Below are 126,512 nucleotides of genomic sequence, written 5' to 3'. Positions count from 1 at the left end.
TACCTACAAGTCAAATAAAAACAAACTGAAGCCACGCACTGGTGACGTGCACCTATAATCTTAGCTAGTCAGGAGGCAGAGATCAGGAGGATCTCGGTTTGAAGCTAGCCCAGGCAAATAGTTCATGAGACCCTATCCTTCACACACACACACACACACACACACACAAGTTTGAGTGGAGTGGCTCAAGGTATAGGTCTTGAATTCAAGCCGCAGTACCACAAAAAAAAAAAATCGAGAAAGACATTCAGATGTAAATATTGATGCTGTTTTAAAAGTATTTCATTTGATTACCACATTTCTGGTTCTTTTAGGGAAAATTAATTTTGTAGAGTGCAATCTTAAAAGGCTTAGCAGCCATGTACTCACACAGGCTCTGTTTGTAACTGCAGTAAACAAGTGAAATAGGATATTTTCCACTTGCCTATTTTCTAAATTTAATTGGAAAACATTGTTGCTTTTACAGAATGCAATACAAATTTCTATCTTCTTGAGATTATCTAATAACCAATAAGGCAGTGCTCTGGGTGTCCTTCCCATCTGCCTGCCAAAGTGAGCTGGCCGCTTGACACTGATGGAGTCAACACATCAGCAGACAGAATTAGGAGGTGTGAATTCTCCCCACCCCCAGCCTGTCCATATGATGATAATATGCATTGACTCTCACAGGTGGTAGGTGCTGTGCATTATATCTTTACACAGGCATTTTCTCTTAATTCATACAAGGGATCCCAAAGATGACTTATTTCCATTTCACAAATGAATAAACTGAGACTTAAGAGGATCCATAACTTCCAAAAGTCACTAGTGGGATGCAAATTCAAACCTGGATCTTTCTGACTTGTTTTGGTCTAACTCCAAAGCCTAAATTTTTACCCACTGCCTTATAGTATCTTTATATATTATGAACCTAGATAAAGGCAAAGAAGCCTATACAACAATTTGCCAAAGGACCTCACCTATTTAGCTATCTGGCAAACTAATTTGCACAAAATACAACTGGAAGTCAGGGAAAAACTAAAAAAGAAAGTTTGAGTAGTCAAAATAGAATCTATAAACTCCACACACTAAAATCCATATACATCGCTCATAGAGAATTCCTTGGGTTCTGTCTCAGAGACTTAAAAAAAAAATTACAAAATTAGACTGATTAGTGGTTCAAGAGGTAAAGTGCTTGCCTAGCAAGTGTGAGGCCCTGAGTTCAAACACCAGTACTGCCAAAAATACTTATAAAATTCATGTAATATATATTTTGCATCTTAATCATTTTAAGTGTACAGTTAAGTAGTATTAAGTATACTTATGTCGTAAGTACATATGTACAACCCTGACCACCATACTTCTCTAGAACTCTTTTTGTCTTGCAAAACTGAAACTCTCTACAAAATAAACAATAACTCCACATTCTCCCTATCCCAGTCTCTGCAACCACCATTCTATTTTTTGTCTTGGTAAGTTTGACTACTTCATATAAGGGGAATCATATAGTATTTGTTTTGTGACTGGTATAATTTCACTTAGCAAAATGTCCTCAGGGATCAACCATGTCATAAAATATATCAGAACTTCATTCATTTTAAAGGCTAATATGCCATTATAAGTAACACACTTTGTTTAATCTACCTATCCATCCATCTATCCATTGACACTTGGATGGCTTCCATTTTTCAGCTATTGTGAAGAATACTGCTGTGAATATCAGTATACAAATACATCCTTTTTATCAGCCCCTTTTTATTTATTTCTTTATTTATTTTGGCAGTACTGGGGTTTAAACTCAAGACCTCATGTTTGCTATGCAGGCGCTCTACCACTTGAGCCACTTTGCCAGCCCTGGCTTCCAGTTTTGGTTGAGAGATTTGCTAAGAATCTGTGAGGATGCCTGGTACATGACAAGTCACTTCTCTCTTGCTGCTTTCACAACTCTTTGTTGTTTTTTCTTTCAATAATTTGGTAACAATGTATCTTGATGTGTAGGTCTTTTAGCTTCTCTTATTTGAAGTTTGTTGAGCTCCTTGGATGTTTATATTTATGTCTCTCATTAAATTTGGGATCTGGGAGGTCACTATTTCTTCAAGTATTTTCTCTGTCTCTTTTTTTCCCTCTTTCTGGAACTTCCATAATACATACATTGTTCTGCTTGACTGTTTGTTCAGTTTTCTTCAGTATATTTTCTTTCTATTCCCAAAATGTGATTTCTTTTGTCTTATCTTCAAGTTCACAGATTCTTTTTCTGCCTACACAAATCTGCTTTTGATTCTTTTAGTAAATTTTTCTTTCAGTTATTGTACTTTTCTGCTCCACAGTTTCATTTTAGTGTTTTTTTCTTGTTCATTTGTTTTCTATCTCTCTATTAACATCTCTATTTTTTTTCACACACTGTTTTCTTGACTTTCCAATTACCTTCCTTTAGTTCTCTGAGCATCTACAAGACAGTTGTTTTAACATCTTTGTCTGGTAGATCCACTGTTCAATGGTTTTCAGGAACAGTGTTCAGTGATCCATTTTTTTCCCTTTGAATGGGCTTTGCATTCCGGTTTCTCTGTATACTTTGTGTTTTTTTTAAAAAACTGGTATTGGATTCTAGTAATGTAGCAACTCTGCAAGTCAGATTCTCTTTCTTCTCCAGGGTTTGCAGTTTTTGTTTGTTTAATTTTTTGTGTCGTTGGCTGGTTGTGATAGGCTCTCTCTGTGTTGAGGATCAGCCTGAGATGTAAATATAAAAATTTCCCAGTTTTTTTCCTAAACTTTCACCTTTCCCTGGGCATGCACTGTGACTTTCTAATTTCTAGCTTTTAACGTTCTTTCTTTTGGCACTGGGGTTTGAACTCAGGGCCTCACACTTGGTAGGCAGGCACTCTGCCACTTGAACCTTCCACCAGCCCTTTTTTGTGATGTATTTTTTTGAGATAGTGTGTCACTAATTATTTGCCTGTGGCTGGCTTTGAACAGTGAACCTCCTGATCTCTGCCTTCTGAGGAGCTAGGATTACAGGCATGAGCCACTGCCTCTGACTTAGTCTTTAATGTTTGATACCAAAAAAAGAAAAGAAAATTTGAGAAAAATAGGAGTTGGCCCTTAGTGCCCTGGAGTCACTTTAGCCAGCGGAAGAGGGACTTACAGCAATAGATTGTTGTTTTACAAACAATTCTGACAAGATTGAGAATCTGATTTCCAAGTCCTTAGTAGACCTGAAGCAACAATTCAGAAAGCCCCACTGCCTCACACATAACCAGGAGCACAGGAAGCACTGTGGTCCCTGCCTCCACACCTGCAGTTTTAGCCACTCCTGGTCTGTGGCTGTGCTGCCCACAGAGCACTGGCTGTTCCACCCAGGTCTTTTCTCACTCTCACTGGGTTGGGCATCTGTTTTTCCTGACCAGTGCTCCAGGGACGGGTTGAACAGCAGTGATGTTCCCCATGTGGTCAGGGTCTTCTCCTCCAACTTTAGCACCTTCTCTTTCTAAAAGCACAGAAAAATACCAACTCCTTCCAGCAGCTGAGGCCAAACCATTTTGTTAGAATATAGTTTTACTCAAAAGAGAAAATTTTCCTCAAAGGCTCAATTGCCTCTTCCTGAAGTTTAAATATTTTGTTTGTTTGCTTTTTAGAGGGTCATGGAAGTTTCTCTCTTACACGATTAAAGCTTTCTTCACATTGGAAGACCAGTTTGTGAACTGAATTATCTAGTTCATTCCAACTGAGGTCTTGGACCAATGCTAACTAGAAGATACAGTTGAGTATATGTCTGAAACATTCAGTGGCTGTTAAGCTTCTGGAACTTTCAGTCTGCCCAGATCATGTTGATAACTTCTATGGGGCAGTGCTTACTAATTCCACATAGCAACCTACCAGAGGCTTTATTCTGGTTTTACAAAAAATATACTTAAATTATCATTAGCTTCCCACCAAATTAGTGAGCACACACAAACAAATGCATTTATGGACAGGCCTATGAACACACACAGACATGCATAAAATTCAATATTCAATTTTGGTAATGCTGCAGTAAAACTATTGGTTTCAAATATTAATGATGGTATTGTAATCTGGGACTTGTTAGAAAAGCAATATAGCAAAATGTATCAAGAATCATAAAAATGGGGGAGGGAGAATAAGAGAGGGTAATGGGGATGATATAACAAGGTACATTATCTACATGTATGAAAATGTCATAATGAAACCTACTATTTTCTTTCAAAAAAGAAATAAAAAGAACATCTTCCCCCATACTGAAGCACCATGATTTTTCTGCTGTCCATTCACCCAAATAACCAAAAGAAAAAAAAATTAGAAACATCAAGTTTTAGTGAAGATATGGAGCAACTGGAACTCTCATAATGACTGATGAGAGCATAAATTGGTACAGTTGGAAAACTCTTTAGCTATGCCTGGTAAAGTCTGTCATAGGCTTACCCTTTGATTCAGCAGTCACACACTCAAAAAACAATTCAGAAAACATGAATGAGATTTTGAAAATGACATAGCAGAAATAGAAATTCAATATAAGGATTGGAAAGTGAACATGAGAAAACACTAAAAGCTTAACCAAAAAAATAGAAAGTATACTAGGAAAATGATCACTTTGTGGAATTCAACCAATTGGTGTGCCAGAAATAAAGAGGAAAGAGGACATTATCAAAAGAGTGAGAGTGTACACTGTGGGGAGTGGACTGTGAGTAAAAGGTGAGGCTCAAGAATTTGTTTTTTCCTTTAAGTGTGCTGTTTTCCTATAAAAATTTATGTACATGTATTATTTTGATGTAAGTAAAGAAATTATAAAGTTAAAATAGAATAATGAGCAAATTCAGACAAGTTTGTAAGGAAATAAATTATTAAAATAATGCTGCTGCAAATATTATAACAAATGCTGGAAAAATGAGTGATGAATAAACAAATAGTACTTTTGGTGAAATTTGTTTTTAATAGAAGTTTACCTTTTACTAAAAAATTATAAAAATGTTCACTGACATAATAGCTCCATTAAATTATATATAATCTCAAGAGATCATCTAAAATGTGATGAAAAGACATGTCCAATATTATTTACAAAGCTGAAAATTATTTAAAAATTGAAGGTAAAGAAAGCTAATGTAATTACAATTTCTCTGATGGAATTGCATATTAATATTAAAAGTTAGTGTAAAGCCTACATAACAATGTATGTGTGGTATATACATATACAGTGCTGCCAATGCTGTAATAGCTACCATTTATTGATTGAGTTTTTACTATGTCCTAGGCCATAGGTTAAATGTTATGTTATGGATATTATTTTACTTCTGTCTCACAATAACTCTGTGAAGCAGATACTGTCCTGTTTAAGTATCTCTTAAAGGGTCTTCCCCAGGCTGTTAATCAGATTTCCATTGACATGATAAAATATCTGAAATAAACAACTTCTAAGGAGATTTTAGTCCATAGCCACTCATCCATTGCTTTGGGCCTGTAGCAACGCAGAACATCATGGCAGGGAGCACATGTGGAGGAAGTAGGCTTACCTCATGGCAGCCAGGGAAGCAAAGAAAGAGAGAGGGATGGGCTAAGATCCCAAATCCCATTCAAGCTCCCAATGACCTAAACTCCTAAAGATTCTACCACCCCCCAACAGGGTACCAGACCTTTGGAGGACATTACTCATTCAAACCCTTACAATACCCCCTGCCCTCTTTCTGTCTCCCCAGGCTAATGTTCCATTTCTACTTCTTAATCTCCTAGCTGACTCCATATGCTAGGATAATTTTAACAATTACCCTAAACTTCCTTCTGCTTAATATGTTGATAAACAGGAAATTAAAAATGAGTCAGATTACAAAATTATTATCTACTACAATTTAAAATTTAAAAATGTGTCTTCTAGGAGAACAAAACTTGGAAGTGAATACATAGAACTGACAACAGTAGTCTTAGAAGAGTCCATGTTAGAGTGGTGATTTTTTTTTCCCCAAAACTATCTGTGATATAGTTTAATCATCCTTACAAGTTTAAACACTTTAAGCCTGTCCTTAAGGTGACAATAATTTGGTTCTCAAATGATGGGTTATTATTTTTGTGCTCTAAAACATTCTTTATGGTTATCATAATGTTGCTTTCACAATTTTAAAATATGCTAAGCAATAAAAATGTTGTCTACAACATTCATGAAAGTAACAGTGATTAAGCCTTAACGCTTAAGGGAGAAATAACAGTAATCACACACAAATTCATCAAGATCGTGTTGGTGAGGCCTTATTTTATGTTCATTAGCTCACTTGATCTTTCCAGTGTCTGAAAGATAAAACTTTTGGCATTGCCCAGAAAGCCACAGCTCTACTGTATTTACCATTACTACCATATTTTCTGGCCCATCTTCATGCCCTAGAAAAGGGCCACAGAGTGCTTGACATATCCATCATCCAACCACACAGGGAACAGCTGGAAACACAGCTGCAGGCTGCAGCTGGCTGACTCCCTCCACTAATCATCACTGAAAAATGCCGAAGAGGAAGGCTTCTGAAGATTTCTCCCACCCACCCCCACGTTTGTCTCTCCAGGCTGGCTTCCCTTTTCTGCTTAAATAGGAATAGCGACACTACTTCCTGATGCTCAACAACTAACAGCTGGGAAAGAGGTGGCACCTCGCTTCTTCTGTGCAGAAAGCTTTCCCAAACACACCAGTAATGTGGCCTCTGCAGACATTTGGGGACCCACACTGCCGCCACTGGGCAAAACTGCAGCTTTCATTCAAACACCTGACAGGAAAAACAGAAACTCTAAATGTCACCTTTCTTTTTAAGGATGAGATTTTTCTAATTACAAAACTAATATTTAGTATAGAAAACATGAAAATTGGTTTAAAGAAAACATAAAAATCTACCTAAACATTTTCACCCCAAAATAGCCACTAATGATATATTTATTTATTTATTTATTTTACAAATCCTGGCCTTTAAAAGATGTGAGATATTGATTGGAAGAGTCGCTCAAGTGCTAGAGCACCTGCCTCACAAGCACAAAAGCCCTAAGTTCAAATCTTGGTACTGCCAAAAATAAAAAGTACAAAAAACAGATGTGAGATACATATTTTTCTCAGAAACATGTACTTAGATGTACTTTTAAATTCTGATTTGAGAAGCAATCTGGTATACTAGTTTCCTACTTTATTTTCAGTTAACATTAACTTGAATGTCACCATTTTATTAACTATGGTGCAAAAATGATTTTCATGTTTTATGCATGATATCATAAGGTCAAACCCATCTCTCTGCAGTTTTGTTGTAATATTAGCACCATCTGACTCCCCTTCCTATATTCCTTAACGCCGCAGAGTCCTCATGGGCACTCAACACTCTGGCTTCAGTGAGAATCACACACAGGAAGAGGAAAAGCAAACCATCTGTGCAGGAAGGTAAAACCCGTGTAAATTAAATGGGCTGTGAAAAAAAAGGCACTTATGCTCTTTAAATACGTGCTACTTGAGAGAAAAGCTTACCTGTGTACCCAACTAATCACTGGACACACAGGCTTCAGGTGAACGACCAGTTCTCAGTGTTCTCTGTTCAAGGAAAAAAAGCAATCCCATTTTTCAAAATGAATTTTCATAGCTCCAAATTGACCAGAGATTTTGATCAAACCTTAAACATTTCGGGGATGTTAGGCCAAACATAAAAACACTTCCTCCTCCAGTGACAGTACCATTGTTCCATGGGTTCTGCTCATTGGTTCAGAGTAATTTTATACTGTGATATTCATCCTGGACTGTCTGCTCCCACACGGCCATATCCTTCCCAAGCAGCATTTAGAATTTATCAGGTAAATTTCTTTTCTCTTTCTTCCCAAACACATCTGTGTCTTCACTAGAACACTTGGCAACCCATCGTGATGAAGCACTCAAGATTTGAAGGCACACTGATCCTTCAGTGTCTGTGACAACTTAGCAGGTAACTGATTCACTCTGCCCTTCAGTCCCAGTCTGACAAAATGGGGATGGCGGTACCTACCTCATGGGGCTGTCATGAGGGATACAGGTGCTCCTTTCCATAGAACAATTGTAGACTATGCACAGCACACAGTGAGCACCTGATCAGCATTGCTGTTACCATCATTGGAGGAGCTGCCTGGTTGTTTTCTCTCCTGCTGTTTCTCAGATGATAAGAATAATCATAGCCACCTCTGTGGCCTGTTGAGTGCTGCCTATGGGCCAACCCTGGTCTAAGCTGATTACAGGTTTTATATTTTTTCTTTACAACAATCCGCACACTAGATAGTATCCTCCATTTTACAGATGAGAAACTGAGACTCACAAAAGTTACCATCCATCTTTTTTTTTATAGTTTTTAAAAACTGCCTCATCCCCTTTAGTCACACTCTTTGCATGAATGTTCACAAGATAGCCTGCCTTGCTTCAGCTTTCCAGCCCTGGCTATTGGTGTAATTATGCCTGTTAACTCATTCTCACTGTTGCCCAACATGGCTGCTGCAAGTCTATGCCCCATCTTCCCAGCTCCAGGTCCATGGATCCTTCTGATTCTGTTCATGTTCCTTCCTTTCCTTATTACTGTTCTTATCATAAGATGAAGATTTAAATCTTTATCATCTCCAGAAGTACAAAGATGTACTCTGTTCTTGCACTTTGTGGAGTACATCACCCACATTAAACATAAGGATATACCTCTTAAAAAAAACACTGCATGCAGTCAAGGATAAAATGGCTACTATATTGACAGAATTCTGGAACAAAACATCATTTTAATATTTTTTGCCACTGACAAAGAAGCACAGTGTAGATGGCTAAGCTGATTGTGATGATTTAGCTCAGCACTTCTCAAACTTCAGTACACATAGCAATCACTGGAGACAGTGTAGATTCTGACTAAGTGGACCTGGGGCAGAGCCTGAGATTCTGCATCTCTAACTAGGTTGCAGGTGATACTAGTGACATTGTGTTTTGAGAAGCAAGGATTGAGTAGACATCCTCAAGGAAGAAATTGAATTAGCTAGGCACCATGGCACACATATATAATCCCAGCTCTCACGAGGCTGAGGCAGGAAGATCCCAAGTTTGAGGTCAGCCTAGACTACATAGGGAGTTAGATGCAAGGTTAGGTAGTTACACCCTGGGCTAGGTAGTGAAACTCCATACCACCACCACCAAAAATATGGAAGAATTAATCAATGGCCACATAATAGATAGAAAATGAAAAATAATCTACAAAAGACAAATATTAGTCCAGAAACTAGAAGACCCAAGGTTGTAAGGGATTCCAGTTATAAATTTGACTGGAAACTTTTTCTCTTTTATGTTAACGTTAGAGCCTAACTGTACTCCTCGCTTGTATCTCTTCATCACTTGTGATTTTTTTTCCTATCACTCCTGTATTCCATGTTCACTAGCAGTTTAGAATAAGCTTTAGAGTTCTTTAAAGGTCCACAAAGTCTTTAGGAAACTGTGATAGTTTGGACAGAGAGGAAGAGATTAAGATGGAGAGTCTGAATTAGAGACTTTGGCGAGGGGTAGGATAAATGATTCTCCAAACAAAAGCTGGGACCCAGAGTCTCACTTTGGACTGCCAAGTGAGTAGACTATTTATCTGAAAACTTACATTATCAGAACACATATAGGGAATGGATGAGAGCAGGAGAAATACTTATGTTGAGGAACAAAAGAGAGATTGGGAAGGATTGGTGGGGGCTGCAGAGAGAATACATGAAAAGTGGCTCCCCAAAATCTGTAGTGCCTGTCATGTGGGTTAAACTCTGTAGAAGTGGTGTGGACATGCGGAAGAGTGGAGCAGGAATAAACAGAATGACCTGATAATGAAATACCTGGTCTTGAGAGACTAGAAACCACTGACCAGGAATTTATGATAGGGAATTATCATGGGGAGGAATATATTTTGGAGGAAATTCTAGCATCCCTGCTTGAAATGCTTGTCCTATCTAAATTGTCACTTGCAAGTCCAATTCATTCAAAGATCTTGTCAAATCTCCCGAGAGGTTCAAGTCCTTACTCAACCCCCTTTCTCTTGCCTTTTTAAATGTGTCCTTGATCCCTTCTCCGTTTTTTTCCAGCTAAAAGTGTGAAAGTTTCTTATAGGACAGAATTCACAGACTGCCTAGATGGCCTACATAACATTTTATAGGGAGTTAGAGTTGTAGTTCAGTGGTAGAGGACTTGCCCAGCATGCATCAAGCCGTGGGTTCAATCCCCATTGTCCCCACCATCATCATCGTAATAAATAATTCTAAACCAAATAAAAAGAAGCCTTGCTTATATAAGAAGCCTGGCTCATAAAATCCCATTAACTGCAAAGGAGCAGCAGGTAGAGTAGAGAGGTTGCACTGCTGCACCCACAGTGGGCTCTCACCTCAATGGGACAGACTCTAAGAGGAGAAGGCTGGGGAAGGTAGGGAAATAGAGCAGGCATTGATCCTCCTTTAAAAAGAAAGGACCCCTGTGAGGTTTTATACCCAAAGTAATTAGCGAACACCTTAATTAGAGTTTATACTTAGCAAGGATCCGTTGCTGAAATTCACTTGGAACCAGGGCTATAGGAAAGGCCCTGAATGTCTGTGGAGGGTGGGAGAGGAAGAGAGACTGACAAGGCAAGGAGGGTGCAGGGATGCCCTTTGTGCAGAGCTGGCTGTGGCACACACTGTTCATTCCTCCTGTCTTATCTTACTCTTAGGTCCTATTACAGAATTTGGCTGCCTCTCCCAGGGAAAGAGCTGATGTGGAAAAGATTTCAGTGGGGAGCCAGTGGTTTCCCCAGAAAAGGGACTGTAGCTGCTCATACTATTTACTTGTAGGGTGTGTGTGTACATGTGTGTGCATGTGTACACACCAGCGTATTCGTGTGTGCTGAGGGCTTGTGTGTTTTGTCACATCAACTCATTTGGAGGAGCTCATACCTCTAATAACTCAGTGATGATGATAGTGGTGGTGGAGGCTAATATTTATATGGCATTTCCCATATGGTACAGTTCTAAAGGTTTTACACACATTAACTCACTTTTCACAACATCACTATGAGTAGGAACTTGTTATACTCCCTGCTTTGCAGATCAGGATATCAAGGGACCATTTGGTTAGGTAACTTGTCCAAGGTCACACAGCCAAAACTGGACAGGACTTGGGTCAAATCCAGACTGCCTAGTTCCAGCACCCACTTCTTTAACCACCAGCTGCATTGTCTCTCATTGCGAGTATAGAGTTAAATAAGCATTCACTTAAAGAATACTAATTGTGAACAATAGTGAATACATATTAAGCACTAAGTGTCAGGCTCTTATACTTTAAGGGTCAGATACAAGACATATAAATTTGTGGCTCATAAACAATCTTATGAGATAAGTCCCAATATTATGCCTGCTTCACAAATGAAGAGACTCAAAAGTAAGGAAGTTGGTGGACTTACCCACATTTGTATCTGGCACATGGGCAAAACTAGAACTTAGCAGCAAAGCCCATACCTGTATTCAGTACCCTATGCCAAAAGAGTGGCTTATTATTTTAGGTTCTTCATTAAGGTCAACAAACAATTTAAGAAAGTCCCTCAGATCTAGAATTTTTACTCCCTTCCTTTACATTTCATTCTTTTACTTTGCTCCCATCAGAAAAATGGGTCTCTTTCATGCCAATATATTCTGCTTTTGTCTCCAAAAATCCACCTTAGAGTGTACTTAATGCTTTTTATGCCTTGCAAATGCCAACCTGACATGCATAAAGGTAATTTGGGCCAGCAATCAAAGGCATTAATTGCATAGCTGTTTCAAAGACCTTGCCACTTGTATGGAGGTGAAATAGCAAAACTAATGCCTCCAAATTGTGGAACTAATAAGATCAATAGATGTATGTGAGTAAAACTTCATTTTACTTGTCTCTTCTTTATCTTAGCAAATAATAAAGTGCCTGATAAGCACCCTATGAATTTGCGTTAAAACAAAGAATGACAAAACTGAATCGTGCCAGGTGCTGGTGGCTCATGCCTGTCATCCTAGCTACTTGCGAGACTGAGATCAAGAGGCTCACAGTTCTAAGCCAGCCCAGACAAATAGTTCATGAGACCTCCATCTTGAAAACAACCAGAGAAAAATGGACTGGCGGTGTGGCTCAAGCAGTAGAGTACCTGCTTTAAGTATGTGAAGCCTGAGTTCAAACCCCAATCCCACCAAAACAAAACAAAACTGAAATGTTCTAGAAAAGAGGGATGATTTCTACTTGCCCTGTTTCATTCTACCTTTCATATTTACAATATATGATAGATAGGCATTGAAAGCAGACAGATCTGTTTGAATTCTAGCTTAACCACTGTCTATGAGATCTTGACTAAGTCATCGCCTCTTTTTGCCTTTCAGATCTTCCTTTTGCACATGAGGATAATGGTATCAAAGGTTCTCAGAAAAGTGAACAGGCAACACACTAACACATGACCCAGAGATGAGCACAGACAGGTGTTCAGGGAGTCCCTTCTCTGCCTCGCCTGCACTTTCTTAGCAGGTACACTCCGCAAACACCCTTTCCCCATTCTCTCTTCCATCTCTACCTGCTCTGTCTCTGCACCCCTCAACCCAGCTTCATAAAGAGAATAAGGAGTTATTTTTCTTAATATAGATATATCACCATCATGACTATTCTCTGTTCAATGTATGGCATACCCTAATCCCTTGCTATTCCTCCTATTTTTTTTTTTCTTTTGCTATGCTGGGGATAAAACTCATGTCCTGTACATGCTATGCTGCTTTACCCAAGAACAGAATGGAAAGCAAAGGAAATTCGAAGGCACTTCAAATTCTTCTATCCCAGGTTTTCAAGCCCAAGAGTTAGACAAATCAGAAAAATGGCAATCTTAAAATTGCTTCTTTTTTTCTCCTCTATCTATAACACAATACACTAGGCTGTGTGCTTTTAGAACTAATTCTCTAAGTAATTGCTGTCTACTTTTACAAATCCTTACTGACTCCCCAGCGATGAGGTGGAAATTATGACTATTTTAATGCATGCTATAGTGGACTCTCTGAGTCACTGCTCTGCTCCCTTTCAGGACAGCTGCAGGAATTGTTATGGGAGAAAGGCCTCATTTATCTGCCCTCTAGTGGAAGTATCTCAGCCTACAAAGCTGGTTTGGTGGAGGTCATGCTCCCTTGGCAATCTGCATCCAGTGACCATGCCTTAGAGAGGTAAAATGTGTGGCCTCTCACCCTCTCTCAGGCCAACTGTAAGGGTCATCAGCCATCACAGTCTCCGACTCTTGTGGGATTTGCTGAGACTTTTGCTGATACCCGTCCATGCCCAGCTTCTCCCTTTTCCCCAATCCTGCTTCCTTCCTTCCTTCCTCAAGTAAGAACCTGAGAGCACTCCCTAAATAAACCTTCTGAGTATTAATCTTGACTTCAGAATTCAACCTAATTGGTTAACTTTCAAACATTTGTGGTTAGACAAGATTCTCTTTTATTCCATTTAACAAACCCAAGTTGTGTCTTTTTTTTGCTTCCCTCAGACTGAATGTTAATTATATTGTAGATGGTTAAAAATTAAACACATAAGGCTGGGTGTGATAATACATGCCTATAATCCCTGCACTCAGGAGGCTGGGGCAGGAGAATTAAAGAGTTCAAGGCCATCTTGAGCTATATAGCTAGACATGCCTCAAAAAAAAAATTGAGCATATAAGGAGTTTGTGTTTTTATGCTTGCCTAATATAGAAATGTAATTTACCAAAAAATGGCTGTTATAGCTCTACATGATTCACACAGTTCACTTTTTAATTTAAAACAAATAGGATCTTTTGTGCAATTACTCTTCTGTAAATTAATTCAGGAAAAATTGACATCTTGAGACTGTTCAGGAACATGGTGTTTTTCTCAGTGTATTCAGATCTTCATGTATACATTAGCAAAGCTTTGTGCTTCTTAAAAAAATAGAAAAAGGCCAACTACATTCCTTGTAAGAGAATTGTTTGGTATTTTATGTTTTATATGCATATTTAAATTGATTTATAGGCATAACAAAAGTCCAGTTCCAGTGCTTTTGTTTTATTGGCTTAGTAATGATTCTAAAATTGATCTGGAATAATAAACAGACAAGAATAGCTAAGAAAAATATGAAAAAAAAAAGAAAAATATGAAGATTTGTGCCCTCGTTGATATGAAAACATGTAACAGAGATCTAATAAATAAATTTGTGTAGGCAATAAAAGAATTGGTCAATGACAAAAATTTTTTTCTCTCCTTTTTTTTCTTTTCTTTTTTTTTTTTTTTTAAGTAATAACATCTGATAAAAATAGGCACCCAATGAGAGCAGAAAAGGAATTTTCACAACTGGCACTCAAGTAATTGATCCATGATCTGGAGAAAATCAATTTAGATTCTGAACTCTCACTAAACAGATTCAAGAATTTAATAGAGGAAGCCAGGCGTGGTGGCACCCCCCACACCACGGTCCCCGTAATCCCAGCTCAGAGAGCTGAGACAGGAGGATTTTAGGTTCAAGACCAGCCCAGCTACACAGACCATGTCTCAAAAAACCCAAAGCCATGCCAGGCACTGATTGCTCATACCTGTAATCCTCACTACTCAGGAGGCAGAGGTTAAGAGGATTGCAGTTCAAAGCCAGCTCCAGGCAAAGAGTTTGTGAGACCCCTGTCTCAAACAAACCCACCATAAAAAAGGGCTAGTAGAGTGGCTCAAGCAGTAAAAGTACCTGCCTAGCAAGTGTGAGGCCCTAAGTTCAAACCCCAGTGCTGCAGAGAAAACGCTAAAACATCAAAAATTTTAAACTTTTGAACATTAAAAAAGTTAATAAAAATTTTACTGTAGCTACAAATATGACTTTTAAATATAAAAAGCTTATACAAATGGATTAAAAACAGTAAAACATTAGGAGAGAATGAGCAAAAAATACATGATTAATATAAGAAATAAAAGATCAAATAAGCACATTAAAAAGTTAATGAAAATTAAATGCAGAAATTCTTTTTTACTTATTAAATTAAAATGAACAAAATTAGAATACTTGTACAATGTAATTTCATAAGCACTTTCATATGAAATGAAATAAGGGTCTTAATGAATACTCTTTCTAGAAAGTAATTTTAAAAATTTGTTCAAATTATTAAATGTGGTTACATATTAACCATGAAATTCTGCTTCTAGAAATTTATCTATTGGAAATAATCAGAGATGAGGACAAAATATTATACACCTGTATAAAAAAGTGAAAATCTGAAATAAATGAGAATTGTGGTAAAACCACATTATTGATGCTAAAAATTATGTTTTTGAAGGATTTTTTTTTGAGACAGGGTCTCATTATATAGTCCAGGTTGGCCTCAAACTTGCAGTCTTCCTACCTCAGTCTTCTGAGTGCTAGGAGAATTTTTAGTGAGAGCAAAATAATCATAATTAAATGTTACATACAAATACAAAACTAGACGTGATCTGCATGCCAAATAGGTAAGCACACATGCGAAGTGGTGATGTATTTATTGGTCTATAAACTTACGGATGGTTTCGCTTTACATTTCATTGCATTTTCATGTTTTCTACAGTGAGAAAAATTAATCTTGTAAGTGTGTGTGTATTTAAAAAGTGAAGACAGGCAACAAATTAAAAAACAAACTTTGGAGAAGTTTGGCTCTTAAATAGAAGCAAAATGAGAGTTACAGAGATGTAAAATCAAAGATGTAAAATCAAAGGAAATTTCTTCTTTATTTTCCTCTCCTGTCTCCCTTGTTTTGTTTTGTTGTTTTTGGCTTTACTGAGGTTTGAACTCAGGGCCTACACCTTGAGCCACTCTATCAGTCCTCCTTTGTGTGTGTGTGTGTGTGTGTGTGTGTGTGTGTGTGTTTGTGAGATGGGTTTTTTTCAAGATAGGGTCTCCAGAACTATTTGCCCAGGCTGGCTTCAAACAGAGACACTCCTGATATTTTGCCTTCTGAGTAGCTAGGATTGTAGACATGAGCCACTGGCACCCAGCTCCTGTCTCCCCTTCCTGTCCTCCTCCTCTCTTTCTTTCTTTCTCCTCTAATGAGGGAAGCAGTTGAATACTTTATAGTCAGCAGAGAAGAAAAGAGGATAGAAACACACAAGTGAAAAAATAAATGCAGGAACAAGTTTCCCAAGATGAGAATCAAAGAAAGAATGCTGCTAAAGGAATGAACTTGGAACACATCCACTAAACAAATGAATAAACAAGCAAATGAATGCAAAGTGGACACATAGTTTTCTACCATTGCATTCCTTTTCAATACCGAGAGGGGAAAATTGGTGCATTTCCTTTTTCATTAAATTAATAATATTCACTATAGGGGACAGAATTGTTGAGCTCACTGTTAAATTGATATTGCTGAGCGGATTGATTCTGAAACCATAGAATTTTGCCTAAATACTATTTGTCATAGGAAGAGCTAGCACAAATACCAGAACAAATTAACTTGTAACTCTTCTTTTAAAGCGAAATATTTAACTAGACTCTCTTTACAATGTTCATTTCATACCAAGAATTTGACTTAGAGAATGCTGGAATGTATCCAGATGATTCGGGAAGCAAAAATCATACTTACTGTTAAGGAAGGGTAAGTTTTAGTCGGCTGGGGCTCTGAATTTTCCAGATAATTTGTATAAACTGGAAAATTAAATATATTAAGTATATTTTAGTTTATAGTTAATATAACATCAAATATAATACATATATAATAAAGTAAATATATTGCTATTTAATATTCTCTTTTCCATTTAAAAATTACATTGAATAGGCACTTACTCTTGATGTTTTAAAATTATAATTTATTCGACCAAGATTGTAGAAAAATGTTGATTTGTATTATATAGGCTGCTAAACTTTAAGAACTTAGCTCAGTGTAAATTTGATAGTTTATATAGCTTTTCATATTATTTGTGCTTCAAAAGACCTGAAATGTAAGTTAAAAAATAAAAGAATTAGAGCTACTTAACTATAAAGGTATTTGATTTATTAACTAATTTAACTGTAAAGATATTTGATTTACTCACTCATTCAACAAGTATTTATCGAGCTTCCATCATGTGCTAAGTGCACCCATCACACTTACCATCGTGAAGTTGTGAGCTCGTGGGCCAGGCAGTCTGTCTACATAATTTCAGTGTAGGGAAACACATTCACATAGTTTGGACTTCAAAAATGGCCTCTGGAGGAAGTGATTCTGTAGTGAAGGATTGTGTGGTCAAGGGTGAATAGAGGGAGTGTGGTTAAAAGGCTTTCATGGAAGAGTAAGGAAGAGTCCCAACAGAGATTTCAGGGAAAAGACATAGGAACTCCTGGTGAGATTAACAGCTTGATGGTGGCCTCAGCCCACACACCTCAGATGACTCCTGTCACTGATAGCACTTGAGTGAGAAAGCACAGGGATGACCATGATACCTTTCACTATCTTTAAATTTATTGCAGTGTCTGTGTGTTTTGTTTAGGAAATTTAGAAATTCCTTGGAGTCAACTTCAGATTAAAAAAAAAAAGTGAACATAGGAGACAAAGAAAAGTAGTCAATACATTCACCATAGTGTCAGAACTCTGACAACCAAAGAGTGTCAGAGCTCTTTGGTTGGCCACAGTGTAAGGTAAGGCAATGGATCATCCACTCATATGTAATAAGAATTCTGTCAAAACAAATTCAGGATTAGAAAAGAGGATTTGTGGGTTCACTTCTGTAATCATTGGCTATGAACCTCTCCTAAGTGCACATTTGTACGCTAACAATGAAAAGCATAAATCTTTGTATCCTGGTGGGTGAGGTAGAGAATCAGATGGTTTGATTTGGGATCGCAGCCTGAGCACTACCTCTGCTGGGTCTCAGTGCCTCTCTGAGGTCTCTTTCCAGGTACCACAGCCATAAAAGCCAAGAATCTACATTTGCCAAGTTTGGAACTAAATTTATAAATTGTTATATCATAGGGTTAAACAAAGATCAACACCTTCTTGTCAATACAGACATGTACATTATATTGAGTAGGTATAATGAAGACTTTTGTTTGTGTGTTTTTTATTTTTTATTAGCATAATAAAAGTTAATTGTACAAAGGAGTTTCATTGTAATATTTACATACATTCATTATAATGTACAGCTAGGATTACAGGCATGAGCCACCGGTGCTCGGCTATATCACTCTTTCTCAATAACCAGAACGTTTTATTGATGCTCTTTGGGAAGAACCCGCCCAAGAGTGAACTAATAGAAGAGGCACATGGTAGCAATGGTCTTGAGGATGGAAAAAAAGGAATAGATGTCAAAATATTTAAGAAGTAGAGTGATAGGACTGATGATATTCCTTTGAAAATGTCTTTGGATCATGTCTATCACCCCCTCCTTATTAAAACACGTCCCCAGGGAAGCCTTCTCAGTTCCCAAAATCAGGCCATGGTCCTCTGCTACTCCCCCTAGAGTCACCTCCTTTTCCTCAGAGCTCTTCTCTCATCTCTGGTTTGTACCTTCACTGGTGAAATCGTTTGAATATAACTATCTCTCACCCTAACTACAAGCTCCAAGAAAGACTCACAGAATGCCTGGTGCTTAACAAATGTTGGTTGAAACAGTAAATTAATTAGATGCCAAGATTGAAAGAGTGGCTAGCTTGAGCCACGGTGCCCATGCAGAACTGTTTCCCAAGATGAGGTTTACTGAGGAGGAAGGTTTGAGTGAGGAAAAAGAACAATGAGTTCAATTTTGGACTACTACATTTGAATCAAAAACTTTGAACATTTTATTTTAGAAACACAGAACTGTGTGTGCATGTGTATGTACAAACAACCACAAATATAGAACAGAAGACTACTAATTTAAAAACTGCCATTAAAATTACACCCTTTGTGATTTTGAAATAACTTCATATACCTCAATTATAAAAATCAAGCACACTAAAGTTATTTTGTTTTGTATTTTAAAAACAGTCACTTAGAATGGAAGCTTATTTTAGCTGAGTATGTTACTTGACTCAATTTATAAACAGATTCATCTTAAAAACTGCCAGCAGTAAAAAGCCAACACTCCCAAAACAACCTCTTACCCTCAAAAACTACCTTTGAGCAGAAAATGCAAAAGTATTTCTTCCTAGCAAGATCCTGGCATCAAACAGCACCCTATGAGAGCACACCTCCAGCCCCGAGATGACCCAGTCCTCCCTCCTCCTGTCCTGGGAGAGCCTGTGCTGGGCATTTGTGTCCTGTTTCAGATATTTTCAGCTTTTAGTCTTGTCATTTATTTTCCCATTTTCTTATCTATATACTGACCTTCCTTGATGTCTTTCATCACTTCTCTGCTATCACTTTTGTTTCTCTGTTCTAGAGTGAAGAACCTGTCTCCAGTTACATTACCTTTCATAAAGAAATAAGAAATGGTCACATTGGACCAGAACTAAGGAACAGTCAGCCTTGTATTTTGTTTCTCAAAGCCCCTCTAAGGGTTTATGGAAAGCTTAGAGCTCTCATAAGCCTAGCCATCTAGTATTTCATTTGGATCAGTTTGTTATCTTTGCTTTCAAAGGAGATAGATAGATAGAATTTCTTTTGGTGGTACTGGGGTTTGAACTCAGGACCCTGTGCTTTCTAGACAGGTACTCTACCACTTGAGCCATGCTCCCAAAGAATATGTTTAAACATGCTTTTGAACTTGTGACATTCCAAAGCCTGTCTTCTTAGCTTCTTTGCTATTGGAAAATGTTTTTGTCTATCATTTCTAAGATCCGGCTGCCCAGAAATGACATGAAGTAGGTTCCTCCTACTTCTTGCCAAACTCTTTTCCAATTATTAGTATTATTATTTATTGAATATTTAAGATATGCTGTGAACTATTTTAAGTACTTATATGTATAAACACATACCTTTCACATAACTTTATGAGATAGTTGTTACATTTTGTATCTCTAATGTTCACCCAAAGGTCATGTGCAAAAGGTTCTGCTGCCAGAGGATTGGCCTTTGGGGAAGTGATTGGATCATGAGGTCTCTGACTTCATCAATACATCAGTCCATTAATTCATAATTTGATGGGCTATTAGGAAATGATAGAAACTTAAGAGGTGTGACTTTGTTGAAAGGAGCAGGTCCTTGGGGCTGTGCCCTTGGGGACATTCTCTTGTCCCCAGCCCCTTTCTCTCACTCTCTCTGCTTCCCAGACACCATGAGGTGAGCACTCTCTTCCTGCCGCCATGATATTCTGCCTTGCCTCAAGCCCAAAGAGATGGAGCCAGCCCATCTCTGAAACCATAAATCAACATAAGTAGTTTTCTCAATTATTTTGTCATAGTGAGAAAAAACTGACTGACACAGTAACAATTATTATTTCTTTTTTTAAATATGAGGAAACTGAGACAAAGAGAAGTTAAGTAACTTGCCCAAGGTCACAGACGTAGTATGCCCCAAGACAGCACTTAGAGAAATATGGTCCCATGGTCCACATTCACTAAGAAACCAAACGTTGCATCAGTTTATACCAGCACCGTTAATAAATGAAGATCCTATAGCAACGATTGTGGGAAGTGTCTACTTTTCATTAATACACAGTATGCATAGCCTTCTCACCTTAAAGTTAAGGGTGAGAGTTGAAGTGGAGGCCTAGCTGTTCTCTAACTTCTCTCTCCCATTCCCACAGTGGGGGTTATTCAATTGGAGACATGGGCTTAACAATTTTGTTAGGATGGGGTGAGCATAGTATTTTGTGCTTTTTAATTTGAGCTTTGAAAATTCATTGCTCCTGCTTAGATCTGCAAAGCATGCAAAAATAACAAATACCTTCATTGAGCACTTATTATGTACTAAGCATTGTGCTTAAGTACGTTGTAGACACTGAGTCATTGGATTGACAGACCATATCACCACCCCATTTTGCAACAAGCTAGGGAGTTGCACTCACAGTTGACTTATATAATGTCAGGCAAATTAGGCATTCAACTTCCAGGACAGATCAATTTGGCCCTGGTTTTAGTTACCTTAAATGAATGAGATTATATATTGCCATATAATTCCAATACCTAGTGGACTATACCTCCAGCTTCCCTAACCAAAAAAAAAGTGATTCAAAGCCTACCCAGGCTCAAACCAGAGATAACAGACATTTTAAAAAGAGGCTTGCTTTATTTTGGGATTTTAATTTAAATTCAGATTAATGTCAGTGGAGTTTATTGACCTCCTGCCAGAACCAATTACAAATCTGGTGAGGTGGAATGCTTACCACCATGCTTGAAGAAATGACAATACTTGGGTGTGGTGGCACACACCTATAATCTCGGCACTCAGGAGGCTGAATCAGGATCATAAGTTTGAGGCCATCCAGGGCTTCATAGGGAGACCCTCCCTCAGAAGAAAACCTAAAGTGACAATAATATTCCATAGCCCCATCACAATGTTACCTACCAAGACAGGTTGAACCACACCATATCATGTATCTGTAGGAGGATGGCCAAGACAATTAAGGTTCCTTTCTTTGCAAATATACTTTTTGCTGTGGTTGCTTCACTACTTTTAGTGTCAATATATTGTCATGTATGGATGAGAGCCAATGAACCTTGAAGATGGCACAAAGGGTTAATCAGGCAGGGAAATGTGACTTTATTAGTCAAGAAAACCCTGTAATCTTAAAGACCATCTGTTGTTTTAGGGTAGACCCTGTAAGTAGGAATAAAAACCTGATTTCATAATAAGTAACTTATTTTCTACCAAGGTGGCATTGTGCATTTAATGGTGGAACAGCTTCTGTTACACAGAGGAAAGACACAGTCCACTACTGGACTTTCCTACTCTTTAAGTCATTCCTAAATTTCAAATTGCTCTGATGGTCCTTTACAGATTAGAAAAACTCTATTCAGAGTAGAAACTCTATTCTTATTACTCAAAATTTCTACCTAAGAAGTCTGCTAGTGCCAGACCAGATGTATTTGGAATGCTTTGAGAACCCGTGGAGGAAAGCATGTATTCTCTGTAAGCATCTGGTGGTAGGCCCTTCCACAGCTGTCCTATTGGACAACCCAGATGGGCAACAAGTGTGCCCCGGGTGAGTACAGCGTGAATCCGGGATGAGAGCGGATGTGGCTTAAGTTCAGGTTCAATCCTCTTAGGAGTGCAATTGATTTTTCTTCACAAAGCTGCCCTTCCTTTCCAGAACTATACAAAAAGAGCTTATGGGGCTACTAGAAAACACCCAGGTGAAATTATTCAATGTGGGTTCCCACCCTAGTCTCACTTTCAGAGCATGACAGAGATCTTATTTTCCCATTCATTAGGAAAGCCTACAATAAAACCCGCCAATGTGTCCTAACTATCTTAGTCCCATTTTGGGAAATCTGCTTCATTGGGAAATGTCTATAAATAATATTCAATGCCAACAACAATGCCGTCAGAGCTCACAAACCTAATACCAAGCAAGTTGACCCCCTAAACTGTGTGGAAATAGTAGTTCCCATCTTCAATGATTCTCATTTGAAGACAGAGTGGCCCAGGACCCTTCCCACATCCTAGCCCTTCAAGAAGGGTTGTTCTGGAATCCAGAAATGTTTTAGAGACCAATAGAGAACTAGCTCTGGATTCAAGACTTTGACGGGCCAAGTTGTATGGATTTGGGATAAATTCTTTAACCTCTGAATCAGGGATTAAGATGGTATGTGCTGTTAGCAATGGTATAAGGCTTAAACAACAGGCCATGAGGAAAATGCTTAACCTGCTGCTTGAGTCATAGTAAGCACACAGTGAACAGGGGACATATCTTCAGGACATCCTTCAAAGACTCCTAAATTGGATTTAGGTGCTGAGTTACTGAAAGGACCTGCAAAGGAAGTATCACCTTCAAGCATTCCTAAAAAAAGTGCTGACATCATCAGGCACTTCCTGAATACTGCTTCCTCACTAAAATCCAGAGAAGGGGAAGATCCTTGTCTGATGTACCAAGGCTAAGGATGGGCTTTGCCATCAGACCTGAATGGGAGTCCTTCCCCTTTCACTACTTACTGCCTTGTGTAAACACGGCCACTTTAACCTCTTTGAACCTGCTTTCTTGTTTATACAAAGAGAATACCTAATTGAGGGGAGAAAGGGATAAATGAGAAAACATTTACATGCAAAGTGCTTAGCATAGTAGCTGGTAAATAGGAGTCAACTGCTAACTACTGAATTCAATCAAAATGTGCTTCACAACTGTGCTTATGGCATATAGGAACTAAGTTAAAACTAGAGCCAAAAGACACACTTGCCATTAGATTCTTAAACATGACAACATTTGTCTTAAACATGACAAATATACATCTGCCTTTAATAAGGGAAATGTTGCAACAGGCTTATTGAGCTCTCAGTTTACCTACTTCACCTACTCAGATCTATTTTATTCATAAGAATTATTTGTGAGAGACAAGATGCACACTACTTAATGTCATACTGAATTTCCTCTAGGATGAAAAAACCAGCTTTTTGGTGACTTACAGAACATTAGTGTGATATGTGTACTGTTAGCCCCTTTTTACAAATTAGGAGAACAGCACAAAAGCAGGTGAAAGAAGCAGTAACTGTAGGAGGAAGAAATAGATTGCAGGTGTTGGAATGCCAAAAAACCACTGGAAACAATGCAAATATGGCTACCCCAGATGAATGAGTAAAGAGAAAACAACACACAAAACTGCCCAGACATGATAGCCTTCCTGCCAATGTCCAGCCCTCTTCCTAGTCTCCCTTCCAGCCACAATACCTAATGTCCACCCTTTCCAACCTCCCCCTTTCATGCCACACAATGCATAAAAACCCCAGCCTGCAAGAAAAACGTGCTCTTGTCCCTCTCAGAGCGCTCTGATGGCCGAGGGTTCCTCCCCGGACTTTCTTCCCGAATAAAGGCCTGCTGCTTGTGAAGGTTGCAGATTCTTTCCCAGAGTCTCTCTCCTCTTCTTCCTTTCCTTGAGTGTCTCAGTTTTCCTTCATCTTCCTTTCATTTGGTGCAAAACCCAGGAGAGAGTTTTGAGTGGGGGGAAAAACCCTTCTTGGGCTACCACGATCCCGTGGCAATCCTCATATCATCTGTGGTGCACCCCATTAGGGTCTACTGTCTGGGCTTCATACAGATGCACTAGGGCTATGAGGTGCCTAAGTTCCTGCAAGGGACAGGCAGTGCCCACCTTCATCTCTCTCTCTCTCTCTCTCTCTCTCTCTCTCTCTCTCTCTCCTCAGGGTTTTCTTCATGACCCTGGAACTATTATATTTTCTGCTGAGCCTCTCCATATACTGACAATTATTTTGGGTGTGGGATTAAGTTGTGCCTAACCCCACACCCTTCTGATTGGACTAGGGCCCAAAAAACACTACTGGTAGGCTCCTTCTGTCTAATAGCCCCACTACTCTGGGGCCTGACCTTCTGGTCATACCTACACCCCTGACAATAAAAATAAATAAATAAAATAATAGTTAATCCTAACAAACCTCCTTTCTTCCTGACTTCCCCTTTCCTCTGTGACCTCCTGCAGGGCCTTTTGCTGATTCCACTTTGCACACTCCCCACCGGCTCTGGTTTCTATAGAGATGGGTAAGACCTGGCCTGTCTATGTGACACCACACCCCCATGGCGCCTTGGTGTGCCGGCCTCTGGCCATTCTCACCTTCAGTATCCCTATTCTAATCTCTCTCCCTCCCACATCCTGGCCATTTGGCCTAGGCGAGTCTGGCCCCTGGATATGTAGGTCAGAAATGTCTGCCTACTGCCCCAGGTTCATTCTCCGGTTTTGCAAGTTTTCTCTGGGGGACACCTTAGGGAAAACGTCCTAACCTCGGCCATAGGCCACAGGTAATACCCACTCAAAAATTCCCTCTGACTCACCCCCAGGGTGCCTTTTACACAGCCTTACTAAACTAGGCCTAAAGGGCGATCTGAAATTTTAAAAAATCTCATCCATTTTTCTACAGAAATTTGGCCTCAATACAAATTGGATAATTTCTCTAAATGGCCTGAATTTGGAACTTTTGGTCCCAATTTTCTCCAAGACCTTGACAACTTTATCATGAGAAACAACAAATGTCAAGAGGTTCACTATCTCCAGGCTTTCTTTTACCTCAGATCCCAACCTTCCCTTTATTCAAACTGCTTCCCCTTTCAAATCCTCCTTCTCTATTCTCATCCTTCTCCATCAGCACCCAGCCCCCTTCCATCTGCCTTCAACTCAGACCCTGCAGATGATCCTCCCCCTAACCAAGCACCCCTTCCCCCCAGCCTGACTTCTTCAGACAACACTTCCTCCCCAGAAGGTCCTTCCCCTTCCTCCTTGGGCTGGCCTCTTTCCTTCCCCTGTCCCCTCCCCACACTTGGTCACAGTCACACATACCCATCCACTCACATCTGCATACACTTGCCCCCCCCATTCCCATTCTTCCCCCATGAGAGGTGGTGGAAATGGAAGGGACAATTAGGGTCCATGTCCCTTTTTCTATGATAGACATATCCCAAATTGAACAACGATTAGTCTCCTTTTCAGATAATCCAACAAGGTATCATAAAGAACTCCTCCACTTTACTCAGGCCTATGCCCTTACATGGGGTGACATTTATAATATCATAAATGACACCCTCAAAGAGGACAAAAAGGAAAGAATATGGAAGGCAGTGGAACAGCATGCTGACCAACTCCATGAACAACATCCTAATAGATACCACCTTGTCACTGAGGCAGTACCTAGAACTGAGCCTCATTGGATCTATCAAGATGGGGACCCAGGATCAAAATCCTGGGATCATATGGTCTCCTGTCTATTAGCAGACATAGACACAAGCAGTCATAAATGGGTTAATTATGACAAGATTAAAGAGGTCACACAGGATCCAGATGAAAACCCCGCCCTCTTTCTTAACCGCTTAACAGAGACAGTGACCAGACTAATTTGAATCCAGCCTTCCAAGAGTGTCATATTTTCTTACATCTCCACTTCATCAGCCAGTCAGCCCCAGATATCCAAAAAAAAATTGCAAAAACTTGAGGAGGGCCCCCAACCCCCCAACAAATCTTGGTTAATACAGCCTTTAAGGTCTTCAACAGTAGGGACGAGGAGACTAAACAACTAAAGGATAAAAATACCTGCACAAAATATCAAATGCTAGCCTCAAACCTCCAAAATCTGATGTTCCATATTGGTCCACAAAACCCACCCAAAGGATACAGCAAACAGCCCTCCAGAGCCTGCTTCCAATGTGGAAACCCAGGGCATTGGGCAAAAGCTTGCCTTAACCCACACCCACCAACAAAGTCCTGCCCACAGTGTGGACAATGGAGACACTGTAAGATGGACTGTCTGCAGGGAAAACAATTTTTTCCTCATGAATGTCCTCAAATTCCTAATAGTGCCCCAGCCAAGGATCCATCACCAGTGTTTCCACTGAATGGCTGATGAGGCCTGGATCATAAAGCCCCCTGGTCTGCTGATTCATGGGTAACAGGAGGGAAAACATATTTCCTTTTTCCTCAATACTGGAGCAGCAAAATCAGTTCTAACAGAATATGTGGGTCCTCTAAAAAAGGCCTCCTTTCCTGTTGTGGGGGTAAATGGCATACCAAGGATGCCTGACATAAACTCCCCTCTCTACTGCATTTCTGGATCTAAATCCTTCACTCACACTTTCCTGGTCATTCCAGCTTGCCCTTTTCCAGTACTGGGAAGAGAGATACTCCATGTACTTGGGACAACCATTTTTATTACATCCATTAATCCCTGCCGGCCCATACAATTTATCCTCCCTATCCAGGACCTTCAACAGCCCAAACCTTCCCCCCTCCTCCCCCAGGAGGTCAACCCCCCGGGTTGGGGACACATCCCACTGCTCCATAGCTTCACACCATGCTCCTGTTAAAATCATTCTAAAAGACCTGTCTGTCCCCATCGTTGTTCCACAATATCCCCTGGTTCGATAGGGACACGTGGGACTAAAACATGGGACTAACTACACATCAACTAAAAACCTCTCACCTCCTAGTCCCTATTAACTACCCCCAGAACACTCCTATCCTCCCTGTAAAAAAACCGAATGGCTCTTTTAGATTAGTCCAGGGTGTCAGGACGATCAGTGCTGCTGTTCATTCTATTCATCCTGTGATCCCTAACCCATACACTCTCCTCTCCCAGAATCCTCCCCAAACCTCCTTCTTTTTGGTTCTGGATCTCAAGAATGCCTTTTTTACAATCCCCCTACACCCCTCCTTCATGTGGACAGATCCCATCACCCATCGCACCCAGCAATTAACTTGGACAGTCCTTCCCCAGGGATTAGACACTGCCCCTCACTTTTTGGCCAGGCTGTACAGCAGGATCTCAATTCCCTCAATATTTCCCCAAGCAACTCATTCAATATGTGGATGACCTTCTCTTGGGCAGCCCCTCTAAGTCCTTATGCAGGACCCACACCATCCTTTTTCTTAACTGACTAGCACACTGGGGATTGTCAGCTATCAAGAAGTAAGGCCCAACTTGTTTCAACCTCAGTCTCATAATTGGGACTTTTATTAACTCCAAGATATCATTAAATCCCTCAAACAGAAAAACCACCGTACTCCAAATTTCTCTTCCAAAACCAAAAAGGGACATTCTCTCTTTTCTGGGACTAACTGGGTATTTTAGAGTTTGGATCCCCAATTACTCAATAATAGCCAAACCACTGTACAAGGCTGCTAAAGGAGAACTAGGTGAGCCTTTACTTTGCCCCCATGCTCTCCAAACCCCTTTTAACCCACTTAAGCAAGCCCTCTCAGGGGCTCCTGCATTTTACATCTCAAATCCCAACAAGATCATTCACCTATACCTACACTCAGATAAAGACCTGGTGGCTCAGAGTGCAGGAGACTTGGTGGCTCCTATAGCTTACTTCTGAAAACACTTAGACCCCATTTACAGGGGCTAGGCTGCCTGTCTGAAAGTACTGGCCACAGCAGCTCTCTTAATACCAGAAGCCAAAAAAATAACCTTTAACTTACCTGTGATGTCTGGTCATCTCACAATATTCAGGACTTAATCAGCCATAGAGCCCTTAACTCCATTTCTCCATCCTGTGTTCAAATTTTGCACTCTTTTCTCTTACAACCCAACCTAAATTTTCAGTGATGTTGGAGGCTAAACCCTGCTACCCTACTACCATCAAACACCTCACCCCACCCAGAACCTCTAACCCATGACTGTATCCAGATACTTGATGACTCACTCACGACCTTTCTTCACATCCTGGACACTCCCATACATAATGCCTCAACCTGGTTTATAGATGGCAGCTCTACAAAGGCCTCCACTACCACCCCGTCTAGGGTAGGATATGCAATAGCTGAGGGGTATCCAAACAGTGCGACACACACAATCATAGAGACAGATAGCCTTCTTCCCACAACTACTTCCCAACAGGCAGAACTACATGCTCTTACATGAGCATTACAAAGGATGCATACAGTTAACATTTATACGGATTCAAAGTACACCTATAATATCATACATTCCAATAGTCAGATCTGGAAAGAGCAGGGTTTTTTTTAACAACCAAGGAATCCCCAAAAACAAATGCAAAGTACATTATCGCCCTTTTACAAGCAGCTACCCTCCCTCACAAAGCTGCCATCCTCTAATGTAAGGGACATCAAAAGGATAACACTTTCATACCCATCAGCCATAACTTAGCAGACATTACTGCTAAACAGGCGGCCTAACAAATGCCTCCCGAGGCCATTCTGCCAGTTTACTGCAGTTACACAGAAAAGGAGACAGAACTATTAAAAACTCAGGGGCCTAGCCAACACCAAGGATACTAGATTCTTAATAATACCCTTGTTCTACTAGAATAACAAATTAAACCCATATTGATTGCCCTTCATCAAGTCTTTCATTCTAACCCTCTGTCCTTACTTCATTTTATTAAAACCCCATATTGCCTCCAACCCCGGCTTCCACAAAATGCTAAAGGAAATCTCATCTTCTTGCCCCATATACTCCAAAACCAACCCTTTATCAACTATCCCGCCCTCCTCTTTTCCCACCCATCAGGCAAGAGGTCACTTGCCCGGGTCAGACTGGCAAATGGACTTTACTAACATGCCCCTTGTTAAATGCATCTTTTAGTTTTCATTGACACTCTAACAGGATGGATCAAAGCTTTTTCTACTACTAACAAAAGAGCCTCCACAGTAGCCACCATACTTTTAAAGGAAGTCATCCCCCATTTTGGTCTCCTGCATTGCTGCAATCAGACAATGGGCCAGAAATTACTTCTACTGTCATTCAACAACTAACTTCTTATATTGGATCAAAATGGCACTTCCATATTCCATACCATCCACAATTCCCTGGAAAAGTGGAAAAGGCAAACTGCATCCTAAAAAAACACACTCACCAAACTTACTCAGGAACTCCAAATGGATTGGATCAAACTACTACCTTTAGCTCTCCTCTGAACCTGAGCTCACCCCCAAAAGCCTCTGCTAATTAGCCCTTTTGAGGCAATGTACAGCTGCCCCTTGTAACAACCGGGTCTTCCCACGGTACTCTAACATTCCCCCTTCCCTGCTTTCTTCTTTATTACCCTACATAAAGACAACACCTTTGGCACACGTGGATACCCACCTCCCCAAACCCACTTCTTCTCCTTCAAACCCCGACCTGGTTCAGATTGGGGAATGGGTTTATTACAAGGGACCGGTACTCCCTCTCCCCTTATAACCTCCTTGGAAGGGCCCCCTCCGGGTTATTCTAACAACCCCCACTGCAGTTAAACTTCAGGTATATATAAACCCTGGGTACATGTCTCTTCTATAAAGTGAACCTCATCTCCCCTCGAGGTACCGCCCCCTCCTGCTCTCTGTGTTCCAGGACTGGACCCACCAAGACCCATATGACCCGTCTGCCTCCATCCGGAAGCAGTTGAACCAACTCCTCCAACTCTACCAGACCTTTCTTCAAGTACTTCAAAAAACCGACTTAAGAATCCGCCACAAGATGACCTCCAGGAGACTGTCTTGGGTCTTTGGCTACAGGGAGACCTCACTGACTTCACACTGGACCAAATACTCTTCTTATCCTTTTGCCTTTTCTTTACACTCAATCCTCAGCATTCCTCTCACAATGACTCTCTCCTTTGCCTCCACTCCCTTTGCACAAGCACTCCTCATCCTACCTCTCTGACAGGCAGTGACTGCTCCACCCCCTCTAACTGCATACTGTCCCTTGATTAACACCTCCGCCCAACTACTTTTAGCTGTCAATCCTAATTTCTCCTTTTGCTGGATCTGTATTTCATCCACTGAAAAGGGATGGACTGCACACCCTGCCACTTTAGTAGACTGGACCACCACATGCGGATCCCTGTATCAAAGCACACACAATTCGTCTAGGCACCGTGTTCTTCATCCGCTGCTCACCAAGCAATAATGCCGAATCCACTTCCCAGGCTTTATTTGACTTAAAACTCCAACTAACACCCTATTGGGAAATCCTCAGAATTCTACTCTTCCAAAAGTGCCTCCTCCTATAACGACTCTATTGCTTAGGCTGGCTTCTATGGGACAGCCCCTTTATGCATACAAAGACCCCACTTTCCGGATTCTCAGCCAATAGGCTCCCTTAATATCTCCCGGTGCACACAAGCCCTTCTTTTCCCACCTCCCCATCATTGGCAATTCAAACTCTTTAACGGAAGAGGCAGCAGGTACAGGCACCTCAAAGTGGCCTACTACCTGACCCCCAACTTACCCATTTTGTCACACCACTATCCCCCACCCCCTGCAACTTCACCGAAGCCACTTCAGACTTTTCTAATGGGAGATGTCACCCTAGTGCCATTCCAGTCTTCAATATACCAGGACTCTACCCAAACCTTTTCTCCAAGACTATCTGCAAACTTCTATTCACACCTCATTCCCTGCTCTTTCTCTACCTATCAACCCATCTACTCATTATGGAATCTCCCACACCCACCAATGCTTCTCCCCCCCTCCTTACAACCCCTTCTAACAGCCTCCCTCTCCATCTCTTTCCATTTGTACTAGAGAGAGCAGAATGCAGATTGAATAGAACCCCCCTCTCCTTCAAATTAATGGGGTGTCTCTCCCCCTCCACAGGAATCTTCCTCCTATGTGGGTAGCAAATATATACGTTTGCCTACTAACTGGACAGGAGTTTGTATATTTGCCTTCTTAATCCCCCCAGTCTCATACACCACCAATTCAGAAATCATCCTAATCCCCATTGTTAACTTCATATGTACAAAAAGGGATGTCAGTCTCACCCCCTTGGTGGTGGGACTGGGCCTTCTCACTGGAATTGAGATGGGTTCAGCCAGACTAGGAATGTCAATTAGCCAGTTCCAAAAATTGTCAGAGGCTCTGAAGGAAAGCCTTAATATAATGCTTTACAGATCTTTGCAATCCAGAACCAGATCGACTCCCTAGTGGCAGTAGTTTTACAAAACAGGTAAAAACAGCTGAAAAAGGTGGTTTATGCCTTTTTGTGGGGGAAGATTGTTAGTTTTTCACCAACAAGTCTGGCATAGTCAGGGTCGGGGTAAAGAGCCTCAAAGGAAAAGGCACAACAGCTGACTTCCACACAACCTACTAACATTCTTTCCTCTTTATATCCATGGCTCATCTCGTTGGCGGTTTCTCTCATCCTTGTTTGTCTGGCCCTAATGTTCCTACCACGCCTTATTAATGTTTTTCAAAGATTTCTACAGGAACACATCCCCGCCATCTCCTGGACTACCTCAGGAGAGCAACTCAAGGCCATCATGCTTCTACAAACTCTCCAGGCTTGGTGACCCCCCCCCCACACCCAATGTGGCCCCCAGCCAGCCAGATGTAGCCAGAAGACCAACAGTGCACCCCTTGCCCTATATAGCAAAAATCCTAGCATGTTGGGATGCCGAAAAACACTGGAAACAATGCAAATATGGCTACCCCGATGAATGAGCACGAGAAAACAACACACAGAATTTCCCAGCCCCATAGCCTTCCCTCCAATGTCCAGCCTTCCTCCTACCCTCTCTTCCAGCCACACTACCAAATACCGACCCTTTCCACCCTCCCCCTTTCCCACCACATGCCTAAGAACCCCAGCCTGTAAGAAAAACGTGCTCTTGTCCCTCTCAGGTCTTTCGTCCCCAGTAAAGGCTTGCTGCTTGTGAAGGTCACAGATTCTTTCCCAGAGTGTCTCTCTCTTCTTCCTTTCCTTGAGTGTCTCCGTTTTCCCTCTTCTTCTTTTCAACAGGTCTGTGAACCAGGCTGGCTATTTTTCTCCTGTTTGCACTAACTTTTGGTTTCTCAGGTATATTCAAGAACATGCCTTTCAAATAGGGTATTCTGGAAGCTACTGTTGAACTAACCAAGCTCATTAACTGCCATTTGAAGAGTACAAGAATTTTAGTCAATAATCAGGAGCTTAAAATTTGGTGTCACCTCACTTTTCCAGCGGTGATTAAAAAAAAAAAAAAAAAAGCCAGCCACTGCAATACAGTGACTACTCAGCCTGCTTAAAAGACTCCAGGTGGATTAATTTTCGAATCATGATTCACCTTCTCTTTCCTGTTTTGATGGAACACGAAGTCTGAGCCATCCCTGCCTGTCAATGCAAAGCTCGAGTTTCCACCCTGCAAATTCGTGCTAGGATGTCTGGTCTCATTGGCTGACTCGCAGGTGGGATTTCCTGTCGCCATTTTAAAGAGACATAATTCTTTGCAAGGAAGTGCCCAGTTAAAAGGGGCTGCGCCTGAAACAAAGAGTAAGCAAAAGAAAGGGAGACCAGACCTAGTTGCCCCTTTCTTGGAGCAGAATCACGCACGGCGGACTCAGTCTCTTCGCGCCTAGACAGGTGCGCGCTTGAGTTCAGCACATCCTTCCGGTCACATCACACCCAGTCCCCAAGAGGTGCACAGCACAGATATCAGCGAGGGCTGGCGAGGTCTGTGGGTGTTGGATCCGGAAGAGGGGAGGCGCCTCCCGCTGCGGGCAAGGGACAAAGGGTTTCCAAAGGTGTCACGTACCCTGCTCCCCTAGTCATTTCGGTTGCCTTTCGGCCAAGCAGGCCGCCTGCAGGCTGTCCCCAGAGCCAACACACTGCTCCATCGCTGCCCGCAGCTCCAGGCGTTGCCAGGGGTTTGTGGGGGTCGAGTTCTACCAGCCACCCCCGCAGCTGTCCTCACGCTGCGCCCTTCCCACAATGCAACGCCCCTTCGCTCCTACGGCTCTATGCAGACCCCCGGCCCCAAACGCACAGTCCTCCTTTTCTCCGATGCCCGATCCGCCGTTGCACCTCCAACCCCAAGGGTTCCCTTTCTCCAGCTGCCGCCGCAGCTGAGTCCTTGAACACGCTGTCCAGCCCCAGGAGGACGCGGGGCAGGTGCGCCGGCAGCTCGCAGCCTCTGCTCTGGTTGCCAGCATCAGTGCGCCGGGCACACGCGCGCCCCGCAACCCCTCCCTCACCCCTTCCCGGATGCTCAATCTCCGCCAGCCGCGGTCGCTGCATCGTCAGGGAGCAGCAAGAAGGAGGCAGCAAAAGCGCGGCCGCCAGCAGTGACACCATGTGACGAGCGCGGCTCAGTGACACGCAGCTTTGGTTAAAGAGCGGGTGTGCTGGAGGGGAGGAGACGGCGCGCGGGACGTGGAGGAATGGCCTGACTTTCCTGGTTAAACCATCACGAGCCATGGATGCCCAAGGGCGGCGCGCCCCCCAGTAGGAAATGACTGCGACTCTGGACCCTCAGCGCCCGAGCGTGTCTCTGTAAGTGCGAGGCTGGCGAGCAGAGTGTGGGTGGGGGTTGGAGGTGGGGGGAGATTCTGATGCAATCAGCCCGGAAAGGAGGAGGAGAGACCGCAGAGCCGGGCAGCCACGCCACTCTGCCTGAAGGTCGCCTGGAACCTCCGCCCTTCACCTTCCTCGGAAATCCGCCACGCCAAGCCTTCCCGCCCTGCACTCTCTGACTGGGGCCACATTTTCCCAGTCAGACCTTGACACAAAGGACATCAAACTGCCAGGAGGAACGTCCCAGAAGGGCGGACACTTTGACGTCGCCTTTTGCCACCTTTCCCTTTCATTCCCGAGGTAAGGCGATTTTTAAGGACCAAGGGAGCAGCGACGGGGAAGGACAGGATGTTTTAGCGGCCACGTAGAGACTTAGGAGAGGAGAGCGCGGCGGTCTCGGATGCCTTTGGATTTTGCTTTTCGGAAAGGAGGAGTCCAAGTCCCCTGTTCTTCCCCTAACGCGCGCAGCAGCAGAGCGCCCCAGATTTCACCTTTGCGTGCATCGGCTTACTTTTTGTGTCTGTTTCACTGTGGCGGGTGGCGGCAGATCTGCTTACATTTTACAAGAGTGAGGGACCACACAGGTCTGGAGCGAGAGCGCTGGCGATGTGAGGGCGGGAAGGCGTCCCCGAGGAGTGTCTGAATTCCCATTTCGGGGGAATTTCCTGTGTCCGCAGCGCGGAGGAGAGCAGGCGGTGTCTCCGGGGGTGCCGCGTGCGGCCGGGTGGGTTCGGGGACTAGCTGATGGCCCGCGGAGCTGGAGTAAACAGAAGCACGTTGCACTGCTCCCCTGCGCTGGGTCCCTCGCTCGGTAATGACCAGCAGTAGTAGGATGCGGGGTGTGGGGGGGGCATTGGTAAAGGATGCCGGCAGTGAGTCACTGTCCTTTCCCGCCCAGAAGAAGAGGGAAGGTAGTTGGTTTTGTCGTCTCCCCGGCTCCCCCACCCCCCCCGCCGCCCCAAGCCAGATCCGCAGGGGCTGATGAACAAAGGTCACTGCATGCGGTCGGCCGGGAACCTACTGCGCTCTGCTCCAGTCTCCCCTACTCCCCCCCCCCGCACCCCCCCTCGCTATCCTGGACACCTCGCTTGCGACCCCAAATGTGTCCACAAAAGGCCTTTAAAGTCTTGGGCTGTACACAGGGAGGAAACTGCGCCTTTGATCTCTTGTACGCCCTGCCCTCACCCCAAATAATCCTCTACCACGTGCGTCGGGCCCCTTAGCACCCACGGGAACCCTGCGGGTTAATGGGCTGCCTGGGTGCCGCTTCCCTGCTGGATCGACCAACCCGAGGTTTCTACCCGACCGTAGTCACACAGGGCACACACAAGTGTATATGGCGGCAAAAGGAATTTCGCGGTAACCGCGTCACGCCGTTCCCAGTGCCTTTCACAGGCTGCCGTGGGCTGGGGAAGGTGGTGCTACAATTGGAGTCCTTTGTGTCTCGCCTTCTCGCTCGCTCTGCGGCGCGGACCCAGGGTTTTTACAAGCCTGTTTCTCCGTGGAAAGCAAATTGCCTCTGAGATCGAGTACTTGTCAGACCAGTCCATGGCGATGTCCGTAGTTAAGAGTGGAAAAGCCCCGCCGCTAGTAAACAGTATGTATGCATGCATTTGCGTTGGGAAAGGAATTTGACATCTCTGCAGTGGGTTTTTAACATTTTTTTAATCTAAGGGGGAGGGGAGAATAAATCTACGGTTTGCAGAATGCAGGGCCCAGCAAGGCTGTAATTTGTCACCTTGATGGAAGAAACTGTGCAGCAACTCGTGCTTTTTCTGACGTCAGAAAAAGAACGGAAATAAAACCTGAGCTCGGCAGCTGGCTGGCCTCATTGTCAAATATCTCGCGCCGGGTGGGTGGGCATTCCCGTAATGTATGCAACCGTCAAGGCCAGACACTGATCTTGTATGGACCCCCTGGATTTCGGTTCAACCCCTGCCTCAAAATGGCTTTGCTGTTCCGAGACACTTAATTCTCAGATGTTGCTCTAAGGAACTGAAAACGGGCCTACTTTAGTTTGAGATCTTCATCTTGATGAGGTTTATTCGCTTTTTTTTTTTCTACCATTGTACTGTATTTAATAAATATTTCCTCCCGGAGGGCTTACCATGTGGCTGGCAGCAACTATAATAAGATCAAGTTCCTGCTTCTGCAAAGGGTTCTTTCCCACCAGAGAAACAGAACATGGCATTGCATGTGCAAATACATGTCGGGTCCCAAGACAATGAAGAAAATTAAGGGTCATGTGATGGGGAGGATGCTGGAGAGTGGGGATGTGAGACCTGGACGAGAAAGGATATGCTATTAGAGTAATAGGTGAAAAAGTCCAGCCGCGGAACAGCAAGTGCTTACTGCACTCTGCCTTAACTGTAATATAATTCAGCAGAGAGCTTAATAGATTTGAGAGGCCTTTTCCATTCTTTAAGCATGTTCTGTTGCTTGTGGATATTTGTGATGATGCTCCATGAATTAAGGCTAGGTAATAAGGGAGAGTGCCTTACTTAGAAGCCTGGCGTCTGGCTGTCCTGCTCTGCGTTTTTCTCTGGCTGGTAATATGAGAGCAAACACTGGTCTTGCTCATCCTTCTTCTAATGCCTAGCACATAGTGGTTGCTTAATAAATACTTGTTGCATTGAGACCCTGGTCAAGCCATCCCATCCACCTCTTTGTGATGCTTTTGAGTGTATATTCTTTTTCATATACTATTATCTGTTCCCCTTCTCCTAGGTTTGAAGCATTGAAGTCTTTCTCTCTGCTCTGCTTTTCTTTTTCTCTTGCCACTCTCTCCACTTCTGAGCAGTAACCAGGTCCTTGCAATGCCCCTCATATCTGTCCTCATTCCCAGTGCCCACGTTCAGGTCCCTGTCACCTGAGCAATTCCAGGACAGTATTGAGATACAGGAATCATGAATCAGATATGGAGGTGCCTTGAAGCCTCTAGCAGTGGGAGGAGCAAGATGCAAACACTGCACATGGTTAGAAGTGAATCAGCTTCTCAGTTGGTCTCCTCCATACCGAGCTCTGCCCCCTAATTCAATCTGGAAACTTCCATGAGATTTATATTTTTAAAACCCTGTTCACATTTTTTAAGGATCTTGCTTCTGAAAACCTCCATGGGATTCCCACTTGCCTACAGATGAAATCTAAATTCCTTCACCAGTCACTTAGGCCCTATATTAATCTGACTCCTGGCCTCTTTCCATCTGCCCCTTCCCCTCTTTCTTCCAGTTCACACCTTGCCCTCCCTGTCACTTTTATGGCACAATAGCTCTTGAATTCCAGACTGGAATGGCTCCTGAAATCTGATATATGTGTGCCAGTCAAGGTCAGATGCCATTTTTCCTCCTTTTGGAAGAAGTTTTCACTGACCACCTTCATTGGCATTTCAGAAGGATATATCAATCCTTTCCTTTTTTACTTTACTGTCACTCTGGTGGAGGGCAGAGGATAAGAGCTGAGGTGCTGAATGGAATGTATATACCAAGTCTCTACTTACTAGCACTGGGCCTTGGGCAAGTTGGTGAGCCTCTCTAAGTTTCAGTTTTTTTAATTTGTTGAGTAAGAATGATAAGGATGGTGGGGGGGGTGGTGGTGGTACCCTCTTTCCAGTTATCCTGAAGGTTAAATTAAAATACTAGATGTGAGGTGTTTGGCATAGTGTTATTACTGGATATATATTAAATCAAAAAGGACTTTGGGTTCTTCATCTTTCAGAAGGTGTGGAGAAACTTGATCAGTAAAGTTCTCCTTACCTTTGCAATTCTATGACTATTTAATCTTTTAAAAATACTTTTCCAAAAATAATATCCTAATGGAAACTACCCAAATGTTGCAGCCTCTGGGAGAAAGGGCCTTAGTGGAAGGTGGTGTGGGTGCAGAAGAAGCTGTGGATAGAAATAAGCACATTCTAAATCACATAATGGACTTCTGGAAAAGGCTTCTGGGTACACTGACCCTAAATCGAGTCTTTTAAAATGTTGTTATACGTTGTATTTCTGGAATTTGATCATGTAAGTCTATGGTTGCTTTTTTAGTGCTAACATATGCATCAAGGTTAGTCACTAATGGTAGAGGAGTCCAGTGACTGAGAAGGCTGAAGAGATTGCTTCAGGTGAGGTTACACTGTATCTTTGCCAGTAACTAGCTGGTACCCTGGGGCAACTCCTGTAACATTTTTAGGCCTTACTTTCTCCTCTGACCACTATTAGTAATAGTATCTGAGCTGCCTACAGAGTTGTGAAGATACAATGAGAACTAGCTGGGAAGCTCCTTGAACAAGTTAAAAAGAGATAATAGTCTGAGCACACTGCTAATCTGCAGGTTTGGGGAAGGGTTTTAGATTGGTGATTTTCAGCATTGACTTCATAGCACAATCACTTGGTTCTTTAAAAAATCTACCAATTCTCAGACTCCATCTCCAAAGACTTAGATTTAGTTGATGTGGGATAGAGTCCAGACACAGGAAAGAAAAAAAGAATATAAAAAGGCCTGTTGAGGTGGTTCAATCCTGTAATCCCAGCTACTCGAGAGGCAGAGACAGGAAGATCACAGTTTAATACCAGCCCAGGCAAAAACTGTGAGACTCCCACCTCAATTAATGGCTGGGGGAAGTGACCCATGCTGGTCATCCCAGTTACATGAGGAAGCACAAATCGGAGGAATGCTGACCAGGCTGGCCTGGACATAAAGTGAAACCCTAGCTCAAAAAAAAAGTTTAAAAATCTGCTGGTGTGGCTCAAGTGGTAGAGCATCTGCCTAGCAAGTGTGAAATTCTGAGTTCTGAGTTCAAACCCCAGTACTGTACCCTTCCTCCAAAAACAAAAAAATACCAGTAGGAGTAATTCTGATATACAGTGGTTTAGACTTAAAGCAAAGCAAACAAGATAGAATCAGAAATAAAAGGAGGCTCTCCATGTGTCGCTTGATGAATTCTTAGTAATGCAAAATTATGAGCGGGACTGACTTTCCCCCTCAATTTTACTAAACCAACCAGTTGTTGACATCACAGGCCCACAGCCTCCAGTTACAATTTATAACCTGAATTTTCCCAGGCAGAGAAGCTGTGCGGTGATATGGCTAGGGCCACATGAAGATTTAATGTGTGGATCTCAGTTTCCATCTCTTAGCAGTGACAAAGAAGATTGGAAAAGAAAGGCAATGGAAAAGAAGGGAAAGGGATAGGCTGGGGCCCCAAGGTATGGAAGGAAGAAACTCCCAGTAGGAGGGACACAGAGAAAAAGTTGAGTTTAATTTATTGAGCTGCTTTTGTTTAGGTTGCAAATGGGTGGCCAGAGGGCCTAATTAAGCCTGTGGGCATATTTTGTGTGATCTACACTTTTTTTTTTTTTTTTTTTTTTCCTGGTTTGATATTTTTGAGACAGGCTCTCATTAGGCTGGCCTGGAGCTTTCCATCCTCCTGTCTCAGTCCTGAGTCTGGGATTACAGGCATGTACTCCTGGCTTCTTTTCCTTTCTTTTTTTCTTCTCTCTCTTTCTCTTTTTTTAAACGGTTTCTTTTTAAATTGTTCGCAGTTGGTTGCCAACATTTAAAAATCAGAATTTCACTTAAAATCTGGATTTCTGGCATTTCTTGAAACTAAAAACTCAAAAAGATCTGGCTGGTTCCTACTGCTAGTTGGAGAGAGATAGATAGGATATGTGGTCTCCAGTTCCTTATGTCCAGTCGGCTTTGTGGGTTTATCTTGCCTGCCTGGGCACTGGTTGCATTTGGTCTTAATCTTTAACCTGAATCTGCAGATCTTAAGTATGGCTGCACACTAGGATCCCCTGGAGAGCATTTAAAATACCCATGCTTGGGTCCCAACCCAGACCCACTAAGTCAGAAACTTGTGCAGTGCCTCCTTATCACTGCTGTTTTTTTTTTTTTTAAAGTTCCTCAGGTGAGTCCCAGTCCAGTTAGCACTAACAGCTACTGGTTCATGAAGTCAAGGATTGAAAACAGGCAACTCTATCTTCTTATCTTTGAAAGAGAACTTTTAAGAAAGTCTGTAGAATCAGAGGTCTTTAGAGAGATCACTGAGAGAGCACCAGTTAATCCAATGTTGTAGAAACCCAGAGAGGAGGAGGGACTGGTTCAAGTTCAATTCCATCCCTTGAGTTTGAATTATAAGTGTCTTTTGTTGCTTTTTTTCTCTTTTCAAATAAAGGTATATATTTCTTTTTATTAATGATTTCCTTTATATGCATTACTTCTTGGTGCTTTAAACTTCTCTATACTTCTAATTTTTTCCCAGGATACTTGTTAGGAGTTAACTGTTATAGTTCAGGGAGGGCTTAAAAACTAGCTAACAAAATTCCTATTCATTCCTTTTAGCTCAAAAGCAATGTTGCATCAAAACTATCATTAGAATGAGAACATATACATGCACAAATAAAGAATTTTCTCAAGTAGTCAAAGTTGTTTTCAATACCATAAGTCTTCACGGTTCTAGGGTTTGAATTCAGGGCTTCAAGCTTACTAGGCAGGTGGTCTACTGCTTGAGCCATGCCTCCAGCCCTTTCTACTCTGGCCATTTTTGACACAGGTCCTTACTTTTTGACCAAGCTAGACAGGACCAGGATCCTCTATTTTACATTTCCCACTGCGGCTAGAATGACAGGTGCATGCCACCATGCCCAGCTACTGGTTGAGATGGGATCTCACCAAGTTTTTGCTCCAGCTGTTTTAGAACCACTGTCCTCCCTCCCATTTTAGCTTCCCAAGTAGTTAGGATTATAGGCATGAGCCACTGGCACCTGGCTCCACAAGTCTTTAGTAATTATTTGAATATATTTTCAGTTGAGAAAAATATTTTTAAATTTTATTAATATTCAGATATATCTATACACTCACTGTTGTAATTAAATTAAACCTCAAATGTTTTTGATTTTTGTATGTGATATATGGTCTGTCTTCCTAAATCCAGAGTTATAGGTTGACTTAACTTCTGGACTTTCTATCTTAAAGTAGAGTAATTTCAAAACATCTAAATACAATGCTAATTCCCAGATCTCCAGGCTGGACACACTGACAATAGATACTTAAAATATTCTGTGGGAACCTGAATAGAAGTGAAATTAGGGAGCAGGTTTGGGAACAGCCTGGAAAAGACAGGGAACAGAGGGCTATCTGTGCCAGCAAGTAGGTGGCTCACCAGCAAGCCCCATGCAGAGATGGTCAGTGCTCTTCCTGGGGACTTCCTGGAACACTGGGCTTCTTGCTCCCCTTGGCTACTGACACTTGGACCAGATCACTCTTGGCTGGGACAGTTAGCAGCATTCCTTGCCTCTGTCTACTTGATGCCTGCAGCAACCCCTCACTGTGACAACCAGAAACATCTCTAGACATTGCCCAGTGTCTCCTGATGGGCGACATTGTTTCTAGTTCAAAACCACAGCTTTAATACAGCTCTTTCTCTGGACTTGGAGACATCATGCCAACAATCCTTAAACATTCCTGGCTGAGTATCTAGGAACTTAATGATGAATGCCTTCCACTTATATAGAACTTTCCAGTTTTAAATGTACTTCACATTAGTCCCACATGCTAGATTAAATGTAAAAGAAATTTAGCGACAGACTCAGTGAAAACCATGTGCTTCATATTCTTTTTTCCGTTTTCTTGGAGAAATTGCGTTTGTGAGGATCACTGGGTATTTTCTCTGCAGGTAGATGATCATAGCTTTCTTCTTAAACTTAGTCATTTTCTTTACTGTCAAACATGTCTACTATCACCATGTGCTGGGGACCTAGTGCAAGGCTATCGTCCCTGTTCCCATGAAGTTGAAATGATAAATAAAATCATTGTTAAAATAGACAAGAGTCCTTGCTTGCTGTATGCCAGCAGTGCTGTAAGAATTCATCACAAGCAGATAATCACCGGTTGGTCACTGGAAAAAGGCATCACAGAAGAGGTTGGCTTGAAAAAGCATGCAAGCAGGTTTTGAAAGAAATGTCATGCTTCACTGGGCACAGGCCTTATGGGAAAGTGTGGAGGGTGTTGAATTAAGCAGAAAACTGTGTAAGCACAGAGCCATTGCAGGAAGGTGAGGTCTGTGGAGCCATAAGGAAGAGGAGCACTATAAAGAGAAGTGGGCAGGACTTGGTCACTGATTACCTAGGAGGTTGTATTAAAGTGATACCCAGGTTTCAAGTCTGAGCAATGAGGAGAACACACATTATCTTTAACAGAAATAGAAAAGCTGGCTTGTGAGGTCAGGTGATGTGTTCAGTTTCAGCCAAGCGTGTCTGAGGTCATGGTAAACACCCATGTGGAGAGGTCTCAGGCAGCTAGAGAATTTATGGAAATTTTTCTAAGCAGGGAGGAACCTAGGAGGTCATCTCTCCCTCCTGCCCTCTCATTTTACAGATGAGATAAGAACGTGACACAAAAAAAGTGACACATTAAGTGGCATGATCATTATCAAGTAGTATTTAGGAAGGAAACTATTTTATAATGCAAAGGAATTCTAGTTTTATAAAATGAAAAAAGACTGGGAAAGAAGATCAGAAAGATCCCTTGTGAGATGAAACCCGACACTACAGGCTTGAAGCCCTAAAAAGGAAAGAATTTGGAATGTGTGGAGCAGGAAGAGTTAACCCCACGTGGAGGGTAGGAGGAGGAAGGGAGCTGATAAAGGAGGCCAACAAGCAGCCAAGAAGGAGGCAGTGAGGAGTAAGGAGGAATCCGGAGTCAAAAAGAACAAGGCCTGAGAAAATTACTTGCCCAGAGTAAGTAGCAATAGAAAGAAAGAAGACCACAGTAGCCTATGAGAACCAGACCAGAGACTATTAGTTAAGTGCTAAGTCATGGAGTCCTTATGACTGTACGACTACAGTCATACTATCTACATTTTTCAAATGAGGAAACTGAGTCAAAGTGACTTACTCAGGTCACACAGTTCCTCCATGGCAGAGCCAGAATTTGCCAGTCAAGCATGATTTAGGGGAGTGATGAAGACAAGAGCAAGCAGTTTGAAGGCTGTGGGAAGTACAGAGAGAGGAGGAGATGGGAGTTCAAGGTTCTAGATAAGGTCACTTTGCAGATAAAGGGCTCTGAGAGTGATGGACAGGCATCAGGGAAGACAGAGAGGACACTGGTTAAGTCATGGGTCTGCATAAGGAAATATGAAACATTTATTCTGAAATTGTTCACTCTCACCTTTTCACTATCAGAGGCCATTTTTAATATTCCTCCTCTCTCAAGGACCCAGGCTTTCAGAGATTTTGATGATTAACCTTAGCTTTTAATTAAAGTATAAATTACATACAATGTAGTGTCCAGATCTTAGGTATAATGTTTAGTGAGTTTTGATTATCAACTTTAATGTATTAATTCACTTCCTACTTTTATTACCCAACAAAATGACATTGCCACATCAAATTATACAATCTAGCTAGAAGTAAGAATGAGTAACATTGCAGTTAACCCACTAGGCTGAGGCCTTTTGAAATACAAATTCAAATTAGCCAATAGATACTTATCATTAACCATGTAAGAATGCCAATGTCCCTACTCAGTGGGCAGAGACAGGAGGATTGTGGTTTGAGACCAGCCCAGGCAAAAATTAAGCAAGACCCTGTCTCAAAAGCAAGCCAGATGTGGTAGCACATGCCTGAAATCCCAGCTACTAGGGAGATGGAGATAAGATTGGGTCTAAGGCCAGCCTGGCTAAAACATGAGACCCTATCTGAAAAACAGACTAAAAGCAAAAGGACTGAGGATGTGGCTGAAATGGAAGGGTGGCCAGGAAGAGTAGGACCATTGCTGGCCTTCGGCTTAACATTCTCTATCTCTTTTTTTTCAATTGTATGTATTTAAGGTATAAGGCATGATATAGAGTAAAATGGTTACTACAGTCAAGCAAATTAACATAACCATCATCTCATATGCTATTTTTCTTTCTTTTTATTTATTTACTTTTGTTTTGTTTTGTTTTTGAGTCAGGGTGTTAGTTTGTAACCCAGGCTGACCTCAAACATGTGATCCTCCTGCCTCAGCCTTCTGAGTGATGGGATTACAGATATGTACCACCATACCCAGCCTCCTTCCTTTGTTTCTTGTTTCTTCCTTTCTTTTGTGGAAAAAGTCTTAAATATGATACAATATTATGAATTAGAGTCCCCATTTTCACACTACAAGTCTAGCCTTGTTCATCCTACATGTCTGCAATTTTATTTCCTTTGACCTACCTTTCCCCTACCTGGAACAACTTTATGTCTGTGTATTCAACTTTATTTGGAAGATTCCACATGTAAATAAGATCATGAAGTATTTTTCTTTCTGTCCCTGGCTCCATTTTGTGACAAATGCAGGATCTCCTTTTCAGGCTGGATAATGTTACAGTGTGTGTGTGTGTGTGTGTGTGTGTGTGTGTGTGTGTGTATCAGTTTATGCACTCATCCATCAATGGATACGTTGGTTGTTGGTTATTTCCATGTCTTGGCTCTTGTGAATAACGCTGCACTGAACATGGGAGTGCAGATATCTTTAAGATACCCTTTGGGTATGTGCCCAGAAGAGGGATTAGGATTCTTGGGCCACGTGCTAGTTCTAGTTTAAATCTCTTTAGGAACCTCAACTTATGTTTCTACCTACAATATGCATGGGTTCCCTTTTCTCCACATACTCACCAACACTTGTTATCTCTTGAGGTTCTTGATAGCCATCTTAACAGGTGTGAGGTGATAGAGCATTGTGGTTTTTCTTTGCATTTCCATGGTTATTAGTGATGTTGAGCACCTTCTCATATTTTTTTGGCCATTTGTATGTCTCCTTTGGAGAAATGTGTGTTAACACCATCTCAAAACCACTGACCTAGCCATCAGAGTTGATTCTCAGGTGTTGAACTGGGAGACATAGGAGCTTATTAGTTCTTCATAATAAAAAAAGTCAATAATGATTCATAAAAGATTTTAAAATTAAGTTTATGTGACAGGGTATGTAATGATATTAAGGAATTGTTATTTTTCAGATTTGATGATGTGCTAATATTGTTTAAATATTAAGTCTTTTCTTTTAAAGTCACGTATTGAAAAATTTCAGGGGATGGTGGTTGAGGTGAACTAGAATAAGACTGTCCTAAATTGATCATTGTTGAAGTTAGGAAATGGGAGTCATTTAAAATTTCCCATGGCAATTTTAAAAGAGGGGTTGAGGTATAGCTCAGTGGTCAAGTGTGTGCTTTTAACACGTTTGAAACCCAGTGTTCAGTCCCTAGCACCCTCCCCAAAAAATTAAAAGTGGGGAATGAATTAAGTTAAGAATATTAGTCAGGATTTACTTGCATCTAATCAAGGTCTTCTATCTATGTTAAGCAAAGGAGATTTAATACAGAGAATTAAGAGCCTGTATATTTGCTAAAACTGCTGGCAGAATGGACTCTAGGCTGGTTCTCCAGGAACAATTACAGCACCATTCAACAGGCTTGCTGAGATGAACCATTTCCTGTGCCTCCATCAGGAAGTCAGGAAACTAGAAAGCCATTGTCTCTACTGCATGCTCCAGGAACACATCCCTTGAGCCAAATCTGATGACCAGGAATCACAGCACAAGTGGCTTCAGTGCCACCTGCTACACCTGCTGCAGTTGGAACAGCAAAGCCATGTCTCACTCCCACCCCCATCACTCTCTGGTGAAATCTAATCACATCTAGAACCCTAGATGCAAGGGAGTGTGGAAGTATAGTTTACAACTCTCTATTCTTCACAGAACTGAAAGAGGAAGAAGTGTGAAAAAATGTTGAGCCAGCCGATCTATCACACAGTATTAGCAATTAGTATATTATTACTGTTCCCAGCCCAAATAATGTCTTCCCCATCCCCCAATCTAATTTACCTATCTTTAGACACAATTTAGGTCCTATTTTTTTGGAAAACCTTCCTGGTTTTGCCAAGCCCTTTGTATTTCTCCTCTTTTTCTACCTTCTTTCCTTTTTCCTTCCTCACACATGCATACATGTATATGATATATGTGTGTGTGTGTGTGTGTGTGTGTGTGTGTGTGTGTGTGTCTCTGAAATCTGTCTGGATTTAGTCATTGTTTTGCCATGTTCTTTGATCTATGTCATGCAAAATGTTTTCTGGCATACTGTCATTTTACATGGGATGGCCTTGCCTACTTAAACGGGTTCTAACTGACTGAAGGCCGAGCAATTCTGTCCCCTCCTTTGGCACATAACATCATGAGAATGAAGAGAAGTTTATGTATTTGACATTGGTACTGTTGTAAAATGTACGAAGATAACAATGCTTGCCTTAATTATCTTCCAAGACTGTGGTAAGGATCAGAAGTGTTGTGTGCTGAGTAAACTATAATTTGTAACCTCATATAAATGTTGAGAGATAATAATTGTGGTTAGGTTAACATCAAGATCTTCACAGGATGACCCCAGTCTTCCTTCTAATTAATTGCATAATCTGATGATTGCTTATCTTTCAGTGAAACTAATACTTTGTTTCTTCAACTCAACCTGTACTTCCTGCCTCTGTGGGTTGATCATGTGCCTCTTCCACTGGGAAGTCTCAGCTCCTCTGTCAGTCTCCTTGCCAGCAAGCAGCCTGAGTGGCCAGCAGTAATGGGTTGGATGGTCATTTCTGGCACAGTCAAGCAGTTAATTAAGCATTAGCAGTAATAATACAGACCTGTGTTTACTGACAGAACTCAGGATAGAAAATGATGTCATAATGGAAAAAATTTTTAAGAATTCAATGTTTGACATGATTTCCATGTTTGTAAATGTATACATATTTTTAGTCATATTCATTCTTTCATTTAACAGGTATTTACTGAGTGTCTACTGTGTGCCAGACACCAGATCTATGTGCATAGGAAAACCCTGGAAGGTCACAGCACAGTGGTTGTCTTTGCTTGCTGAGATAACAGGTGCTTTTCTTAATTTTTACTTGTTTTATATTTCTGTTGGTGACCCCTCAGAAATTTAAACCACAATTATCCATGTGGGAGAAAATGTGAATTCTGCTAGTCTTTCATTTCCGATGAGGAAATAAAGTAGCAGGTGGATTAGCCAAAATCCCCAAGTATGAGTTTTTAATTCCCTAATTCCCCAACATGGAGTGGTTTTATTGAAGAGATTGATTTAATCTCTTGCAGTTGATGGATAAATTTCAAAACAAAATTTGTCCTTTGCCTCAGTGACCACCAGGTTAGTAGTTGATCCCTGGTGATGCCATTAATGGAGATTTGTATTTTTATGAAACTGGGATTGCTGTATCAGAGGGGCTTTGTCTCTGTGCAGTCTGAACCCGGCTCGGTGTGTGCCCTGGGATCTGACTCATTAAAATAACTGGATCACTTTCATTTTAAACACACTATTTGTAAAACAACAATGTCTGTATTGCCCACAACTACCATGTTATGTGAACATATAAATTATAGGACATGACTCACTTTACAGTTAAAAGTGGAGGGAAACTTATGAAATGCCTAACAGTTAGAGATAAACTTCTATAATGCGACATGAAATGATTACTTTAATGCATCTAATAGCAAAATGGAAAAGTTGTATTTCTTTACTTCTAATAGTTCATTTTTCATCCGTGAATTTTTCATATGCTTAATAATTTCATTTTGCTGTATTTTAGGGGTCTCAACCATATATATTTGCTGCTGTCTGCTTCTAAACACACTCAGAACAAGAGGAACTTTGGACTAATTTTTTGACTACCGATACCTTCTAAACATGATGCACTTTAAGAGTGGACTCGAATTAACGGAGTTGCAAAACATGACGGTGCCGGAGGATGATAACATTAGCAATGATTCCAATGATTTCACTGAAGTAGAAAATGGCCAAATAAATAGGTGAGTATTTTTCCACTAACACAGTTTATCCAATGAAAGAAATGGCTCTAAAGAATTATTCTGGTTTTCAGCTATTCTCTTGAATTATTCATTACTAAAGTTATGCTCTGTTTGAGGATGCAATTTGAATTTCTTATGTGACATCTGTTGGGCATAGTCTGCAATAGCAGATGAACCAAATAAGGAAGTAATTTATTCATCTTTTCAAATCTTTCAATTGAGTCTAATAAAAATGTATAAATACATTGGACCCCAACCAGCCCAAACTTCTCAAAAACTCGGTGCTTATGAATTAAACAGACTGTTGGAATCTCACTGCATCCATTTCTGAATTTGTAGTATAGTCTTTAGTACACGTTTTTATCCAGAAATGATAGAAATTGCATTTGCATGGTATTCTTATACACATGCTCAAACTTCAAGTACATCATTGTTATAAGTATCATTTGTAGTGTGGATTTTAAGAAATGAAAATAGTTGGATCCAGATGGCTCTCTGAGCAACCGTAGTGGAGAAATAGTACATGAATGAGAAAGAAAAGGAATGAGAGGAGAAAGTAGAGAGGCAGAGTGGGAAGAGGGCTGGCCTAGAACCTCAGCCACTAGATGTGACCTTGGACCAGTCCTTCCAACTCTTGGGTCTGCATTTCTGAAGTTATAAGAGTAAAACCAAATGTATTCTTTTTAAATGATTTGGGGGCATTATCTGACTTAGTGACTTTTTAACTGACTTTTGTGAATCTTTATCAGGAAGCCCTTCAACTTGAGAGTTAGTGGCTCAAACTCCTAAAAGGCTAGGAGAAGAGAAGAGAATGGAGCCTGCAATACTCTTTACTAGAAAGTCAGTAAAGCCATGCTTAGGTAGGGTCAACAGGAAATCAGGATGGGAGAGGATAAGACCATTATGTCACCTAATCAGACATCTTCATAGACAGCATTTCTGACAGTTGGCGCTACATTCTGCTAGAGTGTGCAATTGAAACCCAGCAAAGGATTCAGCTATCATCCGTATGTTCCTTCCTAACCCCAACTCAGACACTTCTTATCATCATCATCCAAGTATTGTTTACTATGCTAGGGGATATTTCCTATTCTTGGACTCAAGTTTGCTTCTTCCACCTTTTTTGAGTAAGAATATAACTCCCATTTCTTAAGTAACCAAGTGTTTTACATACATCTCCTCATATCCTTATAAGAATCATGCAAACCAGGTGGTCTTCTGCAAATGAGAAAATTTTGAAATTTCATTTACAAATAAGAAAGCTGAGGCTCAGAGAAATAAAATAACTTGCCCATGGTAGGCCTTTCTAGATCTGTGTGTTCTACTCTGCCCTTCTGACTCTAATTATATTGCTTGGGTGTTGGTTGAAAAGCTGGGCTCTCATAGTTCCTTGCCATATTGTGCGCTGTGCTTCTGGAGGGCTGTGTAGTCACCACTGACCTTCACGTAGCAGTGACAACTAGGACACTTTGTTTTTATACAGAGCTTCATTCCCAAAACAATACAAACTTGAGAGCCTTTAGGTGAGTCATTTATAACATCCAGCTTAGAATCTGCACTGGAGTTTTTAAAGTTTTACTTGCTAAGACTGTTACATTTTTGAGGTGATTACCACTTGTAGTAGGTGGAAGGAACACTCATCCTCACCCAGACTCGGATCCGCAGCCCAGATGAGCTCACTTCCCCACAGACTATGACTAGGCCATGAGCTGGTAGGGAGGGAAGCTCTTGGCTGTTGACTACTTGTTTTGTGGAATGTACTTCCACTCTTTCAAATGCAGTGTGATGTGTTTCTTTTTTGCCTTATTTTACTTCTCCTCATTCACTGACATAGTTCACAAATCTTGCTTAAATTCTGGCTCTAAGCCAATTAAACACAATTTATGATGGCATGAGGCTAGTAAAAGTAAAGAAACATCAAAGAGACCCTTGCCAATTTTGTTGGAGCCCCTATTGGGTGACCTGGTTTACTGTGTTGGCATGTTTTAGTAGTCCTTGGATCCAGCAGAAGCTGCACCTACATATCACTCTTCTCATATTTGTGGAGGAAAGTAGATCCAATTGTATGACTCTAAGACAACCACCCTTCCCAAAACAGTGAACTTCTAGGTATCAGTGCTGCTTTTTAGAGAAAATGTTGAAATCAATATTAATCTCATGCAGTTAAGAGCTTTGCCTGGAAAATCCCCACCAAGATACACAAAAAAAATCTTTTTAAAATTTAATTTTTTTTTTTTGTGGGACTGGAGTTTGAACTCAGGCCTTTGTGCTTGCAAAGCAGGCACTCCACTGATTGAGTCACACCTCATTTTGTTCTGGTCATTTTGGAGCTAGAGTCTCAAAGACTATTTTCCCAGTCTGACCTTGCACTGTGATCCTCCTAGTTTCAGCCTCCCAAGTAGCTAAGATTACAGGCATGAGCCAGTGGTGCCTGGTCAAGGGTAATTTTTTAAGCTTAGTTAAACCTAGAGAAGAATCATTTGGGTATTAAGATTGCCATTCCACTTCAGTTGTTTTATTTTAAGTTTTGTGTGATAGATATAGAAATCTGTATGTATACCTGGAATGGCAAACCTTTCAAAATGTCCACTAGATCAGTGTTGCAGACATTTTGATATGCATATGCAACGTTTGGAATTCCATCTTATTAAAACGCAGATTTTGATTCAGTAAGCCTTGGGTGGGGCCTGAGCTTGTGACTTCTAGCGAGCTCCCAGGTGATGTCCATACTGCTGGTGTGTGGCTCACACTTTGAGTAGCAAGCGCTAGACTCTTCCTTTAGATGTGAGCCTTTTGAGAGAGGGGGCCATTTTAATCTTTATTTTTATATTCCTTGTACTCATCATAGTACCTGGGACAGGGTGGACATTCCAAATTATTTGTTGAATAAGAGAAAGAGAGAGAGGGTGAGAGCGAGAAAGAAAGCTAAACTACATGCCTTTGCATTTAGACTTGTATGAAATGCTGGCTCTGTCCTAGATCTTATGTGATCTTGTACTCAGAGCTGGGTCCCAGGGATTAAAGGGATTGTTAAGGAATGTGTATTGTAATACTCTTTGTAGGTTAAGAACTCAGGCTCTGCAGTCAGCCAGCCAGCTCAGGTTTGAATCCTGGCACAACAGTTTAGTTACTGGCATTATAACTTTGGTCAAGTTTAATTTGTCTGCAGTAGTGCTAAAATAGTATCAATCACATGTAATTATTATGAAAATAGATGAGAAAATTCTTGTAAAGTACTTGGCACTGTGTCTGGCAACAGTAAGCCTCTTACAATGAGAAGAGTTGGTATCAATAGAACCGCACCCCTCTTTCTTGGCCAGTACACCTTTCTACTCCACCCCAAGGAGCAAAAAATAATGCTTTTGGCTTTGGATGATTGCTGGTTATTGCTATCTTAAATATGGTGAAATATCTGTAGATTATCCTAAATGTATCCCGAAATATCTTTGTATAGTCTCATAATTATCTGCTGTCATTCTCATTCCTATGTATAATTATTGTTGTGAGCCAGGAACCTAATGACAGTTGAGTCTTTCAGTAAGACTTGTTCTAAAAGAACTTGGGGCAATTCTTGTCCTTGTGCCCTGATGCAACTCTTTTTTTTTTTTTGTCCACATATATATGTGTGTGTGTGTGTGTGTGTGTGTGTGTGTGTGTGTGTGTGTGTGTGTGTGTCTTTCAGAGTTCATGTACTAAATATTTATCACTTGAGAGGACCTTTGAAACTATTCTTAGTTTTCTTCTATTTTCTTTACTTTGGGGAAGATGATTCCCTAACTTCTTCCTATACTCAATTATTATGTCAGAAAATTCTTCCCCTACTTCTTTCAATCCCATTACAAAATTCTCTTTTTCTCTATATACAGTAGAGTTTATCCATTAAATAAGGCTCGCTTACCTCTTGACCTTTTTGTTACTTCTTTCTTTTCATATGTTTTCTGATATCTTTTTTTATATGCTTGTTCCCCACACCCCCCTTTTTTTTTTGAGAATGTCAGAAGGACTAGAAAAAGTCATTCAAATTCAACTACTCATGGCTTTTTCATCTCTTGTGTTATGAATCCTCAAATAAACTGTGGAATCTAGTAAGAAGCTAATTGGTAGAGATAAAAATAGGCAGGTTATCTTTCTATTGTGTTCCACGTCCTGAATTGATTGTAGTTATACATTTATTTTTAGTTTTAAATAATAGCTTTCTATTACTTGCTTCTCTTCACACTGCATCTTAATATAAAGCCTATGTCCTTGTTAAGGTTTTGTCTGTTTGAGATCACCAAATCACCCATTGTAAGGTTTTGTTTTGTTCTGTGTTATTCACAGGGCAATTGGTTACCTGATGGTTGATCAGTTTTGCTCTAAGGTTACAGTCTGACCCAGTGAAAACTTTTTAAATAATACTTTCATCATCTTGAGACCACATGTTAAAAACACCTTCTCCCCATAGCATATTTTAAGTAAATAAAAGGAAATTTTAAGTCAGTTTTATTGCCAGAGGTCAGTGCTTTTTAACAAGCAATTGTGTCTTTAAAATGGTGAGAAAACAGAAACTTGTGATAAAGCTGCTTGTCCTAGTTATTTTGAATGGAATTTTCCATTGCAAAAAAAAAAAGTGGATTTCATCTATTTTTTTAAGTTTACAGCAATAAAAAGCAAAGATTTACAGAAGAAAAATGTTGAAGCAATGAAGAGCTTAAAGAAGCTTTCTTTAAACACTCCATTCTTTTTTCCAGTAGTGGAACCAGTAGTGGAACCCAGGGCCTCACAGGCACTCTATCACTTGAGCTGCACCTCCATTCTCAATTAGTTTCCCTGTAGCTGATGCTACTCCCTAGTTCCTAAATAGAAGAGGCCTGCTCAGTTTAGGCAGGGCTCCTCTGAATTGCTAATGTTGGGAAGGTTTATTCTAGAAAGAACCTTCACAACCCCACAACCACGTTGGGTCCAAGATGAGTTCTCCAGCATTGTGTGTGCTACAGATAAGGTAGGAAGGTCGTTGGAGCCAGAAGACTCAGTTCAAACCAGAGTGTAAGAAGATTTGTGGTAGGTGAGGGTTTTGAGCTGGCAGCATGGGATTGGTAGAGAAGAAGACAAGGGTCTCAGGGGAGAGTGGATTCCCACTGCTGCCTGGCTTGGGTTCTTTTCTCAGAATGCCCTGGTCTTGTCTTAGCCTTTACCTCCTCCTAGGAAAATCTTTTTGAACTGTAGGAGAAGCTAAGATTGGAACCCTGAGGCAAAACGAAATAGACAGGCACCTGGAATTGCAGGGTGAGGAGTTTATATGCTTGAAATTTAGTGCGAGAAACCAGTGGAGATTTGGGGAGAAATCTATTAAATCTTGCTGCAGAGAGTGGACCAAAAAAGTCAGAATCAGGAGGTACTTGGTAATGTTTTAATGTACTTTTTAATGGTTACGATTAGAACAGTGCTGTATGTTGTATCATTATTCTCATTCTGCAGTTTTGCAGAAAATAGCTGGCAATCCGGCAGGGACTTTAGTCTTTGTCCTCTTTAACTGCAGTGTTTGACCCTGCTGGATATCCCCTCATGTCACAGTGCCCACTTCCCTTTCTTCTCTGCCTGCAAGTCCTCTGCCACCAACTCTGGCGAGTATTGCCAGGCCTGGAACTGAGAGTCGTCTCAACAGGCAGTTTTATCAGTGTCTTGTTTGGTTTATTTGCAAAAATGCTCAGGCTTTTCTCTTTAATTTAAAAATAATGGAAATTCTCTTTGGAAAACAAGTTTCCTCCACAAGAAAAACAAATGGGGGACTTGTTGGATAAAGATTCAGTAGGCTTGGGTTGGTTATTAAAATTAGCCTGAGTAAATTCAGTCTTCAATAAACAGCAACACTTAAATATGAGTCAATTTCATTTTGGAAAAGCCAGTACCTATGTTTCCTTAGGCTGCTCTCTTCCCTGCTCTTCTGCAGTCATATCTGTAAGCCTCAGTTCTGTGGAAAGACTTAGTGTTGGGGACAAATCAATCGTTAGCAGTGACCCCGTAAAACTGCCTGGGTTGGTCTCAAAGCATCTGGCATCATGCTGTCAATCTCTTGCTGAGAATAAATTTCCTATGCTGATCCCACCTAGTACAGGTTTTTTTCCTTTTCTGGATTCCTTATCTCATCTTCATGTTGTACAACCCACATTCCTGTGCTGCTGTGAGCTGCTGTGGTCTTTTCTCTGCTGGAGTGTGAGCTCTTGCATTTGGAGAGACCAAGATTTTCTTCCCTCCATCCTTTTGTTCCCTGACGGAGAGTGGCAGGTCCTAGGCAAAGGCAAGGTCTGCAGACTGCAGGTTATAACAAGCGATGGTCTTAGAGTAAGTGTGGAGTGTATAAAGTACTGCTCTTTGGCAAAAGAACACAAACTTGTTATAATGTAATGTTAGGAAAACCCAGGTCCCTTGGATTAAGGATGAAAAGCATAGATAAATAATTCCAATGAAGCGTATGGTTCATTTAAAAGATGCTTTGTTGTGAAATATGCAGCATTCCAAGAAGCATATGAAAATATAATGCACAGTTTAAAGATACATGCTTCTTTAAAACAGTCCAGTTCAAGTGGTTTTAAATTTCTTAATGACAAATTCACTGTTTAGTTCTAGCTATGAACAGATGATTACGTTTCCAGATTTAGAAGGGCCAAAAAAAATCCCTAACATTTCTTGAGACTATATGTAGAATTTTGCCTATGCATGGACTTTTCTATGCATTTTTAATGGCAAATTTTTATAAATGAGTAATTTAGGTCACTTGGTATTAACCCTGAATACATGTGATGGGTCTTAGAGTACTTTGAATTCTCATTTCTGTATATTTGTATCCTTTACTCAGCCTGTCTGATCTTTGTCATCCCAGTTCAAGTCCCCTCCCCCCATGGAGAGGAATGATTTACATTTGTCGTCCTTACAGATGTTTTACACGTGCTCTCTGTTCAGTTCTCCCAAGAATGCCATGAGCCAGTGGAACAGCATCACTCCCATTTCACAGATGAGGAAACTAAGGTAGCATGCCAGGCCCTCCCACCTAGTGAGGATTTTAACTCAAGTTCTGAGTCCCGTATCTTCTCTTGAAGCCCTGGCTTTGACCCAGCCATGGGCTATATGCTCTTCCTTTCCTCACCATAATTTCCCTGTTCCAACTTGATAGCTCAGTGTCTGCATCCCTTATTACATAGCCCTATGTGTCCCTTACCGCCTGCTCCCATGATTTGCATATAGCAGGTGCTGAAGGAATGTTTGATAGTGACACAGTTGTTTCCTTTTTTTCTTTTTTTTTTGGTACTACTGGGGTTTGAACTCAGGGCCTCACAATTGCTAGGCAGGCCCTCTACCACTTGCGTCGCTCCACCCACCCTGTTTTGTATTGGGTACTTTCAAGATAGGGTCTTGCAAACAGTTTTCCTGGGCTGGCTTTGAACTACGATCCTCCTGATCTCTGCCTCCTGAGTAGCTAGGATTATAGCAGTGAGCCACTGAGCCCAGCTTGTTTTCTTTTCTCATTTCTTTTTTTTGCAAGAGGGAAGGGATTCCCACTTAGTCACTTTATACACCAAGAATGTGAGCTCAGAAGGTCTCTTGCCTACAGTATTCTTTAAAAATACAGGGCCCTGAGTTCAAACCCCAGTACTGACAATAAATAAATTAATTAACTTATATCATATAAGGTGTTTTAGTTTATCTTGAAAATGATTCAAAATGTATAGCTCTTTTTGACTTATGGTAATCTTTCATCTCATTCAAGAGAAGCAACTATGGCATTTTCTAGACCTCACCCTTAGTAGAGTGAGGGATATGAAAATGAATGAGACAAAGTTCCTTCCTTGGACCACTTAGAGTTTATTTAGTAACAGAAGAAAACTGATAACTAATACACACACACACACACACACACACACACACACACACACTCACACACACACACATTGGGGAAGGTGTTGAATAGAGCCTAAGAATAAATTCTTCGGCAAGCAGTTGATAACTTTTCATATGCAATGTATTTTGGTAAGTAGTAAATTATTTAGTCTTGATGTTAAGCTTCGAATCATTATCATAAGGTTAAATGTATTATGCATGTCTTTTCAGCAAGTTTATTTCTGATCGTGAAAGTAGAAGAAGTCTCACAAACAGCCATTTGGAAAAAAAGAAATGTGATGAATATGTAAGTGTCGTTATAATAAAGTGTGCTTATTATTTTAATCACATAAATTGGGACAGATGTTTTTAATTCATGTGGCATAGTACCAAAAACATAACTATCTATGTTTGTCAGGATATACTCCATATTCTACATACTTTCTCCTGAAACCTGTTTTTTTAAAAAAAAAAAAAATAACTAGAGCAGTAAGAAAGGATTTCTTGAATTTTATTTTCATGTTGGTTTCTAGTCTTGTCTTTAAAGGCTTTGGCTTGGTGAATTTTCTTGGAGACGATTTGGCTTTGTGTAAATGTTTATTTCTTTGTTTAGATTCCAGGAACAACCTCCTTAGGCATGTCTGTTTTTAACCTGAGCAACGCCATCATGGGCAGTGGGATTTTGGGACTTGCCTTTGCCCTGGCCAACACTGGCATCCTCCTTTTTCTGTGAGTGTTGACATGTTCATACTTTCCATTTTTAATATTTTCTGTACCTTGTTATTACATGGGAGACATTTGGAACTATTTCTAAGGAATTTTTATGTATTTGTTTGGCTGAGTAACCAGTACATACTTTTCTATTTATTGTTTGAATGACTTTCTAAAATACAAATATTGCTTAGAAGAAAAAGGAAGAAAATCTTTTTAATTAATCAAAAATATTGAAATAACCATTTGTAAAAAGGGTTAAAACACTTGAAAATAGCATTAAAAAAATCTTTTGGACTCTGTCACTGTAAATCTCAGCTCATAGGTCAAAATATTAAGTCAGCCACCACTTTGGTGTTTGGATTTCTATGGTACATGTACTGTATCCAAAGGTAATTATAAATGTGTCTGTAATAAATGTTCAAGAAGCAGATAAATTTTCATAGTTTCATATTTTTAGAGACAAGAAATTTGCACACACCTTTCCTCTGAAATTCAGTGAAAAGAAAATGGTTGATTTTTAAATAAGTTCATCTCCAACTGCTGAGTGGGACTTTCCACAAGTATTTCCAGTTATAACATGATGAAGATGGATTATAGAATTTATAGCAGGAAAATCCTTACCCAGCCTGACCCCAACCACAGCTCCCAGGAGTGAAGTGTCAAGTGCTCTGCCGAGCAAGGTGGGGAGGACAACATGTCCTCCTCCCGGGACCTCCCTCTTCTCCCTGACTCCTGCACCTGCTCTTCGCTGACCTTGCCTCCTCATCTGGCTGTTTCAATGGCAGCATCATTTTCTTGGAAGCAATGACTGAAGTGGTACTAATCCTCACAGATTTTGTGTGTGTGTATCAAGTATATATATACATACATACAAGCAGGTTTAAGAGTAAATGACATAATTGTATAGCATATTTCTATGGTGATTGGTTTTTTGTACGTGTGAAACTCTGACTCTCAGATTGCTGCTGACATCACTCGGATAGCTACACTTCTGATTTTTAGTGCACTGACATGAGGGGTCTGAGCACTACTCCCAATCCCTCTTCTAAGTGGCTATGTTGTCTTAAGCAAGTTACTAAACCACCCTGAGTTTCAGTTTCCTCCTCTTTAAGACAAGGAAATTGCACCAGGAAAATCTTAGAACCCTATCAACCTCCAAAACCCCAAGATTCTGTGACTTTTTTCAATCATTCCAGATTTCCTTCCTTTCTTCTTCCCTTTTTTCCCAACCCTTCCTTCCTCTCTCCCTCCTTCATCCCCTTCCTCTCTTTTTCCCTCCTCCCTCTCTCCCAGTTGCATAGGGTTTTGAACCCAGGACTTGCCAGGCAAGTGCTCTACCGCTGAGCCACACCCTCAGTGCCTCTTTTCTTTCTTCTTAAAATTACCATAATCTATTTAAAGTTCTGGTGTGACGTTGTGTTAAAACATCAGTTCCTTGATGGAAGCAACTCTTGTAACTCTTCCTCTATATCAGTTACTTTACCTGTTGGAACCTAAATCCTTCCAATAAGTCTAGGCAGTCGGTTCTGTTGTGACATCCCTGTTTGACAGATAAGAGAACTGAGGCATGGAGAGAAACGTGCATTTAGGGACCTCTGTTTGTCACCTCTTTGGAGATTTCCTTCACTTATCTTCGCTGCTAGACTCTGGGTTTCTTATATTCCATTTCTTCCTCTTTCTGGATTTACTTCCTTGCTGTTATTGCAGAGAAAAGGTGATGGAAATAGGGTTTATGAGACTTTCATGTCTCAAAAGATGTATTCTAGCTTCATCTTTGATTGGCAGTTAGCTAGATACAAAACTATATTGACAAAGATTTTCCTTCAGAATTGTGAAGGTATTGCTCCATCGCCTTCTAGCATTTTCTGTTGTGAGGTCCCATATGCTTTTTGAGACAGGGTCTCACTATGTAGTGCAAGCTGGCCTCAAACTCATGATCCTCTTGCCTCTGCCTTCCAAGTGCTAGAATTACAGGCATGCATTCCTATGCCTGGTTTCCCATGTACCTCTAATCCCCAAACTGTAGCCTAGTTTAGGGTTTTATTTTTCCTGAAAACTTCCTAAGTCTCTTTGTTCCCAATTTTTTCCAGTTCCACAGTGATGTGTCTTCTTATGAGCCTGTTTTCACCAATAGTGTCAGGCAGTTGGTGTCTCTTTTACTGTTAGAAAGCTATGGTCTTCAGTTTGGGAAATTTTTCTAACATCATGTTGGTGTAAGTCTTCCTCTTTTCTCCCTTCTCCCTCTTTCTGGAACTGTTGCCCAGTTTTGAACCTCTAGGACCTTTATTTTTTAAGCCTTTTCTTTATTTTCATTTTTAAAAATGAAAATAAAGAAAACTTTTTTCCCAACTCTTTTTTGGATATTTTATTTATGATTATTTTTCATTTATAGAACCTTTCTAAAATACTTTGAATGTTTTTTTTTAAATATTATTTGGAGCCAGGCACTGGTGGCTCATGCCTGTAATCCTAGTTACTCAGAAGGCAGAGATCAGGAGGATTGAGGTTTGAAGCCAGCCTGGACAAATAGTTCACAAGACTTTATCTTGAAAAAGCCATTTGCAAAAAAAAAAAAAAGGACTGGTGGAGTGGCTGAGTTCTATCTTACGATTTCAATGTCTTCTCTGAAGATTCTGATGGTAGTTTTTCTCCAACAGGGAAAATTTCAAGCATACAGCAGATAGCATAGTGTAAAAGATTTAGGGTTCTCTCCATCCCATGGCTATGCTTATTTAATCAACTCCACAGCCAGATGGTCTTGACATAAATCCAAACTGCCGTACCATTTCATCCACAAATATTTCAACATATATCTTTAAAGTATGACGACTCTTAAAACATGACCATATGTCATACTTTAAACAGCAACAGTTTCTTAATACCAAATATCCAATTAATATTTAAATTACTCTGATTAGCTCATATTTAAAAAAAAAAAAGTTGGATTGTTCAAATCAATACCCAAATAAGGTTCGACCAGAGCAATTGGCTCATATTTGACTTGAATCTCTTTTAATCTCTAAGAGTTACCCCATTTCTCTCCTTTTTCCTTTTTCCCATCATGTTGAAGAAGCTGGACCATTTGTCTAGAGATTTTCCTGCAATCTGGATTCTGCTGAGTGATCCCTGTAATACAAAATGATTTTTGTTCCTGTGTTTTAGGATGTCTTTCATTCAGACTCTTTTCTTAGAGCTTGGGTGGGGCTTCCTTATCTATATTCAAGAATGGGGAAAGACAAAACCAAGTTGAGCCTGGCATGCATGCATAGGGCTCATGGGTAAGAGCTTCACTTGAGGTGCTCTCAATAACACTTTACTTGAGGAATTTCTAGGATGCTCATCTTTGGGCTGTTCAGATCTTCTGATTCCTGCCCACAGTATCTAGGCCTGGCTGCCATTTTTCTGGGGAAGAGGTGGTAGAGGAGCATTCCAGCATGCATATCCAGTTTTCATACAGTACCACTTATCCCAGATTGTGCCCAACCCTTCACTTAGACACCTGTTTTGTTTTGCTTGGTTTTGGTGCTTTGAGACAAAGTCTCACTGTATAGGCCAGGCTGGCCTTGAACCTGCCATCCTCCTGCCTTAGTGTCTGAAGAGCTGGAGTTACAAGCCTGCAGAGACTCACCCAGATCAGGGACCTGTGTTTTATACTGTCCAGTATATTCAGACTTTTGCCAGATGAGAGAGGAGTGACCACTCAGCATTATGGAGTAGAAATGTGACCCTCTCTTCCAATAATGTCACCAGTGCCTTTTGGGGTTCTGTCGTGTGGATTGGGTTGACCTTATCTTTCTTAGCTGTCAGTTCAGGATTCAGTTCTGAGTACGTTTGAGCTTCCAGAACTGGACTACTGTTTTGTCTTCTTGTATCCTTACTGTCCTGGGAACTTTATACCTTTAACAAAATACAATAAAATCCCTTTACTGGTACATCAGGAGGGAGTAGGACTAAATCCTGATATGCAATCTACTCTTCCTGGAATATACTGGCTCAGGGACAATTGATCTATCTCATGACTCTAGCTTCTAAACGAAGCAAAAGAATCAGATAAATTTGGCTTCTATAGTTGAAGGAAGATTTCCCCTGGATTAAACTGTTAGAGAGCATTTAGTTATTTGCAAGACATGTGAATAGCAAGCACAGTACACCAAGTTGTCAGGTGAAAGCTCAGGAAGGTAGTTGTATAAGGACTCAAACTTAAAAGTTTCTCACAAAACATTGAACTCTGCCACCTCAGAACAAGGACACACTCTGACTGTTGTAAAACCAGCTGCTCCTACAGCTGCTCAAAGCCAAGCAGCACTTGGCAGGATGAAGGCATTTCATCTGCTCCAGGCCCACTAGCCAACATGGAAAAGAACTCCAAGACTGTCCAGGCTTCTTTAAAAATGCAGCTGGGAAGGCTCCTCAGTGTCGCAGTGGGGCTGGGAGGAGCTCCTTACTGGAGTCATCTGGAATTTGAACGGGTGTGATTTCTTTTTCTTGGATGAGTTTGGGGCTCATTTTTTTTTCTTTTATGACCTAGCTATAATGGCTGTGAACCCTGTATAACATAGATTTAATTCAGTTAGGTTCAGTGAGTTTTGTCCTGTTGCAAGAATGCTACTAGATTTTATAATTTCCTAAATTCTGAGGCCTTATAATTCCATCCAAGAAATAGGAAGTGTGTTAGTGGGGCATCTCAATGTACAGTTGTTTTGAGGGTATATATTTCTGCGGGAAACAAAATGGGTAGTACCCTGAGGGAATCCTGAGGGATGGTCTGAGCACAGGTGTCTCAGGGTGAAGGGTATCTATGGAGTTTTCCTAAAAGTGGGAATCCAAAGAAAAAGCAAAGATGTTGAAGAAACCTCTTTCCATTGTAACTTCCTCATTATTGCTAATCTTTTTAGAGAGCATCCCCATTACTTCATCATTCAAAGGTAAGGGTTAACAATGAAAGGTTTTTTACATTTTCTAAAAAATAATCTCTTTAGAATATATCATTTCCTTATACTGCTAGGAAATTGATGTATAGAAGTTGTACAGAATCTGATAAAGCAATAAATGATTTATATTTTCCATAACTTCTCAGCACGTATTATTATTTAGTAATAATGTAGCCCTTAAGTGTAAAACCATGAAAAGGAAGAGAAATTCATGACACTTTGAGATATCATAGTTTATTGTGAATAGTGAGTTTGTAAACAATCCAGTTGACATGTTAATTGTGAAACATTATAATTTGTGTAAAACAATAGTTTAAATTTTATTGTGGTTGATTATATTCCAGACATTTATGATCTTGTTTTCCATTTGCTATCTCACTTGGGTATTGGTTTTGGAAATAAAAAGACAATGTATTTAAAAATACACTTTGAAAGCTGGGTGTGTTGGCACATGTCTTTAACCCTAGTACTGGAGGGGCTAAAGCAGGAGGATCCTGAGTTCAAGTTCACACAGTGAGACCCTGTCTCAAAACCACAAAACAAAACGCACTTTGTATTTTGCATGTAAGAGTAATTTTATTAATTAGTACCAATCCCACAGGGCTGCTATGGGTAGTAAACGAGTATGTGGGGTGTGTGTGTATGAGAGAGTGAGAGAGAGAGAGAGAGAGAGAGAGAGATGCAGAATGCAAAGTTCTTGGAACACAGCAGTAAGTATTTGTTGAAGCCTTGCAGTTATTGTTAGTCATTAATTGTTCACACTTATTGGACAGTAACTATATAGGTAATTATATATAACACATTATCTTATTTAATCCCCACTGACAACATTATGGGGTAGGAATTAGTCCTGTTTTACAGATGAAATAACTGACGCTTAATAACTCACAGTGACCATGAGCTAGGATGAAGGGAGACAGGGTTCCCTCTCATCCTAGCTCATGTGTCTGCATAATCTAAAATGTTGTCCTGCCTTGTGCTGTTGCTTTCTTCAGAAACCTATGTTCAGGACTAGAGAAGTTTTATACTAATCAAAGGATGTTTGTAAGCTAATGGTTACTTTTTATTTTCCAATATAATGTAGATTTAAAATCATCTATAAAGTCATCTACATTCCTGAGTGATCCTGTCAGTGTTCCACCCAGACCATTCTTTAATGGATGGTTCAATGAACCATTTCTTTATTGTCATGAAAATAGCTTTTTAGTGTACCAAATTGTAGATTAAAGGTAGTTAAATTCCTGGTCACAGCCAGTGACCTATAACTATAACATATCCCCAAGCCAGTAAATCTTCTGAACTGCTTTATGTTTTTCCTGTGGATTGCCTGATTTTCCCTCCTGAGCAGTTTTAGATTTCCTACTGCCTCAGAAGCTCTTGAACCTAATTCCTTTCAAAGAGATAACTAAAGTTTTTCTATTAAGAATTAAACACCGAGTAATAGCAAAGACGAGTTGGTTAAATAATTATGGTAGTTCCATAAAAAAAAATATTAAGACGACCAGTTAAAAGAGTAAAATATAAAATAGACTTACATGTATGGTACAGAAAAATTTTCCCAGGATTAGTATTACTTTACAACATAGCATCACTACAGGAAAACCAACAGCATGGGTAAGGGGAAGCAGGCTGGGAGATTGCATATGTCTGTCTGTATTGCCCAGTAAGGTGAAGACACAAGAAAACTGTTGACAGTGGTTTCTTCAGGAGAAGAGTCTGGGGATGGAGAACAGATGGAAAGTTTGCATTCTTTACATATATTTTTGCATGTGCTGTTAGGGGAAAAAAACCTAGTAGGTAAAATTTGGTTTCTAGAGAACTTAAAACCAGTACAATAAACTTCCCCCATTTCCTCTTACCTATAAAAAACTTAAGGAAATATTTGTCATGTCTGTATTTAAACCATGAGGGCTAGAATGAAGAATTGGTGCTGTGCCACCTGTTCCAAACTGTGTTCTCCACCTCTTCTCCCTCCAGTTATTTCTGTGCCTGTCATGCTAAAGTCCTTCTCCCCTGCAAAGCTGCCTGCTGTGTCTTTTGCCTCCAGCTCACCTCTACCCTTGTTTCATCTCTGCTTTTGAGTCCTGACAGTCCCATAAGGTCTAGGTGAGATTCCAGCCCTCCAGTGTTTCTTTGATCCTCCCACGTGGAAGGGAGCTCTCTTTTCCCTTTCTTTACTGTGCAATCTATTCATTTCTGGTAAGTAACACAGCCATTACTTAAGCATATATGTTATTTTCCCTGCTGAATTCTGAGCCCTACAAAAGCAGGATTAATGTCAAATTCTTCCTTGTTCAAAACATTCTTCCTACCTCTAACAAGATCTAGAGCAATGCTTGAACATAGTTGTTTCTCATAAAGTCCACCGAAATGAACAAATGGACATGTAGAAATTAGATTTTGTGGCCAGGCCTGGTGACTCATACCTTTAATCCTAACAACTTGGGAGGCAGAGATCAGAAGGATTGCAGTTTGAGGCCAACACAGTCAAAAAAAAGTTTGAAAGATTCCTATCTCAATCAATGGCTGGATGTGGTGATGTGTACCTGTCATCCCACCTATGCAGGGAAGCACAAATAGGATGCTCTAGGCTGGCCAGGCATAAAGTGAGACCCTATCTCAAATGTGACCAATACAAAAAGGGATGGCAGAGTGGCTCAACTGGTAGAGCACCTACCTGGCAAGCACAAGGCCCTGAGCTCAAACCCCAGTACCGCCCCCTCCCCCCAGAAAAAGAAAGAAAACAAGGCTTTAGAGCACAACAGTGGCTCCCGTCATGGTGCTTACAGAGAGAATAAAGCAACTGAAAGGTTTAGTTTTCCCTCAAATTTTTAGTAGTCTGTGGAGATGTTGTGAAAATAATCACAAGGGCAGCATGGGACTCATGGCTCATTTTTGATTTTCCTAAAATTGCCTTCATTTGAAAATCCAGAATAGTTCAAGAGACTGTTAAGAAAGACCCTCTGAGGTTAGTACAGCAAAATGGCATTTGTTGTTAAATTGTTACTTGCACAAAAGGACAGGAATTGTCTCTGTCAGTTTGTAGCCATTACCTTCATTTGTGGTGGATTGTCTGCTCCCATTGTATATGAATTTCTTGGTGGGCCATTTGTAATTATCCAACTACCAAAACAATGCAACATTTTATTGTCTCTAACTAGTGTTTACCAATAAATCAGTAAATAGCCATGTTAGTAAGAATAAATTTAAAAAAGAGAAGGGTCTCTGAAAATTGAGAACAGACTACCAGGTCCCTTCTCTCTTTAAATCCAGTGTTTTGCAATTGAGCCTGCATAGGGGTAGACAGAAATAGAATGGAAACTACTGAACCATCAACACATGGTCCTAAGTCATGTGGAACTTGATCATTAGCCAGTCACAAAATGTTCTTCTCGTTCTATCAAGAACTATATTAATATGTGTGTGTGTGTGTATACTTTTTATTGTGTGGAACTGGGGTTTGAACTCAAGGCTTCACACTTGCAAAGCAGACACCTTGCTGCTTGAGCACAGCTCCAATCCATTTTTTTCTGATTATTGTGAAGATAGGTTCTCTTGAACTATTTGCCTTGGCTGGCCTTGACTTGCAGTCCTCCCAATCTCATCCTTCCACGTAGCTAGAATTGCAGGCATGAGTCATCAGTGCCCAGCAGAGGTTTATATTCTCAATTAACTGCTTTAGTACAGGTCTCTGATGTCTCTAAATCTCTTTCAGCAAATTCTGCTACGTTGGATGGAGATTGCAGAGTGCCAGAATGTTTGCAAATATTCTGTCCTTGACCTGTCATTTGCTTTATTATTTCATGTATATTCCAAAAAAGTTGAAAAGACACCTACCAAGATGATAATTTTGTTCTTAGTGGCTCCAAAGGTGGTCTTTGTGAGATTAATCAAGTCATTCCTTGTAAATGTTAACTCATCTTGTCTGTGCATTGCTAAGGAAAGATCAAATAGGCTCCTGTGATGTAAGAATGAACCCGTTAAAATAAGTCAATTGGTCTTCCGGATGAACCTAGGGGGTCCACGGCTATACTCACAGTCTTCATCCATCTTGTCAATCAGTTGCTTGTTTTTAAAATTCTTTGAGTTATCGTCACAGCTCCTTAGAAATGATCTGAACAGGCAATGTCCTTCGGCTGGCAAAAATAACTGGCATCAGAGTCTCTTGTTTGGGAATAATAATACCGGAAGGGGAAAAATGGCGCATTTAGGCTTGCCAACATTTGAAATACATGTGAAAAGGACAGCAGCAGTGCCATTGAGCTCTATTGAAATTCGCTGGAGTTAGAAGCTTTTCAGAAATAGGGAAACGGGAAAGCGGTTAGTGTTGTTCTAACAATGAGTGCCTATTACATAAACAGAAGGAGTTGGCCTGCGTGGGAGATAGGTCCCACCCACTGTTTTTAAAAGTTGAGCTTAGTTTATGACTCATCTGTGATGCAGCTGATAAGGGGTTCCAAGAATTCATCCCTGTTGGCCCCAGAGAGGTAGGAGAGTGTGTGCACGCACGTGTGTGCACGCATGTGTGTACGCCATGCTCAGGCACATTCATGACATGCACCTGCTTCACTCAATCCTGTTTATACTGAATTGCATCAGCTGCTTTGGTGCTATCCAAGGACAAGAGTGTGACCTCTACTTTGGTCCACCATAGTTTTCTTCGCTTGCAAGAGATAACTATATGGTCTTGATTTTATTTTATTTTTTGGCGGGACTAGGGTTTAAACTGAGGGCTTCACACTTACTAGGCAGGCATTCTACCTGACCAGGTTTTTTTGCTTCTAGTTATTTTTCAAAAATAGGATCTCATGTTTTTGCCCAGGCCACCTAGACTGTGATCCTTCTATTTATACTTCATTAGTAGCTAGAATGACAAGCACACACCACCACACCTAGCTTATTGGTTGAGATGGGGGTCTCACTAACTTTTTGCCTGGGCTGGCCTCGAACTGTGATTCTGCTCATCTCTGCCTCCCAATTAGCTGGGATTACGGCCGTGAGCCACTGTGGTCTGCGGTTTTAACAGCATTAGTCACCTCCATGATGCATACAACGCCTTTTTCTAGTTCACAGTCAACTAGATGTGTATCAGCACAGTAGGGCAGTTAAATACAGTCCAGAGAGTTGGATTTGCAAAGTTAGTTTGAACTTTTATTACACACAGAGTGGTAGATGGTTTGACACATTGGTTTGTTTGTTTGTTTTTGGTGGTACTGGAGTTTGAATTCAGGTCTTCTCATTTGATAGGCCGGCAATCTACCGCTTGAGCCACTCCACCAGCCCTGTTTGACACAATGGAAAGCCACTCCTGTGTAAGCCAGTTAGTTTTGTTTTGTTCTGTGACCCCAAACACAATGGCCTACAGACCAAAGCCACACACAGTCTTTTTTTTGTATGGACTGATTCCCAAGAACGGCTTTTAGTCTTTTAAAAGGGTTTAAAAGAATATTCATAAAATGTACATTGTTTTGTCACCTCCTCCTCCCTATTTCATGAAGAAACTAAGATTCACAGAGTTCAAGTATCTTGCTGGTATGCCACTAATTTTGGGGAGAGGGGTACAACATGTCCACTGGACACTCCTGTTTTATACCTCCCATCTTCCCTTAAGTGTGCACTGTTACCAGGGAAACGCAGTGGCAAGCATGAATGAAACCCACATCCACTGCTCTACTGCAATGGGAATCGAAAACTTTAATTTCAATCCTATGGAATTTCTCTGTCAAGAGCCATATCTTTAGAGATTTTTAAAAGGGGGCATTGTTTAAAAGATAAGGTTCTAGTTTTGAGGAGACGAGAAACCAGTTGTCCTTGTGTAATGGAAGAAGAGGAACGAGGGCATGTCAACAGTTAGAAATGAAGCCCCTACCAAACCCACAGCACTCTACTAACGAGGAGCAAAAACAGGAAGTGATAGCAGCACATGGCTTTCTTCTCACTGGTACGACTTCCTCATTTAAGCTCAGGCCTCCTGCTAACATCTTTAACTTCACAAAGCAGCAACTTCCCTGAGAAGTTCTATTTCTGTCTTCATGCCTCTTTTAAACACCCCTGTCTTTTTACAGTTACATCGGCTATTACTTGATTTGGATATCAGTGATGTTTATGTCTCTTTCTAGACAAAACAAAATAACCTAACTAACTATGAGGCTAGATTAAGAGAACTTTTGTATCAAAGAACTTAGACTTACCTAGAAGGAAAGAAATGGAAGGGATTGTATAAATAATTGATCCCTTCTGCCCTTGGGCCTGTCTTTAACAATCATTCCTTTCCTTCCCTCATCCAATCTGTAAATACTGCAAGTAATCACATGTACCAGATCCTGATCTGCTGGTCCTCTGACACTTCCTGTCTTCCCTTAGACAAATAGTTAACTTCTCTGGCCTCAATTATCTTATCAGGAAAATAAGACTAGCAATAGTACTACTTATAAGTAGAATATGAGGATATGTGCTCCGGGTAGACCTGGCATATAGTGAATACCCCAAATTTTTGGTAATGACCAATAAAGTTGAATTTCCATTTAAGTAAATTAAAGCTCTAAGAAACTCATTTTCATGTAGAAGATGATAATTATAAATTTTCCAAAATATTTTAAATATTCATGTGAATTAGGGATTCAAAATCCTTGTCCCTCTCTCTCCTTTTCAGGGATATCTCCTTTCATTTGAGCTCTCATTCAATAAAGGATTCATTCCCTGTGTCCCTTGCCTCGCCACTTAATCTTCCTACTGGTGTGGCTTCCCCAGGCCAGGAACCAGCATCCCTGTTCTAGACTCTCACTGAGAACCTCTGTTCAATGCTTCCTTTCTATCCAGCTTTAAAGTCATGATTCCTCACTTAAATTCCTTTTTACCATCCCTGAAAAACCCCTCACACTTGCTAGGCAGGTGCTCTGTCACTTGAAGCATACCTGTAGACCTTTTTGCTCTGGTTATTCTGGAGATAGGGTTTCTGGGGCTGGATTTAAATTTTGTCTTATAAATATGGTACCTCAACCAGCAGTATGTTTATGAGCTTTGAAGTGAGGGCTGTAGTTTGGTGGGAGATAGGACTTAAAAAAAAAATTATGGATAAAGACCATCTTTACCAGCTCAAGTACTTTGGTGAGTTTTTTGGCAGTACTGGGGTTTGAACTTAGGGCCTCACTCTACCATCTAGCCTTTTTTCTTTAGTTTATTTTTTATAAGGTCTCCCACTTTTGCCTTGGGCCAGCCTTGGACTGCTGTCCTCCTACCTCAGGCTCCTGCAGTTGAGATTACAGGCATGAGCCATTACGCCTGGCCCTCAGGGCAGTATATACATATATATATATAATTCTCACTTAATTGAGGGAGGTAAATGTTTTCTATTTACAATGGATTTAGAAGAAGAATGAGCTGTTTGGTTTTTGACTCAGAGGTGGTCAAGATGCAACTTTCTTTGATAGCCCTAAATCCTCTTCTTACAACACCAGCTACCCCCACCATACTGCCCAGGCTCAACCTTAAGGAGATGAAAGCCTTGTTCTGGGATGAGGTAGGTGCCTCACTTGTGGTGAGGTAGGGGCCATGGCTACCTTGGGTCCCAAGATCAGCCTTGTGAATCTGTCTCCCCAAAAGGTTGGTATAATATCACCAGTGACTAGAAGAGTCTGAGGATTACAGCAAAACCAACCATTCAGAACAGAAAGGCCCAGGGAGAGTAGGGAGCTTCCACTTCTACCCTGATCATCAAAGCCCTCACAGAACTGCCTCGAGACAGAAAGAAGGAAGAAAGTTTCAAGAATAGTGGAAATAACACTTTGACAAAGATGAATGATCAACATTTCCCAACAGACATGGCACCCATCTTTAGCCAGAGAATTTTCTGGAACCCCTAAGGAGATCCTGGGGACTTTCCAGCCTGTGGGCTGCCATGTTGATGGCCACCACACTCATGAAAGCATAGATGACACCACCTGTGGCACAGCTTGATCCCCAGCTAGTTAAGAAGTACAGAGGAAAATATTTCAATACAGGATCATCTGATCAAAAAAAAAAAAATGAGGAAGTGTGGTGAGCCTCAGGTCCCCTTTAGAAAAAGAAAAGAGACATGGGGGAGGAGAGTTTGAAAATAATGTTTAAATCCATATCCTGACGAGGTAAGTGAAACTTGAAGAACTTCCTCAAAAAAAGTAGACAAGGCCTGGCTTTCCACACTGATATCATTCCCCACAGGAATGATAACCATTCAGCTGTTAAGTGCTTCCCTCCATTGCAGTCTTACCTAGGCGGCTACAGGTCTGTGTTCCAGGTAATGAAACTGTAATGTTGGCACAGCGCCTCACTGCAGACAGTGTGGCAGGTTATGTAGCAATCGTGCATTGTAGCATTTATGAGAAACAGAGACAAATGAGATGTACATATACCACAGGGCCAGAGCTCACGACTTTAAATCTCACTACTCCGGGTGTGGTCCATGGACCAGCAGCATCAGCATCTCTGGGATGCTTATTAGAAATGCAGAATCTCAGGTCCCATGAAACCCGATGAATTAGCATATTCGTTTGTTTGGTTTTTTTTTTTTTTAATCAAGATCCTCAGATAATTCACATGCACATTAAAGTTTGAGAATAGCTGCTTTCAACTTTGCAAGGGAGAGTCATGCTAGGGAAGGCTGGGGAGGGTTCTCTGTTCTTATGAGAATACAGGTCTTGGAGGAGTTGAAATCACTCAGCTCCAGGCAGCCTCAAACACCCCCACCTGAGTTATTTCTGGCTCCAAGGCAGCGACAGTTGCTTCACCTCCACCCTTCCAAAATAGGCATGCTGAGGTGGAAATGTTGTGTGAATCTTACTATATAACCAGGCTTTTAAAATAGTGTTTATGAGATTGCTTGCTATTGTTATTTACATATTCATTATATACCCCAGTTTAAAGGGCAGGATTTGGTAAGTTTGCCAAACTACAGTTATAAAATCATCCCCATACCATGGCATAGAACATTTAAATCAACTTAAATGTTTTAGGCTCATTTGTTGTCACAGCTTCTCTAGCATATACTACCTTTTTCCCCCTTTGTATGGGGTATTGGGGTTTGAATTTAGGGCCTCATACTTGCTAGGCAGGCACTCTACCACTTGAGCCATATCTCTATACCTTTTTACACTGGCTATTTTGGAAATAGGGTCTTGCTTTTTTGCCCAAGCCACTGGGCTGTGATCCAATCTACACTTTCCAACATCAAGTGAAATGACAAGCACACACCATTATGCCCAGCTTTTTTCCATTGAAGTGGAGTATCGTGAACCTTTTTTTTTTGCCCAGGCTGTCCTGGAACCATGATCCTCCTCAATGTCACCCTCCCGAGTAGCCTGGGATGACAAACACATGTTACCGTACCCAGCTCTAAATGGGCACTTCTAATATCATCTTTTGAGATAATAGTGAACTGGTAGGTCAGTCACAGGACTATTTTAGGTAGAGTGTGTCTTGATTTTTACCAAAATATTGACATAGTCACATAACTTGCCAATGAGATCTTAATATTTATAATTTCACTGATTCTTAGCTAAGAGACTATTACTTGTGTGTTCAGTGTTGAATGTAAATAGGTGACAGGTGAATTAAATCATCATGGCCTGTCCTATAATATAGCGGTGAAAACACATAATAAAGAAATAAAATAGATGATCTGGCTGCTTGGTGGAAAATGGATCTGAGCAGGAAAGAAAAGGGAGACAGGTCAAAATGATCACATTTACAGAAATTAAAGATAGTGTCTTGAACTGAAATGATGGCAGTGGAGATGGGGGAATAGAGGGATGCACATGCATTTGGGATATATTCTTGAGATAGAAATAATAGGACACTTGCCAATGCATTAGATATGAGGGATGAGAGATCAAGGATGACTTCCAGTTTCTGACTTGAGCAGTTGGCAGGACGGTGGGCCATTTCTACTCAGTTAGCACCAGTGGCTCAGATGAAGGCACACTGAAGATGTGAAGCTGATGAGGTGGATAAAACAAAGGAAGAAGGATTGCCAATTTAAAAAGATACCACAAGCCCTGAGAGATAAAACATAATAGAAATAAATGTAGACTTCTGCACTAAGCTTAAAAACAAAGTTCACAGGACAAAAGGCAGATTTAACCCAGTAGCAGTTTACACCCGAATTTCAGAAAGAAGGAAAAGTGTGATATGGCTGCCACAAAAATGAATCCTAAAAGAGGTCGCCTTAAAAGAAGTATGATGTCTAATGCAAAGAATTAAAAACCCTAGCATTCTTTGCACCTGTTTAGACAAAAAGTGATGCTTATATCCTTGGTACTTGTCTCAGCACACAGCCTTTGAAAAGATAGTTGAGAAACTTGACCATGACTGAGATGTGAACAGCTTGAACCCTCTCACAAGATGAACAGCTGAGAGCATTGGGGGTGCTTAAGTCCAAAGCACAACAATCAAATGAGCACCTTTGGGAGGACTGTTAGGTTGAAGAGGTGTTAGACTTCAGATGGATTGAAATAGATCTGGAGGGTATGAGGAGGACCTACAGATAGAAGAAGCAGTAGTGTTTTCTACTGAGCCTCATTTCCAAAGCACAGACCTTTCCAGAAACAGAAGGAGTGATATAATGTGTTCCTTGTCAGAAGACATTCTGCAGATGTGGGTGCCTATGTGTTGGCATGGAGCAGAGAGGTTTCCTCTCTGCATTCCTGTACAGCGTTCTACTCTACCTGGACAGGGGAGTTTCTATATGTCTCTCTATGACCCAGCGACCTAGAATTCTGTTTCTTACCCAGCCTCTTCCAGGATGTCCCTGCATCACATCTCGTGCTGCTGACACAAGGGCTTTTGAAAACTCCTGACCACATTCACAATTCTAACTTTCCCACCACCCCTCCCCCACCGCCCATGTGCAGTTACATGTTCTAGATCCTTCTGTCAAGGTTGGACACAAATCTGAACTATCAACACCTCAACAAACCAACTACCATATAAGAATGCCTTTTTAAGCAACTGGCTTTTGCCCTGACTGTTATTAAAACTTCTAGCCAATGGTTAGTTAGCCTTATGGAATCTTAAGTGATACCCAGATGAGCTGAAAAAGGAATCATTCGTGTTCCTCTTTGTTAGCACAAGAATACCGGCTTGTGTTTCTCTTCAAGGAAACCATAATTATGTGTTCGAATAACTATTTGGACAAATACGGAGACCATTATGCTCAAAACAGAAGTGTTCACATGAGCACCACATTCTCTTTTACTATTCCTCTTTGCTCTTTTTTTTTTTTTAGATGTCATGGTTTCTCTGTGTCAAGGCATCTCTGATTTAAGACTTTTTAAACCATTCGAGGATCTACTAGAGTCAATAAACAACATATAACTTTTTTCTAAAAATTGAAACAAAGAGGTGTACTTATCTAAAGTTTATGCCAGATTCTGGTATAGCTAAAGCATTCTTAGAATTTTATATACACAAGTTCCTTCTTAGTGACCTGATAAAGAGTTTTATTTTATATTAGGTTTTGGTCATAGACGGCAGATCTGGCCAGGCATGGTAGAGCAAGGATTTCCATATTGAGATCTGTCATTAAAAAAAAAAAGGAGGAAGATCTGTATTTGGGGAGGGATGGGACATATTCCATGTCATCTTCTATGCCGTGCAATATTATGTCATTAAACATGGGAACAAAAGGATTATTTTTGTTATTGTGGGAGCACCTTATTCTGTCCTGTTTAACTGTGGTGAGGAACATAGGGGAGCACCCTACTAAAGTCTGCCCTGTTCAACACTTCTTCCACTTGCAAAAGGAAAAGAGGGTAATGGGAGTTTATAAAGAGATTCCTTACCTCTGCCAAGGAGCAAAGTATCATCGCCAAAGAGATTGGACCTATAGACTATATAAAGAGGCAAGGACCCTGTGATTCCAGGGTTTTTATCAACTGAGGGATCACTGCAGATGTGTCCTCAGAGAGTTTCTTCTGCTATTAAGTTCCCAGATTCTCCCATAGGGCCTTAGGTAAGTCTACATAGATGTTAGTAATTAACCCTCATGCTAGGTGGATCTTCCTACATTAGCCTTGAGTCCACAGTAATGTCGCATCTTACTCTCCTGGTCAATGCCAGCACAATTCCAACAGGGTACATGGTCACTCCAGAACAACACATGACAGGTCCTAAGACGCACCCATCCTGTCCCCACTGGGAAGCCTGTTCTACCAAGTGCCTCCAGAGCCTGTTATCTGCATACTTAGTGTTCAGTATTCCTGAAAACACAGAGGGAACTTTGAGTGAAACTCAAAGCTTGTTTCTTCAACACAAATATTGTGTGTCTTATAAGACAGAAAAGCAATCAAACTGCAGCTTGATTCTGTATCTTTTTTCTATGGCAGAACTTATCAAATTCTGTTCTGTTACATATCTCCAAGCTACTGGGCTGGTTAATAAATGCTTGCTGTCAGTATCATGTCTGTCAATTAAAATAGATTATGAGGGACTCACTCTCTTCGTCACCCTCTTCACTTGAAACTCTTAGCCAAATAAATATATATCTGTATGCACTTCCTCAATAATCATAATTCATCTAAATTCCCCTTTGTCAACTGGACAGTTTGGCCTTTACCCAACGTGTTGGGTTTTCTATTCTTCTTCCCAGTTTTACTTCTGGAGAGCTCAGTCTCTCTTTTGTTTTTTGGCCTATTTCTGGAGCCCATCTGTTCTACTGGTGACCATTCTGCACTCCTTAATGTCCCTGTGGCTGCACTGAGGCAGGAGAAGCAAAATGATGTAGATCTAGAGAAAGCTAAGGAGCAGTCACTCTGCCTGGGGCAAGGAAAGGCAGGGGAGGGCCTTGGAGCTGGCCCTAGAACAATGAGTGGTTCAACAGGTGTGCGGTGGTGGGGAAAGGTCAAGAGTAGGCAACCCACACTGAGAAAGCATGGTGTGCCAAGTGCCTCTCCACAGCACTTGTGAGGAAAATAATTGCCTCTAATTACTCCAACATGGAATCAGTTTCAGTAATGGATTGTTCCAGGGTTGTATTTCCCCTAGCTCAGGAAGTGAGTGGTTTCATATAGGGACTGGGATTTTATTTTCTTTTTAATAAATACGTTTTATTTTCAGTTACCATGTATGTTTTTACTAAATGATTCAGAAATAATCTATGTAATCTCCCACATCATTTTAACTGTGCTTTTTCTTTAAAAAGATATGATAATGAGCCCGGTATATTAAAACAAAAACATGAGTTAATCTTTTCATTATACGTGTCAAGATTTCCCAACTGGTTAACAGAGGCATATATTTATCTAAGAAGAACCAGGTGCAAAAAGAGTGGATTAGATTAGTATTATAATGTATAGATTAAACAGAGGTGTGGGGTGATAGATTATGTCATTTGGCTTGTGTCTTTCTATTAAAGGTGAGCAATCTAGACAGGGAAGAAGTTAACCAAGTTACCTAAAGTCCTGTGGTCACTCTCCCAAGGCCATCCCACAAAATCACTGTCCCCCATTCGCTAAACCACTTCCTCACCTGGAACAACCTGAGAGTATGCATGCCACAAAGTACAAAAGCTTTCTTTCATCAGGTGGGCTTAGTATCACCTCAGCTGAAATGTTCCCAGATACCTATTTGGGTTTTGACTTATGTAAAGGCCTGAACTGTAGAATGTTACTCCTGAGGCAATGTAGAGTTACTCAGATTCTAATAAGCACGTCTTCATCTGGATTTTCTTCTTTACTGAGGATTTTAGAGCAGGGTGACTAATAGAATCCACATTTTTGGTTACTATTAACACATAGTGTAAATTACACTTACCATGTAAATAGACCTTGGCTCTTCTAAAATGCAAGGTTAGAATATGTTGGTTTCTAGTTATCACAACAGGATTTATTTTCTTATTTTAGGATACTTTTGACTTCGGTGACATTGCTGTCTATCTATTCAATAAACCTTCTGTTGATCTGTTCCAAGGAAACAGGTAAGCTGAGAAGATGTCTATTTTATTAAACCCAAGGTGAATGATTTTCAGTGGCAGTAATTATGAAAGAATGGTGTTCTCTCTTGAGATAAATTTGATTATTAAAAAGAAAGACTACTTTGACTTTGGCAACCAAAAGACTTCTGGTGGTATTATGTAGGTAAACAGGCAATAAAATTGAAATTAAATTGTCACAGACAATGAGCAAATAGTGGACCTTCAGTTGTTCCTGTTTTTCTAGTTTGTGATGACTTCATTAAAAGATTTCAGTTTTTCCTTGAATCTTCATAAATCCTGAACAAAGAGCCCATGTTTCTATATATAGCCTCCAAGGTTTTAAAAGTAAACAGACCTTTTATTCTTTTTTTATGTATATTCCAAGGAGAAAATGTTCGTCCTGAGGCAATGTGGGAGTAAGTGAGCTACCAAGGACTGCAAGTTCTCTGGGCAGTGTAATACCTGAAGTGTTTATTTTCTATTCCTGGGACACTGGATTATGTTCGTAATACTTTGACTTTTACATTAGCTAAGACCACATTGGCCAGCTATTGTATACAGATGACTGGAACATTTTGTAATAAATTCAGGATCTAGCCATTGTCTAGTTTAAACACCAGTCTTATGAGAGATTAAACAAAGGTTTAATTATAGCCTGACCTATATTGCTTTCTCTGAACCTTTTGCAAACATGAACTGAACTGTCAATGAACGGTTTAAAAATTTAGTACTTATTGAAATGAGCTGGTTGACCACTTTAGAATTTTGCTTTAGCCAAATTACTCATTGGATAGATTTGTCTGCTGCTTTCTTTTGGGAGTTGCACTTCTTTGAACTAAATGTTACAAATGATCAAAATTCTTATGTAGTGACAGATGTCTCTAAGATTGGTGTTATATGTAAGAAGACAAAAGGGATTGATAGGATGTTATGAAGACAATGCTTTGTTAGCCTGATCAGCTCAGGTAACTCATTCAGAATGAATCTTTTTATTTCAAACATAAGGATCTTTTAAAAATCAAATATTTATTGTAATGCTACACATCAAACCTATGAAGAATGTCAGAGTGGGATTTTCCCCCAGAAGGGTAAAGATAGTTAAAGTAAACCTTATGTTCTAATAGTTAAATTGTAATACTTCTGTAGCCAACTCGAAAAAAGAGAAATGGTGGTCATTTCTCTGACATTTAAAAATGTCAAGAGGTTGGTTTATAATGACAATACCTTAACCTTTGGGAAGCCAAGATGTGAATTTACGAAAAGGACAAGACCTCTTAGGGGAATAGTCAATGGAATAATAAGAGCTTAGCTTTTTTTTTTTTTTTTTTTTTTAACTTTTAGAACGTAGTTATTTCTTGTGTCCTCAAATGTGATTCTTAACTAGGCTGCATGGTTTATGAAAAGCTGGGAGAACAAGTCTTTGGCACCACAGGGAAGCTGGTAATCTTTGGAGCCACCTCTCTACAGAACACTGGAGGTAAAAAGAACATGCTTTCTATCCATAACTTTACAATATGTGAATGTTATTATCTTTTCTAATTCTGAGGGCTGGGCATCCTCACAAGATTTAGCATAATTAAAGCAGTTATCCTTGTTGCTAAAATGGCACATGGGTAGTAAAAGCAGAGACAGCAGTCACTTACTTAGAGGCAAAAACTCGGTAGGTGTAGCTCAAGCTAGCTGTGTGTCTTACAGAAGGTTAGTCTAAGAACGGGCTGGTAACATTCCCTATTGCAACACGAGCCTCAGTCTCATCTTTCTAAAAGCATTCTCCTCTTCCTCCAGCCATGCTGAGCTATCTCTTCATAGTAAAAAATGAACTCCCCTCTGCTATCAAGTTTCTCATGGGAAAAGAAGAAGCATTTTCGTAAGTGATAGACCATTGTTTTGGTAATATAACCAAAATGTCTTAAATTTAGATGCAGGCTGATAAAAGCTTTTGTTTTATGAGAGTTGTAGAGAGAAAATTTTTCCTAGGCTGTTTCTTTGTTGTTTCCACAATAAATTTCTTTGAGGTGATGTGAATGAAAGAAGGGGAAGGCATTGAATGTGAACATTGTAATCGCAGATTTCATCCATCATGCTGCAAATGGTGGAGAGTGAATTTTCCCAAGAGCTTCAAATCTATATCTAGTTTCTGTGAAACAGAACAGATAGGGAGTATTTTTATCACTGAAGTAGAACATGAAAAAATGAAGACCCTAGCCTCTTCCCTTAAGAAGGCTCAGGGCATTGGGGAGCAAAATTTACGTAAGCCAACCTCATTAAAATTGTAGCTGATCCTGGAAAATGTTGCCCACTACAGTTGGCACAGCAGTCATGTTTTGACTCCATGTTGAAGAGTTCTTGTCAGTCTTAGTTTTTCTGTTTTCCTTCAAGGAAAAACTGTAGAAGCCAGAGTTCCTTGAGTTTTATCCTCAGGATTGAAGGGCAAATCCAAGAGATTCGGGAAAGAGAAATGTCTACCTGTGGTGACTCAGTTCTCACTGATAACAGCCAAGCAAAACAAAAAGGAACTTTCTTTTTAAATAATTCATTGGACAAGCTGTAATCTGACAGAAAGCAATGTGTGCATTCAGTGTTGAAACCACATAAATAATTCCAAGCAATGCCACATTTAGCCAATAGGAGAGGAACATAAGCAAAAATAAGACAATACCCGTTCTTTCGTTATATGGGAACGAAGCAATAGTAAAGAAGTAGTGGTTGGGTAAAGTGTTTGAATAAAACCTAAGTAATCATCAAAAAGGATCAGTTAAAAATAAGTAGTAAAAATTAATTAAAATATATCATGAAGTTTTACATTTGAGGGTAAAAATTTCTCTTTCTAAACAAAAGATATAACCCAGCCGCGTATCTGCTTTTCAGAGCCTGGTACGTGGATGGCCGAGTCCTGGTGGTCCTGGTGACATTCGGTATCATCCTCCCTCTGTGTCTCTTGAAGAACTTAGGTGAGGAGAGATCTTACCTCTCTCATAGCCTGCACAGGATCCAGCAATCCGAAACGTAATCAAAACCAATAGCTTCCCTCCGCTTCCACTTGCAGGGTAACAGTTAAGTGAATCATAAATTTCAAGCATTAATCAGGCCTGACATTAATGTGAGCTAAAAACACTGGTCACAAAAAATAAATAAATAAATACAATACAAAACAGAAAAACCACTGGTCAGTATGTGAGGTCCTGGGCAGTCCCATACTATGTCCGTGAGGAGGAGAGAGGTTCTGGGGCCAGAAAAGACTCTGCTCTTTTCAGTGACACAAGCTGCTCTATGAAAACTCCAGAAAATAGAGTTCTCCTAAGAGGTATGTTTTTGGTTTTCGTTTGTTTTTTATTTTTGCAGTGGTGGGGAATCAAAACCCAGGACTCTATGCATGCTAGGCAAGTACTCTACCACTGAGATATACCACCAATATCCCCAATCCCTCTTAAAATTTTTTTGAGACAAGGTCTTATGGAATTCTTGATCCTCCTACCTCAGCCTTCTGAGGCCTGAGATTACAGGCACGTACTACCACACTCAGCTTGAGGTCTTAAATACTCTGATTATTTAAACAAATAGATTTTTCAATCAAATGTCAAGACAGAATGTTGCTTGTATTATACCCCAAAGTATTATGTATTGCTCTGAAATGTAGAGTGATTTTGCTTGCTGAAGACAGGGAAAAAACTCTAAAGTCATACCATCTGGTTTTATGTTTTGGTGGTCCTAGAGTTTGAACTTAGAGCCTCACGCTTGCTAGGTAGGTGCTTTACCACTTGAGCCACTCCACCAGCCCTAAACCATTTGGTTTTGACACTTGTTTTTATGCTTATATTTGAAGACAAGCATGCCAGGTGTTGTGGGAATCTCATATACTGAATAATGAGGCCAGATTTCCATCTGGTCAAAAACCTCTAAGATGCGTTTCCTTTTAATCTGGGCTAATCCAAAAGTGTGGATTAAAGTCTTCTCAAAAAATTATGAACCACAGTGTTTTGTTTTTGTTTAACAAAATGTCAAACCTCTTGAATCTATGGAGTTTTTAAGTAGATTTTTTAAAAAACCTCTTTACTTAATTTTCTGCTTTCTGGATCTGTGTGTAAGCTTTTCTGTTGTGCATAGAGGTGGCTCTTTTTAGTGTGGATAGAGAAAGGTCCCCCCAGGGATGAGAGCAGTGTAGTTCCCAGGAGGCCACTCTACCTTTCTGAAGGTTTTGATGATAGTCATGCAACTCTCCCAGGCATTCTGAAGGGATGGAGTAAAGGTCCTCAGATGCTGCATTTGTAGAAATTCCCATTGTCTACTCACACATTCCTCTCTTCTGGGTAGAGAGTGTTGTAACTGACATTCAGTATGCATGCAACACGTGTACAATAAACAGCTACCAAGAGGGTCAAGGAATAAGTGGATTTGTCCAAAGTATACCCAGTGGAGACTTAGGGCCAAAACTAGGAGGTTCCATTTCCCTTGGATTCTGGAAGTTGTGTTTTCTGGTGTGCCACAGAGCACCTGAATCAAAACACATACTGGAATGCTTTTATTCAAAGCCCTTTTTTTTGCCAAATTAGCACTACCAAATAATACATTTTGACTTCACATGGCCATAAATGCGTATTACTTAGTCCCAAACTGTGCTTGAAGTAATAATACATTAAAAGAAATGAGCTGGGCATAGGGTGGTTCATGCCTATAATCCTAGCTACTCAGGAGACAGCGATCAGGAGGATCACGGTTCGAGGCCAGCCTGGAGAAATAGTTCATGAGCCCCTATCTCAAAAAAACCCTTCACACAAAAAGAGGACTGATGGAGTGGCTTAAGGTGTAGGCCCTGAGTTCAAACCCTAGTACTGCTGAACAAAAAAAAAAGAAACGAAGTAATAACTAAGCCACTTCTTTGAGTAATGCCATGTGATAGGAGCTACAGAGGTTAATAAATTCTTTGTTTTTCTCCTTTTTTAAAAAAAAACAAACTAATGAATGAAGTAATAATTTATTTTTTGCTTTTTTTTAAAGGGTATCTTGGCTATACTAGTGGATTTTCCTTGAGCTGTATGGTTTTTTTCCTAATAGTGGTAAGTACTAACTGAATGGTTGGCTTGGTTTTGACATAATACAATGCCATATGAAATTACCCATGATTTGGCTTCAATAAAATCTGTATTTTTAAACACCAGGTTATCTACAAGAAGTTTCAAATTTCCTGCGGTGTTTTGGAGTTAAATTCAACATTAAGTACTAATTCAACAAACACTGACACGTGCACGCCAAAGTATGTCACCTTCAACTCGAAGGTAAGTGCCCTTATCCTTTAAAAGTAAGGATGAACATTTTCGTTGGAGGTAGTTTATTTCTCATACTTGTAATTATAATTTTGAATGTGTTTGTCCTTAAAAGAACACACAGTACCACAGCTTCCATAGTCACAATGCATTCAGAGTCCTTTCAGAATGAAGCAAATGTATTTCACCCTCTCTTTTACCTGGCTAAAGATAGCCAAGCATTCCCTGTGAAAAATCTTCCTGTGTAGAGTAGTAGGCAATGCTTTTAAAAGAGATTGACAACAGCTTCTTATATGTTGGTGAAAAAAAGAATATTGTAAACGTCAGCTTGCACGATTGAAATGTAGACGCCACCACACATTAACACTTAAAAGCCTTCATGCTGTTAAGATTTGGTTGATTGTCTGTGTAGTCAGTCAGGCTTGGATTGCAGTCCTTGGGCAAGCAATCCTTGTGTAAAAATGAGGATCTATCTGTATCTTGCAGGTGTGTTGGAGTGTACCTGGCTCAGAGTTAGAACATAACATGTGTTACCTTTCCTTCCTTCTCTGCCAGCTTCTTTGTGCATTAGAACTTGGAGAAGTTTTAAAAATCTTACCTGAGAAAACAAAATAGATCTCTCTTTTTTAACTCTAAGGATTTAGCCAAACTAGTGAACTGTGGAATAATTTTCTTTTTAGATTCTGTCTTTTAAGTGTGCTTTGACACACCTGACAGAGAGCAATGAGCAGTCACGTAGAGGTGGAAGTCCCGGGCAAGTCATCTAACTTGTTGGCTACTCTCTGCTACTCTGAGATACTGTGGGGACCCAGCAGGAGGGCATAGAAAAAGCCCCATGTGACTGGCTAGTGCCACATAGACACAGGTGTTGGCGTGCCTGGGGTACATAAAATGCACCATAGGGGCAGATCTCGAGCCCCTCTGTGACAAATGCCTAATGACTGGAGCTAGATAAGCCCCCTTAGGAAAGCTACTCCTGTTTTAGGGACCAAAACCCTCCTGCTAACCAAATAATACAGGGATTCTGATGAGCTGCCAGATGAAAGGCAGTGCAGAAATACTGGATCTGCATTTTTATGGTAAGATTGTCTTTTCTTAATGTTTGTATTTTTTCTTTCAAACAGACCGTGTATGCTTTACCAACCATTGCATTCGCATTTGTCTGCCACCCATCAGTCCTGCCAATCTACAGTGAGCTTAAAGAGTAAGAGACTTGTTCAGTTTTTATATCTTCCTCATTTATTACTCCCTCATTAATAAGCAAGTTTTCTGTTAAAATAAACAGACTTGTATAATGAGCAGATTCTACAAGATTCATCACCCAGCTTTCATATTTACTAGCATTTTGCTAGTCTTCTGCAATTCTATTTTAAGAAAAATCAGAAATCTGCAGTATTTTTTGGACATAAATATAAAAAGTGGTCAACCGTATGGTCTTCTTTTTTTTTTTTTTTTTTTTTTTCTGGTACAGGGGTTTGAACTCAGGGCCTCACGTTTGCTAGGCAGGAGCTTTACCACTTGAGCCACTCCACCAGTCCCCATGTAGCTTTTTAGTTAATTTGTTTTTTCAACTACTGTTCTTGTTAAAGAGAGCTCAAGTGTTTGTGCTGGTTTTTGTCACTTATGCTTATTTTGAAAGTGGATGATTATCTGCAGATTTCATATGTAAAGTGCTAAATGCATTCTCTGATTTGCCTGTTGGTTTGGGTAGAAAACCACAATAAATCAAACCATTAGAAATTAATGTTAAGACCACAAGCTAGAAAGAGAATATTGTTCATTTGAAATGATTAAGATGGCTTTAGTTTTGATTGTCTTTTAGAGAGGACAAAAGGCCTGCTTTAAATTTTCCAGGTGTTCTTTTCAGCCTACTGTGAATCAGACTTATTCAATATAAAAACAGGTATCATGGCATAGTCTTAAGCTCAGAAAAGACATATGATATAGCTATTTATTTCCACTTTGAGCAAAAGTTATGTCATTTAGTATTGAATTTCCTCTCGATTCTTCCTCTTTTATACTTAATACATGGCTAAAATTTGAAATATCTACATCTGTGTATATATATATATATCATTCCTACTTTATGATCCTATTTCAGTGTCTTTGCATCTTTTTTATTTTATTGTTTTTACATTTACTCACATGTGTATACATTGTTTGGGACACCTCTCCACCCCACCCCACCCATCTTTGGCATCTTTTAAGTTTAATGTCCAACATTTAATTTTTAATATTCTCAAGTGTGTACTTAATTTTCCTTGTTTTTCATCCTCCCATGACATCCCACTTTCTCTGTTAGGACACAACCAATTATGTTATGACTATCTGTGGTCTGTTATGAAGTACAAGTCTTGTAGATTCATTATTTGAGCAGTTAAAGAAATGGAAAAGGGTCATCCCAACCCCAGAGTAAACTTGACATGGGAGATAGAACCCACCACCATGGTGACCTGTTGGGTAGATATTGCTCTGAAAGGTGAATCCAAGGGGGCTACATGGTGGGAACCCAGAACCCAAATAGCACCTTTAAATGCACATTCCTGAGGTCAAGCTCCTGCTCGGTACTGATCTCTAGGGCTGAGAGAACACCCAGATTTTTTTCCTATCTTTTTTCCTGTGCGTGGACAGTGTAGAGATAATAGCAAACACAAGTATTAAAAAATACTGTCTGCCCTTCAGATGAGAACATGATATTCTTTTAAAAGCATAGAGAAGAACACTCAAGGGATTGTAGTTCATGGATCCCTGCCTCAGGTACTCATTTTTTATTAAAGTTATTCTAAACCAGCATAATTGCTGGGGGGTCATTTCAGCTGGTCAGCTGTGCCCTCACCTGAGAGCAAGGAAGTTAAGCAAGTGTGTTCTTCAGTGTTAACCCTAGTGCTTCAGTTCAGGAGTATGATTTTAATTTTTCAAATTCCTTTGTCTTTGTTTTCAGCCGATCCCAGAAAAAAATGCAGATGGTTTCAAATATCTCCTTTTTCGCCATGTTTGTCATGTACTTCTTGACTGCCATTTTTGGCTACTTGACATTCTATGGTAAGTAACTTCTGCTGATAGATACATATAGTTTGTTCCTAAAAGAATTAGTGAAAATTAATACCAAAGTAATTGCTAACATTGAGGCCAAAGAGAACCACAAAGCTACGCATTGGTTTTGCTGGGGTTGTTTTTAATTTTTTTCTTTTTTACCAATGATGATGGTTCCTTCTACTACAGAGTGCAGAATAGAATCCTTATCAAGACAATATAGTGTAACATTCATTCCCCGAATAGTGTCCTTAAGAGAAACTTGAGCATGCCATTTTAGAAGTATGCCATTTTTACTTCAGAAAGTTTAAAACTGTATTAGAGAAGGCTTTCCTAATTGACACTGCAAATTGGGTCAGATTCCATTAATAGAAAAGAGAGACAGAGACAGATGTTAAAAGTGAGAGAAGGAGCCAGGCGCGTTACACTCATGATACTCTCTGTTAATTAAAAATAAATAAAACACCTAATTGTTCACCAGAATTTGGAGCCTGGCAAAGATTGGGAAGGATGACATAGACAGTTAAAAGAAATGAAATCTGAGGAAGAAAACCAGGTTTCATTTGTAGCTGGTACTGGCCCTGGTTGAAGAGTTGCCTGCCTAAACTACCTCTTCATCCTCTGCTCTTCAAACTATCCTGCGGCTTTCAGATCTTACACTCATAGTATAGCTTGGGACCTGATTCAAATATACATATTTCACAACCTTCTCTATTAAATGATAATTCTTTCGGGCCATTTTATTCTCTAAAGATGTCTCAAAATTTAAGCACATTTAAGGGTTACTTCAACTTGGTAGAGAAAGATTGCTCTAATTATATGGCTGTATTGTGAGCATTTTCACTAGCATCAAAGAATAACATCTTATGGATCTGTAGCTGCCACATTTAATTTTTGGATAAAATTAGTGTTTTGTGAAGTTTACACAGAGTCACAGCTAAGGGAGGGAGAAAGAGAACTGATGTCAGTCGAACCGCCTCATGGTGCCTTGTTCAAGCTATGATTTTTCTTTGTAAACCCATTTTCTTCACCTACAATAGAATGCCATCCCCTTTTATACACTTAGATTATAGAAAAGGGCTCAGCTATTTTTAAGTGGTTTTGCATTTTGAATCAAGAAAATTAGAACTCATGAGATTTTAATTATAATCTTTGGTCCTTTTACAGAAATTGAGTCTAGCTTTGATTTTGGATTGGAATTGTGCAGGGGATCAAATCCAGGGCTTTGTGCATGCTAGGCAAACATTTAACCACTGAGTTACATCCCCAGCTCTGGATTGGCATTCAAATTCCACACTCAGAGCCCTGAGATAGGCAGTAGGAAGTCCTCAAAAAGAGATATGAGGGAAGTTGAGCTCTTGTCCAAAGAGTAAGAGTTTCCATGCTTGGCTGTGGCTGCCATTCCACCATTGGTAGACTTTGAAATAGCAATAGCTAAAGTTGTGAGCTGAGAAAAAGTCAAACTAGTACATACTCTAAATATTTATTTACAAGAAAAACATAGCACGTAAGAGAAGAATTTTTTCCTGATGGCGGTTAAGTTAGATTAGTACCTCTGTTGCCCAGTTACCAGAGGAGAGTTGGAAGGCAAGAATCTCATGTGGCCTCAGTCCCCCAAGACGATGACCATTTGGCGTGGCTTGAAGAGTGACTCCCAGTGGGAAAAAGTCTAGGTGAAGAATGCTTGTGCTTCAGCCATATATATTATTTAGTACACATGAAGGACTTCCAGGTGTGCAGCTTCTTCTAGTAATGATTTTGCATTCCTTTTAGCTCTAGTTACATAAGAACAGTGAGCAGGTCTCATGTGGCATTTTTTTTTTCAATGTTATAAGTTGTTTTAGCCAGGCATAGTGCCATATGCCTGAAATCCCAGCTACTCAGGGGGCAGCAACAGGAGGATGAAGAGTTGTAGGCCAACCTGGGCAAGGTTAGCAAGACCCTGTCTCAAAAACAAAACACAAATAAAAAGACTGGGGGTGTGGTTCAAGTGGTAGGGTGCTTACCTAGCAAGCATGAGGCCATGGGTTCAGGCCCTAGTACTGAAATTTAAAACCACACACAAAAAAGATATTATAAATTTTTCTAATAGATGCTTCCAGACATTGCCTTCCTTGCCCATCAGTTTATAAATTCTTGGTTGTTCAGGATTTTTTTGTCATTCTTGTTATTCATCAATGTACTTTGTCTCCTTTTTAAAAAAAAGTTACCTTTTTATTTAACAGATTTTCTTTCTTTTCTTTTTTTTTTTTAGCAGTACTGGGGTTTGAACTCAGGCCCTCAGGCACTTGCTAGGTAGGCGCTCTACCACTTGAGCCATGCCACCAACCCACTTGTCTCCTTTTAAAACCTTTTTACCACCCTCATTTTAGAAAACGTGCAGTCAGACCTCCTTCACAAGTACCAGAGCAAAGATGACATTCTCATCCTGACGGTGCGGCTGGCTGTCATTGTGGCCGTCATCCTCACAGTGCCGGTGTTATTTTTCACGGTAAGTCGAAGGCCTCAGTGGATCTGAGTGAAGCTAGGGTCTTGCCTCTCCTTCTGCTTTCATGACTTCTTTCCAGAGAAAGCCTAACATAGGTGACTAGCCTGGCCTAGCCCTGGGAAGGAGGCCAAGATTGCACACTCTGTAGCAAGTGAGATCAGGGAGTTGGGGTAGCCTCTATGGACTAAATCTTAATTCTAATTATTTTGCCCTCTTTACAGAAAAATATAGTGTTTGAATCTCAGTCACCCAAGAGAAGAAGATGTAGAAAGACCAGAAGAGAACACTCAATCTTAGTTGAATCAAGGACAGAAATCAGTCTAGCAAAGGAAAATTCTTCCTATAAGATAAGAAAATACTTTGCAGTTCAAGTCAAGCCCCCAGACCTCCCACTCTTATTAGGTCTCTAAATTCACCAGGCTTGCAAAGCATTTCACCAATTCCTCTGCACCAGTAAACGGGTTATCTGCTGAGAAATGTGCCCATCAGATCCTTATAAAACCTTTGTTTTCTTTTCTTACAGGTTCGCTCGTCTTTATTTGAACTGGCTAAGAAAACCAAGTTTAATTTATGTCGTCATACCTGGGTTACCTTCATACTTTTGGTCATTATCAACCTGTTGGTGATCTTCATACCCTCCATGAAGGATATTTTTGGAGTCGTAGGTATGGCTTTATGACTTAGCAAATATCATTCTACAATATACAGCAGCTGTCTAAAGTTAAGATTTCACAGTAACAACCCTGAACTTGCCTGTCTTTTTTTTTCTTATTTTGTAGGAGTTACGTCTGCTAATATGCTTATTTTCATTCTTCCTTCATCTCTTTATTTAAAAATCACAAACCAGGATGGAGATAAAGGCACTCAAAGAGTTTGGGTATGTCTCTTGCTAGCCACTTAAATATTTCTGATTAGTTTCTACTTAAATTTAGCCAATAAATAGATCATCTCTCTACCATCTACTACTACTGTCAATTGCCTTGAAGGGAGACGTTAACCATGTAGTTTTCCTCTTGGGGAATTATACAGTTTCATATCAAAATCTTCCCCATTCCCCTAGAATATCTTTTTCCGGTTTTTCTCTCATTGCACCTTGGCTTATGTTCTGATCTGGGGCATGGCTACCTGGGAGAATAGATGTTTATATTCATGTGTTTTTGTAGGGCAGTGTCTTGTCTTTATAATGTAGAAAGGGACTCCAAGACCTGATGCAGTCCACTGTTCTTATGCAATTTTTCACCATGTAACTGCAACCCAGGACACAGGCCATGTCTTAAGTAAAATGTCTTGAGTTAGCTTAAAGAGTCTTTCTATGATTTGACAGAAATGCTTTGGAGCAAGCAGACCTGGATTCAAAAACTACCTTTCTATATTGGGATTCTTGTTTCCAGGTCTGGTGAATTTCAAGGGCATCTTGAAGGTGGTGCACTTGGAGACAGTGAGGGAAGCAGGGGTGAAGTGGCTGCTACCTGAGTCCCTTCTGGAGCACCATTTTGCTTGGCCTCGGAGAAGGCTTCTCAGCTGCCCTCCCAGATAGTGTAAGCACATGTCACCCTGCAATTGCACATGTCACCCAAGTCACCAGACCCACAGGAGGGACCATCCCTGTGCATTTAGGAAAAGCATCACTGATGCCAGTAGAGCATCTAGTTCCCTAGGAGGATTATCTCTGAAGACATGAATCAATCCCAAATCCTTCTAATCCTTACTGGGGGAGTCTTCACAAGGACGGAGAGGAAGGAGCAGTCACTTTGGCACAGTAGTGAAATCTACTGGGTTAAAATCTGCATGTGGTGTAGGCCTGTGGCCCATGAATTCTTGGGGCCACTCCATGCTTGCTCCTGTAATAAAATGAGGTCTATCAGATAGCATTAGCAAAGGGGTTTGCCTGTATAGGGACTTCTGGAAGTCAGACTGCTCAACCCCACCATTGCCTCCTCTCCTTCCCTTAGCTCTACCTCCCCTTCCAGCTCCCAGGCCAACTTATGCTCTGATGAGGCTTCATTCCTCCCTGCAAAGCTCTCATTGGATGTTCCCAAGGTCAAGCAATTCATAATGTCATGTTCTGTGGGTCCTGGACTTAGTCATCTGTTCACCTGTGGCCTTCACCAACCCTCCAAGTAATTTAGTTTTTGACACTTGTTTCCAGTTTCACTCGATCAAATCTACTTTGTTTTTGCATGAATTTGTTCTACTTTTTTGAACAGAAATATTATATGTGAATGATAACCTGGGTTAGTAGGAAGGAATGACCTGAATATTTCCCAAGGCTTTTCTTTTTTAAACTTGTAATGATCTCAGCAGAGGAGAAGGCTAGAAGGATAACAGTCATTTATAGAATGAATACACTCAAGGTGACGGTGAAGTCGAAAGACAGAGTATAGAGGACGGCTCAGTTTAGCTTGGTTTTCATGTTTTCCCATTCTTACAGAATCAGATTTACACAGTTTTACAATCTCATGATTCAGCAATGTTTGCAACAAACTCTAAATACAAGGGGACACAAAGGGAGATGGCAAAGGTTTCTGTTTTTTTCTCAGGTGCTTGGGGAAAATGGTGGCTGTGCTGAAAATAACACATACTTTTCGTTGCTCCAGGCGGCCCTCTTTTTGGGGCTAGGGGTGTTGTTCTCCTTGGTCAGCATTCCCCTGGTCATCTATGACTGGGCCTGCTCTTCAGGTAGCAATGAAGGCCACTGAGACCAGCTGAGAAGAGAAAAGCATTCTGGTCTGCTGCTCACCACATCATCACACATCAACAGCCCCTCGTCACTTCTCTTGCAAGTTTACAGAAGCAAACAAATGTTCAAGATACTTAAAATGGAATAACACTTTGGTAGCAAAACAGAGACCTGTTTCTACAATGGTTCATGTCCTTCAAGACTTGAGATCTATTTAGGGACTGCAAAATTTTTTTTTGGGGGGGGGTTAAATTTCATGTAATCATCTTTTCCAGTACTTTTCATAACTGATTATTTTTCACTCTCCTAACTCCGTGTTTTGTGGCTTCATAGTCTCTTAAGACTTTAAAAACATGATCAGCCATCATGTTCATTTATTAGACATGCAGATTCTGAAATGATTTTCCTACTGATGTTCAGCTCACACTAGCTGTATCTTTTTAGAAGAGAAAAGAATCTTGAATTGTATATATTTATTTTGCTTTACAGAAAAAAATGGTTTCATAAATAATTTGCCTATTTTGGTTAACACAGCACACAGGGATAATTGTAGGAGAATCGCAGGGCACGTGCCATTGCTGGATCTGAGTATGCCCAATATTTGAGGCAGCTCTGATCACCTGGCAGCCGAACTTGGGCCTTCCAGGGCTTTCAGGGACTCCATCCCCTCCCACTCAGAGACAGTCCCTGTGAATGTCCTCAGCTGAGAAGGATGGGGATGGTACCTTGATAAATCTATTTAACTACACATTTGGGTAATCTAGCAAGGTTTCATTTTCCTCTTGGCATCCTGTGTCAAAGTTTGTCTAGTCTGAATCTACTACTGTGCTACCTGCAGTGAAAAGAGAATCCAAAATGCCTAAGAAAATATTCCTCTGATGCAGATGGCCTTCAACCCTGCACCTGTGTTGTTGAAGGGGAAACTTAGACTATAAGCCCAGCAGCATTTAGTGATTTCCACCAGCTTTTTGCAACAGAAAGTAATGTGTCCCTAACTAAGGATGATTGAGGACAAGTCATTCCTGTTTTATATCGGATACCTAAGGGGAGTCTTTAAAAAAGACTTGTTTTATATCTATAAATCTAGGTTATTACAAATACAAGATTTTTGTACCTTAAATAAGCCTCATTTCTATTTCTTCTCCGTTAACTCTCCATCCCATCTTGAAAAGAAACCCTCAGAGATAGTCTTTGTGAAGAGCCTCTTCTGAAATCACTGTGTACCCTCCTGTCCCCAGACAGGAAAGACAAGAAGGCCTCATTGTCTGTGCTGTCTCCTCTCCTCTTCCTACTGCTGCCTGTCCAGTGTGACCCACACTTGAAGACAGAGTTGCCCCATGCTCTTACCCCAGTCTCTCCTAAAGGATGCAGAGGAAAATTATGAAGAGACTGAAAATGAAAGAGAGTTTGGGACAAGCTAGCTGGGAGAGGGATGGGGGATGCCAAGGGAACCCAGAACAGCACCCCTACCTGTGACTGGGCCAGCCATACCCATGTGTGCTAAGCTGTGTGCATGCTCTGTGAGCTGTTCTCTGGAAACAGGTCTTGTGTTTTATCTACATGTGTTGAATTCTCCAAACACAGAAGTTCACTGAGCACAGATTTCATATCTGTAGATAAGCAGAATCTTACCGTCTTATAGACGGTTGGCAGAGTTTCCAGGCACTTAGCTCTGGATTCTGTTCCTTTCTGACTCCTGTCCCCAAAGGCCTTCACTCTCACCAAAAGTCACATGGAACTGACCCCTCCTCTTGCAGACTAATGTTCTACAGATAAGCAGGCTTCAAAGCACCTGCTGCCATTCTCTTGGGGGAGAATGAAAGGTTATTTCCTGCATTGCATCATCATAGCTTTCAATATAGTACTACAGAATTACATCTACGTCAGGTCCAGGGTTCAGGCAGTTAGATTTGAACACGTAACTGAGCTATGGATACCTAACCTAGTAAAATCTACAACCAGGTCTGTCTTTTTCAAGTGTTTTCCACATTACAGAAACCAAACAAAACAAGGTTCAGTCAGCCTTTGGAGATGCTTAGAGACCAGGAAATGAAATCGTCAGGTAGTTGGATAACCCTACATTTAAAAAAATACATGATTTAGTTTGCAAGTTATACGATGCTCTTTTCTATAACGTTCATCTTACATTCACAAAGTGAATTCAAAAAATTATTAACTCTGGGATGTTGTAGTCATGGTTTTGGATCTCTGGATTTTATGTGACAGTACCAGAAATTTATTATTTAAAATATATTTATTTAGAGGAAGCACATTGTTATAGATGTCTGTGATACCACCTGTTTTTTAAAACCTTCTTTGTGTGTTTACCTAAGTTTGTTTTTTGAACATAATAGACCCTAATGCCTATCCAATATCACTGTTTCAATCCTTGTTTGTTTGGAATTAAGTATAAAAGTGTATTGCTCTTGTTATCCTTGTTCAGAATAGTGAACTGGTAGCCAAAACATACATGTATCACAGATGTTAGGTAGAGTTTAAACAGCACGGTCACGTGCTATAGACATTTCTCTGCTAAATTAGTAGATTAAAGAATCTTACACGTTAGCCACTGGAAGCAGCACGTTTTCCTCTAGTAGATAGGATCTCTACACTAGTGAACAGTGTCAGCTTTGTACTTTGGAGCTAGAACTATCCTCAAGTTATTGTAACAGAATACTGTAAATCTCTAATTAGTGTTACTGTTGGAGGTGGGGGTAACAAAACACACACAGGAAAATAAAAAAAAAACCTACTCTTTAGGCACATTTTGTAAGGAGAATATTTTCCAAAACTTTCTAGGTTGGTTGATTGCAACCTAGATGTGTTTTCCTTCAGAAATTGGGTTACATGTGGAGGTTAGGCCCCCAGACCAGCTAGAAAAAAATAACCGAACTCATAGTTGGGCTGAAATAGAATAATATGACTGCAAAAGAATCAAGTCACCAGATAGAATATAGTTCCTGGCAGGGAGGGAGGGTGTTATGTGCTCAGAGTTGCCAAGAATGTCACTGCTTCTTGTTGGTAGAATCTAGACTGCCCATCCTAAACACATGGGATAGACAGTGGGGTAGGGTAGCCACCAGTTAGAGGTGACCACAGTAGCCTGAAGCATGTCTGTAGAAAAGATGGGGAAGAATAAGTCCACAAAGCCTGGTGGTGGAGGAAGGGTGAAGGAGTATGAGGGGCCTCCTGGGTTGTGTAAACTTCCAGGGACATTGCTCAGGTGGTACCTTTTGTTTTTTCTGGAAGTCTCAGGCTTGGCCTGATTGCTTCCCTTTGTGTGACCTTTCCCTGTTCACTGCAGAAGAGGGACATAGCTGCACAGCATCCCCCCACTAGGCCAGCCAGGCAGCACTCAGCACCTTTAATGACTTCAGGTTTGCTAACCTTGATTTAACTGCTCAGTAATCAGAGGAAAAGTTTAAAACAAAGCTCTCCATGCACTTTCCTTTTATATTTATAGACCCTGTTGAGAAAAAGAAAGGCACGCATGGGGGTGGATTAGAGGGCCAAAGGTGTGTGGTGAAACTCCTTGGTATTTTGGAGGACACCCAGTGACTCCAAGGATTGGCTCTCCAGCCTCTCAGCTGGAGGTTCTCAAAGCAAGGCCCCAGGCTAGCAGCAGGTGCCATCTGTGAGCGTCCAGGGCCCAGTGCAGACAGTGAAGTTGAAGTCTGGGATAGAGAGCTGTTCTAACAGCCCTCCAGGTGATGCCAGTGGTATCGAGTTGAGACCAACTCTAAGCTAGTTAGTGTCTCCTCTGTTCCAGTTCTACCTCGGGAGTTAGGAAGGGCTCAGCAGGAGGGGTCTCTGTGAAGATCAGAGGGAGGAACTGTGGGGTCTCCATCTGGGCCATGCTGCTAGAGCTACACGAACACCTGCTCATTCCAAACACAGACTGCCTTGCACTTGGGGGCTGCTTTGGACTGAGGCACAATAATACACAGTTGTGAAGAAATCAAAATAAGGCTTTTTTTCTTTCCTTTTCTTTTTCCTCTCTCCGTCCCTCCCTCCCTTTTTCCCTCTCTCCCTCCCTTCTTCCCTCTCTCCTTTCCTTACTTCCTTTCATTCTTTTTTGGGGGGCAGGTAAATCAAAAGAAAATGTTTCTTTGTAAAACATAACCTTAGAGGAGATTCTGATTGCTGTCAGGAATCAGTTCTCCAGAATGTGTTCATCACAGGACTCCAACCTGTGCTCCTTTTAAAGGGAATTCTCACTCAGTGGTGAGCCCTCGCCTAGCATGCCAAGGCCCTGGGTTCGATCCCCAGTGCCACTAAATAATTAAATAAAAATACAACAAATTCTCTATTGAAAGACCCACACTAGTGAAGACAGTCCAAACTGCTCTGAACAGGAGGCAGAGCTCAGTCCCATCTCAGTGGGGCAGTATCGTCAGATGGTACTTTTAGTTGGAGGGAGAAGATGGTATGATCACACATTTGATTTTATGCCTCAGAGCAAAACCAATTAGTCTCCCTTTTCCCATTTAAATGGTCTGAGCAAATAACTCCCCCATTCAAGCAAATGTCTAGGCACTTTGAAAAATGACACAGACTAGAACTCCTTTAATATGAATAAATGGTTTTCCTTGAGGATGGCAGATCTGGAAATGGCAACAGAACATAGTTCCTCTAAAATACACTGAATTATTAATAAAGATATAAGGCTTTCAGATATAAATTGGAGTTAGGGTGGCTACCAAGTGAAAAATACCACTAAATCTAAATGGTAGAGTTCTTGGGAAACAATGTAATTCACAAGGAAGCTGACATCCTCCTTCCTGAGGCTTGAGTTTGTGTTCTTAAAGGAAGAAACTATGCAGCTGAGGCTTATTGTAGGAATATTTCATTTGTATGTAAATATACTGTAAATAAATAGGAGGCTGTATATTTTTGCAGTTGTGGATCCACACTGAAATAGAAGTCAGTAGTCCCTGCATATAAGGAATAAATGTTTTCATAGATATTAGTGGTTTTATTTGGGAACTAGAAAAAAATTACATTCTTTCCCAGGTAACATAGTTCTCTCAATTGTAAACCTGAAGCCTAAAACCTTACTTGTTTAGAAAACAAAATGTCTCAGAAAATAGCTGTGTTGATTTCTTATGCTGGTATTAAGATCAATTATTTAAGCAATAGTTCTTTGAGCTACAAGTAAGGAATATGTAGACCCAAATCATTGTCCTATAGAAACAGATGATACCCAAGTGACAAATTGTTTCTTCATAAAGTTCTTTTACTGTTACATTGATGCCACTACACAGTGTCTATAAAAACAGAAGTTAGGGAGGAAAATGTTAGGGTTTTTTTTTTTCCCCAAAAATTGAATTGCTGCCTTTCCCAAATTTTGGGATCTTTGCGGAGGGGGAAGATCTGAATGTTAACTATGAGCACAAATATGAAGGAAAAAGCCTGTTATTTTATCAAGTAAAAAGTCTTGCATGTTTGCCTTTTATTTTAGTGTTGGCACCAACACAGACTGTCTTATGTTTTTCCCAAATCACTTGAATATTGACCATTGGTACGTAACCCATTCTCTCAAGACCAGTGGATGTTAGACTTCATCTGAATCCCTGTACATCATTGTTTTATTAATGTAAAAACCTTGTAAATGAATTTCCAGTGCGTACCTTAAGTGAATCACAATCACAAAACTTTGCTATTCAGTTCATCAACTAGAGTTGTTTTGTTTTTTTTCAGGGTGTGGTGTATATAAAGAAATGTAAGGAGTTCTGTCCTATAACTGCTCTGTTCACATAGTTTTTAAACATTAAAAATGTGAATTAAAAGTACTTACAAATCTTGTGATGATTCTTTGGGGATGTCAATGCTAAAAAAGGGGGCAGCTGAGAACTACACACACCATCCAGAATCGCTGGAGAATGATTTGTACACATGTGTTATGGTTCTGGGCTGGGAGCTTATCTTTAAGAACCCTAACTTAACCTGGTGTGGTAGTGTATACCTGTAATCCCAGTGCTTGGGAGAGTGAAGCAGGAAGATTAAGAGTTCCAGGCCACCCTGGGCTACATAGGGAGAACCTGTCTCCCCCTCACCACCCAAAAAAAAAAAATGCCTTAAAATTACAAAACTATCAAAATCTGTCTGGTCTTACACATATATTAACTCATTCTTCATAATCAGAGTAAGTTGAACATAAGGACATAATATTTTCTTTTTTTAATTCAGGTTCATCTTTTTATCAATTTCTGTTCTATGTTGTAGAAGGGACTTTACCCACATTGCAGCCACCATCAAATAGGAAATTCTGTCAATGCTTGCATTTTTTAGGAGCCACTGAGGAGAAAGCTTCTCTGGCTGTTCTTTACTGTCATCTGCTCCTACCCATCAGCCTTTCTTGATGTGACTGGGTGTCAGCTCACCATGGTTCTCCCTGGGCTGCCCAAGCGACAACAGTACATCCTGCAGAGCTATGCTGCACCTGTGGATGCACAGTAGAAACTTGGAGCATGGCAGTCCAAGCTGAGTACTCCAATCTAGTTTCATTACGGATAAAGCTGGTATTTTTATTGTTACATGCCTCCTGAGTTTACTTAATTTATCAAAATCCCAAGGGCAAAGGGCGTGAGTCGGTAATTACCACTTTCAAATTCAGGCAGTGGGTTGTATATTAAAAGGCTGTTGAGAATTTGAGCAGATTTTGTTCTAAATCTTCAGTGTTTTGATAGTTCTGACTTCTTCCACGACCACTGCTGGAGTGTCTGCTAACGCTGTACTGGCAAGGGTGAATCTGCCTCTGCCTTGTGGAATAAACTATGGGCTCAGTGGAAACTGGGCCTCCAAAACCCAGCGTGCCTACCTGCTAGGTTCATCATTGTGTTCTGCCTGACTAGGATGGACTGAAAAGGTTAGATGAGCCCCAAATAATGGAGCCAATTTTTGTACACCAATTTTTAATCTTTCATTAGTTTAAGTTTTAGACTATTCCAAGTCAGTAGGATAATCTGCTTTTGTTTGGTAAACAATGCAAATGACCTACCAAGCTATCAAAACTTAAAACAGACTGGGGCTGGGCAGGAGGCAGAGATCAGAAGGATTGCAATTCGAGGCCAGCCCAGCAAATAGTTTGAGAGATCCTGTCTCAAAAATTTCCAACACAAAACAATGCTGGTGGAGTGGCTTAGGTGGCAGAGTGCCTGCATAACAAGTGTAAGGCCCTGAGTTCAAACCCCATATTGACAAGAAACAAACAAAACCAGATTGGTACTGGCACGAAACTTAATAAATAGATTATGACAGAGAACACAAACATGACCCAATAATATCAGAAAGGTGGCCTTTCAAATCAGTGGGGGAAATAAAGTTTATTCAATAAATGGATAGTTTTTGAAGAAAATAAAACTGGATCTCTACATTACCTTTTATATCTAGAGAGAACTCAAAATATATTAAAGACTTTAAACCACATGTGAGTCAATATATGTATTTTTTACAAGTGTAAAGCCATGACCCTTATAATCATGTCTCAAGATTTTTATTTAGCCCATTATTAAATGATGGAAGAAGATGTTTAAAAATTTCATTTACAGTGCCAGGTGTGGTGGCACACACCTGTAATCTCTGTACTCAGGAGGCTGAGGCAGGTAGATCACAAGTTCGAGGCCAGCCTGGGTTACACAGATCTTATCTCTAAAAAAAAAAAAAAAAAGTTTACAAGGCCCTGGATTCGATCCCTCACAAAAAGGTGGTAGGGGTCTGGGTGGGGGGGAATGGGACAATTAAAATAAGTGTGGAGGCTCTTGCCTGTAATCCCAACTACTTGGGAGGCTGAGATCAGGATTGCAGTTTGAGGCCAGCAGGACCCCATCTCCAAAATAACCAGAGAAAATGAACTGCAGGTGTGGCTCAAGCAGTAGAGTGCCAGGTTTGCAAGGGCCTCTATAAAACCCTGAGTTCGAACCCCTGTTCCACCAAAAAAAAGAAAACAAAACAAAAAAACCCTGGTCTCTTAGTTTTGGCCTGGTTATTTGCATGTGTGTAGTAAGACTGCTAATTAACCCTATAGGCTTCCTTGAATATGCATTGTAACCTAGAACCATGCAGTTCTGAATAGTTACCTTTAAAACTGTTACTTGCTAGCTCAGGGGTAGGGAAGCAAACCCAGGAAGCTACCATACTTCACCTGTTCTATTTATAAATTTGGACCATTTCCACTATTGATAAATTTGCTAAGGTTCCAGGCCTAGTGAAAAGTGCTCTTTTTTATCCCCACAAGGTTAGTTCCCTTCCTTTGGAACTACACTATAAGTTACAACTCTGTAAGTTTGGTTCTAGGTCAGTTTTCTGGGAGGGTTTTGTGGGCCTTGGCGCCATACATAGAACCAACTTTCTTCCTTAGAGTTTGGCACACCTGTCAAATGACCAGTATTCTCAAATATGACAGTCCAAGTAAGGCGGGGATATGCATCAATTTTGTAAGTTATATACTGGGAGAGAGACTTTTGTTGTGAAATGACTATATTGCTATAAAAAAGTAAGGGACTTGGTCACAAGTCAAGTTTTTCAACTAAGAAGTGGAGGACAGCTGATTGAAAAGCAGAAAAAAATGTTTAATTCTACTTTACAAAAGCAGTCTACTGGATTGTAGACTAAAGATAGCTTAGGAAGAAAGAGAAATGGCCTCCTTATATATCCAGAAAAGAGAGGTTTAAAACAGAATCAACGGTCACAGTAAGATTTTTTCTTCTCAGGTCATCCTACCCTTTGCAATTTTGTTTGGCTAGGTCTTGAATTCAAATTCTGATTTCATAAAGCTCTCTGCTCCTGGACTTGAAACAGTCCTATAACACTATAGTCACTCCCTGGGTACAGCCAGAAAGTTGTGTAAGTAATGTCAACTCAGAAGCTTGTCCCCAAGACTCTGCTTTCTTTGATGTATCCACAATGTGAGGTACTTTGCACAACAGTCCTTGTGACTGCGGGGCTGTCTTTCTTTGTTATGGATCCTGATTTTGCCTTGTGGTTTATAGCAGAGCCTCAGGCAAGTTTCAGGAAACAGAAACCTATTTGACGTGAGACTGGAAGGCTGTATTTAATTTACTGCAATCACCCATGGCTATCTGTCAAGGTGTCCTTCAGATAACCTTGAAGTATTCCACTGAAGGTCACCCGGAAATCTTGCCCCCACCCCTTCACAGTTTTTCTGTCACAATCTGTATATCTATATCTCACATATATATATAATATCTTAGTGTGGAGAAGCCCTGTTTTGGTACAAAACAGAGGTCACAAAGAAAATAATATATTTGAAAATTCCGGATGATATGCAAAAGCGCTACAGTGCAAAAAATCTGAATGGGAAGCAAAAATGGACATTTTCCACACTAGCTGCCATTGGTGAGAGAGACCTACCTGTCAAGTTTGAGATTCAAGTTCAACACATCCACATTATACCAGCATCACTTTCTTTCTCACCTCTAAAGTGTCCAAGAATTCTGAAGATACTTAACTCCAGTCATGTCACATCCAAGCTCCAGGCAAAGGGAGAGGTGGAGAATTCAATCCCTTCACAGCAGGCTCTCCCACCTTAGTCACCTCTGTTGCTGCTAGGCAGTGTTACAGTGGGACTGTGACAATTCTTTAACCCGTGCCTACCACTGTTACACTCAGGACCTCACAGGTGTCCTCAGCCCTGTGAGGGCTGAAGCACTCAAGAAAGGTTGACTCCCAAGCCACACAGTGAAATGGAGGCCGTTCCTCTCAGACCCCACACCAGGAAAAGCTCCTCACATTGGGCCCAGCTCACCCTTGATCCGTGTCCCCTCCAACTGCCTGGCTTAGGAGAGGTTTCCATTTATTGCTGCACTCTATAAGTGAAGGAATTGGGTAGGCAGTAAAACAACCTCTCAGGAGGCATCCTGGTGTCTCTGCAAATTTGCTAAAACCCTTTCAGCAGTCTTTGGTTCAGTTGCCAAGGGATATCTGACTTTTATAGTCATATAACCTCAGAAACCCTCTTGTCACTTCCTTCCTTGAGGGTATTGACAGCCTGCTTGTGCTCCTCCTTAGATCTGAAGACGGGCCATTGCATTTACTTTTCCTTGTTTTAAAGTGACTAAGTGGCTGGGTGTGGTGGTTCACGACTATAATCTCAGCTACAAGGCAGGCATAGGTAGGAGGATTGTGGTCCAAAGCCAAGCAGGGAAAAAATGTATGAGACCCTATTCAAAAAATAACTTTAAAAAAAGCAAGAAAGGGCTCAAGTGCTCTACCACCTGCCTAGCAAGTGCAAGGCCCTGAGTCCAAACACCAGAACTGCCTAAATAAATAAATGGGTCACAGAGAAACACCTAGAAGTTTCTTAAAGTTCTGTCTAAGCAGCCTTGGACTGCATAACATAAAGCCAATTTATTAATAAATCAAGAGTTTCTCAAAATCACCAAGGAAAAAAAAAGGCAGCCCAATAGAAAAATAGGCTACAGAAAGACAAAAAAGCTACCAGGAAAGACATACGCTAAACACTTGTAACTAACGTTCTTAACTCATAAGTGAATAAATAAACGTAAATTAGAAGGTCTTTATGGTAACTGTTTCTCCCTTATACTGGCAAAGACTGTGATGGTGACTGTTAGAGTTCTGGTATGGCATTTCCACATGAGTTGGTGAGAGTGAGAACTGTTCCATTTTCTCAGAGAGCATTTTGGCAGTATCTGGTAACATTTTAAATGCTCTTAACTTTTGCCCCTATCGGTTCCATGTATGTGAATTTTTCTAGTTCACAAGAAGGTACAGGAGTCAATGAGCAGTGTCACATTCTCATCTCTACCTCTCTGTTCACACTCTGGCCTCTTACTGTTGCTGGGGTGCTCCCAGAAACATCGTTCACTCCTGCCTTTTCTCAGGAAGCTCTGGAACAGTCCTTATGTTAACATTTTCCCTGACTTTCATAGTCAGGCTCCCAGTGAGCCCAGTTCCATTTCCCAGTTACAAGCTAGAGTAACTCTATATTACTTGATCATGTGATCACAAAGTATTAACAGCAGGATTCCTGTTCAACCACAGCTTGGCTCTTCATATCTAGTTCCTCAACAGTAGCAGGTACATTTTATGAATTTCATGACAGCTTTAAAAAGAATTGACCTCAGATCAATTAAATCACCGTCTCTAGTAGCATAGCCAGAGATATATTTAAAAGAATCCAACCACTGTGTATAGTGGTGTACACCTATAATACCATCACTCAGGAGGCTGAGACAGGAGGATCATGAGTTCAAGGCCAGCCTGGGCTACAGAAACAAACTTACAATGAATAGAGGGGATAACATTAGTCTGGGACATTATTTACAATGCCCACCCAAGAATTATTAGTTCAAACTCGTGTATTTACTGTTGACTAAAGGCCTAGGTTTTCTGATTTTATACATCACGTGTTACTTGTTAGCCTAAGGATATTTTTCCTAGTAGAGATAAATGATTTCTGTCCAGTAGAAAAATAACACCAAAGCTTTGTATCTAGTTTAGCCACCTTATTTTATCATTCTTTTTAAAATGCCTATATAAGCTGGGTACTAGTGGCTCATGCCTCTAATCCTAGCTACTTGGGAGGCAGAGATCAGGAGGATCACACTTCAAGGCCAGCCTAGAAAAACTAAAGTGAGACTCTATCTCAAAAACACCCAATTTTTTAAAAAAGGGCTGACAGAGTGGCTCAAGTGGTAAAAGCACCTGTCTAGCAAGCATGAGGCCCCGAGTTCAAACCCCAGTGTTGCCAAAAAGAAGAAGAAAAAAACTCCCTATATATACCCAGCTCCTCAAAATCCTTTACCAACCAAAGTAAAACTACTGTCTTACTTTGGATTGGTGTGGGTGGCCTGTGGCTTATTATTTTAATAAGAAAACTATCCACAGGCCATGAAATTCCTATCTCTGTTGCTATTTTATATTGTCAGACACACCATCCCCCTAGTGGGTTACTGTTTTTTATCTTGGGTCCTCGGTCTTTTATTCATAATATAAATGACCTGGACCCAGAGTAAGCTTCTGATACATCCTTGGTGGGCAAAATATTGCTTACAAACATTGGCATTCCAAGTTTTAAAAATATTATGCAGTCCAAACAGAATGAGTCTGAGAGCAGGCCAGGCCCCTGAGCACGAGCTGGTAACTTTTGAAGTAAAGTAGATCCCATGAAGAGCTCAGCCCTTAGAACGGGGCATCAGAAAAGACATCATGTAACATCCCCATCCTTTGACAGGACGGCTTTTCTAAAAAGCAGTCTTCTCTGCCTATGGAAGCAGCTTGCTTCTACTTTTTAAACATCAAAGGTTATATTTGAAGTAGAAGTTTATTTTCCCATGGAACTGTGAAGGATTGGAATAGCATGAAGGAAAGAGTTAGATCTACTTTCCATTCATAGTTTTCAAAGACAGCTTTGACAGTCAGACGATGTCCTCATTCCTGGGTCTCTCCCTTTGCACTGTTGGCAGAGCCAGTCTGTGATCTGCTGCTGGGCATTGAGCACTGCCCCTTCCTTACTCCGAGCCTGGCAGGTGGGATGGACCAGTGTGCACCAGCCTTGCCAGAGTGTTGGAGCAGGGAACGAGGTGGGGACAGCATGGGTCTGCACAGCTCCCTACATGGCATCCCTGGGGGATGGAGCCAGCTTCCCCCCCGCACTATGCTTGCTATGGTACCTTCTATGCTTGGCTCCTTCCTTTCCACTCCCCAACCCCCTGGGAATTCTTTGCAGGAACACTTCCTAATAAATCACTTTCACATAAATCCTGTCTTGAGACTTGCTTGTGGAAAACCTGGCCTAACAGACAAACCAAAATCCTGGTTGGATTTCTGGTCTTTCTTTCTTTCTTCTTCCTTCCTTCCTCCCTACCTTTCTTTTTCTTTCTCTCTTTCATTTTTCTTTTGCTTAGCCACATAGCAATTATCCACATCGTCCTTGGTATCTTCTCAAATGTCACCTTATCACTAAGACCCTCTCTGAGCACTCTATAACAAACAGCTCACTACCCATACCCCTCAGAGCATACTCCCTGGAGTCCTTATCTTGCTTTGTTTTTTCTAGTCAGCCCTTGTCTCCACCTGAAATGCTTTAGTTTGCTTATTTATTTATTTATGGTCTATCCTATTCAGAATGGAAACTCCTGGAAGGCAGTAGCTGTCTGTTTTCTTCACTTCTGTATCCCCAATAACTAGAGCAGGGAAGGTGCTTGATAAGTCTTTGTTGGATGAGTGAGCAGCTAAGAATGGAGCAAATCACACTGGCACCTTTCCTTCCTAAAGTGGAACGATTCAATGCAGGATGTAACATCATGCTCCCAGATTCATTGTTCTCTCCTGTAACAATTTTGTTATTTAATTGTTAAATATTTTTCTTTATAGGGTTTTTTTTTTTTTTTGAGGTACTGGGGTTTGAACTTGGATATTGTGCTTACTAGTCAGGTGCTCTACCCCTTGAACCACACTCCCAGCCCTTTTTGCTTTAGTTATTTTTCAGATAGGGTCTAGTGATTTTGACTGGGCCAGTCTTGGACCAAGATCTTCTTTACCTAGGCCTCCAAAGTAGTGGAGATTTCAGACATGAGCCACCACGTTTGGCTAATTCTTTGAGACAAGGTCTCATTAACTTCTTTGCTTGGGCTGCACTGGAGTCATGATCCTTCTATCTCTGCCTCCCAAGTAGCTGGGATTACAGGTGTGAGCCGCTGCACCCAGCTTGTAGATGTTTTTAAAAATTATAGGCTTCTCCTTGCAACAAGTCAAACAGTACACAGATGTATTGAGAAATGACTAAAAATCTTCTCTTTTTATAATCCCATCCCCTATGGTAACCAAAGTCAATATCTTTTCCTCCATGCCCATATAGATGTATGTAGCTAAAGGGATGTCTTTATTTTTTAGAATATTAGACTGATAGCAAAACATAGAAATATGACTTTCAATGTAAGAGAATGAAAACTATTGAAACATCCCATCTATGTATGAACATAATATAACACAATGCACCATAAACTATTGAAAAATAGGAGAGAATGGTGATAAAGAGTAAGTATTGGGGGGTTATCTGATTAATACACAACATATACATATCTGAAATGCCATGGTGACATCCCCCCCTTAACTATCAATATACACTCTTAAAAAATGAAGGACAGGAGGTGGGAGGGCAAGATGGTGGGTTGTTGGCATCCCTATAGTCCAGTGGCAACTAACTAACCTGAAGAAGGAAGATCAGAGGACCCCAAAAGGCACCCACGTGGTCCCATAACCAGCAAGAAGCAACTAATCACAGGGAAAATGGGAAGAACAACTCGCAGTTCAATACTCCTGAAGCCCTTCCCCTGAAGTCCCCACAGGACTCCAGGCTCCATTACTTGGCACTCACTTGGCAATAAGTCCTGCTTCCCTGCACACACAGGAACTTGGAGCTCCATGTTCCCCCCACTACATGACCTGCTACCTTTATCCTGAAAGACCAGGGAAACTGGTGCCCCTGTGTAAGCAGGACCCAAGGTTCCCTCTGCTCCACAGGTAACAGAAGTCACAAGCCAGCAGGCTTGGTTCCCCCTGTAGCAGCACCAGTGTATTGCATTCTCTGAAGCCCATGCGGGAAATCAGGCCCCAGGGCTCCCGCTGCCTACAGGCTTGGTTCCCACACACCTGCAAACACCAGCAAGCAAGCCTCAGGGCTCTCGCTGCCTGAAGACTTGGGTCTCCTACACCTGCAGTAGCTGCTGTGGCTCCTGGAAACCCACACCCCAATGCAAGTACACCCCAGGACCCTCTGATGCCTTGTGGGCACCAGATGATTCAAGCCCACTGGCTTTGCTGCCCACAGATACCCTCAAGTTGCTACTTACTGCCGGGAGCCTGCTACCACACACCTAAGTGATCCCCAGGCTCCAGGCTTTGCTATTCTGCTGGCACCAGGAAGCTTCCCTCTGCACAGATCATGGAGGCCCAGCACTCCCCACTGTCCTGAGAGCAAGACAGCCCTCACAGCCCCTATCAAAGAGGGAGAATACCAGATTCCCCACTGAGTGGCGAAAACCTATAAACTGCTACTCTGCAGGCAACACCAGAAGCCCTGTTACCCCAAGGTTTACAGAAGCCCACTGCTTCACTGCACCTCCCTGCAGGAGAGCCATGTCTCACTTGTCCAAGAGGTGGAATTCCAGCTCCTCCACTGAGTGGCAACCCGCTTCTCTGCTGGTGCTAGGAGACTTGTCCCCCCACAGTGCACAGAGACCCAGCACCCCCACTGTGAATGCAGGAAAGCCCTGTGCCCCCACCAAAGAGTGGGAACTCCAGCCCCCTCACTGAGGGGAGAAAAGAGGTGATCTGCAACACAACAAGAAGCCTGCAATGGGTAACATATCCAGCATATCTGTCTCTAAGGAACACTGCTGGAGCTCCAGGAGAAAAAAACCTCAAAACCCCAACTACAGGGGTACAAGGGATTAAAACCCTAACAAAAAACAACTCCAGGTGCATAAATCTCAATGCAGAATGAAACAGCAAGACAATTGCTCTTCCTCAAAAGCCAATTCCACCCATAAGGATCTAAACACCTGTATAGAGGAAAAACTATCAAACAATGAATTCCAAAAAACAATAGTAAAAATGATTAAAAACCTCAAATGAATAACACAAAAGTTAGTATTTGACCTCAAAGAGAATGCAAATAAATTATTAAATGAGCTCAAAAAGAATACAACAAACAGATGAATGAAATTAAGAAGACTATCCAGGATATGAAAGAGGAAATCAATAGATATGGAAACCCTGAAAAAATAATCAATCCAAAATAAAAAACTCAATATCCCAAATAATTATAGCAATCAAAATGTTGATGAACAGAGTGGAGCAAGTTGAAAATACAGTATCAGGAACAGAAGACAAAGTAAAGGAATTAGACCAAACAGAAAAAGATCATGAAAGCATGCTAAGAAAATAAGAATGGAACATGCAGGATATCTGGGACACCATCAAAAGACCAAACTTACAAATCATGCGTGTAGAAGAAGGAGAGGAGATACAAACTAAAAGCATTGACAAAGTATTCAATAGAATAATAGCAGAAAGCTTCCCTAACCTTGAGAAAGAGAGAGTCTCCCAGGGGCAGGAAACTTACATAACACTAAATCATCAGGACCAAAAAAGAAACATCATAATCAAATACTGACACATCATAATACCCAGACACATCATAATCAAAATACTCAGCACACAGAACAAAGAAAGAATTCTGAAAGCTGCAAAAGAGAAAAGACAAGTCACTTACAAAGGCAAACCCATTAGAATAACAGCAGATTTCACAACTCAAACTCTAAATGCAAGAAGGTCATGGAAAAAACAATTCAGTTCCTGAAAGAAATCAACTGTCAACCTAGACTAGTCTACCCAGCAAAACTATCCTTCCTAATTGAAGGAGAAATTAAAATCTTCCACAACAAGGAAAAACTAAAGGAATGTGCAACCACCAAACCAGCACTACAGAAGATACTTAAAGGACTTTTACATATAGAAGAAACTGGAGTGAGACAGCAAGACCCAAGAAAGAATAAACCCTTTTCAGCAAGCAGACAAGAAAATAAGGAATAGATAAAACTAAACAACAGGAATAAGAATCACTGGAAACAACAGGTACTTCTCAATATTAATCACTATTACACTCAATATTAATAATATATCACTGAATATAAGTGGCCTCAATGCCTCCAATCAAAAGAAATAGAATAGCAAACTGGGTTAAATAACAAGACCCAATGATATGTTGCTTACAAGAGACTCATCTCACTGAAAAAAAGAAAATAGACAGTGGCTTAGAGTCAAAGGGTGGAAAAAAGATTTCCAAGCAAATGGATCCCATAAACATGCAAGAGTAGCTATACTCATATCTGACAAAGTAGACTTCAGACTGAAATCAATCAAAAGAGACAATGAAGGTCACTTCACATGAAAGGAACAACTCATCAAGAGCAAATATCAATTCATAACATATATGCACCAAACACAGGGGCACCCATCTACATTTAAAAAAAAAAAACCTCTAATGGCCCTTAGAGCACAGATAGACACTAACATAGTGATAGTGGGAGACCTGAATACCCCACTCTCAAGAGCTTTCTCAAGCTCTGTTCCTACTGACCTAACTGAGGGAGGCTGGAGATGCAGAAAGGACAAAAGATAGACAAACATGCATAAAGTTGGGATCAGGTGTGCTGGGCACTCAGATGGAGAAGTATAATAGCCTTCTTACTTCTTTTCTCTATTATTCTCTTCTTTTACTTTGCTTCTTTTCTTCTCTATTGTTTAAGACCTTACTTCTTTACTGTTCTTTAAAACCTTGCTTCTTTTCTATAAAGTCTCTTCCTTGACTTGCATTGTCCCATGTTTTCTTTAATCTCTCTTAAAGTCTTGGCCCTCAGACCTGCACTCTCCCATGTTCCCTTTAATCTCTCTTAAAGTCTTGGCCCTCAGACTTGCCCTGTCCCATGTTCTTTCTTAAAATCTTCATCCTCAGACCCACAGACACATAACAGCCAGCAGCAGCAGCAGCAGCAGCAGCAGAAGCATTCTTACAAGCTGCCCCACTGGTAGCTTCCACCCCTTGCAAGCAGCCAACCAATCAATCCATCCTCCAATCCAATCCCATCAATCCCCCCCATGTCTTCCTTCAGCAAATCTTTTATAAACAAGGAGGTGGAGCAACAGTTCTTGGGGGGGGGTGACATTGTAACAAGAGAAACCTATGATCCTACTTCTCTAAACATAAACAACTTAGGAAAAGCAGCTGTGCTGCATGTTGCCTTTACCCCCTTCTGGAGCTGGGGCTATGCCAAACTCAGCCTGTAGATTTAAACAGCTGTGCTTATGTCAAGTTCTCATAGGCTTCTCATAGTCCACTCCCCACACTCCACTGTCACCAACAGATAGGTCATCCAGACAAAAGATAAACAAAGAAACTTCAGAGCTACTCCACACATTAGACCCAATAGACATAGTTAATATCTACAGAGTATTTCACCCAACAACTAGACAATACACATTCTTTTCTGCAGCTCATGGAACATTCTCCAAAATAGATCATATTTTAGGACATGAGGCAAGTCTCAACAAATTCAAGAAAATCAAAATAACCCCCAGCATCATATCAGATCACAACAGAATAAAACTATACCTCAACAACAAAAGAAACCCCAGAAAATATTCAAACACATGGAGAATGAACAACACACTGCTGAAAAACTAATGGATGATTGGAGTAACAAGGGGGAAAAATCAAAAAGTTCCTAGAATCCAACAAAAATGACAATAAAACCTACCAGAATCTGTGGGACACAGCAAAGGCCAGGCTAAGGGGAAAGTTTATAGTTATAAGTGCCTACATTTAAAAAAAACCCAGAGACCTCTCAAATAAACAATCTAATGATGAAACCAAAGATCTTTTTAATGAAAACTATAAACCACTGAAGAGAGAAATTGAAGAAGACATCAGAAGATGGAAAGACCTTCAATGCCCATGAATGGGTGGAATCAACATTGTGAAAATGGCCATACTACCAAAAGCAATCTACATGTTCAAAACAATCCCTACCAAATTCCAATGACATTCTGCACAGAAATAGAAAAAGCGATTGTGAAATACACATGGAAATACAAAAGACCTCAAACAGCCAAAGCAATTCTGAGCAAAAAGTCCAATGCTGGAGGGATCACAATAGCCAACTTCAAACTGTACTACAGAGACATAACAATAAAAACAGTCTGGTATTGCCACAAAAACAGACAGGAAGACCAATGGATCAGAATAGAAGGTCCATACATAAATCCATGCATCTCTAGCCAACTGATCTTTAACAAAGGAGCTTAGCACACATGGAGAAAAGACAGCCTCTTCAACAAGTGCTGCTGGGAAAACTGTATATACACATGTAGAAGACTGAAACTAGATCCCTGTCTTTCACCCTGTTCCAAAAATCCATTCAAAGTGGATCAAAGACCTTAATATAAGGCCTGAAACTTTGAAACAACTCCAAGAAACAGTAGGAATTACACTGGAACAAATAGGTATAGGGTATGACTTCCTAAACAGAACTCAAAAGGCTCAGCATCTAAGAGAAACAATGAACAAATGGGACTGCATCAAACTAAAGAGCTTCTGCACAGCAAAGGAAACTTTGCTCAAGAGACAGCCTACAGAATGGGAGAAAATCTTTGTCAGCTACTCATTCAATAAGAGATTAATATCCAGAAGCTACAGGGAATTCAAAAAACTCAGCTCCCAGAGAATCAACACCCCAATGAAGAAATAGGCACATGAATTAAACAGGGAATTCTCAAAGAAAGAGGTACAAATGACAAGTAAATACATGAAGAAATATTCAACTTCCCTAGTTATAAAAGAGATGCAAATCAAAACAACACTTAGATTTCATCTCACCCCAATTAGAATGGCCAAATCCAAGGGTAATAATGAATTGTGGCAAGGATGTGGCAAAATAGGAACTCTTATACACTGCTGGTGGGAATACAAATTAGTACAACCATTATGGGAAGCAGTATGGAGATTCCTCAAAAAACTAGAGATAAAATTGCCATATGAATCAGTGATACCACTCCTGGCATGTACCCAAAAGAATGTAAGTCAGGATACAGTAGACACACCTGTACACTGATGTTCATTGCAGTACTATTCACAATAGCCAAGCTCTGGAAACAACCCAGATGCCACACATCTGAAGAATGGATCATGAAATTATGGTATAAATACACAAAGGAGTATTACTCAGCCACAAGGAACAAAAACATGGGGTTTGAATGTAAATGGATGTAATTGGAGGACATTCATGTCTTGCTGCCTGCACAAGCTCATCCTAGAAACCTAGCTGGGAGTGATGGGAGATTAAGAAAGGACAAAAGACAGAAGACAAACATGCAGAAAGCTGGGGTCTGGTGGGCTGGGCACTCTGATGGAGATACACAATAGTCTCATCCACCTCCAGTGAGTTTATTATATACAGTGGCAAACAAGGAAGGAGAGCAGCAGTTCTCAGGGACCGTGGGATTGTAGTTATTGGGAACAGAAGGAAACTGCGATTGCTACTCTCTGGATGTAACCATCTTAGGAAAAAGCAGCTGTGCTGCATTTTGCCCTTGCCCCCTTCTGCAGGTGGGGGCTGTGCCATCCCAGCCTGCAGATTATTGGACATAGCTGTGCTCACTCCCTTCTGCAGCTGAGGGCTGTGCCAACTCAGCCTGCAGACATGACTGTGCTTATGTCAAGTTCCTATGGGCTTTCATGCTCCACTCTCCACATCTCCCTCTATTTTTATTTCTTAAATGCTCACAATGAAGTTTGACCTTTAATCCAAAAACTGTCTTAGCACTGTGCGGCATCTGACTGAAAGAAAGAAAACAGATGAACAATAACACACTTATTCTGCCAAATACCAGCAAGTTAAATGGATTGAAACCCTTGAGTTTATCCAGGATAGTTTTTGCAATATTACCTGGAGAGACAACATTATCATAAGCTTTTTGCATGGCCAATATTTGCTTCCTCAATTGCTGTAAGTTCACAGTATCATTGCATTTTTCCCATGTGCCCATAAGATGAGCTTTACCTATAATGCTATAGTCACTCTATTGAGGCACCAAATGTCCTGAGGAATGACCTCCCATGTGCACTGTATCTATAAAGGTAGATATAGGGTGGCTCTTACCATGTGATAGGATGCACCATTGGCAGGTTGGGCATGAAAGTCCAATATGCATCACCCTGGACAACACCCACCTGTATTGTAATTATGACCAATGCCACCAGCAATGTGGCTGTGGGATTCCCATCCATCCCCAGGTTACCAGTTACCATCATTGTCATGTCCATTAGGTCCTTGATTTGACCCCAGGTGGGTGGCACGCTGTTCTGTATCTGTCTTGCTGGAAGCCGTCTCCTGGGCTGCCCTCTGGTAGATGGAGGAATCAGCCTCAGTGGTTCCCTGTCCCGAGGCATTTCTTCCAGTCTCAGCCTCCTCATCTTTGGGACCAGGGGGTCCATGAGGGTTGACAAACCATGATGGTACCCACACTGGGTGTTCTGCACCTTCAGGAAAAACACAAACATGCCCACAAACCCACATAACCAAACAATGCGCAATGACATGCTTAGTGGCCTCACCAGTGGAGACATAGATATAAATGGCCTATGTAGGGTTGAAGCATTTTGATAATACACAGCATGACTTAGTCGGGCAGCTTCTACAGGTGCAGCAGTGTATGTGGGCAAGCACAAGGCAAGCCCAGAGACTAGGTTATCTTCCCAGGCATTACCATCAATGAGTGGGCCAGTGAGATTAGAATATGAGTGCAAATGGCTCACAAAACAGGGATAGAGGAGGGTTCACACCAGACTATGCAACTGAAAGAAAAGATTAACAACAACATAAAGCTCCACCCTTTGAATGGAGCCCAAAACAGTATGTTCAATCTTGTCTAAAAATTGCCGTAACCAATGTTGTTGATCTTTTGAAAATAACCATTCCAACACCTCCTGCAATTGCCAGACTGCTCCAGTGGCAGTGGCACAGGAATGGGGCTGGGCCTAACTGGGGCTGAGCTCTTTTAGGAGGAGGGTCTGGCACATGGCTCTGCTGGTGCCCACCATTACTCAGTCTCCTTCAGCCTGCCTGTTCCTGGCAGCGGTGCCACACTCTGCAAATCCTGTTCTTGCCCCTCTGACACCGAGGGCGTATCTTGGGGAGTCAAGTTGGATACCGATGAGAGAATATGTGAGACAGTGGTTTCTCTCATCATGGACCACAAACTGAAAGTAAAAATGGGCATGCATTCCAGCCCCTCGGCCGTATATCATGCCTGCAGCCTGTCTCCTATCTTGTTCCATGTTTCTAAATTTACCGTGCGTCCCTCAGGGAACCACAGGCAAGTATACTATACAAAATTTAAAAACTGCATAAGCTGAAGTGACCTGACTCTGCTTCCTCTAATCTTTAGCATAGCTTTTAAAGCCTATATATAGAGTTCTAGTCCTTTGACCCATACTGTTTTTACATGTTTTTACACCTGACTGTATTAATTCACACTCCCCCTCACCTTACTTTTCTATCCCTTACCCATTTCTCTATTCCTTACTTATTTTCCTATTACATGTGTGCTTCTTGGAGAGTGTCTCCTTATCTCAGGCTTCAAGTTCCCCGTAGTTATGTCCCTGTCTTGTGGCCTGTGCAAGCTCATCCTAGAAACTTAACTAGGAGAGATGGGTGATTAAGAAAAGACAAAAAGAAGACAAACACGCAGAAAGCTGGGGTCAGGTGGGCTGGGCACTCTGATGGAGACACACAATAGCCTCCACCACCTCCAGCGAGTTTATTATATATAGTGGCAAATATGGAAGTAGAGCAGCAGTTCTCGAGGTGTGTGACATTATAGCTATCGGGAACAGGAGGAACCTGTGATCGCTACTCTCTGGACATAAGCATCTTAGGAAAAGCAGTTGTGCTGCATTTTGCCCTTGCTCCCTTCTACAGCTGGGGGCTGTGCCAACCCAGCCTTCAGACATGGCTATGCTTATGTCAAGTTCTCATAGGCTTCTCATACTCCACTCTCCACAATCATGTTAAGTGAAGTTAGCAAGGATCAGAAACACAAAAGACATGTGTTTTCTTTCATATGTGCAAGATAGATCCAAAGATAAACATATACACAAAAACAAGCATGATCATATACAAACTCAGTTGTAGAACATGTTTGTAACAGTGGAGCTACTCTATAGAACTCAGGGAAAGAGGGAAATAAAAAGAGAATGATAGAGTATCAGTAATATCGCATAACATAAGATGTGAAGGTAGAGGATTTAAGGATGTATATTGAAAGCTGTTGAAAAATGGGCCATGGGAGGAAAAGGGGTAAGGGAGAGTATTTGAAGAGATTGAACAGATCAAAGTACAGCACACCCACAGAGGGCATACATTAAGACAACCCTTTGAATATCAACTCAAATATTAATGATGAAAACCAGGACTGTAAAATAGGCAGTGTGTATGTGTGTGAGGGGGCACTTGTAGGAGGGGAGGGGGTAAAGGAAGTAGATTAAAGTGGATGTTATATGGGTGATAGACTTCATATACCTATATGAAACAGAACTAAAAAACCTCTTGCAATTGCTTTAAGTGGGGTGGGGAGGGGGCTAAGGAGGAGAGATAATGGGGACAATGCAAATAAGGTACAATATAAGCCTAATCGGAATTGTCACTACAATCCCTCCCCCCAATAATGAATATATCCTAAGAAAAATTTATAATAAAAAATGAAGGTCAGAAGGGTAAAACAGGTCTTTTCCAGGGGTGGGTACCAGTGAGGGGGGAGAGCATAAGGAAATGGGGAATGAGGGTGAATATGGTGGATGTATTTTGTATTCATGTATGAAAATTGAAGATTGAAATTGTTCTAAGAAGGGAGGAAGGGGGAGGAGGGAGAACAACAGAAGGGGTAAATCTAACTAAGATATATTGTAAGCACATATGTAAATAACACAATGTATCCCCCTGTACAACTACTGTAAGTTAGTAAAAATATACTTTAAAAAAGAAACAACTTTCAGCCTGGTGGTTACACACAAGGATTCTAAGGTTGAACTGTTTGGATTCAGATTTCTTGGGCTGGCAGCCTCCGGCACATTCCTCAGTACCTTGATGCCTGATTTTGCCTTTGTAAATGGAAGTGAAAATGGAAGCTTCCTGAAGAATTGCTGTGAGGATGAACTGACTTCATTAAACAGCAACAACTTGGAATGGTATACATCTTGCTGTAAGCACTAAGTATGCCATAGTATCACTTTTTCTCCCATTTACCAATAGATCTGGGCTATCCCTCCAAAACAGTGCTTGCAGATTTAGCTCTAGAAATTCTATGAAATCTTTCATAGTATTCTCAGGGGTGGATAAGTGAGGGATATATGTTTTCAATCTTTTCCTTACTGGTAAACATGCAGATTTCCATAGTTTTTACAGTAAATACCCTAGATAGGTCCTTGTGAACTAATACATTACAGGTAGGAATGGAAATACATTAATATTATTTATTTGTAAAGAGCAGACATTTTTTCTCATATTAAATTGCATTTTGTTTAAATCATGGCATGTCTCTCCATTTATGTAGATTTTATTTTATATCTTTCAGAATGATTTTACAATCTACTTCATACAGGTCCTATACTTCCCTTCTAAAATTTATTACGGAGAATTTTATACCTTTGGTCACAATTACAAACTAATTATTTTTCGCCATCTCTACTTCTAACCGATTACTAGCAGACTTCAGACTCTTTTTTTATTATCATATTATAGTTGTACTGGGGGTACATTTACAGAAGTGCTTACAATATATCATACTTGAATTCACCCCCTCCATTATTCTTCTTTATCCCTCTTCCCTCCCATTGCTGGAACAGTTTCAACAGGTCTTATTTTTCCATTTTCATGCATGAGTATATAATATATCTACTACACTACACTATCCTCCTACACCCTTTCCTTATATCCTCCTCCCTCTTGCTGGTACCAACTCCCAGACTGGACCTGATTTATGGTCCTGTCCTCCATTTTTGAGGAAAAAAATCCCCCAACATTTTTGGTTTTTTAAAAGATATTTATACAGGGTTTCCTTATGACATTTCCAGGTATATATGTATTGTATGCCAAATTGGTTCATCCCCTCCATTTTTCTCCTTTGTACCTTAGTCCTCTTCTTATAGTGAGCTCAACACAGGGTTTAAAAAGTCTATAGTCATTTTTGTATAGAGAGTACATCAACCATATTCACCTTCTTGGCTTCTTTTTTTAACCCCCCATTAGTGTCCTCCCCTTATCATGACCTATTTTTCATTCTTACCCTTCATTGTTTAGGTGTCTGCTCATTTTTCACAGGGATTTTTGCCTTGGTATTATACCTGTACATGCATTGTGCTTAAGTCGGTCTAACCCCCTCCAGTGCACATCCTTGCCCCTTCCCCTACTCTGTGTTGGTTAACAGTTTCAGAGTGTTTCCACATGGCAGACTCCAGACTCTTGATCTTATTGTTAAGCCAGGTAGAAGACATCCCTCCTCACCAACATCCCCATATGATTCTCCATCATATTATCTCTGACATTTGTATTTCCTTTAAAATTTATCATTATTCTGAGCTGGCAGAGTGGCTCAAGTGGTAGAGCACCTGCATAGCAAGCATGAGGCCCTGAGTTTAAACCCCAGTATTGTCAAAAATAAAATTACCATTATTCTGGCTTCAAAGCTTACAGTAAGAAGCCAGGCATGGTGGCTCAAGCCTATTACTCTAGCTATACAGGAGACTGAGTTCAGGAGCATCGAGATTTCAGGCAGGCCAGGCTGGACAAAAAGTTCATGAGACCCCCCATCTCAGCAAATGGGTAGGCCCAGTGGTGAGCACCTGACATCCCAGCTATGTAGGAAAGCATAAATAGGAGGATTGTGGTTGATGACAGCCCATGGGAATAAAGAGCCTATCACAAAAATAATCAATGCAAAAAAGGGCTGGCAGAGTGATTCAAGTGGTAAAGGACCTGTCTAGCAAGTGCAGAGCCCTAGCTCAACCCCAGCACTGCAAAAAGAGAGAGAGAGAGAGAGAGAAAAGAACACTTTCAGAAGCTATTCTGCTTCATATCATGTACTTTATATACAATTCATATGATTTTCCCTTGCTACACAAAGTTTAAAATGGTGGTTGGGTCCTGCCTATGAGCCAAAATGGTATTTTACAAATATGCATGAGAAGTCTTGTAGGTGTTGGACTTGGTGTTGGACATAGGGTTCCTTTCCATTCCCACAGTGTGGCTGAGGTAAAAACCAGTGCCACCAACAGAGGAGTAACTTCTGAAGCTAGGGGCCACTGATGTACCACCAGATCCTGGGTCTGACTGGACCTCCCTACCTCAATGACTTCATCCTTCATTCTACCCCAACCATGCAGCCACACCGTCATAACTAGTAACTGAAGCATCGAATGATCTCAGTTCCATGTATCCCATTTCTGACCTCACTTTCTCCCTCTGTTATCCGAATGCCAACATCTTTCATCTCACCAGATCATCACTCCCTGTCCCTCATGCCCTGGATGTCCCCTCTCTCTACCACTGAGAGTATTTTAATTTTAATTTTTAAATTTTATTCTGAGACAGAGTCTGGCTATGTAGCCCAGGTTTGCCTCAAACTTGTGATCCTCTTGCCTCAGTTTTTCATTTGCTGGGATTACAGACCTGTACCATTGTGCCTAGCTGGAGGCTGGCTTTTGTAAATGCTTTAATAAAGCTTCTTTACCCTTAAGCTACCAGTTGGGTTCAGCCATGGCTGGCACCAGCTGGGGAATGGAGGGCAGGAGGAAGAGGTAGGGCCATTGACGCCCTGCTTCCTCCAAGTCAGGCTGCAGTAGTGGTTGAGTTTCTTTAAGGTCACAGCAGCAAATGGTAAACCTCTCTCCTACGGCCGCACCTGCCCCTGGGTTCTGATGACCACTCTTATCTCATGCGTTCAGCCTAGGGTGGTAATGGCTCCCTGATCTTACTACCCTTGCTGCTTCACTAACCTCGGTGGTTCCCTTAGCACTGCCTGTTCCTTTGGAAATTCTACTTTCATTAGAGTCTCTTCAATTAATTCCTCTTGGGAGTACCTTCCCTTTCCTTAAATTCACTTCTCAGTGACTCTGTGCCTGCACCTGTGTATCTAAATATGGCTGTGGAGAAAGGACAACCTCTTGACAAGTCACTCTGTAAACATGTGAGCAAGAAGTACAACTGGGCCCCTATAGCCTGAAGGCGACACTAGCGTATATTTCAAGTTCATTCCTTTTCCTCTCTTAAACAACTCTTTCACTCCTACTCTCTTCTTTAACCCTAAAACTTCATATCCATCTTCACTCTCAGTATATTTTATTTCCTCCTTCACTAAGCAAATTGAAGCTATCAGAAGGCAGCCTCGCAGACTGACAGCATCTCATGTGGTTACCAGTCAGCATCATCTCCCACATATGAACTTTCTTCCCTGTTACTGGAGGTGAACTCTCTGTATTCTGTTGAAAGACAAACTCTGTACTTATGGAATGCACATTGACAACAGCTGAGTGCCTACTGTGTGTTAGGTGCTGCTCCAGGCACTAAGGATACATCGTTACAAACAGATATTTTCCCTTTGTGGAGCTCACATTCCAGCAGGGGAGAAGACAGTATTCACATGAGGCAGGACATTCTGGGAGAAAATGATGAATTTCCCATCATCTCCACACGGCATCAGTTCCCTCCCTCCCTCTTCCTCCTCCTCTTTCTTCTTTTCTTCCTCCTCCAACTCCTCCTCCTCCCTTCTTCTTTTCTCTCTCTCTCTCTCTCTCTCTCTCATCATTCTCATCAGTCATACAGGCATGTTTATATTTCTCCCATTTAAAACCAATAACACCTCTTTTAACTCTTTATTAGCTGCTGTTGCATTTCTTTTTTCTTTTTTTGATAGATCATCAGGTTATTTGTTTACATTAGATTTTGAATTAATATACATTAATAACATGTGGGGGGGCTCATGTGTGCTAATTTCACACGTGTACCATGTACCTTGAACAGGTTCACCCCCTCCATTACATTCCTCAGAATGATGTTCTCCAATTCCATCCATTTACCAGCGAATGATAACATTTCGTTCTTCTTCATGGCTGCATAAAATTCCATTGTGTATAGATACCACATTTTCTTAATCCATTCATCAGTGGTGGGGCATCTTGGCTGTTTCCATAACTTGGCTATTGTGAATAGTGCCGCAATAAACATGGGTGTGCAGGTGCCTCTGGAGTAACCTGTGTCACAGTCTTTTGGGTATATCCCCAAGAGTGGTATGGCTGGATCAAATGGTAGATCAATGTCTAGCTTTTTAAGTAGCCTCCAAATTTTTTTCCAGAGTGGTTGTACTAGTTTGCATTCCCACCAACAGTGTAAGAGGGTTCCTTTTTCCCTGCATCCTCGCCAACACCTGTTGTTGGTGGTGTTGCTAATGATGGCTATTCTAACAGGGGTGAGGTGGAATCTTAGTGTGGTTTTAATTTGCATTTCCTTTATTGCTAGACATGGTGAGCATTTTTTCATGTGTTTTTTGGCCATTTGAATTTCTTCTTTTGAGAAAGTTCTGTTTAGCTCACTTGCCCATTTCTTTATTGGTTCATTAGTTTTGGGAGAATTTAGATTTTTAAGTTCCCTATATATTCTGGTTACCAGTCCTTTGTCTGATGTATAGTTGACAAATATTTTCTCCCACTCTGTGGGTGTTCTCTTAAGTTTAGAGATCATTTCTTTTGATGAACAGAAGCTTTTTAGTTTTATGAGGTCCCATTTATCTATGCTGTCTCTTAGTTGCTGAGCTGCTGGGGTTTCATTGAGAAAGTTCTTACCTATACCTACTAACTCCAGAGTATTTCCTACTCTTTCCTGTATCAACTTTAGAGTTTGTGGTCTGATATTAAGATCTTTGATCCATTTTGAGTTAATCTTGGTATAGGGTGATATACGTGGATCTAGTTTCAGTTTTTTTGCAGACTGCTAACCAGTTTTCCCAGCAGTTTTTGTTGAAGAGGCTGCTATTTCTCCATCGTATATTTTTAGCTCCTTTGTCAAAGACAAGTTGGTTATAGTTGTGTGGCTTCATATCTGGGTCCTCTATTCTGTTCCAGTGGTCTTCATGTCTGTTTTTGTGCCAGTACCATGCTGTTTTTATTGTTATTGCTTTGTAATATAGTTTGAAGTCAGGTATTGTGATACCTCCTGCATTGTTCTTTTGACTGAGTATTGCCTTGGCTATTCGTGGCCTCTTGTGTTTCCATATAAATTTCACAGTAGATTTTTCAATCTCTTTAATGAATGTCATTGGAATTTTGATGGGAATTGCATTAAACATGTAGATTACTTTGGGGAGTATCGACATTTTTACTATGTTGATTCTACCAATCCTTGAGCATGGGAGATCTCTCCACTTTCTATAGTCTTCCTCAATCTCTTTCTTCAGAAGTGTATAGTTTTCCTTGTAGAGGTCTTTCACATCTTTTGTTAGGTTTACACCTAGGTATTTGATTTTTTTTGAGGCTATTGTAAATGGAATTGTTTTCATACATTCTTTTTCCGTTTGCTCATTGTTAGTGTATAGAAATGCTAATGATTTTTCTATGTTGATTTTATATCCTGCTACCTTGCTATAGCTATTGATGATGTCTAGAAGCTTCTGAGTAGAGTTTTTTGGGTCTTTAAGATATAGGATCATGTCGTCTGCAAATAGGGATATTTTGACAGTTTCTTTACCTATTTGTATTCCTTTTATTCCTTCTTCTTGCCTAATTGCTCTGGCTAGGAAGTCCAGTACTATGTTGAATAGGAGTGGAGATAGTGGGCATCCTTGTCTGGTTCCTGATTTTAGAGGGAATGGTTTCAGTTTTTCTCTGTTAAGTATAATGCTGGCTGCAGGTTTGTCATATATAGCTTTTATAATGTTGAGGAACTTTCCTTCTATTCCTAGTTTTCTTAGAGCTTTGATCATGAAATGATGTTGGATCTTATCAAAGGCTTTTTCTGCATCTATTGAGATGATCAAGTGGTTTTTGTCTTTGCTTCTGTTAATGTGGTTTATTACGTTTATTGATTTTCATATGTTGAAACAACCCTGCATCCCTGGGATGAAGCCTACTTGGTCGTGGTGAATAATCTTTTTGATGTTACAGCCTCTTCTTTATGGTCATAAGATAACCTTGGATAGTCCCATGTCCTCGAATTAAATATGAAGACTGGTGATTCCCCTGTCTGTATCTCTCTTGAACAAGTGCCTACTTGACAGTTCTACTTGAATGTCTGACATTTTGAACACAAAAGTCTTCCTTTACCCCCTGTTCCCTAACCTTGCTCCATCTCCAGCACTCCCTACCCCAGCTGACAGCAACTTCAATCTTCTAGTAGCTCCGACTAGACAGTTGGAGTTACTCTTGCTGTTCCTTCAATCATCCTTGCTCAGCTTGCTGGGTTCCTGACTATTCAAAAATGCCAGGCACACCTGTGCCATAGAATTTCTAGTGTAGTCCTCTGGATAAAGACTTTCCACAGATATCCTCTGGTTGACTTCATCCTGTCCTTTAAATCCTTACACACACACACACACCTGCATCTAACTATACTTTGACATTTTCTTATAGAGCTTCCTGCCTTACTTCTGAATTTTGCTTGTTATCTATCTCCCCAGCTGAATTTTGAGCTCTACAAGGGGAGGGATCTTTCTGTTTTGTTCACTTTTACATTCCAAGTGCCAAAAGCAGCACCTGACACATGGTAGGTATGCATATTGAGTAGGCATGCAAATGTTGAATGGATAGAAAGTGATTTAAATATGAAATCCTACTAGTTTGGGGAGGGATCTACGTCTGTTGATACTCTGCTCATCTCAGACAAAATGCAACCAAGAATCACATCAGAATTTAGAGTCTACCTGGATGAACCTGGATTGGAGAGTCTAGTCAAGATAGAGAAGGGGCAGGGAAAAGAAAAGAAAGCTTCTCTCAATCTTGGATCAGTATAGGGCTTAGCTGAGAGGACCCTTGTCAGTACTGGTGAGAATTTGGAGAATTCCACAAGGTCCACATGTAAAGTAAATAACAAGGGTCAAAAGTTCATTCATTGACACTGGTGGTAGAACTGGGGTTTGATGTCAGGGCTTCATGCTTGTTAGGGAGGCACTCTTGCCATTTGAGCCACTCCACCAACATGAAATTAGCATTTAATCATCTATTTGTAGAAGACATTCTTGAGTCCAGAAATGATAGAATGTGTGTGTGCAGAGTGCTGCTTTCTCCACTTTCTCCTGAATGGTGCTTCTATAATCCAAAGACAGTGAGACAACATGCACACCCAGACCAACGATGGGTTCCAAAGATTCTGTTCAGGCTTGTCTTCCCAACTCTTCATGAAGTTTCACCCCCTGGGGGATTCCAGCCTGCTGTGTTAATGTCTAGTGACAGGAATCTCTTTTATTACAGCTCAGTGCTTTTCAAAGTATTAAACAACTTTCACCTGTTGATTACCTGAATTAGAAAAGCTGAGCATCTCTTAAAAATGTAAGTCCCTGTATTCTCCTCAGATGTATTAAATCACTTGGTAGAGCTGGGAATTTGGCCACTCAGCAAGATCCCTAAATCTCGAAGGCTAAATGAAGAGACTGGTCTTGCTCCACTTTAATTTATCTATTATTTCATCTTCTATTCTGTGTCTTAACCTTTTTATTTTACTTGTCAAAGCATAAAAAGAAGACTATATTCTGAAAATAATGTTGTCAATCTCAAGCAAATAATGTTTGAGATTGATTGGGAATTTATAGATGAAATTTACCTAATTCAACAATTCCTGTGATACATTTCATTCTATTTCACTTGCTTTTGGATGGAGGACAAAAAACACTGATCTATATTCTGACCAGGCATACAAATTACCTTATTCTCCCAGCCAGGTTTTTGTTGAACTTTTAAACTGCCTTTGTCCCTGCCCCAGCCAAATAATTCCTTCTAATGTAAGGATTTCCTCCTAGAGAAAGCGGACAGTTTCCTTCCAAACTTTAGGAACTCAGCAGAAATGCAGGCTAAAACATCCCCTCCAAATATCAAGTAATCCAACACCAAATTGCTCTATTCAGATTATCTTCTGTAACACCATTCATTATTTGAACCAATACATTCATTAACTGCAATCTTGGGCTATACTTTCCTTAAGACAGTAAGCAGCAAACAGGTACAAGTTCATGTGTTAGGAAATCCACCCAAAGTTATCAATCAACTTGATTTTTGCAAATAATTGGATGATCTAAAGACTTTCCAGAATATTTATTAAAGGGAAGTTCAATAGAAGAAATTTAGCTAAGAGCCCTTACCATTCTAGCTTCTCTCTAAAATAAAATCATTTGGCTTTTATCAAAGGAGCTGTCAAAGCAAGCTTTTTTTGCCCAAGTCACCTGCTATCACTAGAACAAAAGAGAGATCTGCAGACACTGTGATAATTCCAAAGGACCATTTTTTGGGTGTTAGGTTATCTTGATTTCCAAATGATTTCCCTCATTCCCTTGGCAAGCTAGTAGAAATCCAAAAATCCTTTAAGAGAACAAGAAACTTTCAATACACCCTGTCTCTTCAGAACTCAGTTGCTTTTAGATAGAAGAGGTTTCTTTATTACCAGTTTAGAAGGGCATGCTGAAATGTTTGACATTTTGGAATTTCGTTATTTGGAATTTTCAACTTTAACTCTTTTATTAGTTTGAGTTTTCAAAATAATTCTTTGTAACTTAGTACCTTTCCTATTTTCTCACCATTTGGGGGGAGAGAAGAACATTTTGCAAATTTACTAAATCTAAGCTAGAATCTCATAACACTGTTTACTACAGAGAGGAATTTGGTAAGGAGGATCCATCTTACATGGCCAGTGAGTGAAGGGAAGCATTCGTTGACAAAGGGAATTGTCCCCAGAAGGTAGTTTCTCAAAAAACAAGTGCTACAATTGTCTCCAAGCAAGGCCTTTCATCAAACCTCCACATAACATGGGAATAAGGCTGGAAACAGACCTTACATCCCACCCAAAGAAGCATCCAGCATGCCCTGCCTTAGTGAGCTACTTTGGCCTTCCTTTCAGAGACTGGTCCTTAGGTGGTTGGAATAGAGGCAAAGCTCCATAGTTGGGGTAAAGGACAAAACATGTCCAGACCACCCACCCCCAATGTTAGGTTTCAGGAAGGGGCTGTCTTTTGGAGAAATTTGGTGTCCTAGATAGGTAGAGACCTGCCCAATCAGCACTTGAAACACTAATCCCATGTCTGTTGAGAGCAAAGCTAGATTCAGTGTGTGTGTGTGTGTGTGTGTGTGTGTGTGTGTGTAAAGTGCTTCTTTCAGAATTTCTCACAAGACCCAAGGATAAATGGCTTGTCTGGGAGAAAGTGTAAGGAAGTAGGAATATGGAATTTGGATTCAGACTGACCTTGGTGGGACTACTGCCTCTGCCACTTACAAAAGCTAAGTAACATCAGATAGGTTTTCTTAATCTTTCTCAGTCTCAGTTTCCCCAACCATAAAACAGGAATAAGAATAATAGTATCCTCAATGAGTGGTAGTAAGGAATAAATCACATTAGAAAGTATATTGTAAAATGCTTAGCACAGTGTGTGCCACACCACAAAAGTCATCTGCTACCATTATGATCTTATCTGTGGGCCTATTTGCCGTGTTTCCTTCAAGCTGATGGAAGACGATCGAGATAAAATTACTCAGCAAGTACAAAGTCATTGTTGAGAACAGATGTTTTCTTTGAGATCAGAATAAATGCCAAAATACTGTTGTAGTTGGAGAGTTCAAATGCAACCCTAGTGCTTCTGAATTCCTAAAGGGGCTACTCAAAGCAGAGCTGTCACAGAGAGCTTGTGACTAAACCATTGTGTAAAACCCAAGCACACTGTACACTTTAGAAAAAGGAGTTCTTTTCACATGGGCAACTGCTTGAGACTGATGTAGTCAAGAGTCAAAGCAGGAGTAGATTCTCATCAGGAAAGTGTGCCCACAGCAGAGACTCTTGGCAGAGGACTGAGAGCGTTATGCTGTGACATCAGATCTGGGAGTGCTGAGCCAGGCCAACAGGGCAAAAACTCAGCAGTAAAAATTAATGCTAGTGGAATTATAAGAGTACCAGGCCCCAGAAGCATGAAAAAAAAAAAAAATCTCATGTGCTATGGGACAGCTGGTTCCTTCACTGCCTGAGATCATTGCCAGATTTAATCTTTTCCCATAATAATTATTACCTGATTAATTTGCAAATTCTGGGGTGAGATGATATGAAAAGTATCAGTTTGTGCAGAAATGGTCCCTTATCCATCACAGGAGTTATGTATGTTGTAATTAGTTTGGCATAACCAAAACTGCGAGCCCCAACATGTCAGTCTTGTTTTTCATGGTGTTAGATGCTTGAGCAGTTTTATTTTATTTTATTTTCTGTCTTTGGCAGCTGCCCAATAATACTTGGCGAGAAGCAGTCTCTTGCCCCTCAACCATTTAGCCTGTTAAACAAGCTTGTTGAGTAATTAGAGCAGGAACATTGAATACCTTACTCACCTTCCGCCAACCTTTCCTTAATTGGGTAATCAATTTGCATACTTCCAGTCCTAACAAGAGAGAGATGCCACCTTGGCTTTCCAGGAGCATGCAATTAAGAATGTAATTCATTTACCTGCTTTCTGGCTTCTTAGTTACACACCTGTAACACCAAAGAAAGATCAACGTATTCTTCTTCCTACTTCACCTTTCTTGATTTTTCACCAAGTGGAAGTATAAAATCATCAGTTCAAATACAAAAACCACTCTTGTTATTTATCTACCCTTTTACTCCTCTCAATGTCAGACTTGTGATTAAATAAAAACAACTAAAAATGGCTATTTGATTGACTATTAATTGCATAAATATATTACTAGTTTGAAAAAACAATGAACTTATGTAAGGTATTATTGGTGAAGTGTTCTAAATAACTTGTTGCACTCATACGTTTAAGATAGAATTTTTGTCCACTTTTGTGTTTGCACATGGTAGGGACTCCCAAAATAGCCAAAGTGAACTTGGAGTTTGAATGGCACTGGCTTCTCCACAGACCAGGAACAGAGGTTCTTGAACATCAGTGCATGTTGCTGCTGATCCAGGATCCAATTTCCATTGCACTGGTCAGGGAGAAAGGAGAAAATTAGGACATAGAAGCATGGAAGTGAGTTTTTCATAGACTTGAAATTATTCCATCTAAAGGGCTGGCCTTTATTCTAAGATTTTCTTGTTGTTGTTTTGAGACCATTGTTGCTATGTAGCCTAGGTTGGACTCGAACTTGCAATCCTCTCCCCTCTACCTCCTGAGTGGTGGGATTACAGAAATATACCACCATGCCTACCTATTCTAAGATTTTTTTAAAGCCTTCTATCACAATACTTCTTTTATTTTACGTTATTTTATTTATTTAATTTATTATGGTCTTGTGGATTGAACCAGGGCTTTTTACATACAGAGTAGATCATCTACCACTGAGCCTCACCTTTTCTTTTCTTTTTCAATTGTACTTCCCCATGAAATCTAAATCCTGGGAACGACTGCTGGATGTCTGAAGTATGAAAGCCTGTCAGCTAAGAATTGGCTGAGCTCACTGTATTCATTTTGTGCAGGCCACAGAAAAGCTGATGGCTTTAGGTCAATAAATGTCTGGCTCAACTAACTGAAAATAGCCCCAGATGGTGGGGTTATTAGACCCTTATTCTGGTCTAATGAGGTCCACTCTCTTCCCAAATCCTGATCAGCACAAGGTGCCTCCATTTTAAAATGAAAAAAAGGTTGAACTATACTAATTTATTTGAGCCCAAGAAGAGTGAGTGAGTGTTGGGTTAACCATGCTGAATTCTGTGTGATAGAATAATCCCTGAATAATGAAAGTAGAATAAAATAAATATTCTCCGCTCCCTAACAACCGTGATCACCCACATAAAATCCATAGGCAGGCAGCACTGTTTTCATTTAGCTAGCTGGCTTCACCCTAGTGAGAAAAACATTTTGGCAAGGAATTATTGAAACCAAGAAATAAAATGCAGAATCCCATTAGCTAAGACCACCTGCTATAACATAAGTGAAAGAATATCAGAAGGAACTCTCTCTCCACCCACTGGATTGTGATATTACTATCAGACCTCTTATGTGATGCCCTAAAGTGTGTACACAAAGTCAGCCCAAAGCACCTCCTGGGCTGAGGTGGCTGGGGAATTTTATTCCCTCGAGAAAGGAAGAGCATGATGAGAATCCTCAAAGGACATTGATCCTGGCGGGGACTTTGGCGGGGATACCAGCCCATGTGGTTTCCAGATACTTTGAAGTGTTTATGGCTCTATTCGGTTTTTCATCGTGGAAGGAAAAAAAAAATACAAAGACTTCTTTAGAAGATATTTTCAGATACAGGTTTTAGTTAACTCCAAGTTCTTGTACACAGAGGACAAAATACATATAAAACTGTGACTCTGATGAAATTCTACAGAAAAGTTATGTTTTAGAATCCTATCTACTAAATTTCAATAGTCATCCCCTAGCCTCATAACTAATTATTTACTCTGATTAAATGGGAGCCATCCCAGTGATTCTTTTGGCTAGCTTCTGTCATAAGGATATTAGAATTTTGGGATTTTACATGGGAAAAAAAAGTCTTGGTTTTTTGGGATTAGGAGGAATTGAGAGCAGGGATTATCAAACAGAAATCCAGGCAAACTTCTCTTCTCCATCTTGGTCACCTCAGTCTTTCCTGATGTTCTCCTACTGGTTACTTCACATTGCCTACCTAAGATCTGAGAGAGGCATTATTTCAGAAGATAATGTATTCTTCATAGTTCTTTGATATATACAAAGTATTTTCACCTTCCTGTTATATTTCACCATCACAGAACACATACAGAGGTACTCTTCAACTTACTGATGGAGAAACTGAGGCTCCAACATGGATCATAGCACCAAAAAAAGTGGCAGAACTGAAACACGAACACAGTATCAGCTGTCCTAATTTCATACCCTGTGCCATCTAAAGCTAAAGTCACCAGGATAAAGGCTAAATCAGATGAGACAGACCAGAGGGACCCAACTCTCCCTAAGGGCACATAGGAGTTATGCATTGTTCAATACTGTTTAATATTGCTAATGATGGCTCTTTATTGTAAGTATCCTTTTATGCTTACCTTCCTTCAGGATAAACTAAGCTGTTGGGGGGCAGGCTGTTTTGACCCTTGGTTGGACAGCTGTTAGACCCTTTTCATGTGACTAATTGCCTTGAGTAGGGAGCTGTCAACCAAGCAGCCCCTCTTTGGGCAACTGGCTGTACTGTTATCATAGCATCCAGGCTGCTTGAGTACTTCACGGATTCCTTAAAGTATTTACATTCCAGTTTCAAAAAACACTACAACTGAGGCCACAAACTTCTGCTTCAGAAGGCCTTGCTCTAGTCATAACCACTCCAGACAACCTGCTCTGGCTTTGGAAGACTCCACTGAGCATGCTTAAGACAAACCAGGGTCAACTCTAGATTACCCAGCTCACCCTACACTTATTCTCACTCAGAACAGAATAGGGAGCACCTCCTCAGTGACTCAACAAAAAAATCCCCCATGATTGGTGCATATGTAAGACTTGTTATTGGTGGACAGATAAGCCTTGCACATGAAGGACTGTGATTGGTGGAGTTACAATTTGGGCAAAAGCATGTCATGCCTCTCTTCTGGCCATAGAATTAACTGTTTTCTACTATTTTTGGGTAAGTCTGGGAGGCTTCTCTCCTGTGTATTACCACCTGATGTTGCCACATTAAACCCAATAAAGGTTTCTCTTAAATGGTATGACTCCTTGTGCTCTTTATCATGGGTAAGGCAAGGCTGGTCTGGCTGCACCTAGACCAGCAAGGCTTCCAGCCCTAGTGGTGAAGGTAGCAGCAACAGTAGTGGCAATGAGAAGGTGTATGAAGAGTTCCAGAGAGCCACCGAGACCTAAGGGTCCTGACACCCAAAACTCAGAACTATAACTCTTCTCTGAAGAGTTCCAGAGAGCCACTGAGGACAGAAACTGCAAAATCCCAGACTACCAAAGGATGGTGGAAATATTGAGAAGGCAAGAGGCGTCTGGCTCCCACTCTCACAGCCATTGCAGTACATTGAGCTCCATAGAGACAGCACCGGGGCAAGTGAGAGCCGGCCGGGCACTGGGTGACTCTGTGCCTGGCTGAGGAAAAAAACTAAAGATGGGCAAAGGAGAGCCTAAGAAGCCGAGAGGCAAGATGTCATCATATGCATTCTTCGTGCAAACTTGCAGGGAGGAGCACAAGAAGAAGCACCCCGACGCTTCAGTCAACTTCTCAGAGTTTTCTAAGAAGTGTTCGGAGAGGTGGAAGACCATGTCTGCTAAAGAGAAAGGGAAATTTGAAGACATGGCAAAGGCGGACAAGGCTCGTTATGAAAGAGAAA

General features: G+C 40.7%; 2 protein-coding genes across 6 annotated transcripts in view; both read left to right on the top strand.

Annotated features, from left to right (window-relative positions):
- Positions 1-33,564: 33,564 nt before the first annotated feature.
- Slc38a1 (solute carrier family 38 member 1) lies at positions 33,565-94,241 on the top strand. Of its 5 annotated transcripts, XR_012450823.1 has the most exons (18): positions 33,800-34,022; positions 46,501-46,604; positions 47,324-47,543; positions 55,629-55,704; positions 56,011-56,126; positions 74,917-74,990; positions 76,372-76,464; positions 76,773-76,854; positions 77,856-77,938; positions 79,983-80,041; positions 80,144-80,260; positions 81,373-81,452; positions 83,190-83,290; positions 85,654-85,772; positions 86,293-86,434; positions 86,549-86,646; positions 87,161-87,307; positions 88,367-94,241. XR_012450823.1 is itself a non-coding variant. In XM_020180472.2 (17 exons), exons 3-17 carry the CDS (start codon positions 47,422-47,424, stop codon positions 88,466-88,468), a joined length of 1,464 nt encoding a protein of 487 aa, XP_020036061.1. In that variant the 5' UTR covers positions 33,565-33,701; positions 46,501-46,604; positions 47,324-47,421; the 3' UTR covers positions 88,469-94,241. The 5 variants fall into 5 exon arrangements, 4 of the variants coding, with proteins under 4 accessions (XP_020036061.1, XP_020036063.1, XP_020036062.1 ...); XM_020180472.2 differs by lacking the exons at positions 33,800-34,022; positions 87,161-87,307 and adding an exon at positions 33,565-33,701; XM_020180473.2 differs by lacking the exon at positions 87,161-87,307 and having other exon boundaries at positions 33,801-34,022.
- A 31,931-nt stretch (positions 94,242-126,172) lies between these two features.
- LOC109676201 (high mobility group protein B1) overlaps positions 126,173-126,512 on the top strand; it is a 1,224-nt gene continuing 884 nt past the window's right edge. Inside the window, exon 1 of the mRNA XM_020152697.2 lies at positions 126,173-126,512. This exon is cut by the window's right edge and continues 884 nt beyond it. Within this exon, the coding sequence (XP_020008286.2) occupies positions 126,290-126,512 (223 nt within the window). The 5' untranslated portion in view covers positions 126,173-126,289.

This window comes from Castor canadensis, chromosome 8 (assembly GCF_047511655.1).
Source record: "Castor canadensis chromosome 8, mCasCan1.hap1v2, whole genome shotgun sequence".
NCBI lineage: Eukaryota > Metazoa > Chordata > Mammalia > Rodentia > Castoridae > Castor > Castor canadensis.
The sequence above is the reverse complement of the archived record's forward strand: the minus strand, read 5'-3'. Positions and strand labels throughout refer to the sequence as shown.

Bases quoted from the DNA above. Each gene is read 5' to 3' on its own strand.
- Slc38a1 (XM_020180472.2), top strand. From the start codon at position 47,422: ATGATGCACTTTAAGAGTGGACTCGAATTAACGGAGTTGCAAAACATG. The intron at 47,544-55,628 runs GTGAGTATTTTT...ATGTCTTTTCAG, and splicing joins GAAAATGGCCAAATAAATAG to CAAGTTTATTTCTGATCGTG. The intron at 76,465-76,772 runs GTAAAAAGAACA...CTCTTCCTCCAG, and splicing joins CTCTCTACAGAACACTGGAG to CCATGCTGAGCTATCTCTTC.